This window comes from Nannobrachium achirus (genome assembly GCF_963921795.1).
Source record: "Nannobrachium achirus genome assembly, chromosome: 1".
NCBI lineage: Eukaryota > Metazoa > Chordata > Actinopteri > Myctophiformes > Myctophidae > Nannobrachium > Nannobrachium achirus.
The window spans coordinates 12,926,799-13,048,694 of NC_137810.1; the positions used below are offsets into that span (position 1 = coordinate 12,926,799).

At 42.3% G+C, this 121,896-nt stretch overlaps 6 protein-coding genes across 6 annotated transcripts; 3 read left to right on the forward strand and 3 right to left on the reverse strand.

Moving 5' to 3' along the window:
* Positions 1 to 16,653: 16,653 nt before the first annotated feature.
* Positions 16,654 to 23,956, forward strand: LOC308286239 (glomulin-like; the record flags this gene model as incomplete). The annotated part of the gene is made up of 15 exons (XM_080727214.1): positions 16,654 to 16,762; positions 18,260 to 18,512; positions 18,795 to 18,885; positions 18,979 to 19,154; positions 19,262 to 19,315; positions 19,430 to 19,460; positions 19,583 to 19,672; positions 20,003 to 20,044; positions 20,121 to 20,194; positions 20,284 to 20,368; positions 21,149 to 21,258; positions 21,972 to 22,035; positions 22,628 to 22,763; positions 23,684 to 23,772; positions 23,861 to 23,956. The coding sequence occupies 15 exons, from the start codon at positions 16,654 to 16,656 to the stop codon at positions 23,954 to 23,956; spliced, it is 1,500 nt and encodes a 499-aa protein (XP_080583340.1).
* A 539-nt stretch (positions 23,957 to 24,495) lies between these two features.
* Positions 24,496 to 26,661, reverse strand: cUnh1orf146 (chromosome Un C1orf146 homolog; the record flags this gene model as incomplete). The annotated part of the gene is made up of 5 exons (XM_080735429.1): positions 24,496 to 24,609; positions 25,122 to 25,200; positions 25,445 to 25,616; positions 25,740 to 25,833; positions 26,596 to 26,661. 5 exons carry the CDS (start codon positions 26,659 to 26,661, stop codon positions 24,496 to 24,498), a joined length of 525 nt encoding a protein of 174 aa, XP_080591555.1.
* Positions 26,662 to 27,901: 1,240 nt separating this feature from the next.
* btbd8 (BTB domain containing 8) lies at positions 27,902 to 64,814 on the reverse strand (the record flags this gene model as incomplete). Its single annotated transcript, XM_080727226.1, has 18 exons — positions 27,902 to 28,410; positions 30,259 to 32,136; positions 32,531 to 32,667; positions 32,881 to 32,968; positions 34,138 to 34,678; positions 36,958 to 37,019; positions 38,258 to 38,387; positions 39,741 to 39,887; positions 41,607 to 41,789; positions 43,368 to 43,470; positions 48,141 to 48,232; positions 48,835 to 48,931; positions 49,463 to 49,543; positions 51,732 to 51,821; positions 55,083 to 55,200; positions 57,688 to 57,806; positions 60,144 to 60,320; positions 64,705 to 64,814. 18 exons carry the CDS (start codon positions 64,812 to 64,814, stop codon positions 27,902 to 27,904), a joined length of 4,662 nt encoding a protein of 1,553 aa, XP_080583352.1.
* Positions 64,815 to 73,440: 8,626 nt separating this feature from the next.
* On the forward strand, positions 73,441 to 73,827 carry LOC308291388 (large ribosomal subunit protein eL31-like; the record flags this gene model as incomplete). The annotated part of the gene is made up of 1 exon (XM_080733391.1): positions 73,441 to 73,827. The coding sequence occupies exon 1, from the start codon at positions 73,459 to 73,461 to the stop codon at positions 73,825 to 73,827; it is 369 nt and encodes a 122-aa protein (XP_080589517.1). The 5' UTR covers positions 73,441 to 73,458.
* A 6,651-nt stretch (positions 73,828 to 80,478) lies between these two features.
* Positions 80,479 to 96,331, forward strand: ephx4 (epoxide hydrolase 4; the record flags this gene model as incomplete). Its single annotated transcript, XM_080725508.1, has 7 exons — positions 80,479 to 80,721; positions 81,622 to 81,707; positions 83,235 to 83,392; positions 86,582 to 86,710; positions 87,773 to 87,876; positions 90,846 to 90,994; positions 96,091 to 96,331. The coding sequence occupies 7 exons, from the start codon at positions 80,479 to 80,481 to the stop codon at positions 96,329 to 96,331; spliced, it is 1,110 nt and encodes a 369-aa protein (XP_080581634.1).
* A 5,572-nt stretch (positions 96,332 to 101,903) lies between these two features.
* Positions 101,904 to 116,335, reverse strand: brdt (bromodomain, testis-specific). Its single transcript, XM_080727239.1, has 20 exons — positions 115,298 to 116,335; positions 111,320 to 111,595; positions 110,640 to 110,777; positions 110,382 to 110,520; positions 109,642 to 109,757; positions 109,172 to 109,528; positions 108,882 to 109,010; positions 108,476 to 108,724; positions 108,173 to 108,369; positions 107,778 to 108,070; positions 107,533 to 107,646; positions 107,301 to 107,429; positions 106,467 to 106,522; positions 105,533 to 105,875; positions 105,164 to 105,216; positions 104,583 to 104,637; positions 104,394 to 104,494; positions 104,070 to 104,266; positions 103,322 to 103,586; positions 101,904 to 102,578 (listed from the first exon to the last, which is right to left on the reverse strand). Exons 2-20 carry the CDS (start codon positions 111,515 to 111,517, stop codon positions 102,513 to 102,515), a joined length of 3,195 nt encoding a protein of 1,064 aa, XP_080583365.1. The 5' UTR covers positions 111,518 to 111,595; positions 115,298 to 116,335; the 3' UTR covers positions 101,904 to 102,512.
* Between the last annotated feature and the right edge of the window lie 5,561 nt (positions 116,336 to 121,896).

Below are 121,896 nucleotides of genomic sequence, written 5' to 3' on the forward strand. Positions count from 1 at the left end.
TGTAGATACATCTTTAATAAAATACACTATACTGCACTTGCTCAGATTAAGTTAACATAATATCTAACTATTCATTTAGCGAATGTCTGTCCGTCTGTCTGCCATCAGACCGCCTGTCATGCTGACATCACTGACGCCACCATGGTAACAATGCCCAACTGACATCAACAAAGCCCAACTGACATCATACAGTGCCCAAATTTGGACATGACATCACAGACTGGCCTGGCCACAGAACACCATATATGGGCATAAAAGAGTTGCAGCCAGACAGACGGATACAGCGGGTATTGCACAACTGGACATCAATGGTGACTATTCTGACATAATCAGCCATTTACTTTTAGCATATAGATTAGGTTCAATCGGGTATCCCTATTAGCAAATCTTCCCAAATAGCGTGCCGTGAATAATAGATCTACAAGCTCGCAACACGCGGTGCGATGACACCATCTTATAACCAAGTTTGAAATTCTCCAACTGAGACTTCAGAGACCGCAGACAAGCCAGTCTCATTTGTCAGTAACTGGCACAAAAAAGAAACCCCTTTTTAAAAACAGACCACGTGTCAAGAGGAACTGATTCACAACTGTCACACATGCGACTAAACTGCCACGGAGCAAAACTGCAACATGTATATAAAAAAATGGTGGCTGTTACTGTGATCAGCAATATCAACATCTGGTCAATGCCGAGTACAAACTGCAATACTAACTTCCCATATCACACAGTGCGCTGCATGGTGAGAAAATCCTCACAAAGAGAGAGCTATTGTGATTATGGCCTGAGGCTTTCTGATTTCCACTCAGTGTGTGTATACTGTAATAATAGCGTGGTATTCACTGTCACGCACTGATCAGCACATTTTGCGCAAGTTGAACAGGTTTGTAGCCGGTCTACGGAGAGATATGAACTGGGGGCTGGAGCCAGGGACGTGCTGGGCCCCTGATTCAGCCCGGGAAAAAGAGTTGGAGAGGCCCTCATTGCGCGCTATAGAGAGAGATCTCTCTCTATTGCGCTGCTGCTTCTCAAAGATTGGGCCAGTGGGCCAATTACATGAGTTATATTTCGTCATTGTCGGGTGGAAACCTTGTATGTCCAAAACCATTTTAAAAATGATTTAAACTAGTGAAAACAGCCGATCTACAAGCACACAACGCCTCGAAGCGTTGTCCGGGATTTGTCCGGGATTCCCGGGAGTTGTCCCGCTTTTCATAATGGCCAGCACGTCCCTGCAGAGATATGAACTGGGGGCTGGGGCAGGGCAGGCAGAGACAATCTGCAGTGATCAGCGATCAGTGGTGGAAATAACAAAGCAGGAGGCTGCACAGCAGGGGTGTCTACCGCACCAAATCCTGGGCCCTGGGTGCAAGGATTCACTGCGGACCCCCCATGAATGTTCTTCATAGGGGGAGGGGGTTTAACCCATTTAGACTGGGAATGCATTATTTTGTGCTTTAACTCTTAGAAGAGAGGTCCTATATTGCACACCTACTAGGACAGGTGCGTTGGAACAGTGTAATAGATACTGAGAGGAGAGAAGGAGTCCCGCACACTGTCTTTACTTATAACTTTGTTCAGCAACGTTTCAGTCTCTTCATCGCCTGATGAAGGTCTGAAGAGACCGAAACGCTGAATAAAGTTATAAGTGAAGACAGTGTGTGGGACTCCTTCTCTCCTCTGTGCTTTAACTCTTGAAAAATAGCAGATCTACAAGCTCACCGTGCGGCACCGAGTGCCACGCTGCAAACTTGTAGATCTGCTATTTTATTTTTAATCGTGAAAATTTGAATATCTTTGAACATTTCAAATCCTTCTAAGGTTTTTTGAAAAACCTATGTTTCTATGTCAGTGGTGCTCAAACCTTTTCATGTGAAGGACCCCCAAAATGATATGTATTTGGCCATGGACCCCCATCTCAAAATATTTAGTTCCAGGGACCCCCCAGAAGCAAAACTTGAGTTACAAAATTAATGTTTATACTTAAAAAATACATAATATTCAAAGATTTGCACACATTTTCACAACTTTTAAAAAATAGCAGATCTACAAGCTCGCAGCACGGCACCCGGTGCCGCGCTGTGAGCTTGTAGATCTGCTATCTTTCAATAGCTAAAGTATAAAATAATTAAGCCCCCCCCCTCCACCTTGGGCCCTAGTAACTCAGTCCCACTCCCCCCCCCCCCCCCGTACAGCGAAGAGTGAGGGAGAAAGAGAAATGGAGTGATAAAGAAGTGATAAACTTTCCTCCACACCTGGCCCCTCCCCCACAGGTTGACACATGCCATGTGGTGGGACAGACAGACAGAGAGAGAGAGAGAGAGAGAGAGAGAGAGAGAGAGAGAGAGAGAGAGAAAGAGAGAGAGAGAGAGAGAGAGAGAGAGAGAGAGAGAGAGAGAGAGGGGGGCAGGTCTCACGCAGGACGCAGCTCTTTTGTTTTGCGAGGGGCTTATTCATTATTCACCTGATCTGAAAAATAGACTGCAAGCCAACTGCACAGCTGTCATCAAGCAGCAAGGCACGGACACAAATTATTCATGATCCTGGAAAGAAAAGGCAGGAGAATGAGAGAAAAATAATAACAAGAGATAGCAGCGAGGCGAGGCAGCTGACAGGCTGAACACGCTGTGTGGGAGAGTTGCCCCCGTCAGGCCGACACGCTCGTTTCAGGACGTACCTAGAGAGGGTCCTCCTGGCCAGGGACGTGCTGGGCCCCTGATTCAGCCCGGGAAAAAGAGTTGGAGAGGCCCTCATTGCTGCTACTTTGCCATTTCAGATCATGACAAAGTGACAAGCCACTACATGTGGGCCAATTACATGAGTTATATTTCGTCGTTGTCGGGTGGAAACCTTGTATGTCCAAAACCGTTTGTTTTGTATTTATCATTTTAAAAATGATTTAAACTAGTGAAAACAGACGATCTACAAGCACACAACGGTGCGAGGCGTTGTGTGCTTGTAGATCTGCTGTTCTCACTACTTTTGTGCGACGGCCTTGTATGATGAAGCAGGGCTTTGCTTTGCGAAAAGATTTACAAATTTGAAACTTGGAGATACAAGGTTTCTGCCCGACAGTGACGATTTACTTTGTTGGCCGCCCAGCCCCCAAAATGGAACAAAGGCCGACATTTTATTTTAATTTTTTTTCCTAATGGCCGGCCTGGATCGGCCGGGAATGAACCGGCCGTTCGGGAGTTGTCCCGCTTTTCCCAATGGCCAGCACGTCCCTGCTCCTGGCCAAACTGCAGCTCCACCGGGCTGTTCCTGGATGCGCTCAGCGCTCACGTATAGCTGACTTTCACAGTACGCATTTTACGCTCATGCATTTTACTTTTTAACAGTTTATTACACAGCATTAAAAACGTGCATTAGCATTAAAAGGGTACTTACTATACTATATGTTTTTAAAGGACCATGCCGTGGTCTGTCTTGTTTAGCCCATTGACTCTTATGATTCACGGTACTCAACATTACTGCCGAACAATTTTGTCAAAGCACGGCATAGGTTTCTTTTTTACCAGCTTGTGGATTGTATTAGTGTGGTTGCCCTAACAGGACATCATCTGGGAATGCCCATTTATGGACTTAGTATTGACGTTCAGGCCAGCCCAGTTAGGGCCAGGCCTTAATTTTGGGGCCCGTTGAGAACGCTGAGCTGGTCGAGTCATCATTGTGATGTCAGAACAGGTCAGTGCAAATTAATTCGGTCTTGGCCATTCATTTGTTGTAGTTGCGACCATAGGCTGTCATAAATAACATATTCACCTCCTTTGAACACTGTTTCAGAGACATAACAAATGTTATTCTTATTAATCTATTGGTTCTTGCTCTGGACCATTTAAGTCAACTTTAGATTTGAAAGGCACCTTAATTTTACTCTACATACTATTATATATTTTTTGCGTAACGTTTAGTAAGAGTCATGACAGTACTTTTCAAGGGTTTTAGCTCGGCACACGTGGTATAACCATTCTTGTTTTATTTCTTATTTATTTATGAGAATCAACTTGTAGAGGCTTGACATGTTTTCCGATATTTTCCTATAACACAAAGACTTTTGTTTCAAGAAAGGTCCTTGTTGGTTTCAGGGCACTTTATTATGGCGTGTCCCTTGGCTACCAGCAGACTATCTCTCACTCCAGAGGAGCTGTGCCGGGGCCGAGGTGTTTGCGTGTGGAAGTGTGTTATTACGCCCATGAGGAAGTCTTTCTGTTTTTTCTTAACCCAGGTTGAACCCTCAGTCACGACCACACACACGCACACGCACACGCACACACACACACACACACACACACACACACACACACACACACACACACACACACACACACACACACACACACACACACACACACACACACACCAGTGACACCAGAGAAAACGGTAGTGGCCAAATGAGTGCCGACATTTTTTTCTTTTCTTTTTTTATTCCTCCGGCCGCCTTGAAAGCTTTCCATTAGCCGCGCTGTGCTCCAAGGGTCTTGGGGGGGACCCTGAACAGCGTGTGTTCAGGGGAGGGGAAGCCTTCCAGCCCGATGAAAGGGACGAAGGGAGAGAGCCGGGGTTTAGAAGGGATTGGGGGTTGTAAGAGGTCGTCTTCTCATTTAAAGACATGTTTACCCGGTTCATTTAGCATTACATATCACTAGACAATTTGGATGTGAGCTGTCACTCAGGAACAAAGAGGCTGTTCTAATGCTCAGTTAGGGCCCGTGCAGCCATGACACAGATTCCTCCATGTGCGGCCCGTGCACCGTGTATCTTTGCACAGGTTTAAGACACGCTCATGTTCTGTACCTTACACTGTACTGTACATGTGAGGAGGGGGGGGGGCTTTTCTTCATTCCTAATAACCTTTTCGTGCTGTTACAGTACCCACCTGCCATGTTGCATCTTTATCTGGTATGTGCCTGATAACAAGTGAATCCCGAGTGCGACATTAAAAGGATCTACGGTACATTGGTTAAAAGGCTCGATAACAATGGTTTCTCTTTTGGGGGGCGGAGACGACATTAAAAGTGAAATCCTGAGAGAATCACAGTGACAAGGACTAGAGCTTTAAAGCCTTTTAGAGAACAGCTGAAACTCCTGACACATACAAGCTTTTACATGAGTTAGTTGGACACTTTGTCAGACCTGAAAGGGATGAGGACATATAAAGTAAGCAGGTGACAATGTTTATTGAACAATTAACACGTGTTAGATTAATGAGTCCACTTTGTCATCCTTGTTGCCTCCAACCTTATTTTATTTAGCATAAATGCAGCTGTCTAATTGCAAGATAAATGCATTCATCTGTGTAACATGAAAGAAAGAATGAAGACTTCCTGTTTGCAACTCCTGGCTGCCACCAGAACAGAACAGAAATGTAATTAGATCACTAATATCAGGGTAGTTATACTGTAGGTTTCAGCTTCTGACAGAGAATTGAACAATACATTCTTATGGACGTTGTTATTACAGTACCATTTCTGCCTACTCGCTGTGTCTCTGAGAAGGGCTGGACGATTCAGGTTTGATGATCATTTCAAAACAAGATTAAAGAACTCCATTAATGTAAGATGGCTTCAATTTCATCATGTTAACTTTACAGCATGTATCTGAAAAGGACCCTGGTATAGTTAACACCCGCCCGCGGAAGCTTGTGATTGGCTGAACCGGAGGTAGGGAGCGTTCCACTGTGTTCACTTGGACTGCGCAGAGGTGCCAAAAGTCAAAGATTTACTTTTCTGGCCCCCTGGTTTACAACGTCTACGGCGCTGAGTCGGCTCATGCGACCTTCGCAATGCTCGACACGGCAACTCGCTCGCTGCCGCTCGCTCGGCGGTGTCTCACATGGCTCAAGGTCGCTTGAGACAGTACGCCTCTGTCGTCATCACCGAAAATAAGCGCTCCTTTACAAGAACCCTAGTTTCCAATTTGCTTGGAATCCCCTTTTGATGATGTCATTGGTAGGCAGTCCATAGTCCATGTCCATAGCCCACCATTGAAACGCAGAGTGAGTAGACAGAAATTGTGCATCTTATAATGTTCCTCATTATGAGGAACAGCATGAAGATAAGGTTGAAAATGGGTAAAGTGCTCCTTTAATCAAGCCAAGTTTAAAGAAAGTCTACAGGTGTCTAAGAAGGGTCACAGATTGTACATTTTGTACACTTGAGTTAAAGAAACACTCAGAATTTTACTGTGCAAGCAAATATTCAAATGTTTACCTATCTGTTGGGAAAAAGCCAAAACCTTGCAATTCTTATCAAATGGCACACAAGTCCACACAACCCAGAGATTTCTGATACAGTCCTACCCTGAACCGAGCCTGATTGCAGCTATGAATCTCTCTGAAAAATTCATAAGATCCATTTCACAAATGACCAAGCCAAGCGTGCACTTGTATCCAAATAGGAGAGGGAGGGAGAGAGAGAGAGAGAGAGAGAGAGAAAGAGAGAGAGAGAGAGAGAGAGAGAGAGAGAGATGCACAAGTCAGTGGAGAATTTATAAGTGGTGCCACAGCCAGGGGAGAGAGAACAAAACGACAAAGATTTATTCTCAGCCATGATAAAATATTTATGCTGAGGCATTCAAGTAAAGTTACTTTTTGTGTTCTGATTTAATGAGTGATTTGAGCGGTGGCGATGCTGGGAGGCACAGATGTAAGGTTTGTTGAAGCCTGTGCTAATGCCCATTCAGGGGGCCATGTGGTCATGTGTCAGACTGCAGCAGGATCAAAACGGGCTAATGCCGGCATGGAGATCACATACTGTACGGGAGGGAAGAGATGGGAAGTACTCCACCAGCCCCAGAGGTCTCTGCTGGTGCCTGGCTGAATGGAACAGCACAGGGAGAGAGAAAGAAAGACAGACAGACAGAGAGAGAAAGCGTGTTCGTGAGCTCACAATAAGGTTACTGATCCTCAGTTTACTGCATGAACTGACATGTGTTTATATCAGTATTGATAGTTTATATGGATGCACAGATGATCAAGCTTGTGTTACACTATGTTGTGTTGCATTGTTATGCTTGTTTGAAGAAGAAAATAATTAATTGTAATTATAATCTTACATAATTAACATTTCATTCAAGGTGAATCCAGTGGTTCCATTATTTCAAATGGGACGCAGCTATTCAACTAGCGCGTCTGCGCCTTTCCTGAAAACATTCACCGAACGGTAGGTAACCCAGCACTTCTGTTATCTTTTCCCCATATCTCTATGCGTGGCATAGCCTGCCCAACGTTTCCATGGCTCTGATCCACAACGACGGAGCCATGGTTAGAAGGGAAATGGATCCAGGCAGTGCGGCGGAGACTCTCCCAGTCCCCCTCTGGCACCCTCTGAAACATTCATGATCAGGAGGAGAATCTGATCTGGTCCACTTCAAACTCAGAGCTGTACCTTCACTCTGAAGGCCTCATTGATAAAGGCCAGCTCTGGGAAGCATTGATTAGAGTTGCTTGTGTCTAATATATTGCATCTTTTTCTGCAAAATTAAGTTTTCATATTGGACAACATATTTGCCAATACCGATATATCTGTGACATAAAATCACTTGACCTATATATCGGTTAGGCTAAAATAAATAAACAAACAAAACAATAGGAGTTCCCCTAGAAACAACAATTTGACCGGTAGCCAAAGAAAAGATTCCTGGGCATGAGTGAATACAAAGTATCTCCAACTCTGGGGTGATCAGTAGACCTGGCAGGGAGTGGTGAGCGCGCGTGGCAGGTGAAATACAATTCTTCACACTCGAGCGAACAGTTAAACGGATAAAGGGAGTTTTGAAAAACAAGGGGAGAGGCTTAAAAGCCTCCATCACTTCAAACAAGACATCGGTACCCCAAACACAGTGTGTCAGCATCTCCAAACACCGGCCCGAGAGAGAGCGGGATGACAAAATTGCTTTGACAGCCAGTTCACATGAAACATCAGGCGATTAGTCCACCTTGGGGAGTTGCCGGGCCGTTCTTGCCTCCCCGCAGCCATGGAGGGTGAGGGGGTGTTTATTGGGTCTGTGTGTGTGTGTGTCCACGGCAGCAGAGTGCCCGCCGTGAGGCGTGAGCGCACAGTGCTTTATTGATCAGAGTCAGACAGGGTGTCAGTCACCGCAGCCCGGAGAAACAGGCAGACATGCAGACGTTATCTGTGTCGACCAGGGCGTGTGCGCTCTGTGTGTATTGATTGGTAACAACTTGACACTGGTAATTGTCATTAAATGGCGACATACAAAATGGTGAGCAGTCTCCGGCATATTAGGCGGAGGTACGGTACCGGTCGAAGGTGGTATGGATTTGCGGGGGCACTCCCCCCCCCCCCCCCCCCCCCCCCAAACGCCATCCGCTACCAGACAGATGTAGGGCCGACTGCGGTGTCTGGTCTCAGGCTCTTTGTCTCACCTTGGGAGCTTTCTACTCGTGCTACACCGGCAGATGAAGAGCCTTTACCCCATGTTGAAAGATGTGCAAAAGGGCCGGACAACGTCCAGGTGACAGAGTACACACACGTCACGTGTTCTCCAAACACACTCAGACCCCACCCACCCTCAAAGCCCATCCCGTCAAATTGTTTGCTACGGGGAGCAAAGCTTTTACAAATATTCTCCCTTGTGAGAACAACCACTCCAGTAGCTCTTAGCTCACTTGGGGGTATTTCTTCTTCCTTTGACATTTTTGTTCTACTACTAACATCCATACCAGCATCGGTTTACACCGCACAAATCACACAGAACAAACCAGCTTAAGCCCCACACCACTCTGACAACACTGACATCAGCATCTTTCAACCAGTGCTGGAGGAGAACCCGTAATCCTGCGCTCACTTGCTTGCTGCACAAGTCTGGAGGGTCGCCTGGATCAGAGAGCAAAGGCAGCAATCAGAATCTGGAAGAAAAATATCCCTGTTTGAAATCAAATGCATCAGTCCAACTGGGACCTGGGACCAGTGGGAGAGGACCTAAACACTGCACCTTTTCTTGACAAGCACAGGAGGGGCCCGGAGAGGGTTTTGGCAGACAGGAGAGGTTGCGGTGGCACTCTTTGAAGGCCCCCTGGGAGGCCCCGACTGGGTAAATAGTTCACTCGGAACATTATGATCTCTAAAAGCCTAGGGTCACCAAGGAAATATGGGAGAGAAACATGCAGACTTCATTTAGTACTCATACTGCTACATACGTAAAGATTGTACAGTATACTAAGCACTTCACTATCGAGACAACATGAAATAAGATTCAGGATCAAGCTTTTTCCTCACACGATGCACAAAATATTATTTTATGTGTAGGCTATAATTGAGTTTGTGTTCAGTTAGGGTATATTCATAGGATATCAATAAAACTATAAAATCGAAGCTGCACATCCCCAAAACTCACGAATTCAAGTCCATTTCTGATAAAGAAAAAAAAAAATATGAATACAAAGAAAGTAAAAAATAATCTTACAGTATTGGTTTTTTTTAAATCCATACTTAACTGTTTTAACACATATTTGGGGTTCCTGTGCAGCCTCCGCACACCTTGAAGCACAAACTAAAGAGTGGTGAATCCATGAGGGGATGGGGTTACAACACAATTGTTTTCTTGTAGTCCAGCAGATTAAATATAAATGGACATGCGATAGCGGTGACCTGAGATATGCCTGCGAGCGACAGACTGCTCCGTTCCCTGCATGCCTGAAGCAGAGCAGCCATGATTGGACAGGACAAGCAGGGGCGTCACAAGGGGTACAGTTTACAGTTTACAGTTTAGGCATTTAGCAGACGCTTTTAATCCAAAGCGACTTACAATAAGCAGATACAACATCGCAATAATAAACAAGATAATAGGTCAGTACATTAACAGCAATATAACAATGTAAATGGATATCTATCTAGAGAAAAACACAATATAATCAAGTTCTAAAGAAACCTAAAAAACAAATGTTAACTAGCTTCATGTATGGTCATTGATTTTACTGTAGTGCTAAGGGTTTAGGTGGAGTCTGAAAAGGTGAGTCTTCAGTCCACGGCGAAAGGCAGCGAGTGAGTCCGTTGTTCTAAGTGCGACAGGGAGTTTATTCCACAACTTGGGAGCCAAGAGGGCAAACTGTCTCGGACGAGTGGATTTTTGCCCTGGAGTTTTTAGCGAGGGTTCGGTCAGCATCCCTGTGTTGGCTGATCTAAGGGTAGGAAAGTGGGACTGAGTTACCAGGGCCCAAGGTGGTGGAGGGGCCCGAGTAACTTTAGCTATTGAGAAATAGCAGATATACAAGCTCACAGCGCGGCACCGAGTGCCGCGCTGCGAGCTTGTAGATCTGCTATTTTTTTTGAAAAGTCGTGAAAATGTGCGCAAATCTTTGAATATATGTATTTTTTAAGCGAACATTTGTAACTCAAATGTTGCTTCCGGGGGGGGGGTCCTTGGAACTAAATATTTTGAGATGGGGGGTCTGTGGCCAAATTCATATCATTTTGGGGGTCCTTCACATGAAAAAGTTAATTTGAGCATCACTGACATGGAAACATGAGTTTCTTGCACACATTTTCACAATTTTTCAAAAATAGCAGATCTACAAGCTCGCAGCGCGGCACTCGGTGCCGCGCTGTGAGCTTGTATATCTGCTATTTTTCAATAGTTAACATTCATGGGGGGCCCGCAGTGAATCCTTGTACCCAGGGCCCAGAATTTGGTGTGACGCCCCTGTGGACAAGGTAAAGAAAGGTATATAATGCTGTTAAGCCTGATTTATACTTCATTGAATGACAGTGCTGTGCGCTGAAAATAGCCATCAAGTTCACTATGGATGCGGTGCGTTGTGAGCTTGTAGATCTGCTATTTGCCGGTACAAGATACCAATGAGGGAGCATAAATTAGACATTATACACTAACTACTTCTGTCAAATGACAACTCAATATATCAATCAAGGCCATGGAAATGGAAACGTAAAACATTCATTTGACAGCGGAACTCTAAGCTAGTCTTAAAGGAGTAGTTCACCCCCAAAATGAATTGATTACTAACACCATGGAGACTTGATTTCAATAATATTTTGAATTTTTTGTCGCTTTCCTAAGACAAAAAAATTGATATAATAAATGTACCCTGATTGTTTCCCCATCCAGGGACATGCATTTGGGTCCCCATCCGGAATCAGTGGGGGTGCATTTACTTTAATCACATTTTTGTCTTAGGAATGCGACAAATACAAAAACATATACTGAACTCAAGTCTCTATGGCATGAGTAATCAATAGAAAAAAAGTCATTTTGGGGGTGAACTATTCCTTTAATTTATATTTTATGATTGGATGTCATTCAAACTGTGTGGTTGTTTTTTTTAAACCTACAGTATGCATGCCCATCATTATTAACACTTCTCGTATTTAAGTGCCCTTTGTATTTATCAGTCTAATATGCTAACTTTGGGTCAGCCTAAAACAATGAAAAATCTGTTCTATCAAAAACAAGTGAAAACAAAACTAATATTATTAAGTAAGGGGAATATTCACACATCCAAATTGTCTGTGTGCGCGCATGTGTGTGTGTTGGGTGAAATTCTTGCGCGACCTGGCGGTTGCTTCTCGCCCTTACGGCGTGTTATTTGTAACAAAATGAAACAAAATCCAACAGTGCACTGCTCTTACAAGACATGACGTTAGTAGGCTTCATGCCATGTAAAAACAGCAGTGAGCAGAATTCAGGTTTTCTAGCTTTTGTTACTTATCAAACATTCCACCAAATGTTTATCAAAATGTATTAACTCATGTTGTCTGCCTGTTTGATCAATGATCATATGGTACCTAGCATGGAGACACTCTCAGTCTAGGCTATAATAATATCATGAAAACAGTGCCCTCCTGAGTTGGACACTGATCACTGCAAAACACTGAACGAGGCACATACAAATTTGTACATAGATTTTGAACTACAAGAATAGATATTTGAATGCGTTGCAATGTGGTAATAAATAAAAGCAGTTACAAAACAATACTCTAAAACTCTAATTCGGGAAAATGCTTTTCAGAAATTGTGAGTGATGTTATTTTGTAGTTCAACCGGACCTTTCCGACGAAAAGTTTGGTGGTCGGAGGATGTACATGTATTGTCATGTACCCTTCAATTCAGTTACTGTAGCCCTTCTTTTGAATCCTTGATATTGTCATCTGCCCATTTGTCAATTTGGTCAAAAGAAATTGGTGGAACAGAACTCATATTTTGGGACCATCGCTCAATTTTTTACATCGGTTTGTAATAGTCTTTGATGCCCCATGTGGTGACGCAATCCAAGACGGCCACAGTGAATATGGTCCTAACTTTTGGTCCTAACTTAGGCCCTGTTTACACAGCGTTTTTGCGACGAGAATTCAGCAAAATGAAAAGTCAGATATGCCTTCCGTTCAGACGACAACAGCATTTTCGGGGGTTAAAAACGGAACTAAGTGAGACCGGAATTTTGGGTGGAAAAGCTAGTCGACTCCCCTCTTCCCTCGCGTCACCGTGTGAACAACAGAAACGCAAGAAACGACAACACATGTGATGTCATGGCTCGCATACAGCCTACTGCAGCCATGTTACCATGGTGAATGGTAAACAACGAAGTAGAATCGTCTATCCGTGCGTCACCGCCACCTAGTGAAATTACATGGACACTACATAATTTCAAGCCCTGATGTGGCTTCCTATGAACGCTGGATAAAAAGCAAGACGCAACGGCGATGTCCCAGGACCTCGCCGTTTTCTCTAAAGGGCGTTGCCGTCTAAACGGGGCCTTAATGGCCAACAAAAATGTGGATCCCATTGTAATACCCTTTAATAATCACTTAGTTTAGTCAGGAACATTCACGTCAAGTAGATTTAACCATTTATTGCATAAATGGAATACAGTTAATCTTGGCGTTTGAAGGGCTCCGCGTTCGGAGATGTTCCCTGAATTTTATGCAAGCTTTTCTGAGCAAGCTAAGCAAAATCAGGAAACGCTAAGCAACACCCCCATAAGGAAATAGCAGAACAATAGCAATACATGACATGAACAAGTCACAGAATTTGAGCTTCACAATACATGACATGAACTTAATCAGACAGTCAACTATATCAGACAATCACGAGTATTGAGCTTAGCCAGACTGATCGTGTAAGGAGGAGGCTGGGGTGGAGGAGGGCAGCAGCTAGCAGTGAATGGTTCTAAAGCTTCAGAACCAAGCATAGGCAAAGAAAGAGAGGCATATTTAAAGGAGCCTTCTTCTTACTGAGGGAGCGCTTTGATTGGAGTATGACAGTGTGACGTAATGACCAGCTGATATGAGAGAGAGGAATGAAAACAGAGCTGACTGACACCTGACTACAGCTGGGTGGCGACTTGACTCCCATGTCCTGCATAAACTAACGCTGACTCTTCATTCTTTAAAGTTAAACTTAAAGTTTAGAAATTCTAAACACTTCATGTCTCCTGCGAATCCTACATTGGTAATTCATTACACTTTACAATGTAGGCACTTAGCAGACACACGTATCCAGAGCAACTTACAATAATTGGGAATAGGGCATAGGGCATAAACTATACAAGCATTGATCCCAAATTTCATAAACTCCACAGTCCACACCCAGGCCCCACTGTCAAAACACAACCTCATCAGCCAGCAATTAATAACCAAAATCAGGGACAAACATGTTGTGAGCGGAGCTGTGTGTATCTGTATTTGCTTTGTGGCTTTTGTTTAAGGCTTTCATCGCGCTGTAATAAAGAGAGCAAACCCAACCGGCAGATGCTGGCTAAATCCTACCGTTCAAACACGCTCCTTGCCCCATTCATCTCAAATCAGGGCTTGAGCCGGTCCTTTACCCAGGCTGTCTAGCTGGGGCAGGAAGTCAGTGATTGTACTAAATATATATATATCGTCGTTGTCGGGTGAAAACCTTGTATGTCCAAGACAAGACCGTTCGTTTTGTATTCATCATTTTAAAAATGAACTACTAAACTAGTGAAAATAGCAGATCTACAAGCACACAACGCCTCGCACCGCGAGGCGTTGTGTGCTTGTAGATCGGCTGTTTTCACTACTTTTGTGCGACAGTCTTGTATGACGAAGCAGGGCTTTACTTGGTGAAAAAACGTACAAACGTGAAACTTGGAGATACGAGGTTTCTGCCCGACAGCGACGATATATTATATTACGCGTACATGAGTTCATTGGGGAGAAAGGACGGAGCATCCCTTTGAAGCCTTTTGTCATTAGATAGATGACTAATAATAGTGACCTTGGACAATCATGGACAGGCATTCCTAATCCCCACATTTTGCGTGTGTGAGACATGCTTCTCCATTTCATTACGTTGTGAAAAGACAGGGATGCTCAGCTAGCACGGTGACTGTATGTATCTAACAAGCTGTCAAAGCTTTTATTAATATTGTGCATTGTTGTCTATAGGCTAAAGCACTTACGGGTAAAGTGAGTCCATTATAACAGCCTTTATAATAGCAGCGATCTACCACAGGATGCTTTTTATTTTCACCAATTTACGAGCAGATAAAATGATATGTAGGCTACAGTAGGGTATTCATGAATAGTGATTTTTAGTATTCGAATTATTCGACCTCAAAGTATTCGAATAGTCGAATATTCGACAAGACTGGCCAAACTGTCAAATATTAAGTAAGCAAGAGGCAAACATTGTGAAAATAGCAGATCGACTATTTTCACAATATTTATCTGTGGAACCGAGTCACATTAATACCTATAATTCCAAGTGCTTGTCAGGGTGGGGGTCCCCAGTTCAAATATGTATATTTTGGGGGTCACGGCCTAAAAAGGTTTGAGATCCCCTGGTATAGAGCATCAACAAATTCATCCACCAGGGGCATTGACAACTCATTCTTATGACTTCCTATCTAGCTAAGCTTTATAAACTATTGAGCTAGAACACTCCAGACAGTTCTCTGACCGTGGCCCATAGAAGTGCCCTGGTTTAATCCTATTACGCCTCAAGCACAAAGGGAGATAAGAGGTTTATGGCGAGCGCACTTCTCCCTGGAGACCTGACGAGATCTTTATATTTGGAAGGTTATTTCTTTGTGTGTATTTAGGACTGACATTCTGCTGAAATTGACCGCACACACTAAAATAGAACCGGAGGAGACTGATGATGTCTGTGCATCAGGTGAACAATGTAATTCGGAGATGGGTAAGTCATCACGTTAACAGACCTCATTCACGTGGCTTTAATGAGTGTGCAATACATCCTCAGATGTGCACAGTAATATAGAGATGTTAAATTAACAATATTTAAAACAAAAAGAGAAGCTTGTGACAAGTTTAAAATTATGAAGAATTTGTCAAATGTAACATTAGAAAGCAGGAAACTAGCATTTTACCTTTCACATATATTAAGACACTATGATACAAATATATATGTCATTATTCCCATATCTATGACTTATAATGCCTTATAACCAACCCTGAAAGTTAATTGTTAATGTAATGTTATAGTAAGTCCTATGTTTGTCTCATTGTCACATTTACAAGGAAATGATCGACCACTTTTGGAACACATTTCTGCTGCCTTGTCAGAAACCGATATTGGTCAAATATTTTGTAATAAAACTGATTATGAAATGTTACGACTTTGATTTGGCACAATTAGCATGAAACGGGACATTTTAAAGCCTGTTGTATTTGTATATAGTTTATATTTACGTCAAACTTCATCATCATGCTGATTTAATACCGCTCATAACAATTATTAACAAAAACATTCTACAGTGAATAGATAGAATCCTCAGTGCTAAATTAATTGTCAGAGTTAAATTAACACTTAATTGTGCATCCTGTTTCTTTTACTTATAGAGTGATAATCCAGAGGGGGGTTTGAAGCCAGAAGACCATAAGCTATTCCATAAATTCATAACAACCTGTCTCACTAAGGACGGCGACGCACAACTACTAGAAATCCTTCAGGATGAGAAAAACCAGGTAATGCTACAGTACATCACAATGACCAAAGCACAGATAGGACTGGTCTGGTCACACTATTCTATATACATGTGTGGTGTGGAGACATATTAGTTAGCATCGCAAGTCTCCTCAGTGAAAACATAACCACTTAACCCCTACAGTATGTGCTGTAAATACTTCATTGCCAGGCCCCAGGGTCCTGGGCTTTGTGCCAAGCTTTCAGGGCACCACAACCTTCTGGAAATGGTCGATCTACAGATCTTGTTGCGACCGTCAGGTCGCAGTTACTATCAAAACCTCCACCGCCAGTCTATCAGTCTGTCCGTCACACGTCACGTCACACTTTTGCCCTACTCATATCTCCGCCACCGTTGCTCCTATCCATGCCAAACATTACACACACACTCCTTGGCTGCCAAACCACAACCCCCACCCCTCATTTCTCACCCCTCTTCTAGCGACACCATGAGGCCGATTCTTGCAAAACACATTTTTGGACACTGCTCCTACAGATTTTGCCCTAAAATCACGCAAAGCAGTACACAGTATCTCTAAAGTCATGTCATCAACATGGATCTGTCCCATTTCCCATATTCCCTCCTGATTGGCTATCATTGCCTTCTAAAGTTTGTGTATGGGACCTGACAGTCGCTTATCTCCCGATTAGGGAGTCTTACTGGTATCTATCTGCATTTTCTTTTTTGCTGAATTTTTGCATGACATGCCCAGAATAGGAACAATGGGATTCGTGTGGATAAGAGATACTGCAGTGAACAGCAGTACCTCACCTCCCTACAAGCATGAATATACAGTGCGTGTCACCACTCACGCCCTGAAGGTGCGGGAGCGTCAGATTTCTCGCTCCACTGATAACCGTCTTCGATACGCCAACTCCTCTAAGTGCCCTTGGTTATCCCATATCGCCCTATGCTTCCCACTCTAAAGCTCATGTACTTTCAGAAGCATGAGCCTTTTACTTGTGTTGTCTCCATGCACTAACCAAAGAGATATATCATCGTTGTCGGGTGGAAACCTTGTATCTCCAAGTTTCAAATGTGTATGTTCTTTCGCAAAGTAAAGCCCTGCTTCATCACACAAGGCCGTCGATCAAAAGTAGTGAAAACAGCAGATCTACAAGCACACAACGCCTCGCACCGCGAGGCGTTGTGTGCTTGTAGATCGGCTGTTTTCACTAGTTTAAATCATTTTTAAATTGATAAATGCAAAACGAACGGTTTTGGACATACAAGGTTTTCACCCGACAACGACGATATGTGACCTTCAGGTTTTGCATCTGCTACATGCATGGCAATAAATCCTTGCAGATATTATGAACATATTGTCACTTGGGTACAAATTTTATTCAGAACATCCTAAATGCTTTGAGTCAGAAATGTCGGAGAACATTCATAATTGAAAGTGACAATCTAATTTCTCTTTTACTCAGGAATTTGTTAAGTCTACAGGCTGTGCTCTCTTGCCAACCCTCACAAATGAAGTGGTTAGAAATGAGAGGAGTGCTTGTCACTGTGAGGCTGCCATTAAACACCTGGCCAAGGTAAGTGATAAGACAATTATCATAATTATAGGACACATCGACAGCAATACATGTTAACTGAAGCCTGATTTTTAAGCCTTATACACCATATCGTACAACTGTGTCACGCGTAGAAAATGGGGACTGCCCATAAGTCCGAAGGTTCATTGGTCTGAAGGTTCATTAGTCCGAATTTAGTTAGGGTTACTGAGGTTAAGGTTAGGGTTAGGGTTAGACTAATGAACCTTCGGACTAATGAACCTTCGGACCAATAATAATAATAATAATAATAGCTTGGATTTATATAGCGCTTTTCTAAATACCCAAAGCGCTTTACAACAGACCAATGCCATGGCACCTAGAAAATAACCAATCTACAAGCTCACAATGGGTCACTGTGACGTGTGACACAGTTGCATGATGAAGTATAAATTACCGTAGGCATCATAAAGTTGATGAATGTCGATCTTGATGTCCAGACATGCTGCCCAAAAGAGCTCCAGTGTGTTTTGCTTCAACTAGTGGAGGACATTAATCCAGATGTCATTGCTGATACCGTCATAGCCCTGGCTCCACATATTCAAACAGGTACCTCCACACCTCCTAATTATGACAAAATGACCAGCTATAACTCTCACTCACTTGTAATTGCATTGACCCATTTATTCAGATATCCACCATATCAACAGCAATCCCCATGTAATGTAATGATCATAAAGGCAAGATATTTATTTACTAAAAGGTGCTATTTGCCTCCCCCTGCTGGGAAGTCACAGAATCTCATTTGATGTCCCTGTGTCTCCAAAAGTGGTACTTCGGATGGACGAGGAGTCGAAGGCAGCCTCTTTGGGCCTGGCTCTATCTGCCCTGCAGAAGCAGGTGTCCCGGCTACCGGTGCCTTACACCTTGCAGCAGGAGATAGATGACGTGCACGGTCTGTGTCAGTGCTGCACTATCTTGGCTGCGTTTATAGAGCCTTTTGTGGAGGAACTGAAGAGGAAAGAGTCCAACGGTGCCATCACTGCTGCCGACCATGACCTGAAGAATGAGCTTCTTAAGTTGTACGTTTCACCGAAAAATTCAGATTTCTGGATTTAACTCAGAAAGCGTAAAAATAAATCTACCATCTCCATATTTGGTTGGGTTGAAGAATTTGAATATACATTTACGGTTAAATCATTTTGAAAAGCTCAACAAGTCACAGTGTGACGTGTTGTGAGCTTGTAGTAGAGAGTTCAGCTAGTTCAACTATTTGTTTTATGATGAGGTTTAATAGAGCTAATGTTGTTAAAGTTATTTTTTTTTAAATATATAGGTCTATAATATATATACTTTTCCTACAGCTGCATGAAAAGCTTGAGAGCGCCGCTCCTTCGGGCCGAACTAGAACCAGGGATAAAATCACCCTTATGGATCTTTGCAACAGTAATACTGGTAAGACAACGCTCTTTCTTACATTGCATCTACAGTATGTAAAGGCAGCCATAAAGACACTACACATTCACTATGCATTTCCTGATCCTCTAGGTCACACTGCCAGTCATCCAGGGACCTCTACCAAATCTCCTGTTTTACAACCCTATGAAGAAAAGCATTCTGGTGGGAAATGACCAGAGTCAGGAGGCGAAAGAATCAAGGGCCTGTTTGGCTTACCTACTCTTTGTCGAACTCATCACCATAGAGAGTTTTCCTGCAGTGTTCAGGTAAAACTTTACTAAAATGCAGATAATAAACTTTCACAAAATGTAAAACATCCAACACACAATGATCCAACTGCAAGGAGTTCATAATTGTGTTTTTGCTGTTCCAGTCCTGTGTTTGTTCTTCAGTGCAACATGGATTACATAAATCTCTTACTCAGCAGGTAAGTCATACAAACACGAGGCACTGAGCATGGAGCCTGTAGAAAAGCTAATAAAATAAGAATTAAACAAAAAGCTGGACCCCTAACATTAATAATTATCTTTTTGTCAAACAGAAAAGATGAATCACACGCACAAAAAGGCCTGGTAAGTGACAAATAATTACTTTCTATAATAATAAAAAGCTCCTTAAAGAAATGCAGTCTGAACTTGCAGCTGAATTGATTCTCCTCAAGTGTTAAAATGTGTTTAATAATAATTATATTCAGGCACTGTATGCCAAAACATTAGAGGGCGTACAAGACAACAGCCTTCCAGTGGATCTACTGGAACTACAGACCTTCTACAGTGTCCCACAGGTGAGCCATGTCATGAATCACGATAGTGTCCCCATTCTTATATCTCATATCTATAGAAATAATGGTGAGGTATGACCTAACAAAACACACTGTGGAAACATAACATAATGCTGTGTGTAGACTATAAGGAATGCTGTGTAAATGTTGTCAACCTGTTTATATTACTCTGTAACGTTGTACCTTGAATTCTTAAAATCGACAATGTCATTACTGCCAGGTATCAGGGATGCATTGAGTTATCTTAATGCCATTTTAAAGAGCGTAGTCAAATGCAGAGCATTTCAATTGCTGACAAATTAAGTCAGACTTGTGTTCAACTCTACTTGACAGCATTTGCGCCAAATTCTCACTGACTGTCCAATGCAACATTTGGTGAGTATATAATCTAATCAATGATAACTTATTTTGCAATGGACACACTGTTTTTACCTGAGCACTGCTTTCCCAGAGAGAAAAAGGACTACAAGTAATTCAACTCTTCATAAATAAATTGGACATTGAGGCAAAGCACAAGTTCTTTAGGTAAGAACATGAAAAAATAAAACATAATTTCAACTACTAGAATCTATCCATCTCTAGTTTAGTTCTAAATTGTAGATTTTGTTTTGCAGGTGCATGTTAAAAACCAGTCACCATGCAGGGTTAGATGGTTATATAATAAAGAACATCAAGAATGAAATTGAACTTTCCATGAAGGTAAGATAAACAGATGTCACATTACATATTTCTTTACACTGGATACTGTATACACGGTATGATATTATGCCTGTATGGGTCAATCTGGCTGTTCATCCATTAGGCCAGGGGTCTTCAACAGGGGGTCCGGGACCCCTAGGGGGTCCTCACTCCTCAGAGTTACTACAGGGGGTCCTCCAAACCATTGTGTGATAGAAACTGTTTTTCTCCGTTTTTATATGCATGCACTTGAACCCTAGTTGTCCATATCCTGAGAACTTTAGCCAAAAATAGCAGATCTACAAGCTCACAACGCCTCGCGCTGCGAGGCGTTGTGAGCTTGTAGATCGGCTATTTTCGGCAAAGAGGTTTGGTGTAGAGGGGGAAAAGAGCAGACCAAGTACAGAGTGAAATGTCACGTTTATTATCGACGGTTCAAGTGGTTAAATATCTGAAAACACAAATTGACATGAATCCAAAATACACTGATGATCGTGCTGTCAAACGATGAAACTATATTGAGATCTATGAAAAGGTCGTGGGGGTCCCTGCTTCATCTCTCTATCAACTAAGGGGTCCTTGGCCTGAAAATGTTGAAGACCCCTGTATTAGGCTATAACAAGCAAGGTGCCTAATTAAGTTGCAGCATAACTGAGTCAACTGCTTGTGGATCCCTGGAGCAGTATTACATTTAAAGATAACAGCACCATAATGAAAAAGGTTGCTGTCCCAGGGAACCTCTTCTCCACATTGGAGGACCATCAACTAAAGACTGTACATTCTATGGTAATTCCTCTGTAGCCAGGCCGTGGCAACGACTGGTTTCTAGGAGCAGAGTTCCTCCCTCTGTTGGGGCTGGTCCTGTGTCTGCCACAAGGTGCCGAGACAGACCTGTTACACGGCATGGACAGGTGAGAAACACTGTCCTCGTCCTTTTAAGCACAGAACTGGTCACTAGTTTCTGTATCAGCCCTACTTTATTTGAAAGCAAGTCAGTTGCCATAATTAAGGTATTGCCATGACAAGGCAGATGGATGGCAGCATAGATCCACTCTGCAATGAAGCTCACATTTCAGGAACCGTGGAGCACATATCTAAGAGGCTCAGGTGTCACTGACAGAACCCACAGATTCAAATTTAGACCAAGTAAAAAGGAGTAGTTCACCCCCAAAATGACTTTTCTTCTATTGATTACTCACGCCATGGAGACTTGAGTTTAATAATATTTTGCATTTCTATTTGTTGCATTCCTAAGACAAAAAGTGATTATAGTAAATGTATCCCCATTGATTCCGGATGGAGACCCGAATGCATTTGGGTCCCCATTCGGAATCAATGGGGGTACATTTCTTGTAATACATTTTTTTGTCTTAGGAATGTGACAAAAACCCAAAAATATTATTGAACTCAAGTCTCCATGGCGTACAGTAATCAATAGAAAGAATTTCATTTTGGGGGTGAAATACTCCTTTAAGGCCTAATGGCTTCATTACCTCTTAAATATATGCATTTTCCAACTAGTAAAATCCAATGGACTACTAGTACACTTGTTAATATGACTGAAAAAGCTCCACATTTAGGCTGGAACCAATGTCAAACAATACCCTTGTCTCTCTCTACCCAGGATAATGGAGTGTCTCAATCTGCTACGCTATCTCTTAATCAGAGACAAAGAGTGGAAGAGAAATGTGAGTCATTGTGATTCACCACATGCATCTTGTCACCTATCACTTGATGCAGATAATGCAGCCCAGGGGCGTCACACCAAATTCTGGGCCCTGGGTACAAGGATTCACTGCGGGCCCCCATGAATGTTAACTATTGAAAAATAGCAGATATACAAGCTCACAGCGCGGCACCGAGTGCCGCGCTGCGAGCTTGTAGATCTGCTATTTTTGAAAAATCGTGAAAATGTGTGCCAAGAAACCTATGTTTCCATGTCAGTGATGCTCAAACTTTTTCATGTGAAGGACCCCCCAACTCAAAATATTTAGTTCCAGGGAACCCCCAGAAGCAAAATTTGAGTTACAAATGTTCACTTAAAAAATACATATATTCAAAGATTTGCGCACATTTTCACGACTTTTCAAAAATAGCAGATCTAAAAGCTCGCAGCGCGGCACTCGGTGCCGCGCTGTGAGCTTGTATATCTGCTATTTTTCAATAGCTAAAGTTACTAGGGCCCCTCCACCTTGGGCCCTGGTAACTCAGTCCCACTTTCCTACCCCTTGTGACGCCCCTGATGCAGCCTACTGACAGCTTCATTCCTCCTGCTATCAGACAGGTGTCTGGACGGAGCTGTGCAGGATCAAAGATGAATACATAAGGATGCTGCGGGTTTGTCTCAGCCTCTCCAGGGCCTATTACGGAGCTGAATTAAAAGCACTGCGGGAGGATCAAAAGCTGAAAGCTAAGGGTAGGTGTTATTATTCACTAATGCACGTGAAAAAAAAAATCACAACCCCCACACTTCACACCAGAAAATACTGTTCCTGAAGAGAAACAGTGTGGGTTCAAGTACGATCGATGATGATGAAGTATGATGATGTATGTTGATTATGTATAGACCAGCAAGGTGACCGCAAAGCAGCCAAAAGGCACGCACATCTAAAGCCACAGTTGGCTGGGTGCTAGACTAAAGCAGTGCATACAGGTAGAACAATAAAAGTCTGCACACCGATTTACCACAAGTAAACTTAATGTTTGGGAGCATAAATCGGTGTGCAGACTGTTATTGTTCTACCTACGATGATGTATAGATAGACCCACATGATGTCATATGTCATATAGAGCTATATTTCCGTCCATGCTAAGGCCTTATCCCTAAACTTCTTTGCCTTTTTTTTACTATTTTGAAAACATAAAATACTTCAAATAGCCAATCTTCATCGACACGTTGTGAGCTTGTAGATTAGCTATTTGAACTATATCAAATGTTTTTCAAAACAGTAAAACAAGGCAAAGGCATTTAGGGATAAGGGGTAAGGCATGGACAAAAATAGAGCCCATATTGTCCAATCAGAAAAGGGACATACGGATAGGGACGTACTGTACAAGTCACATAATGGAGCAGTCAGCACATCTCAAAAACAAACAAGATAAACTAACACTGATTGATATTGGGAGGCCATAGCTGAGTGGTTAGTGAGCCTGTCAGGTGAACCAGAGGCCCTGGTCAGGTACAATTCCAGGCCAGGCTAGCAATGTGTCGATGTGTGTCCCTGAGCAAGACTCTTAAGCCCTAATTGCTGAGCAGTGAGCACCGTAGAATGGCACTCACTACTCCTAGAAGAGCGAGCATTCATATTCTGTACTGTTCATATTCTTCTCTTCTAGAAGCCAGAGCTACAGCTAGATCTACAAAATTATTCAAACGCATAAGGCACGAGAAGGTGTCTGATATGTCCCCCGAAGTCCAGCACCAGGTACTCTAACTGTTCTTATCAGCTGCCAATTGTCTGTTTTTCAGTCCTGCATCGAGACGTAATCTTAAAAAACTACCATACTTTTCAGGTACTGCAGAGTGCTTTGGTCACATTTGACCTGATGGAGAGCCTTATCGTTCGTATTGAAGAGATAACCGAGGAGAACGTGAAAAGCATAAAATAAGTGGAATTAAAGAGCAGATCAACATAATCTGCTGTTTTCCCAACTCTGTAACAATAATCTGCTGTGAGAGTGAAAGCAAATCATAAATGAAATCTATGACTGATTTCCTTTCACCTCTTGATAGCAAGCATGTTTGGTCCAGATCATTTTTTTAAAGCAATATCAAGCAATACGTAGTATGGTACATTATAGCTTGTGTGAGTTTATTTTTTCTATTTTTATGAACTTCATGCAATAATTAAGATAGTAAAATGACCTATACATCACCAGTTTAGACCACACTTTCACAAAGTGATTTTTTTAAAATGTATTTCTAAGTTGTGGCTAAATAAAGACCAGCAAATATAAAGTATTCATTTTTCTATCCATAACATCTCACAGGAGATCTTCCTATTGTCCGTACAGTAGTAGACCAGAATCATAGTCAATGCTGAATTCTCAAGGAAACATGCCCATACCTTTTTACGTGTATATATTAACAAGTTCAACAGAATATAGTGATTAGTGAACAGTTGGGGTCTTGAGACTTGACTACCTGCTCAGCCAAGCTTTATGTCTCTCAACATCTCCCATACAGGACTGCTCTCAATGATGTGGGCCCGTGCCAGAGACATCCGATCCCGGATGCTGTCCACATGGGGTTTACTGGTAGCCTGGGAACATAATGAGACTTGAAACTTTAATATCACAGAGGGGAGAATAGCCCAGTGTTTCTCAACCACTGTGCCTGGGGACCTTTGGTGTGCCCCTGAGAAGGGTCAAGTGTGCCCCTTGAAACTGCTTGAAAGCCAGTATTGTATTTATCATTTTAAAAATGATTTAAACTAGTGAAAACAGACGTTCTACAAGCACACAACGCCTCGTGGTGCGAGGCGTTGTGTGCTTGTAGATCGGCTGTTTTCACTTCTGTTGTGCGACAGCCTTGCATGATGAAGCAGGGATTATACTTTGCGAAGAAACGTACAAATTTGAAACTTGGAGATACAAGGTTTCTTTCCGACAGCGACGATATTTATCCCCCCTGTATCATGTTGGTGTGCCCATGGATTCTTGGGACATGAAAAGTGTGCCCATGCAGAACAAAGGTTGAGAAACACTGGAATAGCCTATCAATTCTGTTTTCCACATTCACCAACGTATGACCATGTGCAGTCTTTATCCGTACCTTAGCAATCGTCAACATGCCTTTGACGATCTCTGCATTGTTTCGGACAGGTAGAATCCTTAGACTGGTGCCAAAAAACCTGAAATAGACCAAATCGTCTCCTTTCACAAACATGACCACCAGTATAATTGCATTAAATGAAACACATTTATTGGAATTAGTGTTATGGAAGCCATGGAATTTAATGGAAATCCTTATTTAATCCATGTTGTTGTTGAATTACATTAGGTCCAACCATAACATTGTTTTTCAAGATCCATCACAGTTGTCAATTAATAATTAACAATTAATAACAAAAAAACACAGAATAGTCATGAATCTACCTGTGTTGAATCATTGACAAGATGTTCATTTCACTTTTCCCGTGAAAGGGGGCCTGTAGAAGTAGAAAGCAGTTGCGGTGGACTTTCACAAACTTATTGATCTTCTCAAACAGTCCTGACTCTTCCACGTTCTCTGGGAGTTCTTGTAGGTGAACAAGCAAAAATGCTGTACCTGCAAGTAAAGGGTATATAATGGTATACTTATTAACCTCTCAAAGGCCATGGCTGTGGTGTCTTTAAATTGAACGTTTTTAGTACTGACCACGAGTTTATTTGTATTATGTGAACTGTTTACCTGATAATGGGAAAACAAAGGCCCCGGGCTCCACACTGTCTGAAAATCGAATCCTATGTTGCTGTACACAAAGCATCCTTGACACACCATGATTCTGTTGGATCACATAAAGATCATTTCAGCTTCTTTGAGAAGCTGCAAGCGACATCATTAAAGGACCACTTAACCCATTTCCAACCTATCTTCATAATAATAATAATAATTGGTCCTTTGCTCATGATTACCGGTATGTGTAATTTATTTATAACCGGTATGTGTCTCGTGTAGGGCTGTGGACACTTCAGGTGCCATCATTATTAGGCAATTTCAATAGCATACTAACTTTCCAGGGATAGAAAGCCTGCAGTTTCTGTTAGCTTGGATTCTCCATCGTAGGGGGCTTTCTGAACTGCCTATATACAGCCCTCCTCTGAGACACAGAAAGTGATTATATTAAGATGAAAATGTCAAATGGGTGAAGTTGTACTTCTCCACCAGCATCCCACACACACATGCGCGCACAGGCACGTGTGTGTGTGTGTGTGTGTGTGTGTGTGTGTGTGTGTGTGTGTGTGTGGAGGGGAGGGGGGGGCTATGGACCAGAGCTACGCATCATTAAAAGTCCTCCGCAAACTAAATACATTACAAGCTAATACACTATAGCTTTAGCTTGCCTGCTGCTGCAGACGTCTCCCCTTTTTACAACAAAACAGACACTTTGAAAAGTATATAATCACAACACAGCAGAAGGACGGTAATAAATAACTGTACGTGTGTGTCTCATTTAGATGTCACACATCTGTGCCAGCAGGCAGCATGGACCGCTCTGACGCACACCCACGTTTACTTCAGCAGACAGCTTTTACTCTCCAGTTACCTGAAGTGGTGTGCTGACTATTATGGTGGTCTTCCATTGAACGGGGGTTTCACTGTCGGTAGACATCTCTGACCACTGACCAGGAGTTATAGTGCTGCCTTGCCTGGATGAGAGCAGCCGCGTAGCATGAAAGGAAGAAACTGATGCTATCTGCTGCGACTCTAGATCCCATAGGCTGGAATGATCCGCCGTGTGATTGGCTATTTTGGACACCTGTAATCAAGGCTGGGAACGAGGCTACTTTTAAGATGTTATTGTATGAATTGAGTATTGTATGAATTGAGTACAAAGGGAACACCATTTAAACAAGCCAGTGAGCTTTCTTGTGGTCTTTATCCTTTTGTGAACTGTACTGTCCTGCATGTACCTTTCAATATGCAAACTTCTAATGAAGTATTCAATCAAGTAGCCTATATCAGTATCACTCAATATTGAAGGCGGATTACATTTGATGAAACTTTACTTTTAGCCAATATATCAAATTTAAGTGCGCCTCCAAAAGTATTTACATTTGTGAGCTAAACATGCAGTAGGCTAGTATACATACATACTTGATACATCCATCTCGACACACACACACACACACACACACACACACACACACACACACACACACGTTTGTATACATCACTTTTAAGGACATTACATAGACTTCCATTCATTTTCTGTGGCCTTACCCTAACCTCTATCCCTAAACCTAACCGTTATGGGAACCTACTATTTTGTCCCCACAAGTGACATGCAGTCCCCTGATGTGACTGTGTGAACAAGTTTTTAGTACCCAAAAGTGATGAAAAAACACACACACACACACACAGGCACGCACGCACGCACACACACACACACACACACACACACACACACACACACACTTTTGATTTATTCAGAAACACCACCTTTTATTAACTTAAATATTACAGTAAATGTAAGCCAAGAGGCCAACTTGTCTTATTTTTTTGTTTTGTTTTTAGGAAACGCCAGTCAGTCATGAGACCAATGTCATGATAAAGAAATGCAATTCTTCTTTTCTAGAGTTTTGAAGCAACACCAAGTAAACAGTTGAACATAGGAAAATATCCACATGCATAACAGCCCATTTATGTCTAAACAGTCCATGATTAGGGCATCGCTATGGGAAATGCCAAAAAGATACAGTACTTGTTGCTCAGTCCCAAAACTCAAGTTGACCAAAAGAACAGGATATGCTAATAGAGATGGAGAGATATGTCAGAATAAGTTAAGACGATGTCGCAGCTGGTAAACGTTCAGGGAGAAAGGTGACGTCAAGAGGAACTCCTCAAGACCATCAGTGATGCGTTTCCAGTTCCACTATGGTCCATTCACCCTGTGGAGACGCAGCGTCCTCCGGGGAGAAGCTGGTCACAGTGATGCTGGTGGAGGAGTCCTCCATGGGCGAGATGAGCTCCGCCCAACGTTTGAAAGTCTCCTTTTCGTGGGGCAAGAAGACCTCCGTCTCCAGGCTGTCCCGTGACAGGGACAGAGTCTGCTTGATGAGGTACTGGGCCAGATTCAGCTCCTCGGGCACAGGGTTTATGACGCCCAGACTGGACCCCTGGTCGGAGAGCAGCTGCCTGAGAAGGCTCCAGTCCCGCTCGGCAAACTTACAGTTCTCCTCCTCCTCCTCCTCATCTGCCCTCCGCTTCTCTTCCTCTGCCCGCTGTACATTACTCTTGTCCTTGTGCGAGCAGCGCTCAAATGCTTCGCCCACGTCCGTCTCGTAAATGGGCGAGAGGGCTTTGGATGGACGGCGTTCATGTTTGCTGGTTTGATCCAGTCTGTCACAACCAATGTCGCCTAAAAGCAATTGACAATACTGCAGAATGACAAAGTGTTTTCATTCCTCCATAGTGTTTTTTTTTTTTATGTCAGAGATATTCTGATACTACTCACAGTTACAATAAAACATTGATTACTGAATGTCCACCCTTAATGCAACCGTGTCCTTTAGAAATGATCACCCAGCAGTTTCACTGATTCTGATTCTTGTTATCGCCACATCTGGCCACCACATTATGGTCAGTCAATAATATAGCTTATATGTTTTGATTACTACTACTAGATCAGTGCTTAAATGGATGGAGGACAAGGATGAACAGCTGCCGTAAAGGTAATACAGAGGAATGTTTTTTTTCTGAATGTGTCTCTTTTATCCACCAGTGTCAAAAACAGTAAGCCATGCATTGTCAACACTAAGTGAGCTTTCATGTCTTAAGCTCATGTAGCATGAATATGTTTTTGTGAAGCTCTTTCAATGAACCGAGTCGACCCAACATAAAGACTAGTACTGTCACAAAACCCTAAATACAAGCAACAATGAGTAGCAGAACAAATGAACACCAATTTCTTTGTGACATTATTGTTATTATCATTATTATTTGTGTATTTCTAAACAAAATGAACAATTTCACTGTAAAACCTAAGGTGGCAAAAATGCATTTTGGCATTGAAAGCAGAAAATGAGTTAATATGTTTGCACTGGTATAGCACAGCAGGGGTTTTCCATATAATGACAGTGACAAAAGAGAGACATGGCAGAACCATTAAGTCTGTTCTAGAAACACAGCACATACTACTACTGTACAGGAGACTAACGCTAAACAAAATCTACTGAACAAAAAACTCACACTACAAAAGACTATTTCATTGAGCCTCTATCTAGAAACACCAGTCTAGTGGGTATGGCAAAAGGTAATGGATACAAAAATTAAAACAAACATAAAAGAAAACACAAATATTGGATGGAATAAAATAATGATAAGCAACAAATGGTCTCCAATAGTAGCATGCATGTGTCTGCAAGTGTATTAAGCTGACAGGTGCAATTTATGGAGGGCAAAAGCAAAATGGCACCACAAAGGATCCTGGGAGAAAGGCTCCCTGCCTGGTGTAACCCACCATTTCTCAATGGCAGTCAAGTTAAAGTGACAGTTTAAATTTTGTAATTGGATTTCATAAAATAAAAAGATTAGCTAAATATGCCCAAAACCTGCTTGATTTCATGACATAAAAGAGACAATGAAAATAACTGAACTTGCATTACGTATATGTACATCAAAGTGCATTGATATGACTATGTCACAAGCCTTGTCGCAAGGCGGATTCTTTAAATCAGCACATGGCATTAATTTTGACATACAATTCTATCCATGTTGTTGAAACAATCATTGCTTTTCCCCTTTGTTTTAACGTAAACGGTGACATCAAGGGCTAAGTGCCTCTGATGTTAGGTAGTTTAGTTGTCAAATATGTACATTTTAGCTTGAGTGTTTTAATGAGACCAATCTCCATCCTTAAAAGGATATTGGCGTTACAAATTCAAATGTAGAACAGTTGCACAGAAAATGATTTTGAGATCTACACAACAAGCATTTAGCTATGAGCAGATCAAGAGATGACTACTCATAAGAAATTTGAATTTGAACTGGTACGTTTAACTAGTTCTTAAACTAGTAATTGCAATAATATCCTTTTGTTCCTAAAGGAAACCATTATGTTAATGTGTTGGATGCAGATGTGGTCTAGGCATCAGACCAAAGGTGACCTGTCTTGCAGGGATAAACAAAACCTTCATCGATGGAGTTTGGGAGGAGAGGATGGGGGTTTGACTTGGGTTTCTAGGAGGGTCCATAGATCATACATTACCTGCTGGGGATTGTGCGGTATGTACAGCAGAGTCCTCTGTCAGCTGAGGCTCATTTAAGTCTAGGTATAAATCAGCTCTCTTGCTGTCGGAGGGCTTGGCAGGGTTCTTGCGTTGCTTCCCATTGCTGTACTGCTCAGTATGTCTGAGGTCAAGGTGGCACGGACGCTCCTGGGGTGGGAGGTCTATGGCGTCATGGTCAGACTCTACTCCATCCACCTGAACTAGCGGACGCTCCGCTTGCCTAGACTCTTTGACCTCTGTAAGGACTGATTTATCTTCTTGCTCGTTGCAGATTTGTTTGCCCTCCAGCACTGTGCTTTCCAGATGGTCCGAGAGTCTGTTCTTTTGTTCAGTGGAAGGGACAGGGTCGGGCTGAGGGGTTTTAGAGTCACATTCAAAAACGTCGCAGGGTGTAAGAGTACCGTCGGGTTCTTGGGGCGGGGTTTGGATGCCACCTTCTTCTGAGCCCAGCTCCTCACACTCCTCGACAGAGAGCAACACAGAGCGACGGAAATTCGAGGCTGACTGGTAGTCAGTCTGCTCATTCTCCTGCTCACCGGCGTCATCATCAAACGCAAGATTGACAATTCCCTGAAAGTGGGGCGGAGGTTCGGTGGGGGGCGCCAGGCCCTGGACGGGGAGCACCTCGACCTCTGACCTCTCATCTTCCGTCTCCTCCTCTTCCTCCTCCTCGTCCTCCTCCTCAGAGAAGAGTTGGTGTTCGGGGACACTCTTTGCAGTGACGGCATCGGCGGGCTGCTCCTCTGAGGGGATGTCGTCCCTGTGCAGCCAGGAGCGGGGCCGCAGACGCCCTCCCTCCTCCTCGCTGGTGGTCTCCGCCTCTCGGCCTCGGAGCCGCACCTCCACTCTCAGGCCGGCCCCGCCTTCGCATATCTTCAGTTCCTCCGGGGTGCTGGTGTCGCTGCTGCTGCGACCAATGAAGTCGTGACAGCGCATGGTGCCACATTTGGACACGCCTCGGTCGTTGGAGCAGTCGTCATCCTGCGAGCCTCCTGCGTCGTAGTCCTCCGAGCGTGGCTTGATGTCGTCAGAAGACGTAGTGTTGCTGCCAGTCTCTGACTCGGGGGTGACCTGGTGATGGATACCGCTCCATGAGTCCTCCAGTGGGGTCCCGGTGCTGCCCACGCTACAGGGGGTGTCCAGGGGCAGCTCTGTGTCTTTGGGTGAATTCAGGGAGCTGAGGTTGGCGGAGATGGCAGAGCTTGGCGAGTGTTTCCCTTTACTCTGTTTAGCTGCATTAACAGAGGTGACTTGGGGGGCGTGGAGAGGTGGTGGTGGTAGAACGGACTCGACTCCCGTACTGCTGTTCTCAACTGTTTGAATTTTGGTCTTTTGGAGACTGTGCTCTGTGTCTGAATTCAGGGAAAGCGAACGTGAATCCCCTGCACCTTGGCTTAACGACTGGGTGCAGTGTGCTGTGGTTTGGTGAGAGGTATCTGGCTCTGAGCTCTCTTTATGTTCTGCAGCTCCAGTGTTATCAGGTGTAGAAGATGTTATTTTGCAGTCCACATTTTTGCCATTCACTGCTTCTTTCCCTTTAGTTCCCGGTTTCTTTGAGGCTTTCATAGCTCCCCCGGATTTTGGTGAGCCTTTCTCTGTGGATAATTCAGTAGCACTTTTTGGCTTTGCTACTGGTTTGGAAGTTGCCAACGGAGATTGCTTGGAGGTAACCGATGAAGCTTTTAGCGGTTTAGTGCTGGATTTAGTCAAGGCTCCAGTTGATGAAGTAGGTTTTGTCATCTTTTTCTTAGTGGCTTCAATTGTTGCTTTGTCCGCTGCTGAGGACTTAGTTGCATCCTTGCTGTCTTCTTTCCTGGGGGACGCAGGTTTTTTCATGGCAGATCCGTGCCTAGAAACTACATAGAGAACACAATGTTAGAATAGAAAGGCATAACAATGTTTTGAGTGAGATTGAAGGTGTTGTTCTGAATGTACATTCTGTTCTCTCTCATCTTTATGTCTTGATAATGGTAAATCTGCATCTGCTATCGAAATAAGGGTAAATAAGTGAAAGCTCTCCCCGCATAAGCTGCCCTGCTGCCGTTTTGTTTTCCTTTGGTTTTGTCATTAATTTCTGCACTTTTTATTTTCATTCTTCACAAAATTGTTGTAAGCTTGGTCATCACAGAATTTTGAAAATGTGCAATATACTGTACATAGATGCAGATGTAAATGTATGTACATGATGATCAAAGTAAAAACAGAAAAAGGAAATGTTTTGAGTGAATTACTAAACCATGCAGATCTCACCATGGTTTTCCGTTGCACTAGCTGCAGGTGTGCTTCTCCCCTTCGTGTCGGCTCTGGGTGCAGTCACTGCAGAGGATTTCTCTGCAGCGCCCAGCTTGCCTTTACTGCTTTCTCGCATACTTGGCTTGTTGGTAGGGCTGTGAGCAATGCAAGAAATAGGCAATCAGAGCCATTAAAACACATTTTCAATGTAATATTATATATACACACACACATACAATCTATTTCAACAGTTTTCTGTTTGAGTCATTCATGCATTACTATGTGACAACAGTGGGGGGCAGCAACGTTGTTTCTAGCGTTCCTCAAGGACAAGTGTCTGAAACATGACTCCAGGAATAAACACTCACCTGTTGGTCACCTTTGTTGTGTCTGTTTTCTGGGGCTTTGTTACAGGAGACTTGTTCATCACCTTAGTCTGCTGTTTTGGCTTGGGCCCTAAAAAAAAAACCAAACACAAGAGCATCACTGCATGTACCACGAATAAGTATTACGTTTGACAGTTTTGAGAATAACAAACAAAGGCTAACAGACACCGGACATTGTGGTGATGATGAAAGACCAACATAAACTGCCAACATAAATGCTTAAACATTATTAACCAAAAGTCAATTTAATATACCAATATGAAACATAATTAGAAAACATCAATAAAGAACCTTGATCAATAAAATACATACTAATTCTATTGTGTATTGGCAATAATATATACACAGCTCCTGAATAAAAATTAAAAGCGATTTAAACCCATTAAAAGGCTCTGTACTGTACTGTAATTTGTGGGGGAGGGAGAACATATGGCACTACATTTATCTTCCTTTATTGCAAGAGGAGGGATGGACATCTCAGTCCTGAGGACACTGGTGTCAGTAATGATTACCCCACCTCCCCCAAACAAGCATTCGACATCACCACAAAAATCTCTGGTCATACCCCTATACCCCTAGTGACAGCTGTATTGGGCTTTGACCTTTGCTGTTCTGCAGTTAGTCTGCATCATGTCAATGATGATGCAGTCAGCTGACAAGGGCAAGCGAAAAGCTGCAGACTGCTGTCCTTTATTAAATATTTCTGGTCTTAGAAGTACATTCAATCTGTGGATGTCACCTTGTACCACTAAAGTGCTGCAGTTACAGTTGTTCTTATTTTCCTTTTGTTTCTGCTTGCTTATCAAAAGTTGACTGTAACTTGCAGTGTTTTTCCCTCTATCTATATTGCATTTTAGCTTAGGTCTAAATTGAATTTTAGGTAGGTTCATTCGCTTTCATTTACAGTTTGCAATGTAGTCTTTACTGACATGATTGTATCATTGCTACTGTTTGTCATTCCGTGTAGTGGAGAAACTGACTTCTCTTCCCGGTGAAAAATAAAGGCAATGAATGAATGAATGGATCAATAAATCAACCAATCAATTTCACTCTTTATATCCCGAAATATCCAAGATCACTGTACAGCATGCTTCATAATAATAAATGTACAAGTCTCATCAGCTAACGTGCCTGAAGCCAGGTCTACGACACATGTGCTTGGTTATGCTGATGTGCTAAAATGCAATCAGCGTCAGCTCCAACACTCCCAACGAATTAAAACCGACAAGGGTCACAAACCTGGGATGGCGTGGCTGCTGTTGCGTGGGCTTCCGGCGCTGTTCTCTGGCGAGGCACTGCCCGACGTGGACGAGGCGGTGGGTTGAGGCTGGGCGGGGCCGTCCGTTTTTACGGCTGTGCTTTTCGGAGGTTTCACCGACTTGGTCTGGCTTGGGGATGTGAAGCTTGGGGGGGAGGTTTTGGGCCTGGCACCGGGACTAGGCCTCTTCTCGGGGTCCTTGACGCCAGGGGAGCTTCTGGGGCCATTGGCAGTCGCTGTGTCCCGCCTGGCCCCTGCGGCTCCCGCACCGTTGACGACTGGTGCGGCTGGGGACGGCAACTTTGCTTTTGGCGCCGTACAACGCTCACTGGGTCTGGTTTTCCCATTCTTTGCCCGGGATGCCTGACCATCTCCTGGTTTATTAGACGTCCCCAGTCCATCAGACTTCATGGCTGCCACAGGAACGCGAGGAGAGGCAGCAATCGTGGATTTGGAGACCTTCTGAGTCCTGTGCACAGGAGGGCTCTCAGGTGCAGCTGGCTGGCATTTTACTGGCTTCGGCTGCAGGATAAGAAGAAACCACATTGGTCATGTGACAATAAGACTACATGTATCAGTGCACAAATAGTATGCAGTATAGTGACATAAAAGTAGATAATACTGATACAGGTTACGGCAGGCCACTTTGTTATGTAAAAAAAATTCTACAGCCTTTGTTAATTAGTCACTTAAGAGTAAATGCAATTGTACTTTTTGTGTAAGAAAAGTAACCACTTTTCATCCTGGTGTCCCTATTTTGGGCAGATTACTGTTGAAAACGTTCACAAATATTCAAAAATAGACATTCTACATCACAACACATTGAATCGCAACCTGTTTGTAAGCTCTTAGATCAGCCATTATTGAATAGGGCTTAAGTGGATAAAGACAGGCATTCTCATTGGCATTCTCATTGACTAATATATTATATAATATATTTTTAAATACAGTGTTTGAACAGCTAAATCCACCATCCTCACAGTTCTCACATTAAAGGTTGTGATGTCAGGAGTGGAAGAAGTCCAACCTTGTAAACTCACCAGAGCTACATCAACAAAGGATACTTAAGCAATATATTTGACAGTAAAAATGCTTCCAGAGCATTGCAAATAAAGCTAGTTTTGAATGTTAAGACTAAAAACCGCACCAACGTCGGCGGCAGTAAGTGTTGGAAAGCGTCTGTTGCCAAACATCTGGGCGGTGGGTAAACTGTTCGGTCGGGTCACAAGTTTTAGGGAAGCGTTGAAAACCGACCGAGCTTTCGGATAGCAGCAGGTTTGGTGTTGAACAAGATGTCAAGCCATAAGCTATATTTAGCACCATAGTAGCCGTCTGGTGACGTCAGCTCTCATGTGCATTCAGCTTTTTTTTTCACACCTTCCAACCGACTGATCTCCCAACTTCATTCGACTGCCAGTCTGTAAACTGCCGTAGTCTGTTTGGTGGAGAGCTATACCTTTAGACATTTACAGTGCAGGCCATCATATCAAGTACAGTCAATACACCAAGTACAACTAGCAACTTCCTCCACTTGTGATGGCATCTCTGCTACCTGTACAGCCGCCTTTTGAACTTCTTTTTCCTTTGCATATAATTATAAATAAAATATTGTCTAGATCAGTGGTTTTTAAAGTGGATTTCTGGGACTCCCTGGGTTCCTTTATGGGGGTCTAAATTTATCCTTACAAGTATGTAACTTTGACAGTGTACAAAATTTAAATGGAACCAAATTTGGTTCCATTTGTACACTGTCAAAAGGGGAGACCTTTCAAAGTTTGAGAACCACTGGTCTAGATCATTGTATGTAAATATCTATGATCTAGTAGAGATTCTAGACAACCTTCTATCGGTTTCCCCATCTTCAAGTAAAGCAAAACAGAAGCACTTCTGTTGCAGGATTTGTCAGAACTATCTGTGCCAACACCTACAGTATATGGGAAGGTGGTGTGGCTCTTCTAAGCCAGTCATGCTTAACAACTCAACAGTCCCTCTCTGGACCCATACACAGTACTAGTACAGTAACAGTATCTCTGTTGAGCACTGTTGTGTTTATACTGCATATCAGTACTAAGAGGAGTTGCTGCCTGTTGCACTGGGCGGCCACACAGTGATTATAATCACTGACATGCAGGGGCGTCACAAGGGGTAGGAAAGTGGGACTGAGTTACTAGGGCCCAAGGTGGAGAGGCCCTAATAACTTTATCTATTGAAAAAAAGCAGATATACAAGCTCACAGCGCGGCACCAAGTGCCGCGCTGTGAGCTTGTAGATCTGCTATTTTTTGAAAAGTCGTGAAAATGTGTGCAAATCTTTGAATATGTATTTTTTTAAGCGAACATTTGTAACTCAAATTTTGCTTCTGGGGGGGTCCCTGGAACGAAATATTTTGAGATGGGGGTCTGTGGCCAAATACATATCATCTTCGGGGTCCTTGACATGAAAACGTTTGAGCACCACGGCACTGACATAGAAACATACGTTTCTTGCACACATTTTTCACGATTTTTCAAAAATAGCAGATCTACAAGCTCGCAGCGCGGCACTCGGTGCTATTTTTCAATAGTTAACATTCATGGGGGGCCCGCAGTGAATCCTTGTACCCAGGGCCCAGAGTTTGGTGTGACGCCCCTGCTGACATGGATTATACAGACTTACATGGATGTCTCTGAGCTAAATGAGCTCATAGACCCATCAACTAACTGAGCCGGTGTTTTTGGAAAATGCTTTCAAGTCATTTCTGGGCTAAAATTCAAATATAGGGTGGAAGGATTAAAAGGTATGAGTACTGAGTATAAAAGTACCTGTGAACTGGTGAATACAGGCTTTTTACCAAGTCTTCTGTCGTCTCCTTTATCAAGAGCAGCTTTGAGGGAAGAACAACATGAAAACAAAACACATTCCAAGTTACAACCACAGACATTCCAGTGGCACTACAGGAAAATACCATGTTGTTCTTCTACATCAAGCATATAGAACAGAGTCTTTCTGGACACTTGGATGAGTTCAAATCCAATCTGCAGCAAAAATCTAAATCAGTATCTTTCAATATGAAGGCAATACATAGCTACAGTATATTCAGTCAGCGTATGTGCACACACGCACGCACGCGCACACACACACACACACACACACACACACACACACACACACACACACACACACACACACACACACACACACACACACACACACACACACACACACACACACACACACACACACACACACACACACACACACACCTTTCCAAACAAACCTACATCTAGATACATTATTTACCTACAAAATGGTGGCTGTTCATGGTGAAAATAGCCAGTGTTGCTTATGTAGTCAATATGCATGTGTACTGTTTTCATCTCAGACACAGCATGTGTGATTCCATTGCCAAATAAATCTACCGGTAACAGCAACAGCACATAGCGCTGAAATCTAGCCAAATAAATTATTCATGCCGTGCATTTCAGCACACACAACAAGCTAAAGGAATGAGAGAACTGGATTTCCTTTTCATCCGTGGAACCCTTTATTCCCCACCCATTAAAACACAAGAGCATGCTAGAGTGCGGCTGGCTGGCGCATTTACCACGATAGCCCACACACTCATCTGTCTAGGACAGCTAGAATGCCACCCCCCCCTCCACCACCACACAGAAAAACAACAACAGGGTGAAAACGGAACAAAATAATGAATGGAGCAGCAGTGGTGAAGCAGCTGTGCCAAAGGAACCACTGATGGTTCCATTTGCAGGCAGCATACGTACAACACCAATGGCTGTGGTCCATCTCTCATGATGCAGAGACATTACTTCATCACTAAGCTTGGTAAGGCACAGAAAAATACCACCTCCCCCCCTCCACACACTCACACTCACACACACACACACACACACACACACACACACACACACGCACACGCACACGCACACACACACACACACACACACACACACACACACACACACACACACACACACACACACGCAGCACACACCACAGCATGAATATCCTGAGTGGAGATTTGGACAGCCATGCAGCAGGTTACAGAAAGCCTCACGGCTCAAAGCTCCCCCAGATTAAACATGTCCTCCCTCCCCCTTTTACCTGCCAGTATCTTCTCACTGTACATCAAGGGCAGCCTCTCCCATCCCTGCGTGTGGCGGATGGCATAGAAAGACTGGAGCAAGAAGGTCCACAGCCGCTCGTGTAGCGTACGAATCTCTTGGCTGAACGGCTGGCAGAGGGAGGGGAAGAGAGAGAGAGAGAGGGAGGGAGAAAGGGAGGAAGGAGGAGGGGGAGAGGAGGAGAATGGAAAAGGGTGCGCTTCGGCACGAGCGAATCAGCAGCTGCTTGAAGGGCCCTTCACCATGGCAACCAATACCCCTCCCTCCCTCCCTCCCACCCCTCCCCTTTGCTTCACTCTCCCTTTCAGAATTCACTTGAACTAAATCACTGATGTCACAGGCTGTGGCTAACAACTGGCTGTTTCCTCACCTACAGTATATATTACATACAACAACAACAAAACAGTCAGGGAGGAGCTACCATTCTGCTCTCTACCCAGTCACCTCCATTTTCCTCCATCGCTTTCCCACTCCTCTGCCTCTCCCACCAGCGGATATAAGAGCCAGATTAGTGCAGGCCACTCCCATACCTCAGTGTCTCTTAGTTTAATCCATACTGCCGTGTGCTTTCACTCATGACGGCCGGGTCATTTCCCCTAGGAAATGATGTACAAAACGCCTGTTTGTGTGAGAGTGAGTGTTAAAGAGTGGGTGGGTTGGTAGTTTCGGTGTAGGATTTACAATAAACAGAGGAAGATTTAATGCTTGTAGAGTGATATCCTGTGGGTTGCTTTACGGTGGACCGACTTGAATGAAATTAACCACTTAACACATTCATTGCCAGGTATTAATTAATTAATTTCGCCGACACACGGAAAGCACCATGTGGCGATTCTTTCACCCAGAAAATAAAAATTATACCCGCGATCATCCGTTCTTTTTATTCTATATTAACTCATTTCCCGCGATCCCCATCGAAACCGGAGATTTCCCGCTGTACCTCTCTGCGATGCCCGAGGAGCTCGAAGATTTAATTAAAATTCTACATTCATTAAAACTCTGAACTCTGACTGGGGAGGGCGTCAGGGAGATAGATGGGTTATTGCTCTGCGTCTAATGATCGTTATAACAATGTCCTGCCAATCAAAATATGTTAAAATATTTGTCATTATTTGTTTCTTAAACGTGGTCAATTAAATGAAGTTAGCTATTTTATAGCAAATTACATCTTGAACATAATTCTACATTCATTAAAACTCTGAACTCTGACTGGGGAGGGAGTCGGGGAGAGCGAGTCGGGGATTATTGCTCTGGGTCTAATGATCGACAGATACAGAGATCTCCATATATGGGCATATCAGTCAGATCGCGGTGCGACGTAGGTGTGAGGGCCGCGTAGTATCAACCTTGAAAACATGCCACAGTCGTTCTTCGGAAATCTAGCTTAAGTGTATGTGTAATTAAAATGTACAAATACAAAAATCAAATACACTAACTTGGAATAATTTGGTGGCATTGCTTACTTCTTGATGCACATACTGCTCCATTTCCTCCCTGTACAGAATTTCCACAGCCAAGAAGAGGTCACAGCAGTTTTCCACAGTCACACCTTCTTTGATAGCCAAGCACAGCTTCTTCAACAGGGCGGGCTCCCGGGTGATCTTTTCTCTCTGGAAACACACACACACCCAACACTGAGTTTGAGTTTGCTTGTGTTTGACATGGTGGTGAGATACTTGTGTAGCACTGGCTAGCATTGACTGTTATGGACACTTTTGTTTGGCACTGTATTGATAAGTTGTGCTTAAGTATTGCTATTTGCTTTTTTAAGTATGGCTGTTACACTTATGAGCATTGACTGTTTTTTTTTTTTTACACTTTATGTATATATTCTTCGTTCCCTTTTTTGGTGTACCTTGCTCTTTTACTGTAAACTGTACAATTTTCTTATTTTTTCATTTCATACTTCTCTTCTTTGTAAACAACCTTCAACTGATTTTCCCCCTTGGGATAATAAAGGTATCTATCTATCTATCTATCTATCTATCTATCTATCTATCTATCCATCTATCTAGAAAACCACTGGAGGGCAAATATTTAATCTGTTCTTTCGAGAGTGGGAGTTGCACATGTAAAACCTATACTTCATCATATGACATTGTTGTATTATTTCTTTCTTTTTTACAGCGTGTCTCTGCAGGAGCCAAGCTGTCTGTAATCGATCCGAGTGTGTGCCTCTGTCTGCAGCTGATCTTGCAAACCGTTGGGACCGTCCAACGCTACATTTCCTGTGCACACTGCCAGTAGGCCACATAGGAACCTCCACACATTTTATTTCCACATAGGTTTAATTTCATAACGGAAGTCATGGGGTCTCTGCTCGGAATGAAACCCTTGGAGTCATATGTCATAAATATGTCCCGGGTTACTGACGTCACAGGCTGGCTACATTGGAGCCATGCCGTTCCCATGTGGATCCCGAGATCCTGTGTGTGTTCTGGTCCATTGTCACTGCCAACTCCTGCAGTTGGTCGTAGGTGAAAAGCGTCACATATCAGAGGAGGCAAGTGGTTGTCTTGTGCTCTCCCTGACAGTGAGGAGTTTCACCGGGAGATCATGTGTTTAAATCATGTGTTTACAAATATAATCATGTATTATTCTTGGTGATCTTCCTGCTCACCAGGTGTGGCTACAAACTACATTGTATATAAAAATATGTAATTTCCTGATTCTCATTAGAGATGCTCCGATTGCGATTTTGGGGGCCGATGCCGATCATCGATCAACTGGAATCAGCATCTGCCGATACCGATATTCCCGATCACAGCGTCAAATCCATAAGTTCTTCTATTTATTGTGTTACTGTAGCAGCATTTATATATTTAATGATTCTTCTTACAAAACATTGACATTGTATATTAAGTATAAACATTAGGAGATTGCAGGCTGAGGTCCTTTAGTATCCAATTCAACTTGTAGGAGTTGAAGCTGAGGTTACATTCTGTCCCACAGATAAATATTGTGAAAATAGCTGATCTAGCTTGTAGATCGGCAAAGCCGATACCGATAAAAGCCGACAGAGGCATTATCAGCCGATCACGATCACTCACCGATCAATCGGCACATCTCTTCTCTATATCTCATTTATACTGAAGAAGACCAAAAAGGGTTGAAAAAACGTCTATCTGTGCTGCTTTGTCATCATAAATAAATTTGGAGCTGTCAAAAGTGAGATGCGAGCCCCCTTTTCTGTTCTTAGTAGTACTGCTCTGGCAGTTTTGGCTCAGCACCAAACAATGGAGGATGTGTGTTATTTTCTCTTTGAGAGTTTCAAAATGTGATGATGTCGGTGAGCGACAAAGCATAAATCGGGCTCAACGTTCCCTTACCCAGAGCAGGTTTTGGAAGGTGTCGGTGTGAATGACTGAGGGGAGCTGGCTGACGATCACCCTCAGGCTGTAGTCCTGCAGCTCTGTGGCCAGAGTCATCACCTGCTTGGCCCACTTGACCTCTGGGAGGCTGCCGATCAGCTGCTCAGTGCCACAGAGCACGCTCACAGCATCGTTCGCGGTCTGTGGAAAAAAAAACATCAATCAGCTAAAGCAGCGGTTCTCAAGCTTTTCAGGCCACGACCCCCAAAATAATCATATTTTATCTAGGGACCCTCCCACCCTGACGAGCACTAAGCGTTGAGGCATTACATTTAGTATAACACGGTTCTAATGTGAAAATAATATATATTAATTATTAAAATAATATAATAATATTTTCACAATTTCTACCTCTAATATTTGACAATTTAGCTAATGTTTAATTTGTCATTTTAGAGGTATAAAAAAAGTCCTTAAATTGTCACTTTAGAAATGTGCAGATACCCTCTATATACACTTAAACTTTATGTTGGTTTGTTTACTGTTGAGTGAAAAAACAATGTTGCACATTGAGTTAATCATCTGGGGACCCCCAAAAATAATTTCAGGTTGAGAACCACTGAACTAAAGTACTGTAGCTCTTGCAGCAGCAGCTACAAGAACACACAAACGTGCACGCAAAATAAATGTGCGCGCAACATAAAACAAAGCGAAGCCGCTCGCCAACTCTGGGAGACTACTTTGCTACAACGGCCAAGTGTTTGTGATAATTGGTGGGAAAGACAAATTTATAAGGGAATACATCTTGGCACACACATGCAGTACACTAAAATCCTCAGTGTTACAGAGCAGCAAGGGTCCATTTGGTACCTTCCTGTACACCCGGGGTTCCAAAAGGATAAATGAACACTGGACATTTTACTGTGTACTGTGCTAATACACAGCACATTATAGTGGTGATGAAAGGCAGAAGGCAAACAGGCTCCATTATCAATTTCAACCACTGATTACAACCCCAGCTATCAACATTTGAATTACATTCCATAATTACTACATCATTAGCGATTCATAATTTAATAAGAAGAACTTTTATTGGATCATGCACAAATTGCCTTCCGGTGGAAAAAATAAAAACAAACAACATGTACACAGGATTTGTGCAACTGTATGGTGGGTAGAATGCAGGGACGTGCTGGCCATTGGGAAAAGCGGGACAACTCCCGAACGGCTGGTTCATTCCCGGCCGGTCCAGGCCGGCCATTAGGAAAAGAATACAAATAAAATGTCGGCCTTCATTCCATTTTGGGGGCTGGGCGGCCAACAAAGTAAATCGACACTGTCGGGCAGAAACCTCGTATCTCAAAGTTTCAAATTTTTTCGCGAAGCAAAGCCCTGCTTCATCATACAAGGCCGTTGCACAAAAGTAGTGAAAACAGCAGATCTACAAGCACACAACGCCTCGCACCGCGAGGCGTTGTGTGCTTGTAGATCGGCTGTTTTCACTAGTTTAATCATTTTTTTAAATGATAAATACAAAACAAACGGTTTTGGACATACAAGGTTTCCACCCGACAACGACAAAATATAACTCATGTAATTGGCCCACTGGCTTGTCACTTGTCATGATCTGAAATGGCAAATCTTTGAGTAGCAGCAGCGCTATAGAAAGATCTCTCTCTCTCTATAGTGCGCAATGAGGGCCTCTCCAACTCTTTTTCCCGGGCTGAATCAGGGGCCCAGCACGTCCCTGGTAGAATGCATACTGTGAGGAATACGCACCATGTTTTCTGTTATGGCTGTAAGAAACTCCCTCTGGAGCTCACATGGCAGAAGGGAGAAGTTCCTCTCTGACCAGCACTTCACATAATGTTCCAAAACCCACCTGCAAAATACACATCGATTAGGAAGGGAATATTTACTGCTACCTGGGAGTCCAGTCATTTAAATCAATCTTTCCCAGCTGTGCTCAGGCCAGGGTAATCATGTCTTTCGTTCTAAAAAGGAAGAAAACTATGCTCCATCCTCCCGTTTTTGTCAGTCACTTTCCATATGTGACGCAAATGTCGAAGCGAGTGTTTGTTTTGGTACCGCCTCGCTGGTGCACATTGGACAAAACTTGGACTAACCTTAAAGTAGAACGCATTTTCAATGTGCCGGTGCGGTCGCTGATATGGTAACCTTTCAGGCGATGGAAAACATTTGTTGTGGTTCTCATTTTGCAGCGACTGATGGTCGGATACACTGTAGCAGCATGTGGGCAAAGTGGTGTCTGTTTACTGTTTACTGTGTGTGCGAGCGTGCGTGATGGCGTAGGAGAATGCAAAGCGTGGGAACGTCCTGGGCCTGGCGGTTAGACAGAGTAACACAATAATCAAACCCAGGCAACAACTACAATAACACAAATCTATTTGTGCTAGATAGATTTGTTCATTCCGTTCATTCCGTGCACGCCAGAGGGAACGCTGCTCAGGGGCATGGTTCTCAGTCTCTACCCATTCAGCTACAACCACAAGTAGGACAACTTGACTTCTAAAACCCTTTAAAAGTTTAAATCATCAGTAAATCACTGTTTCTCTGACATGCATAGGGCTGTCACAATTATTACATAATCGTCTCAATCGCAATTATTTGACATAATCGCGATTATTTGACATAATCGCGATTATTTGACATAATCGCGATTATTTGACATAATCGTCATAATCGTTTCCATGTTGAAGAATGTTCATATCTAACATATAATTTTCGGAATGTCTGAGTGAGTGTCTGTCTGTCTGAGTGTCTGTCACAGCGTTTCTCCTCAATGGCTGGAGCAATTGATCTGAAATCGCATCACCATAAGCATATGAACACACCTGACATAACTGTGAAGCCCGTTTGTCACTTTCACAAATCATATGCTGTATATTAGCATTTTTATGGTGTATCTACTATCTATTCTGCATCTAGCATGAGGCTTATCTATTCTGCATCTAGCATGAGGCAACATGTTTAACCAGCTGTGTGTGTGTGTGTGTGTGTGTGTGTGTGTGTGTGTGTGTGTGTGTGTGTGTGTGTGTGTGTGTGTGTGTGTGTGTGTGTGTGTGTGCGCGCGCACACACGCGGGTGGGGGGGTTGTCTGGCCCCGTTATAGATGTTGTCCAAAAATCATGCATATCGGTACACAGTATCTCTGTAGCCATTAAACGAAACGGGTATTTCTTACATTGATGCTCCTACATATTATCATGTAAGCACCAGTTAAAGTTACTTTCCATCCCTCATATACTGTGTGCACAGTGCACACCCCATAACCCACACACTGCACATCATTTCAGAGCTCATATCTTTGAACGGGTAAGGGCTAGTATATATAAAATTGTGGAAATGGCAGATCTACAAGCTACAAGATCTACAAGCTCACAACGAGTCTATTTCCACTATCAATGTTCTTTTTTAAGAATAAAGTTGTCAAATGTCAGTAATTTCTTTGCATATTTAGGTTATGTGTCATATCTGCCATGTGCAACTTCAAAGCCTACAAGCCAAACAGAAATGCAACTGTCAACGACAAAAACACAATTAAATCGTTAGTCGCAAATATCTGAGTGACAATTGATCGTCACATAAAATGTCATAATCGTGACAGCCCTAGTCATGCAGTACATTATCTGCAAACAATGTCTACTGTACTGTGTGTGAGGCCATCGTCTGATGTATGGCAGCTGTGGTGGTGACACAATGCTCACAGTGTGAGCTGTGGGCCATAAGTTTAGGAGGAGGAAGTGGCCAACATTCAATGATTTCAAGCTGTAATTTAGGTCAGGTTTGTGATGGAATTGTTTCAGACAAGCCACTATTATGCTGCCAAACTCCAGGCCAGACAGATTCATTAACCTCACTGGCTTGCACCTTGGAGGTGACTTCAGCCAAAGAATCCTGAAAGCACAGCCCTTTCCCAAAATAGTGCCCACTTCTCCGTCCCTCGCTCTTAGATTTGATACACTAACTGCCTCAATCAATGAAATTCAGAACAATCTTAATGCATCCACTGTCCCCATTACAAAAGATGTAGGCATCTTACAGTATACAGTACTAAGCTGTGGAATCAACGATGCAGTGCTGCACAGTGCAGCACAGCTCATCTTACTGTCAGACACGCGTGACTCATCACATCACCCAGCCATCCCCCCACACTCTCTCTCACTCTCTCACTCTCTCACACTCTCTCACACACACACACACACACACACACACACACACACACACACACACACACACACACACACACACACACACACACACACACACACACACACACACACACACACACACACACACACACACACACACACACACACACACACACACACACACACACACACACACCTCCCCCCCCCCCCAACAAAACTAGCCGACAGATTCTAACATTCTGACCTACATTCACATCCTTCACCAACCTCGTAATAAACCACCAACTTCCAGAAATCTCATTGCATTAATTGCAATGTGATTTCCGGAAGTTGGTGGTTTACGAGGCTAATCCTTCACTGCATTGGGAACTAAAATGACCAGAAGGTTAATCAGCAGCAGTGGCTTAAGGAGAACTTCAGGTTCACTCAGGTGTACTTAATGTGTGTCTATTTATCTATACTATAATTTTGCGAATGTCTGACTGAGTGAGTGAGTGAGTGAGTGAGTGTCTGTCTGTCTGTCTGTCTGTCTGTCTGTCTGTCTGTCTGTCTGTCTGTCTGTCTGTCTGTCTGTCTGTCTGTCTGTCTGTCTGTCTGTCTGTCTGTCTGTCTGTCTGTCTGTCTGTCTGTCTGTCTGTCTGTCTGTCTGTCTGTCTGTCTGTCTGTCTGAAACAGCGTTTCTCCTCAGTGGCTGGAGCAATTGATCTGAAATCGCATCACCATTAGCAGATGAACACACCTAACATAACTGTGAAGCCCGTTTGTCACTTTCACAAATCATATGCTGTATATTAGCATTTTTATGGTGTATCTATATCTATTTAGCCTACAGTACCTTTTGTGACCACACATGTTAAGGGAGGGGCGCTGTTGTTCAGGCCATGCACAATCACACACAAACACACACACACACACACACACACACACGGGGGGGGGGGAAGTGTGTGTGTGTGTGCGGGCGGGCGGGCCCTGTTACAGATGTTGTCCAAAAATCATGCAGATCGGTACACAGCATCTCTGTAGCCGTTAAATGGAACGGGTATTTCTTACATTGATGCTCCTACATATTATTATCATGCAAGCACCAGTTAAAGTTACTTTCCATCCCTCATATACTGTGTGCACAGTGCACATCCCATAACCCACCCACTGCACATCATTTCAGAGCTCATATCTTTGAACGGGTAAGGGCTAGTTTACAATTATCCCACGCCTGGTCTAATTTCATTGATACTGAATATCGGTGAGAGACTTTGTCCCTATTCATCTGTTGGATCTGAATGCACAACAATGCCACCATAGCCCACTGAGCTCAAACAACACCCAGAGTTCATGTGATTTCATTCAAGTGAGTTGATACTGGCATGGTGCCATACCCTCACTGGCAATGTGACAGCATTGAAGAGAGTAGCTTAAACTGGAGTGAGGAGTAGGCAGAGATAGGCAAATGATGAACATTGTGTAAATCCTCAAAATGAAAGGGCATCTCCTCCTCAGCACATAGCAGACAACTAACTGCACATCCAGCACCCATTCTAGTGAGCTTTCAAGCTTTTCGTGATCTTTGGTGTGTTTCGAATGCATTGCCAGGTGCAATATTCCCATACAGTAAGGCCACCATTGAGTATATAGCTTATTCTGCCGCCATTACCCTAAATTTTCATTAGTGCAATTAATTCAAAACTCTGGTGACATTCAAACAATGACACAGCTATTACTTATCAGAATTAAGTCCATTTAGCAAATTATTTATTGCTACAGTACAAAATGCTTATTTCTTCTGAAGCTTTTCAGAAATAAATGCTAAAAACACATCTTGCAGAAAAGATTTATATAATACTAAAAGCTGATAGATTACGCACATCACTTGTTGGGGTGCTGAGTCAAGACAGTTTCATTAAAAAAATTATAGAACCCACACACTCACATGCTCCAATACATTTTAATGATGATGTTTCGAGCCCAGGCTCAAAACTTTGTCATTAAAAGTTATTGGAGCATGTGAGTGCTCGGATTCTATTTGGTTGATGAAAACCTCAAATCAAAAGGAGAACAAGAGCTTTGCCAAATAGGCAAACGTTGTAAAAGTGCATTGAAGATTCCTTCATGCAAACAAATTCCTGAAAGATTTCACAGGTTATTTTGGAACTGTAGAGATTCGTCATGATTGCAATACAATGTAGTTTTGCAAAACAACGAAAAGAATATTCCGCCAAGACTGCATATTCCTGATCCTACATCAACTGGTAACAACAGTATTCCTTTGTGTTGACACAGATCATTTCCAATACGACGGCACCTTTACGGACACGCTCTGCTACATTCCTGACACTCTTTGAGTGGGATCACCTCCCTGGATGAATGCAGTATCCACACTCACCTCTTACACAGCGTGTGGAGGCTTTGAAGGCCTAGGGCTTGGCTGAGGGATAGGCACTCTAGAATTGTCTTTTGAACCCCATCAACAGCCATCTTAAAACAAAACAAAGAGGGTGTATCTTCAATAAGAAAGCGTCTTACAGTATGTCTATCATCATCATTATTATTATTATTATTTGACATAAATGTTTCAGATACAAATGGTGTTAGCTGAAACACAGATCATTGTGGATGCTGTACAGCAATGGTTCTCAGAGTTACATTTTACAGTGTAGATTCATATCAAATGGGGGTCAGTGAAAGTATATAAAACTGGGGGTCCTTAAAATTCAAAAGGTTGAGAATCACTGCTGCTGTACAGGCCCAAGTCGCCGCGGGAGTCAAAACATGTCACGTTGTATCAGGGGAACATGATAATGAGGGCGTTATGAGAACTGAAACACAGCAGGACTTTGTTGGCTGGGAACATATCTGCAAGGTACAAAGACATGCAAGTATAACATATAAATAAAAAGGAGACATTTGCTCCAAATATAGCTTCCATCGTGTGCATTCAAGTTTTGATTGTAAGGCAACTATTAGGACTGATCTGATAATTCTCTGAAATGTTGAAAAGCACAATGTACAGTACCGTATGTCACTTTTAAGCATCGAATCGTTCTTTGCAGGCATGGCAAATACATTGCAACACTGACCTTGGGGAAAAAGCGGCAATAGTCTCGGGTCAGAACCATCTCCACCACGTGGTTTAACCCCTCCAGACCCAACATGTCTGCAGCCAACACCACCTGACTGGGGAGAGGATGAACACCAGCCGCAGGTTAGCTTGTTTTATGGGCCTGTGTCCTGGGCTAGGGCTGTCACAATTATTACATAATCGTCTAATCGTGATTATTTGACATAATCGCGATTATTTTTCATAATCGTCAACATCGTTTCCATGTTGAAAAATGTTCATATATTAAAAAAGAACGTAAAAAATAGTGGAAATAGCAGATCTACAAGCTCACGATGCGACGCGTTGTGAGCTTGTAGATCGGCTATTTCCACTATCGATGTTCTTTTCTAAGTGTAGAGTTGTCAAATATGTCAGTCATTTCTTTGTATATTTAGGTTATGTGTCATATCTACCATGTGGAACTTAAAAGCCTAAAAGCCAAACAGAAATGTAATTGTCAACAACAAAAACACAATTAAATCGTTAATCGCAATTATTTGAGTGACAAATAATCGCCATGTAAAATGTCATAATCGTGACAGCCCTATCCTGGGCCGAGAGTCCATGTGAATGTGGTCAGTGTGTTCTGTGTTGACATGTGATACCTGATGTTGGCTCTGGGAGGCAGGTCCACTATGGCCCCATACATGAACAGAAGCAGGACGTCCATCTCCTCCGGCCCCAGGCTGAAAATGACAGCTTAAAATGGTAAATGGTGCATTTATATAGCGCTTTTATCCAAAGCGATTTACATAGATTGTGCATTACATTCACCCATTCACGCACACATTCATACACCGGTGGCGGAGGAAACCATGCAAGGCACCAACCTACTCACCGGGAGCAATTAGGGGTTCAGTCTTGCCCAAGGACCCTTCGACATTAACTCAGGGGGAGCCCGGATTCGAACTGGGAACCCTTCGTGCTCTAATAACGGTTTCTCTACCCCTGAGCTATGCCGCCCCATGCTTAGCATGACTTTTCACCAGCAGTATCAGAATCATTTGTATTGCCTGCGGGGTCACCAGGGTCTAATTTCTCGAGTGTAGGCAGACCACCTCAAACCACTGCTAGTTATTAGCCATAAATAATAACACACATAAGAGGGCTTTTATTTTTGAAGACGTTTGTACTCTTACAGGGTTATAACGACGAGCCGCAATGGACGGCTGGTGAGCCCGTTTGATTCTCTTACTGCTCCAAACATGTACAAATGCAAAATATTAGATGCTCACCACCTTGCCACAAGTGTTCTCTATCTATTTGGAATGTGTCGGGATGTGTCAGTCCATATTTTTTCAATAAAGAAGTGTTTTACTCAAGCTTGTCTCGGAACGAGGAAACAGGGGAAACCCCTGTTTCCTCGTTTCCCGCTGTTGCGCAGTAGCGCTCATTTGGGGAAATGAGGAAATGCACTGAGGTTCCAAGACAAGCTTGAGTAAAACACTTCTTTATTGAAAAATATGGACTGACACATCCCGAGGAGGTTCCAAATAGATAGAGAACATTTGTGGCAAGGTGGTGAGCATCTTATATTTTGGATTTGTAAATGTTTGGAGCAGTAAGGGGATCAAACAATAAAAGTCCTCTTACGGGTGTTATTATTTATGGCTAGCTAGTTACATATTTTAATGTTGTACCAACATACAGATTGGTTCATATTTTATTCATTTTACAATTTTAAAAATACAGTACTGGAAATCAATCGTGCACAGAACTCGAGTCATAGCATTTTGCAAGGAAAACTGGACCCGTTTATAGCCTTTATCACGACACGTGTCAATGTTTCCCGACTGGCACGAGTTCTGTAAAGTTCAGTGTCGTGAAACATGATCCAAACTGCACGAAAAGCACCAGTCCATGTGACTACAGCCAGAGGGTTACTTCAGGGTCACTGTGCATCGCCCCCTCCACCCCCAATCATCGCACTCGTCCTTTGCGATGACGGAGGAGTCTCCCCCCCCCCCTACTCTCAAATCAGCTGCGCTTGGGTGAGTGACGCATTTTCCACCAAAGGACAGTAGCCTCCGTCATTCTTCAAAGAGATCGCACTGGCAGGGGTGTCACAAGGGGTAGGAAAGTGGGACTGAGTTACTGGGGCCCAAGGTGGAGGGGCCCTAATAACTTTATCTATTGAAAAATAGCAGATATACAAGCTCACAGCGCGGCACCGAGTGCCGCGCTGCGAGCTTGTAGATCTGCTATTTTTGAAAAGTTGAGAAAATGTGTGAAAATCTTTGAATATATGTATGTTTTAAGCGAACATTTCTAACTCAAATTTTGCTTCTGGGAGGGTCCCTGGAACTAAATATTTTGATATCGGGGTCCGTGGCCAAATACATATCATCTTGGGGGTCCTTGACAAAGGTTTCTTGCACACATTTTCACGATTTTTTTCAAAAATAGCAGATATACAAGCTTGCAGCGCGGCACTCGGTGCCGCGCTGTGAGCTTGTATATCTGCTATTTTTCAATAGTTAACATTCATGGGGGGCCCGCAGTGAATCCTTGTACCCAGGGCCCAGAATCTGGTGTGACGCCCCTGCGCACTGGGGTATAGGCAGTGGATCAGAAGTATATTCAGTATGTATACCGTGTGCTTCCAGGAGGGGGACAAGGCTTCCCACGGCGGGTGGAATTCTGAGCAATTCATTTGAGATTCCATGGCTGTGTGGGTCTGTGTGTGTTTGCACATTATGCCACATTGGGGGAGAGATACATTGTGTTGTTGAGTGAAACCCCTGTACAGAGACACCTCTGTGTCAAAGCATGAATAATTAATGTGCCACACATTGTTCCGACAATGAAACGTTTCACTGGAAGGCGAGGGTGGAGGTGCATTATGGACCTTATAATGGTTACACTGTGCCTTACCCTTGTAGAGTGATGCAATGTCTGGAGCTCTCCATCCAACTCCCACTCAGCATGGCTCGGAAGTACTGAGATCGTGCGCACAGGATCGCCCTACGAATGCAGACAAACAAGCGGGCTTCAACGGGTCAGTTTCACCCACAACTATATAGTATAATTTAGGGGTCTTCAACAGGGGGTCCGGGACCCATAGGGGGTCCTTAGAGATACTACAGGGAGGGGCCCCTGAATCTTTGTGTGATAGGATCATTCTTTTAAATATGAACAACTTGAACCCTCGCATCCCTATTCTGAGGAGAACTTTAGCCAAAAATAGCAGATCTACAAGCTCTCAACGCCTCGCACAGCTATTTTTGGCAAATAGGTTTGAAGTATAGGTTAAAAAAAGATCAGAACAAGTACAGAGTGAAAGGTCAAATTTACTATCAACGTGGTTAAATGTCTGGAAAAGAAACACACATTAACATAAATCCAACATATACTGATGTGCTGTCAAATAAGTCGATGGAAATCTAAGACACAATTATATCCACCTCTTTCTGCGGGAGTTTACTGGAGATTATTTGGACCACACTTCCGGTTTAACAGCAGACATACAAGCTCACGTCACGTCGCAGATGCAGCCTGTTGTGAGCTTGTAAATCACACTCGGCTGCGGCACCGGAAGCTCGGTACAACGTCTGCGCAATGCACTATGGGGCGTTGGAAACCCGTGGACACAATATATGGGTGTCCCCGTTTTATCCTCTCAGCTAAGGGGTCCTTGGCCTGAAAACGTTGAAGACTCCTGGTATAATGTTGTCACATCTCATGCGTTTGGCCAGTGTCTAAGAAAGAGGCTGTGAAGTGACAAGCACTGGAACTTTAAAGTGGGATACCACAGGTCTATTTTCTCCTAAATAGCGACCATGGGGTATTACTGTTATCCATCTATAAATACATATGGCCAACAGCTCATTAAAAATCAAATCTCGGTTCGAAGTGAAGCGGTGAATTTGTATTCTATGTGTTCTAGAGCTATGAAATCTGTGTTCTAGATCTATACATTCTGTGTTCTAGATCTATACTTTCTATGTGCTTTAGTTCTATATTTTTAATGAATTCTGAATGAATGAATGATTTTGTCTGGAGGGCCAAATTGTCATGTGAAGCTTGACCGATCCTCAATTCTGCATGCACGGGACATGTACGGGACAGACAAAGCCACTCCTTGGGAATATATGGGAATCCTCAAAAAGACATGTACGGGACAGACAAAGCCACTCCTTGGAAGCGGCTTTCACCGCTTCAAAAATAATGGATTTGACTTTTTCACCGCCCACCAAAGAACCTTGCGTCCTCCCATTGGCCGAATAGAAATACAAAACAATAAAATACAAATTCCTTCACTTAGGAGTTGATTCAAAATTTAAATTATGGGTTTAGATTTATTTTATTTTTACTTTTTTTAACAGAAAAAGAAAAAAGGTTAATATGGACACTACTTCAAATGAATATATGTGGATTGTGAATTGTCAAAATAATGTCTTTGTTACCCCTGGATTAAATATGAATATGGATATGTCAGATTTATTAATTTTTGGAAGAGATAAATTGATTCAGACTGTTCATGACCTTTATCCAGACTGCATTATCCTTTCCTCTTTATGGTGATGCCAGTGACATCACACACAACGCACGCACTCACACACACACGCGGGTATGCCAGCAAAGAGACGCAAACAGTATAAGATTGAATATGCATTGTTAAAGGGACAAAACACATTTTTACTTGTTGTGACCACAATGGTTTCCAATTCCCTCCTAGGGCGTTCCTCTCTTTGAGTGCACTTCTATGCACTCAAAGGCCTTGTAGAAGTCCTGAGTGAGACACTAAATACGTTTCACTTAAAATGACTACGATGGATAGGGCTGTCGCGATTAGGACTTTCTGGAGACGATTAATCGTCATACAAAATAATCGCGATTGACGAATAGAAGCTAAAGCTGCAGTAAAGACTCCAGTCCTCTGTGTTGAAACGAAAGTGAAAGCCTTTTTCTGTATCATATCAAAAGGAATATAGTCCTGGGATATGTATGGTACATGTGTCTGTACTTCCGAGCTTGGATCGGTTGAAACAAACTTTTTAAGCATGTTTAGTTAGTCAGCCAGCCTGCCTGTGTGACTGAATTGCGTGCCGTGCTGCAGTTGACTCTTGACTGACTGAGGAGTCGAGGACGAGCATTGAGCGTTCTGCGTTCACGGGGACGTTCAACAAGGAGGAGGAGGCACATTCAAGAATGCAAGTGTTGACGTGAGGACGAGGTTTAAGAATGGTTTTATTGTCAAAACCCACTACTTTTAAATTAAATTGGATAATTGACGATAATCGCGAATATCCAAAATATTTGCGAATATGAAAAATAATCGCGAATAGACGATTATGTATTAATCGCGACTGCCCTAATGATGGATGACAGAGTGACGTCATTCCTGTGTAATAAAGGGTGACTTAGATAAATGGCACTGAATGAACAGTAGCTCTGCTAGGGAACAGGAATGGCTCACATCGCGGAATATATTGCTTCTCCTGTGTGTGTGGTCAGCTAAGGGTAGTTGACGGACTGTGGCGGGGAGATCTACTGCAAGCTGTGGCAACAACACTGAGCCGCCACACGTGTCAGTGTTTCAGTGCTCTCGTTCTGTCATTAAAAAAAAAAAGAACGGCGGGAAGCTGCTCTGCTCACATCCTAGAGGAGCTGCCTTTCTTTGGCTGCCTGATTCCCTGAGCACTAGCAAGGAACGACCAGTCTCCATGGTTACCGCCCGGCCACCACCATCACCACCACCACCTCTGCATCGCTGAATGAGCGCTCACTGTTAACGCCCCGCGATGCACGACCGCGGCTTAAAGGATGAGGAATCTCCGTCTGCACACGCTCACGGAAGACACGGAGTCGGAGGAGCCACCCTTGTGTGGGGTGTAAATGAGGGTGAGATGTCATTGGTATCGCCATAAAGCGGAACACAGGATGACGGTTAAAAAATAAACCCATATATCGTCACTGTCGTGGAGAACCCTCGTATGTCCAAGTTTCACATTTTTATGTTTTTTTCGCAAAGCAAAGCCCTGCTTCATCATACATGGCCGTCGCACAAAAGTAGTGAAAACAGCCGATCTACAAGCACACAACGCCTCGCAGTGCGAGGCGTTGTGTGCTTGTAGATCGGCTGTTTTCACTAGTTTAGTTTGTTTTTTAAATGATAAATACAAAACTAACGCTTTTGGACATACAAGGTTTCCACCCGACAACGACGATATTGTGGTTCTTGGTGGAGTGTCCCTACAGAGCCTCACAATACATCTTATATACCTGTGGCAGGGGAAGACCTGATCCCCCACTTGGATGGTGATGTCACATTGCTCGCCTCTCTGGTAGAGGTCCAACAGGTCTGCTCCCAGCCCAGAGGCCGGTTCTAGAACACCACCGTCTAGGAAGAGAGAGAGAGAGAGAGAGAGAGAGAGAGAGAGAGAGAGAGAGAGAGAGAGAGAGAGAGAGAGAGAGAGCGAGAGAGAGAGAGAGAGAGAGAGAGAGAGAGAGAGAGGCTGTGAGTATGCATGCTATGAGTGTCTGTACATCTAGGGGTGGGCGATATGGAAAAATGCAATATCACGATATTTTCCCAAGCTGTATCACGATACACCATTTTATCACGATTCTTTTTCACGTTGGTTTCGATGGTTATTACTTATTTTTCAAGTTACTTGACAAAAACTAGACTCTCTGGGTTCCTTTTGGGAGGTCTAAATTGAACTTTACAAGTATGTAACTCTGACAGTATACAAATGAAACCAAATGGACCATTTGGTTTCATTTGTATACTGTAAGAGTTAAGTGGAGACCTTGACATTTTAAAGTTTGAGAACTACTGATTTAGACCAAAATGCAGGTTTAAATTGAATTCTGCAATGAATCTCTGTATTAACGATTAAACAGACTCCCTCAATTGTATCACGATATATACGATAGCTCTGAAAAGGCATGTTGTGGAGACATTGTATCGTCTCCACGATAATTATCACCATATCGCCCACCCCTACGTACATCTGTCGAAATAACAAACTAACTACTTCTCCTGAGTGAGTGACACCCACAGCCACAACACTAGAAGAGGGAGCGACCACAATCTGGTACTACCCACATTTAGAAAGAAACATGGGGAAATTATAGTACTCTGCCACCAAATGGAATGCCCTGACACCATCCATTCATTTGTGAATCACCGGTTTCTTTCAAAATTGGCCTGAAAATACATCAGGGGACCACAAGGGGAGGTAAATGCAAATTCCCATAGAAAGGAGGTGTCATTCTCTGCCGCCGTTTTTCCTTTTTCTCCTTAGTACATAGTGCTTTGTATTTGTTGATGACATGTATTATTATTGTGTATGCTATATTGATTAATTGAATACACCACAATGGAAACAAGTCCTCAGGACTTTCTTCTGTTATCCTTTTAATGTCTAGGCTATACCACCTCATACTGTTTACATTTCTGACTAATAAAATATTCAATCAATCAATATTCAATCAATCTATCAAGGCTCTTTCATGTGGGGATGGTGTATAACAGGTTATGTCTACTATAGGATGGTGTAAATCAACATCATATTAGTGTCACCAGATATAAACGGGTGGGATATTTCTTTTGTGCAGCTTCCCATGAAATGCAGTTGCATTAAATAATAATAATAGAATATAGACAGTAAGACGCCTCAGGGCGACAAGAGACCTCGCCCTTTGGACCAGTTACCCATATATGGAGATCCATGTACTGTATATGGAGATATGCTGTGAGACCCCAAACACGCTTACTCAGTTATACTCGGGGATCTCCATATATGGGCATAAAAGAGATTCTGTTAGTGGTTCCCATGACATCACAACATACAATACATTTTATGCCCATACATGGAGATCCCTGTCTGAACCAGCCACACCACTGTGATGTCACCTGTTTATGCCCATATATGGAGATCCCTGCCACAGATATAAAAAGCTAGATGTAGATAGTAGTCTGGACATCCTGGAAAAACCAAGGGAACGCTGCCAGTCAAGTGACTACTGGCCAATTACAGCGCGACTTTTCCGGGACTTATCCAAGGACTATAATTCAATTCAACAGAGCCAGTTCCGATGTTGCGCGGCTCAGCTGTTCTTACAGGCTGCGTAAGTAAAGACCTGCCCCCATCTGCCTCTGTTTGGCCTACCAACGTCCGTATGTGTGACGCACGTGGAAGCAATGCACGCGGATTCCCTTGGTCCCTCGCCTCGATGCATATTCCCCAGAGCCGAAGGAGGCGTCTACCTTTCTATGTCTATGATCCCTGCTCTGAGTATCTGACATCACTGTGATGTCACAGTGATGTGTCAGGGGAACCACAGTATCAGGCATTATCCCTGCTCTGAGCCAGTGATGTGTCAGGGAAACCACAGTGTCAGGCATGACTGACAGAGATATGGACAAGATGTGCCGGTTTCCATAGTTAACTGCGACCTACGTCGCAATAAGATATACATAAAGTGTGTGACTGTTCTTCAGTGCAGTCCCTTGTGCAGGTCATGACCTGACAAAGATGTAATAGACATGTCGTTCTTCCCAATACCTTCTTTATTCGGCTATATGTCTCTCTACTCCTGAGATGCACCGGACCAGCCTGATTTGGCTCGAGGCGCGGTTGAACCTCCCTTTATATCAAATAACATAATTAGCATTACCAATGAGAGGCTAAATAGGATTAGGTCTTAAGTTGCTTAAGACTTAAGTGGCAATGGCTTGAATTGAGGCAGGAAAGAAAGAAAGAAAGAAAGAAAGAAAGAAAGAAAGAAAGAAAGAAAGAAAGAAAGAAAGAGGAGTTGAAGCAGATCAGTTACCCTAAAACAAAACTTCTCAATGAAAATGGCTTTGATTTGTTCATACCTGAGTCATCAGGACTGAAGGGGTTTGCTGGATCGGAAACAATCACTGAATCAAACTCCTCAGCCTCTGGGATTGAACCAGATGAGTTCATCATGCGCCGCTCTGCTGTGTACACTCGCCTGCAGGGAGAAAGCGGTGTGTTTATGTCCTAATCTTATCCCATGATGGACCTACGATCACAAGGGTAAACACAGTGTGACTGTGAGGACAGAGGTCCCAGCTATGAGGGATGTTCTGACCTTCATTTATTTTTGTTACACAAGAGCGTTATTTAGGAACAACAAACCAGTTGCCATGCATACCATCATTGAAGAACTGTCTGTATCAATCCCCAATCCCCATACACATCTACGGTAGCTGATAGAGGCCAGTCTACCCCGTTTCCTCTCACATTATGGCACTGTTAATAAAGACCTTCCATAGGCTACCTGACATCATAGTAATGCTGTGCACTTTCAACAAGTCCTGATTTAAATGGCATTGAAACTAACATCCATGAACAACAGTATCAATCAATTGGCTGTTACTGCCATAGAAGTAACCGGTTGATTATCTAGGATATTACATTATTATAATTATTGCTGATATTATATAATAAACAAAAAGAATGACAGTGCTATTTGAAACCTACATAAAAGAACAAATACCATCCTATCCCAACAGATTAAATGCAGTGGGCTTAGCGCCCTCTGTAAGAAAAGTCTGGGAACTGCAGCACCACCAACACAAAGGGCGCAATAAAAGTGAAATCAACTATCTAAGTGGTGATAACATTTAGAGATAACATTAGAGCCAAAATGCTATTCAATATTGAGAAAAGACACAACTTCACTCCACCCATGAGTGTCAGTTTGAAGCAGACCCATTTAATTTGGAATCCCATTTCATTTAGAACTGAGGGTTGGCATGGGTTACCGTGAACACATGCTACTTGCACCTAGGGGTGGGCGATATGAAAAAATACAATATCACAATATTTTCCAAAGCTGTGTCACGATACACAATCTTATCACAAGTATTTTTCATGTTGGTTTTTATGGTTATTTTGCAAGTTACTTAACAGTACAACCACCTACAAGGTAACAAAAACTACCAAAAAAAGGAGTAAAAGACCATTTAGACCTGTGGTCCTCAAAGTGGGGTCCAGGGACTCTGTGGGTTCCTTTTGGGAGGTCTAAATTGACCTACAATTATGTAACTCTGACAGTACTGTCAAAGTTAACATTTATTTTACATTTTAAAGTTTGAGAACTACTGATTTAGACCAAAATGTAGGTTTAAATGCATTCTGCAATGAATCTCTGTATTAAATTCAACTGGATTTTTTATAAGGCTCCCTCATTGTATCACAATATATACCAGGGGTCTTCAACAGGGGGTCCGGGACCCCTAGGGGGTCCTCAGAGTTACTACAGGGGGGCCGCCAATTCTTTGTGTGACATATTTTAGATTAACAACTTGAACCCTTGCATTCCCTAATCTGAGGAGAACTTTGGCCTAAAATAGCAGATCTACAAGCTCTCAACGCCTCGCGCTGCGAGGCGTTGAGAGCAAATAGGTCGGCAAATAGGTTGGGTGTGGAGGTAAAAAAAAAGAGCACACTAATTACCGAGTGACAGGTCAAATTTACAAAGTATCAACAATTTAAAGTTATACCATGTAACTTTTCTTATAAAACAAATCTTAAAATTGTCCTAACTGTTAAATCGCTAAAGTTTTAGAACACCCACTCCGTTATTTTCAGCTTCTAAAGCCTTCTCTTTATATGTTTTCTATGATCCTGACCGGGCCCCGGTTTTCGCGGAAAAATTACGTCATCACACTACCGGCCAATCACAGCGAGGGTTATACACTGCCGGCCAATCACAGCACATCTTGAACTGGGGTCGCTATGGCGGCCATATTTGTAGTCGCCCGTGTGTCTCTATACTCAAAAGGTAATCTCGCCTACCAGGCAGGGTGAAGTAGTCCGTTTCTCCGGAATGCCTGAACGCACAGGAACCAGGGACCCCTCTAAAGATAGATCTCGGCGAGGTGGAGGCAGACGCGGGGGTGTGAAGGTACGAAAAACGTCCGAAAGACGCGGACGCGACCGTGGTTTGCTATAGGGCTACTGACCACTAGTTGAGCATCTTACACAGTATAGCTTTAAGTGATTAAATGTCTGAAAAAACACACAAATCCAACATGGACTGATGACAGTGCTGTCAAACAAGTCTATGAATCTACCTATGAAATCGATGAAAATCTGCAACACAGTTTTATGTAACATGTAGAGGGGTCCCTGCTTCATCTGTCTCTCAGCTAAGGGGTCCTTGGCCTGAAAACGTTGAAGAACCCTGATACAGTATATACGATATATCTCTGAAAAGGAATATTGTGGAGACATTGTATCGTCTCAACGATATCTATCACCATATCGCCCACCCCTATGAACCCAGGCTACTTGCAGCTACCTGAGGAAGTCCTTCAGATCCGTGCTGACAATGTTAGGAAGGTGGACTTCATGAGCGTCCTTGTGAGCTCCTCTGAGGATGTGCGGAGCTCTGGCCAAAAGCAGCACTCTGTGGGCCTGTAGTGAAGTGGTCCCCGCACACACTCGAACATCAGCTTCCAGCTCCTCCTGCAACAACCTGGGGATGTATCACAATTAAGTCCATTCGATTAACGATTTGCGTTTTTTGTCACTGAAGATTGGAAGATTACATTTCTGTTGGGCTATTAGGCTTCATAAACCTAAGTTTCACAGGGCATATATGACAAATAACTATAGTATACAAAGAAATTACATTCACTTATTTTATACTTTCAAAATATGCAAAATATAGCCATCTACAAGCTCACAACATATCGTAGCACAGCGCGTTTTGAGATTGTAGAGCTCTATTTCCGCTAAATTTTTTAAATGTATGAACATTTTTCAACATGAAAACCATTATGACGATGACGACCATGCAAGATAATTGCGATTATCGCAAATGATTGTGATTAGGCGATTATGTAATACTTGTGACAGGCCTACAACACAATTTGAGGGTGTTTTTGTGGGCCATATGATTTGCTTTAAATTTGAATGAACTCATTGCATGCCAGGCCCGATAGTCCCGAGATTATTTCAATGTCTTTCCCTGCCAGGCCCGATAGTCCCGAGAATTTCCGCCATTTTGAAAAAAAATAAAAAATAAAAAATAAAAAAATAAAAAAAAAAACAATTTTTTTTTCTGACCCCAAAAAATGTAGTAGGCATGATAGAAATCGCGAAATTGCATGTTTAACCCCCATAGCAACCCCATCTATCAAACATGGCAGCCATCTTTGTTTACATTTTAGGAAAACATAATGGCTTCTATCTCATGAATGCCTGAACGGATTTCCATTCGGATTTTTTTGTTTGAAAGCTGTGAGCAATGTGGACACACGTGGTGCATTATCTAGGCATGGGTGTGCATGATCCGTGCACTATGAATTACATGGAAGTCTATGGAGACCAGAGGCACCGTAGAGTACGAAGGTATGTTAAAATGGCGGGGAATGTGTTAAGGAAAGATCAGAGGGCAAAACATCAAATTCTCAGCACAGCATCAACCTTGTCCATTTCAAATATACTACACATTTCATATGAGGGAACATTCTATCACTTTCATACACAATCACAATCATGATCACAATCCAAAACAAAGTCAATGAGTGAATGGAGGTAAAGCTACAGATGAGTGAAGTATGCAAACAAACTCATCGCGCACACATTACGTTTATTGCAATAAGGCAGGGGTTTTCAAAGTGGGTGACGGGGCACCCTGGGGTGCCGCGACGGCAGTCCAGGGGTGCCGCGAGATCATTTGATAATATTTGGAATTTATTTGGACACTAAAAAATATTTTGTATCATTTTAAACCTACAGTAGTACACAGTTATTTTCATTCAGTTCTAACCAAAATGGCTATTATCTCAACGTTTTCCCTGCAACATAATCACTAAAATATCATTACTGTCAGGCAGAAACCTCTGTTGCACAAAACTAGTGAAAACAGCCGATCTACAAGCACACAACGCCTCGCGATGCGAGGCGTTGTGTGCTTGTAGACCTGCTGTTTTCACTAGTTTAGTACATTTTATAGATGATAAATACAAAACGAACGGTTTTGGACATTTCGGGTTTCCACCCGACAACGACGATATGCTATAAATATAAGGTGCTGGGACTCGTGAAAATTATAATGTAGGGGTGCCTCGGATTAAAACAAATATCATGGGGTGCCCTGAGACTAAAAAGTTTGGGAACCCCTGCAATAAGGTATTAAGACAGTTTGTTGCAAGATATTATTGTGACATCTTAAGGCCACTTCCAACTTTGGTGAAATTGAAAGATTAATCTAATGGCCTGATTTCCTAGTACTTCAGACAGAGAGACTCTGAGCACAGTCCCCGGGGCCTTTCTTCGCCACCCATCATTAAATCCCATTTAGATGACTGAACTGGGTGACCCAGAAAGTGGTCGGCCTCAAGCCAACTGGACTATATGAGTTCCAACTGCTGGTGCAGCGGCCATTTCACTCTGTAGCCATGGGGCAGGGAATGAGAATGGGGTCACTCACCACCAGCAAGAAAATGCATGCGTTCCAATCCAGCACGCACCTGTCCTCAACGCAAGTCCCTCGGAAATACATTGTGGGAGGGGAGACAAGTCTGTTTGATTGTAACTGAACATCCTTGTAAGCTGTGATGTTTAGCTCACTGGCCCTCGGTGTGAGGTCTAGAGTTCTCAACGGGCCTGAAAATTAAGGCCCGGCCCTAACTGGGCCGGCCCGAGGCCCTACCCGGCCTGACTAGTTAGCATACATTTTAGGCCCTACCCTACCGTAAATGTCAGTCGGGTAACTCGGGTTCAGGTATGGTCGGGTTCGGGCAGAATTTGAGAACTCTAGTGGGGTCCCAGGAGTCTTTCAGGGGGTTCTCTATAGTTAATAGAGTATACATTTGAACACTCTCAGAGTTAAATGAATACGGAGGACTTTACACTTACAGTGTAGATTAAGGTACTGGTCAGAGAAGTGCTATACATTACAAACTGAAGGGTCCTTAAATTAAAAAATATATATAAATAAGTTGGAATCACTGGTTTAGCAGACATGTGGTTGGAGGGTAGCTCTTGAACATTTCAGTTATTCAGAGTTATCAATCAAGAAACGGCACATAAGATAACGAAAGAGCTTACTTAAAAAGGGATTCCCAGAGGGAATGACAATTTATAGTGGATTGGAACGCAGGGTAGGAAAGTCTCCTCCAATCCCTCCCTCCTCCGCACCCTTGCAACAACACCATAACTGCATGGGCGAGGCATGGGAGGCAGGAGTTACAGTGTCGCTGACCCACCAACAGATGGCACTGATGAATTAACACCAAATATATTCGGCATGCTGCAGCTCACAACTTATGTGACAGGTATGCTGCTTTATAGAAGGGATATCCCATGATCCTAGTGGAGAGCAACGGATAGCAACAGCCTGAAGGAGGGGAAAAGCTGACCAGGGGGAGGCAGAATAGAGACCAGGATTACTGCATGTTTTTGTGAGGGTACCTACCCTAAGGGAACACGGGGAGAACATGTAAACTCCACACAGAAAGGCCCTTTCGCCAAACCTACCTAAGGTATGGGTACTGATGACACGGAGGAGTGAACACAGACCCCCTGTGCCCACAGCATCCCTGGCGGGAATTGAACCTGGAACCTTCTAGCTGTGAGGCGATAGAGCTACCAATTTGGTGCGATGACCCTTTGCCATTATAACAGCAACAATTCTCCTTGGCACACTTGAGCAAGTATCTTTCTTTAAGGTTACTCGGCAGGTAGGTTGTTCAAAACTGCACTGTTTTGTTGTGCAATGTGCAGAACAGGACACCTTGTTCTTTTTCGCTAAGATGTCATTACTGTAGCTGTGTTTGTACTCATTCTCAAGCTACACCATTAATTTGAGTCGGATTAGATGGCGTTGCATGACGGGAGAATAATCTGCCTGTACTTCTCAGCATTGAGGAGACCATTCATTCTGACCAAACTGACAAACTCAGGCATTTTACTGAAATATGGCCACACACCTGTAATAATAATAATAATAATAATGGACATAGCCGTCTGCCTCGATATGTCTGCCTGAGACCTTACTGATCCACCTTATGTCTTGTTGCAATGCTCTCTCTTTCCATGGTGTACGTTTTTATTAAGCAATCAACCTCACCGTTTAAACTTCAGCAACCTCAGCTTTTTGTATGGCTGTTCCTCACCCAGTTTATTCCTCCTACACAGCTGTTTCAGTTTATCCTTCTGGCTCAACCTACAAAACAGATACACCAACAGGGAAATCTCGCTCTTTCAAACGACTGCCAGTTCAACAAAGGAGCGTCGGGAGGGTTAGCGACTCACCCCACGGAGGTTAGGTTTAGGGTAAGGGTTAGAGTTGGGTGTCGAACAGATGACATGTAGTAACAGCGAAGCTATCCCTACACCAACGGCAACTACATGATCTACCGATGTGTGTGTGTGTGTGAGACGTGTGTGTGTGTGTGCGTCACAAACACACACACACACACACACACACACACACACACACACACACACACACACACACACACACACACACACACACACACACACACACACACACACACACACAGATTGGTGCTTTCTGACATGCAAGGCAGCTTTCATGCACTATAAAACTATGATGGTGTTTACAAATACAGCTTCCATAGGTGCCACACATTGCATTCAAATGAATGCCGACTAAATATGCGGTGTAATTGCGTGGTAATAATGACATCAGCAAATGACAGCCCTGTTTTCCGGTGACTCACGAGTCACAAAGGCAAACTTTAGGGACTTGGTCTGGTCATAAATGGGATGTATGTGTTGACCGGTGTTTATCGCTCACTGTAAATTGGCACAGGCATGACTCACGCCTGACGCAGGCTGTATCTGATAAACCTATATGTCTGTGAGTGTGTGTACAATAGTGTTACCTGTTCAAGTCCTCAGACAAGGCCGATGACAAAGATCTCTTGAGCTGCGCTTTGTATCTCCGCTCCTTGGCCTGGAACGAAGCCTTGCGTTGCTCCTCTACACCGTTCATGGTCTATTTGTCCGTCTACCACTGCAGGGAGGCACAAATCTCACTTTAACCGTCTAGCTTATCTTAGATATTGGACTGTACAGCAGGCAGACGAACTAGAAAGTACAGTAGACACTTAACTGCAGGTCAAAGGGAAGGATGGACAAGATAACATTCATTACTCATTTGTCATTACAACACAAGCTCATACATAGGCTACACAACAATACTGATTCAAAGTCAGCAAGAATTCACCTTCAAAAACCTATTTAACACCCCCTCCCCCCTCCCCATCTTTCTTCTCACACACCCAAACACACACTCTATCTCTCTCCTTCACACTCTCTCACACACACACACACACACACACACACACACACACACACACACACTCTCTCACTCACACACACACACACACACACACACACTGTGGGTGTCACGCACGCGCGTGATCAGCACAATTAACTACATTGCAGCGTTAGCATAACATGCAGCTAATAACTACTGTTCAATTTACATCGGATCATCATCAATCATCACAAATGTATAGCCACTCACTCTCATGCTCCTCTTCTATGCGGACAGTTAGCAGGCTAGCTGATGGCTAGCTAGTCATCCCTCTGTCTCCAGACAGTCCGTGGACTGGATGGATCTCCTCCTTCACCCAACAACACCTCCTCCTACTACTACTACTGGTGAGATTAAAGGCTGAATGCAAAGCACCAAGTTCGTTGTTTGCAGTAAACAGTGACTGATAACTCGCCGGTGCACCAGTAACTAATTAGTAGTTCTGTCTAATTAACTGTAACCCATAATAATGGGCACAGATAGAGAGAGCTGCGTTTGGTTTTGTGTTGACATCATTGCATGATGGCACGCTGTGCTGCCTGTCCCGACTCCACCCCCCGCCCTACCGGCCCAGAGGAGTACAGTGGTGGAGAAAGTACTCTCATCAGTCTCATGTTTTACTTTTTAAGTAAAAGTATCAATACTGCAATGTAGAAATAGTCTTGACTTGTAATAAATAAATAAAAGTCCAGAATTCAAAATGTACTTGAGTACAAAAAGTATTGGCATCAAAAGTAAAAGTACTCATTATGCAGGACGAGGACGTCCCATTTCATGGTTTCAAATGTATAACAATCATTTGAAAATCTCACAATGCGAAAAAAATAATAGGGCTGAGCCGCTGAAGTTTTGTAATAATTTTGTAATAATTATCAAAAGACAACATTTGGATCCAAGATGCAGTAGTGGAGTAACATTTTTGGATTGGAAATACTCAAGTAAAGTACAAATAACTCAAAAGTGTACTTAAATACAGTACTTGAGTAAATGTACTTATTTACTTTACACCACTGACGACCTGCTGACGACATGTGTTCACTGCACATGCGCAGTACGCCATAAAAGGTCTTTATTTCGTCGTACGACGGCGTCGCGCGCCGAAAATAGCCGATCTGCAAGCTCACGACGAGTCGAGGACGCGACCCATATTGAGCTTGTAGATTTACTATTCAAGTGCTTGGGTTGTCATCCCATAGCCCGGAGGAATAGTGCCGCTCTAATTGGCTGCGGACTTTTCCCAATTAAAGACAAGTTTGACAGCTACTCTCTGTGTGAGAGGCTAGAAAATCAATGCGAGTTGTAAAATGGCTTACAACTATTAGCTACTTGCCTACTTCTTCAACGATTTCTCATATTGAATCTCTAAAAACAAAAGCGTATCATCCAGTCAGACAGAGCGAAGAAGAATCATGAGGTCAGAATCATAGAATTTGCCTGACAACCAAATAGCCAATCAGCGTGACTGTCCTTTCCGACTATGGGTACAATCCAAGCACCAGTGAGTCAAGGCTGCCTCCTGCCGGCTGACCTGGGCGAGTCTCCTCCTGCATTTAACCTGTATGTTTTTGACTACTTATAAACCATACATATACTGATACTGAATACTGATACATTTGCCAAATAACTAAGCATCAGGCCCAGCAGCCAGTGGTGACTGGCGGGTAAATCCTCAACAATTATTTTTATTTTGAAAGAATTTAGTGAATCAGGTAATTTTAAACCATAGAGGCAGGTGAAAGTCAGTACTGCTTCACATTTACAGCAGTGGTTCTCAAAGTGGGGTCCCCGGACCCCACTTGGCCATGGGTCCTTAGCTTGAGCTTTTTTCTTCTTTCCATTGGGGTACTTTTGTACTCAATTCATAATAGAATCGAGACAAAATGTGAATAATATACTTTTTGTGTAGTGTGTCAGCTGTTGAATTGGTGACATGTCTCTTCATAGGGTTTTGGCCTACTCCCAAGAGGGGTGAGCTCCCTTCAAGAGGTACCAGGTCAAGTTCAGGAGAAGCAGAGGCAAGGGGCTTTCACAAAGCAAGTATACACCTTAAGGCCTGTCCATACTTTGACCGAAACCGCTGTTTTCGGTCAAAAGGTCCTTTTCAACTATAAAATTAAATTCCTCAAAAGTTCTGGAATGCTTTTTCTCCGAACAATAGTTCTGAAATTTGCACAACGAGATGTTGTGACTCGCCGAAATCTAGTTCGGTGAAACGGCAAACGTGATTGGTCAGTTGGATCACGTGTGTGTTAAGAAGACGGGTGATGCTGGTGGCCACACAATACGTGCCACCGCTTCCAACTTTTCCATCTCTGCCGTCGCTGCTGTTGTCTCTCTCTCTCTCTTCTCTCCTGTTCTCTTTCTCCTCACAATGCGCCTCGCCGCCTCCTACACCACACGCAGCGTGGTGTACGCTTTTCCCCGAACCCTCCGAACAGGAGCGAAGTATGAACATCCGGCACTTTTTTTTCGGAAAAGATAAAAAATAAAAAAGTTTAGGCCTCTCCATACTTTGACCGAAACTGCCGTTTTCGGTCAAAAGGTCCTTTTCCACCATAAAATTATATCCCTCGGGACTTCTGAAAAGCATTGGACCGAACGAGAGTTCGGAAATTTGCACGTCGGAAAACACAACTCACCGAACATTTCGGTCGAAGTATGGAGGGCCCTTTAATTTTTCAACCGAAATGTTCGGTTCTGTCGAAGTACGGAGAGGCCTTTATTCTGTTTTTTGAGCGGTGCTCCTCGTATAGCAGCTAAGCTCCAACATCTGTCTTTGTCCGGGACGTGAAGCGTGGCCTACATCTGTCTGGCCGGCCTACATCTTGGCACAAAGCACTCAAAGTTTGTTGTAAGCCTACGCCAAGGGTCACATTGGCCAAGCAATGAGTTCGACGTGGAGAGCATTGGCAGTCAGCCAGGCGCTTTTTTCTGCTAGCCTACTTGGGCAGCGGGCTCGCCACAACCACCACAGGCAACAATGTTTTTGGAGCTACGAAGGGAGCCGTGGGATGGAGGCCTGTCCTCCTGGCCATCCCCCACAGATACCCACTCCTATTAAAAAAGAAAATACATATGGAGTAGTAGTGGATATTAGTACCCAGTAGGGCATTCACCAAATATTTGAATATTCAAACATTCGAATATCAAAGTCACTATTCGACGTTGTTCACCGAAGTCGAATATTCACTTATTTTATTTTATTGTTTTCTCTTTAAAAAAATATATAGTTTATAAAGCTTGGCTAGATTTGTCAATGCCCCTGGTGGATGAATGTGTTAATGCTCTATACGAGGGGTTCTCAAACCTTTTTAGGCTGTGACCCACAAAATAAACATATTTGAACTGGGGACCCCCACACTGACAAGCACTTGGAATTGTAGGTATTACATTTAATGTGACTCGGTTCCACAGATAAATATTGTGAAAATAGCAGATCTACATGCTCATAACGCCTCGCAACGCGAGCATGTAGATCGGCTATTTTCACAATGTTCGCCTCTTGCTTACTTAATATTTGACAGTTTGGCCAGTCCTGAATACTCTGAGGTCGAATAATTTGAATACTAAAAATCACTATTTGTGAATTCCCTAGTACCCAGGCTTGGATTTGGGTCAATTTGCCACAACTTTGCAGTCAATCACCATCACCCCAAACCTATTCAAGTAGGGGAGGACAGACTTGACAAAACACATGAGCATTTTATATGAAATGTTGAAAATGTGTTTACTCATAGGGGTCAGCAAAATTCCCCTACCCTCATTTCCCCACCCCTTTCACTTCATCACACAGATAAACAAAATCATTTTGTGTTTGCTTTTTCATCAATTATGATAATACATAATGGTAGGCCTATAAATGAGTAGTATTTAGTAAACATTTTGTAAGGACAGCACAGTTAGTTGACTAGCCGTGCACATGTGGCCAAACATTTTGACAGATATATTGGAGAAAGAGACATAAATCTAATAATGAAATGAAAATAATGGAATCAGCGTTGGAAGGTTGCTGGATGAGACTGCTTATATCTTAGCAGCAATAAAAAAGGAGGTGGCCCAGGCTAAAAGGCGCCATAAAGAACGTGTGGAGGCCATGTTCCACTCTGGCAACCTGAGGCAGGCCTGGCAAGGACTTAATGTCCTCACAGGGAAAGCCCCAGCAAAGACCACCACAGAAAGGAGGGAAGGAGAGGAGGCAGCATTCGTCGCCGACCTGAACTCCTTTTACTGTCGGTTTGACACCCACGACTTCAGCGCAACATCAGAGAGGCTGAGGAACGAACTCCTGCAGGAGATCAATGAGGCGCAGAGTCAGCCAGTCCCCATCACAGAGCAGGAGGTGAGGAAGGTCCTGAGGAGTATTAATCCATCCAAGTCCCCAGGGCCTGACCTCATTAAAGGGAGAGTGGTGAAGGAATGCATGGAGGAGCTGTCCAGTGTCCTCTGTCAACTCTTCAACCGCTCTCTTCAGGAGAACACCATCCCTACACTGTGGAAACGTTCAGAAATAAGACCCATTCCCAAGACCAACCGTCCTGTGGAGCTGAACGACTACAGACCTGTGGCCCTGACATCAGTCCTAGTAAAGTGCCTGGAGAGACTACTGCTACCACGCATCCTCACACAAGTCAGTTCCACTCTTGACCCATTGCAGTTTGCCTACAGGGCAAACCGATCAGTGGAGGATGCAGTGATAACTGTACTAAACACCACCTACAGTCAACTGGAGACAACACAGGCATACATCAGGATCCTGTTCGTAGACTTTTCCTCTGCTTTTAACTGCATGCAGCCCCACATCCTATGCACCAAGCTGAAAGATCTCCAGGTGGATCCTCACATGATCCTCTGGATAATGGACTTCCTCCTTAAAAGGGAGCAGTTTGTGAAGGTCAACAACTCCTCGTCTTCTGTCCTGATTACATCTACTGGTGCACCCCAGGGGACAGTGATCTCCCCAGTCCTGTTCTCCCTCTATACTAACAACCTGAGGGGCTCGGACAGTGCGAGCATGGCTGTGAAGTTTGCGGACGATACTGCTCTGGTGGATACCTCAAACTGCCCTGCTCACTTTGAAGAGGAAGCAGAGAAGCTCCACCAGTGGTGTGAGGAGCACTACCTCCGGCTGAACGTGAAGAAGACTAAAGAGCTTCTCATAAGGCCCCGGAGGAAGGATGATGACCCTGTTCCTCAGCTGACACTGGGTGGAGAGCTGGTGGAGAGGGTCAGCAGCTATAAATATCTTGGGACCACTATTGATAGCGGGTTGACCTTTAATGATAACACACAGGCCATCTTCTCAAAGTGTCAGCAGCGGACCTACCTCCTACGGAGGCTGAGATACATGGATGTTGCCCCCCCCCATCCTTCGCAGCTTTTACATCTGCCATATAGAGAGCCTCCTTACCTTCTCCTTCCTGGCTTGGTACGGGGCTCTCTCAGAGGCCAACAAGGCTAAGCTGCGGAGGGTAACCTCAGTGGGGTCTAAGCTCTGTGGGATGCAGTGCTCTGCCCTTCAGCATCTATACGACCAGAGGACAGTGAAAAAAGCAGCAAAGATCGCGAGAGACCCAACTCATAACCTCAGCACCTGCTTCAAGATCCTGCCCTCTGGTAGGAGATATGATGCCTCTACATTCAAGAAGGCAAAGGCCAGTGCCAGTTTCATCCCCTCTGCCATTAGGCTCCTCAACAAACACAAACCCCCCAACACCTGATTCACCTCAACTGGACTAGCATACGCACACACATACACACACAGGTGCCCGGATGAACTGGACAGGGACAGACACACGTGCGTGCATGCATGCACGCGTGCACGCGCAGACACGCACACACACACACACACACACACACACACACAGACAAACATAAGTGTTCCACAGTGTGGATGGAGGACTTTGCTTTCTCTTAAATACCTTTTAAATAACTTTTAAAATTCTGAATCATCTTATACTTTTATAGAAATGAAGTACTTTGCTGGGTGTTTTATTGTATTTGTATATTTATGTATTGTTGTTTTTTATATGCATTGACCCGAGCAAAACAAATTTCCCCTGTGGATAATAAAGACATCTAATCTAATCTAATCTTAATTTGTTAAAGGTCTCGTGACATGCTGTTTTTACAATAATCATACATGTCTTTATCATGGTCCTTCAAACTGTACTAAAATTAACTTAAAAATACACTCCAGTGATCCATGGCAGGTTCTTTTCTCTCCGTTTTCAGCTGCAATAAAAAATAAAATAAAAATAAAAACTATTTGCCTGTGGGTGTCGCTGTTGAGGGATTTTGCCTGTCAATCATCACTTTTGCTCCGCAATATATAAATGGTAAGGCCGAATTAATTTCCTAGTCGATTCCTCGTGACTTGTGTCAGTGCAACCAAAAAGTCCCATAGAAATAAGAACATTGAAATTATAATTTATATTGGCTATGCAGCACAAACGTGATGTGACATTCCGCCAATCTGTGAAGCCGATGATTTGGCCAATCAGGGAAGCCTGATTGGCCAATCAGGCTTTAGTATGTGAACGGTCACAGCTTGTCCGTATGTATCTCTGTCTGTCTGTCACGCCTGACACTGTGGTTCTATGGGTTTGTCGCTCCGACATCACGCTCTGGCTTATTGTGATGGCACACTAACAGAATCCCTTTAATGCCCATATATGGAGTTCCCTGATGTCATCAATATTAAACCCATATCTAACGGTGCACCGGACTTCATATTGGAATGCCCATATATGGAGGCAACATCGGCCACATAGAACACTAACGGCTGGTTCTACAGACAGGGATCTCCATGTATGGGCATAAAAGGGTATGATGTCAGATGTCATAGACGGACTTTCACATAACGAATTGAACGCCAAGAATTGGCGCGTCGCATGTCGCACTGAGGCGTCTTACTAGTATTATATATTGTGATGACATTGACTGTCTGATTGGACATTATATTGTCCAAGATATCCAGCCTTACAACCCGGATAACATCAGTCAAAAGGTTTACAAAAAATCACACCCAATGTGAAGTGAGCGGTGGTCGTGCTTGCATAACGTCTTCAGACTAGGATTTGACTCTAGGATGTACACAGGCTATGCCACACACACACGTTTTGCTAAAGCTGAGGAAAAAGGCTACAGAAATACGCACAGCCACTCTATGGAGCGGTTTACCACCGCTCAAAAACAGGTTCACTTTGCTGGAAAAGGATTCTCGGACAGAATACAATAGTGTGTTGCCTATAGTAACCAAACAAATTAAATTAAAACAATGTATTCACATGGGTTTTATATGGAAGAGAAAAAGCAGAATATTTTTCTTCTTGGAAGACGGTGAATTATTGTAAGATTTCGCAAAAACAAATTTCACATTTACAGCTTTAAACCTGTGGTGTGAAAATGAAAGTATGATTCTGAATGTGAGGACGTCAAGATACCATACCATTTCTCAGCCTGATTAAGTAATAGCGAACCCATAGGCTAGCGCAGGGGTTCCCAAACTTTTTTGGCTCGGGCACCCCTATAAATATCTTTTTCATCCGAGGCACCCCTACATTATAACTTTCACTCCCAGCACCTTATATTTATAGCATATTGTCGTTGTCGGGTGGAAACCTTGTATGTCCAAAACCGTTCGTTTTGTATTTATCATCTATAAAAGCAGATCTACAAGCACACAACTACAAGCACACAACGCTCGCGAGGCGTTGTGTGCTTGTAGATCGGCTGTTTTCACTAGTTTTGTGCGACGGTCTTGTATGATGAAGCAGGGCAAAATACGTACATTTGAAACTTGGAGATACAAGGTTTCTGCCCGACAGTGACGATATTTTAGTGATTATGTTACGAGGAATACGTTGAGATAATAGCCAATATCTCGCGGCACCCCTGGGCTGCCGTCGCGGCACCCCAGGGTGCCCCGTCACCCACTTTGAAAACCCCTGGGCTAGCGAACAGCGCCATCCAGTGTGGGGGGGAAAAACGTGTTAAACTCGTGGCTGGCGGGCAATGAGTTTTAAACAACTTGGACATGAATAGCTGATGATTATTCAGCTTATATCCATATGGCCTTCCAGCAGGTCAGCCATGCCCAAATATGGGGTTCCTGAACGCATACTTAGATATGACGTCACCAACAATCCAGCCAGCAGAATAAAAAGCATTGCAGCCTCAGAGAAAGAGACCAGATTAAATCAACTCCAGCAATCCCTGTTCTCGAAGACTCAACTCTTCAACATAGATCTCTTCAAGACTGTTACTTTCAACGCCCGTCGCCGGTCCTTTCAAACTTCCGCCTCTGCAGTGAGTCGCGATGGCCCCATCTAAGAAAGGAGAGAAGGGTCGCTCTACCATCAACGAGGTGGTGACCAGGGAATATACCATCAATGTCCACAAGCGCATCCATGGAGTGAGCTTCAAGAGGCGAGCTCCCTGCGCCATCAAGGAGATCTGTAACTTCGCCGTGAAGGAGATGGGAACTCCCGATGTGCGCATCGACACTCGTCTCAACGAGGCAGTGTGGAGCAAAGGAGTCAGGAACGTTCCGTACAGGATCCGTGTGCGTCTGTCCAGGAAGCGCAATGAGGATGAGGATTCCCCCAACAAACTGTACACCATGGTCACATACGTTCCTGTCACAACATGCAAAGGTCTTCAGACAGTCAATGTCGATGAGAACTAGAACTCTTCCACCAATGCACGTGCAAGTTGACAAAAGAAAAAAATCGAACCTCTGTTCGAAGTGGAGCTGTGTGTGTGTGTGTGTGTGTGTGTGTGTGTGTGTGTGTGTGTGTGTGTGTGTGTGTATTGCAGTTGAAAACAGCGCCCCTCCCTTAACATGTGTGGTCATAAAAGGTACTACACCACAGGCTTGAGGCTACATACAGACAGACCCACCCACATACAAACATACATACCTACACACACGGCCACGTATAGGGAGCTTGTGTTCCACACAGCTCCAAAAATATAGGAGCGGTTTACACCGCTCAAAAATACTTTTCAAAAGGACCAGTTATGTCAGTTATCCACTGTGCATGTTGATTTCACATTTTTGAAGGATCTTTTGTTCTCCGAGTTCTCACTCGGCAAGTGGAACAAAACTTTTGAATGAAAAAAAGAAGAAAAAAAAACTGTTACCTTGAAAACCTTTTCATTCTAACAATCTAGAAAAAATACTTCTTTGGCTCATTTTCTCTGCCTCTTGAGCTCTTAATAAATGCCCAACCAATCATCAAGGACGATGATACACGAAAGAAGAAGTAGCTCTTAATTTTTCGACGGAGCAGGAAACCAACAGTTTTTGAGCGGTGGTAGACCGCTCCATAGCATGGCCGTGGTGTGTGTGTCTGTAGCCTGTACATGTCATGTTTTGCCATAGCATTGTGTGTGTGTGTGTGTGTGTGTGTGTGTGTCTGTACATCCTAGACTTAAATCCTAGTCTGAAGACGTTACGCAAGCACGACCACCGCTCACTTCACGCTGGGTGTGATTTTTTACTTCAATTCAACCAATAACTGTCATGTTAAGAAATGTTTTCCTGGGCGTTGCATCAGAAAAGATTACCAACGGAAGATCTTCGTGTTGCTGTAGCAGTGAGACACAAGCTGTACTGCTTTGGAACGAACAATGATGAGAACATTGATGTGCAGGTGTTCAACACAGTATCTTTGCTCTGGAGGAAGTTGACCCCAGTGACACCTGTAGGAGGAAAAGGTAACCTCTGGCACCACACAGCTGTGCTGATAGAGCAGGGGTTCCCAAACTTTTTTTGTCTCAGGGCACCCCATAAATATTTTTTTTAATCCGAGGCACCCCTACATTATAAGTTTCACACCCAGCACCTTATATTTATAGCATATCGTCGTTGTCGGGTGGAAACCTTGTATGTCCAAAACCGTTAGTTTTGTATTTATCATCTATAAAATGTACTAAACTAGTGAAAACAGCAGATCTACAAGCACACAACGCCTCGCATCGCGAGGCGTTGTGTGCTTGTAGATCGGCTGTTTCCACTAGTTTTGTGTGACAGTCTTGTATGATGAAGCAGGCGCTTTGTTTTACCAAAAGACGTACACATTTGAAACTTGGAGATACGAGGTTTCTGCCCTACAGTGACGATATTTTAGTGATTATGTTGCTAGGAAAACATTGAGATAATAGCCATTTTGGTTAGAACTGACTGAAAATAACGTTGTACTTCAAGTTTAAAATGTTTTTTCAAGTGTCCAAATAAATTCCAAATATTATCAAATTATCTCGCGGCACCCCTGGACTGCCGTCGCGGCACCCCAGGGTGCCCCGTCACCCACTTTGAAAACCCCTGTGATAGAGGATGTTGTCTACATCTGGGTAACATATAAATCCTTCAAGGGGAAGTACAACTTTAATAACAATATGCTTTATTATGCATTTGATGTCGAGACCGACAGATGGTTCAAACCACAGGTTTCTGGGACTGTTCCAGAGGGGAGGTACTGCCCCTCAGCCTGTGTCCTGGGGAAGGTCATGTACATACATGGAGGATTCATCCTGCTGCCTGGATACCCTAATGACATGTTGGACACCACCACAATGGTCTGGGCTTTAATTAACACCAGAGGTTCTCTACCTGCTTCATCAGGTCACTCTGCCACCATCATCGGGATGGGAGGCTCTCTCCATTCCGACATGTCGCCACTCCGAAATTTACTTCTTATTGTCAGAGTGGCGACACTCCCATGGGCCTAAGGTTTAGGGTTAGGGTTAGAGATAGGGTTAGTGTCGGAATGGAGACATGTCGGAAAGGAGACATGTCGGAGTGGAGAGATGCACTCCATCGAGACAAGGATGTTTGTATGTGGCGGCTGGGGGGACGATTTTAGACACTACTACACCATCAGAGTGTTTGACACAGAGACCAACTGCTGGCTGAACACACCTTCTATACAGCTTCTTCCAAAAGGATTCAGCCTTTGTCTACAATGGAGAGCTGAGCTGACAGAGCTGTACATATTTGAATGCCACAACCGGACACAGGATTGCAATCATTTGTGGAAATTCAGTCCAGAGAGACCTTCGCCTGGAAGAGGTTTGAACCAAAAGGGAAGGGCCCGTCTAAGATGTATAGCAAGTGCTGTTGTTGCATGCAGGGAGATCCTCTCGTCATGTTTGGAGCACACATCACACATAATGACCTGTATATCTTAGACTTGAGTCCCAGCCTCAAGACGTTATGCAAGCTGGCAGTTATTCAGTATACGGTCTGGAGCAGTCAGAACTCCCATACAACATCAGTTGGGAAATGGCAGCCATGACAACCACAAAAATCCCACCTAGTGTGAAGTGAGTGGTGTTATTTCTGTCACGTCGTCACGTTGCATACAAAACTTTAGAAGGCAGTCGTAACCGATCAGGAGGGAATATGGGAAATGGGACAGATCCCGAACACAAAAACAAAGTATGTGGGTAACGACTACCATCCATCATAATAGAACATATGGAATATAAATACAATAATAAAAACAGATTGTAAATTGAGAAGGCCCCCGGGTGCCTTCTCAATTTACAATGTGTTTATATACAGTAGGAAGGGGAGCCCCACGTGGCTCTCAAGTATAACAAAAAGGAAAATATAATGAATAACGTGGTGTGGTGAAATCAAAAGATGAATTAATATAACAATCACCATTCAAACAATGACCAATGAGAGACAAGTCTTTAACAAGTATTTTTGAGCGGCTCCATAGAGTGGCTGTGTGTGTGTCTGTACTCTGTAGCCTTTTTCCTCAGCGTTTTGCCATAGCAAAATGTGTGTGTACTGTAGCATAGCCTGTACATCCTAGACTCAAATCCTAGTCTGAAGACGTTATGCAAGCACAACCACTGCTCACTTCACATTGGGTGTGATTTTTAAATTGTCAACAGAGGACACAACTCTCAGGTCCCAGGGGAGATTCCTCTATGGTATATAGATATAGAACTGAAACATGTGATCACCAAAGAGGTTAATTGCTTACTATCTTTGAATATGGAATGTGCACTTTTGCTCTTTTCTACCCTTTTATGCCCATATATGGAGATCCCTGATGTCATCAATATCCTCCCAGCTCAGCAGAAGGATATAGCTGACCTGTTCTGACATCACAATTATGTTGCAAAATGAATTCCGTCCTTGTCCCTTTAGTGCCCATATATGGAGACCCCTGGTGTCATCAATATTAAGCCCATGTGCATCACAGTGAGTGACACCTCATCCCAGCTCTTCTATATTTGGGACAATATGGCCACATTTTGGCCACATTTTGTCCAACTTAAACAACCAACCGCAACGCGAGTCACACTTGCAATGAATTCCGTCCTTGTCCCTTTAATGCCCATATATGGAGATCCCTGATGTCGTCAATATTAAGCACATATCTGGGAATGCCCATTATAGGAATAAAAAGGGCAATGTCCGCACACGATATAAGGGCTTTTTCAAGTTCACCCTTGTTGTGAACTTGAAAAAGCCCTGCTGGGCGAAACAGTGTTTTGGTTGAGAAATTAATTCAATTTCTGTTGAAAGAAAAGACGGGAGAGCATTATTCGAGCATTATTCACTATTTGTTCCTGGATCCAGCACTGTATACAAAGTTTGTGGGGATGTGCATATTCTACTCCTCTGGTCAATGCCCATATATGTACATATTGTGTCAGTCTCATGTGGTCTATGACATCAAACATCTATGATGTCAGACGTCAGTAATCTCCATTTTTGGGAAATTATGGCAACATTTTGGCCACATTTTGTCCAACTTAAACAACCAACCATGTCTGTGCATTTTTTTGGTCAAAGCCGATCCCATTAATATAGTCTTTAAAAGACAAAGAAGCGGCCGCACACACTGTAGCCAAAGTGCCAATATGTATTTTAGGACGCAGAGAGAAAGTTGATCCCATGCCAAAGCACCAGTGCTCGCCCAGCAGTCTGCTGTCACCCAGTCGGATGCGCGCACACGCCCATGTGCGCGAGGTCGCTTCTCGCCCTTAGGGCGTCTTACTGGTTTGTATCTGTAGGATTATGTGTTCAAAGCCGAATTATGTAAGGCAAAGATATGTTGGAGAAAGCTTTTCCCATGCTCTAGGGATTCTTTTCTTTTTTTTTACTATTCTCCAAACTTAAAAAAGAGTAATTTGCTTTTAATATTTCAGAATGTTATGGCTCATGTATAGCCAAAATAGTTTGTTGTGCAAGTTTAATCTTTAAACACTTCTTTTGTCTTATTTTATTGTCACCTTTTGGTGAGTCCTACAGTTGACATTATGTCATGCTTATTTTAACAGGGACATCTACATTGTATTCAAAATCTACTTCTTTGACTTTTGCTAGTCTGTTAAACTGTTATGTACAAGTATATAGGTTTCATTTACTCAGTATTAACAGCAAACATATGCTAAAGCTACAGGGAAATGCTATTGTGTTCTTAAATTGGTGAATGGTAATAGGATGTTTAGTCCATCACTTGGCAATTAAAGATCTGGGACTGCAGGCTTTTCGTTTCCTTTTTCATGTTTTACATTTATTTTTCATCTTATTGCAAGTGCCATATTGGCAGCACTGGAATCCTAATAAATATTTGGACATGCTGTAGGCTACTTTGTTCATTTGTTTATGGGTTTTGTAAACATAGCACTTTATTGGTACAGTCAGTGTATATGCCAAATATTTTTTTTTGTATGATCTATAAAATATATTTTGGGCAAGTGTACTGCATTATCTTGCATTCTGATAGTGGCAATGACAAACCAGTAAAGGGAATCTGTAGACCCAGGGGTGTCGCACCAAATTCTGGGCCCCGGGTACAAGGATTCACTGTGGGGCCCCTGTGCTTTAACTATTGAAAAATAGCAGATATACAAGCTCACAGCGCGGCACCGAGTGCCGCGCTGCGACCTTGTAGATCTGCTATTTTTCCTTTCCATGTTTTTAAAAAAAAATCTATGTTTCGATGTCAGTGGAATTCAAACCTTTTCATGCGAAGGACCCCCAATGTATTTGGCCACGGACCCGCATCTCAAAATATTCAGTTCCAGGGACCCCCCAGAAGCAAAATTTGAGTTACAAATGTTCGCTTAAAAAATACATAGGCCACATTTTCAAGATTTGCACACATTTTCACGACAAAAATTGCAGATCTACTAGCTCGCAGTGCGGCACTCGGTGCCGGGCTGTGAGCTTTTATATCTGCTATTTTTCAATAGCTAAAGTATAAAATAATTAAGGCCCCTCCACCACCTTGGGCCGTATAGTAACTCAGTCTCACTTTCCTACCCCTTGTGACGCCCCTGTGTAGACCCCCTGTCAGCTACAGAATACCAGAGTAGGATTGTCCCCCTTTCCTGTCCTCCTCCACTGTCCTCATTCTGTCTGCCACTTCCACTTTCCTGTCTTCCATTAAGTTCAGGACATTCTCTTCCTTCAGTATATCTGTGTATTTGGCCCAAGCTTTATTCAATCTCATCAAGAATGACAACTGTACCATCCTCCCGGCTGATGTCGTTGTGTAAAGTGCAACCCACTTTGTCTTCAGGCTCCATAAATTCTCAGGCCATATTTCTCACCTCTACCCTGTTTCAGTGGCTCTCCAAGGCTGCTGCTGAAGACCAGTGCTTGGGGAGATGAGATTCAGTCTTGAAGCAGCCTCTTGTCAGCCTAGTGGCAGTATGTATGACCATCATTATCCCTCCCCAAATGATAAAAAACAACTTACTAGCTCAAGACAGCAGCACACGCGCGCACAAGCACACACACGCGCGCGCGTCAGAAAATCATCACAAATTCACAATATTAGAAATATTGCTTTGCCCTGTTGGATTCATATTTATTAATTTATTACGCTATTTTTTATTTGAACAGTTTTTAAAGACGGTAACATCATAATGATGACCATTAATGTCTGTGGTGTGGTATAGGAGATGTTAAGTGTGCCAAGCTTCTTTTTTTCTTTTTTTTAAATCAGCGCCGTGTTGATATACAGTCTCACCACGTGAGGGATTATAGGCTGCATAAAGCTGGTTAACTGGCCTATTACGGGCTGTCTCGTCTTGCGTGTGGTCGTCAACACCCTGTTCAGCTGAACAACCTTCGCTGTCACAACGCAAGCGTGAATTCTGACGTGATGCTCCTGCTGCCATGCACCGCTCCATTCAGTGGCTCACCGGGATCCTCCCTACAGACAGTCGTGCGTAGACGCGCCGTTAACGAGACAACGGGCTTGTCAGGAGTCAGATCTTCCACAGAAACGGGCAATTAACGGAAATAAATCAATAGGTAACGTTGATCCCGGATTGATTTTCCTGCGGCAATGTAAAGATGGCGAGAGTGCTCCACAACTTGCTGTTATTGATGATCAGACTTGCGCTAAAAATCAGAGTTTGGGGGTATTGGTCATTGATATACGGTTATTGTGCCGTTTGCACCGCCGTAGCCCTGCTGAAACTTTGGTGGAACATGATTTTAAGGCCGTCAACAACCTTCCAGTGGGGGATTCGTGAGATCCCCCCGGCTTGTCTAAATGACACGTCCTTGGGAACGCACTGTTATGTTAGAATAAAGGTAAGACATAGTGAAAGGTGTCTCTCGTGCAACGAAACAGCCCATTGTGTGTGTGCGTGATGTATACTGTGTATGTATGTATGTGGGAGAGAGCGTGCAGTCGCATGCGTAGGATAAAGCAGTGCGATGCCGAAACGAAACACCTTGCTTGCCATGTCGTGTCGTGAAAGCCAAATAGGCCTGCTTTAGTGTGCAAATATGTATGAGGCATCTGTTCATTTTGAGTGGTTTTCGGTGAAAACGAGATTTGCTGCGCATTGTTTCTGCCGGCCGGAGCTCAGGTGGTGCTGAAAGGACAGCTCCTGTACTATGTGGCGTTTTGATCGTGCAGAATAAGAACGTCGCCGCTTTATAACCAAAGTATAATCTGCGTGTGTTTTAAATATTAATCTGATTAAATATGAAAAGTAAAGCAAAAATAAAAGAGCTGTTGCAAATGTCGTATACTGATGAACCTTCGTTCGAGCGTGGAGGAACATCCGAGCTAAGCTCATGCTTAATTCACCATTATTAAGCAAACTTTTTGTCTGAGCAGCTTAATTACCTCATTCAAAACATGACTTTCTTTGGAGAGATTAAAGGTAGTCAATGAATTATACTAATGTCGGTGGTAGATACATTTTAAGCATTGTTGGTTCTGAAACACTTGATGAAAACAGGATAATAGCGTCTATATATAAACTTGATTTATTCTTTTTTTTATCGTTCATTCCTGTATTTATTTTCTATGAGTCGGTTTGGACTGGAGGAATGATGGTGATTCCTAAACTCAAAGTATTCAACCGTGTGTTTGATGCTTAATTTGTGCTCTGTTTAAGGAAGTAAGTACAGTATGAATACATTGGATTCCGGGTGTAGGTTTTTGGTATATGGCTCTCTGTGCTTCCCATTCCCATCCAGGAGTCTGGCCTCAGGTTCCACTATGTTGCTGCTGGAGAGAGAGGAAAGCCACTGATGCTGTTTTTACATGGATTCCCAGAGTTCTGGTAGGTCAAAAGTGTGTGTGTGTGTGTGTGTGTGTGTGTGTGTGTGTGTGTGTGTGTGTGTGTGTGTGTGTGTGTGTGTGTGTGCGCGCGAGTGCGCGCGCGCGCCTGTCTGTCTGGCAGCATATCGACAGCCAGGTAGATAAACTAGATTTGGTCAGTTTGTATCACAGGCCAGGTTAATTTAACTCTGAAAGTTTTTAATTGAACACTCAGAATCTTACAGTGATCGCACTACTGCACTGTTTATGTTTAGTTTTAGTTCCTTAAATCTAAGCTTTCTTAAACTAATCCCTTCATATGTCCTTGATGAGGATGTTTGCTCCACGGCTCTCCAGAGTTTTAATATTATCATTACATGTCTGTCATATTATATATAGGGTTTCTGGGACACAGCAACAAATGTGTTCCAGTGGGAATTATTACTTCATTGACAGAACATTTAGTCCTGGACTAGACTTAATGTGTCCGCGGGGACAAGGTCCAAACCGTTCAAGATCTAGTTCCTCTCGGTATAATGAAAGAACTGTTATCCAGCCTCCAGTGGGTGGGGGAACGCTCTTGGAACTGGGCCAAAGAGGTGGTCGACTGTCGAGTGCTGTAAGCGTATCCATATCTCAGGCATTTTATCAGAGCTGCAGAAGACAGAACATAGATTAATTAACGATAGCGGGGGTCTTTTCTGCTTCACTGGTCGTATACAGTATGTCACAGGGATAAAGTACTCCATGGTGCTATTAAGAGATGTGAATCCATCACTTGAGTTATTCTTAAAATGTGTAGAAGAATGAAAATATCATGAATAAAGCCGTCTGAGAACATTATTTCCTCATAATCACTGTCTAAAATTAATGTTATCTGTGTGTGCGTGCGTGCGCGCGCGCATGCGTGTGCAAGGCCTTGCTTGCTTTTAAACTTCATCTATATTCAAAGATGTTGTCAGTACGGGGCCCTCATCCTGACTCATCAGATTCACAGTTAGGAATCTGCATCTCGCTTCTCATCGGCCGGGTAGAGAAGGAGGGGGGGGGGGGGTTTTAGTTCTGAGGAGAAAGATTCTACAGCCGACAAGATCTTCAATTAGAGAGTGGTGCCAGTTCACATCATAAAGTGGGCGAATTAGAATCTGAAACAGCTGCTTTTATACAAAGGTGACCTTCGTCCAGCTGGAAAGAAAGCTGAGCGTCTGGTCTAAAAAGTTTGGTTTGGTTTATGCAACTATTTTGAATACATAACAAGACGTGTAACAGATTTAAAGAAGTTGGATAAACCCTTCTGACATTGTAGTAGTTTCATATTAAGCCAAATCTCTGCAGAGGCCCCTGATAGACACATTAAATTCAACTAGATTCTCTAGTCACGTTATTGCTTGTATGAATCACACCTATATAACACTAATGGCATGCAGACATCATAAAATACAATTGATAAAAAAAGAGCTTTTCAACAGCTGAGAAACATTGGCCCAATATTGGCAATATTTTACCATGTATTGTTAAGTCTAGTGTATTTTGTTTGTGTGTGCTTCAGGTTCTCGTGGCGCCACCAGCTTCGCGAGTTTAAGAGTGAATTCCGTGTGGTGGCCATCGACATGCGCGGATATGGGGAGTCCGATGTGCCCCAGTCCACTGAAAGTTACCGCTTTGATTACCTGGTTACTGACATCAAGGACATTGTGGAATATCTGGGTAAGGGAGCACAGTATAACTTTCTAATAACTTTCAATCACGTGTCTGCCCACCTTATCGGAAGTTACTTCTTGGAGAGGTTGGTGCCATGTCAGAATGTCCTGTATGCAACTTAAACTCGTTTCTTGTTCCTAAACTGTGTGTGGGGCAGCCTCTGGGGCTTGCTTAGATGGAGCATGGTAAAGCTTTCTGTTGACATGGGAGCTTGTGGAAGAATGGAGTCCAAGACCCCCAAACCCTGCTGACTGTATACTCAATCTTGACCTGGGGCTGCCTTTTTTTGTTTGTTTGCTTTTTAATCCCCTTTCTCCCCAATTTAGTCATTATGCCAATTAGTTCCCCCCCTACACGCTTACTGTATGTGTGTTGTCACTGCTGTTGCATCCTGACTAGTCCCGCGTAGCCAGACAACTACTCCACAATCTCTGAATGCTATACAATATAGAGTCTGGAACTACACATCCTGAAATCCGAGTAACGGAAATGAATATATTTTTAAATAACTTTACATTTTATTTTGTAATGTCCATTTCTGCTAAGCATGCAAGCTATATTATGCTTAGATGATTTTGATTTATATTAGGATACATTTGGGCAACTGTAAAGACAAAATGGAAGTGTTGAGGAGGCTTACTGAAGCCTACCTGCTTCAGACTGTATGACAGAAGCATTTGAACATTGCCACAGTCTGGCCACGCGAGACTATATCCTGACTGACTCACCTGCCAGTGAGAAGAAGCCCCCAGTGTGAGGATGTAGAGCTGACAGGTTCTGCCCCAGCCCGTAGGATTACATGCTGTAATCATCATCACCCTCCCTGCCCGGCTTCCCTCCGCCGAACACGGGCCAATAAGTGTTTGTATAGATGCTCGACAAAGTCAGATGCACCACGGAGGCGGGCAGGTACTTTACCACTGCGCCAGCGGGCTGTCTGCAAACACCGTTTATTTTATGATTATGTGGCCAGCACAACAGTTCCCCCAGCACAACAAAATACATAGTCTTGTATGCTTTAAAATCGTCCCATTTTCATCAACGCCTACAGATACATGATACAGCCTTGTGGCTACTTGCTGCCTGAAAAATACTCTGAGGTGACTTCAGAAGCTTGTGTATTCTATGAGATTTGTAGCAGAGAGGGATCGATATATATGTTCACTAACAGGTTTCTAGTTGTTGATGTTGATGATGCTGTTTGAATCTTCAACAGGCCATTTGGAAAATCTGCTGATAACAGGGCATGATGGAATGCAAATTAGTAAATCAATATTTGAGATGTATCCATTTGTCGTATGCTCATTTCAATCTCCCTATCTGTATTGGCTGTGAGGGGATCCATGCATTCTGCTTTTCATATCCCACCTCTGGTCATTCAGACTGAATTATATATTATATATGATACCGTGTTTTATTAGTTAGTTAATTTCTTTTGGGAAATGTAGACACCCTCTGATATTTATGTTTGATAATAATAAAAATGTACCTATTTTAGGCAAATCTGTCATTTTCAAAATCTTTAATTCTTCTGATAAAAAAATTGCAGAAGTCATACTACAAGCTTACAACGTGTCCCAAATCAATGCGACGTGTTGGGTGCTTGTACAATGGTTATCTTCGCTTTGTTTTTGTTGTGCGGAGAAGTAGGGCTTAATTGGTTTAGAAATGTCCCACCGGCTTTGTTTTTTTTTGGGGTTTTGTTTCTATTTTACAAATTGAACCCTGACCCTCACAACTCACGCCCTCACTTTTCCATTTAGCTGACAAAGAGCATGGCAAACACTGAAAGCCTGACAATGGAAACAGGCAATTAAATCTCACCCTTGAATCACTCTTGTGCCAAGATTATTCCCCAAGCTAAGCTATGTGTGTCCCTCTCCTTGCGTATGTGATATCAGAATTTTGAGATAAGTCTGGCTGGAATGATTCACCCTGGGGGGTGTGAATGCTGAATGGGTGCTGGGCAGGTCGCTGTCGGGAAGAAACCTTGTATCTCCAAGTTTCAGATTTGTACGTTTTTTCGCAAACTAAAGGTGGTTGCACACTGCTGCGTTTTTCGGGCCGAATATCGGAGTGAATTTCGGAGCACGCAAATAAAAAAATCAAACTCACGTTATGTCAGTCACGTTTGCACACTGCCGCCCGTTTCGCGCACCACTCTGTCCCTTGCTCTCTCTATCTCTCTCTCTCTCCTTGCCCTGAAAAACGCATTTCGCAACGAAAAACGCAGCAGTGTGCAACCAGCTTAAGGCCCTATTTCATCATACAAAAGTGTTGCACAAAGGTACTGGAAATAGCAGATCTACAAGCACACAACGCCTCCCGATGCGAGGCGTTGTGTGCTTGTAGATCGGCTATTTTCACTACTTTAAATCGTTTTAAAAATAATAACAACAAAAAGGTAAGGTTTTGGACATACAGTACAAGGTTTCCACCCGACAACGACGAAGGAGATTACTTTGTGGAAACTGGAAGAGCTAATGTGATCAAAACATCTCAGACTGATGCTCTGCCCCTGACTGTGATCTCCATTTGAATTCGAGTCACAAATTACACTCATTTGATTGGTGTCGATGGCATCTGAGGGAGGGATCCAGCTGTGAAAAGTACATTCATTTTCCAAGCCTTGACATGCTTATTGATAAACAGTCGTGTTGTAAAGCTGAACAGGTTAAACATACACAGTCGAATCATCAGTGTTAATTCTTTCATTTATGCCTTCCCTGAGTCATGTCTAACTCTGAGTAGGCCTGTCACAATTATTACATAATCGTCTGATTGCAATTATTTGACATAATCGCAATTATTTTGTCATCATAGTGATAATTGTGTCCTTGTTGAAAAATGTTCATATATTTACAAACATTTTCAAAAATAGTGGAAATAGCATATCTACAATGTTCTTTTTTTTAAGTATAAAGTTGTCAAATATGTCAGTAATTTCTTTGTATATAAATTTAGGTTATGTGTCATATCTGCCATTTGCAACTTCAAAGCCTACAAGCCAAACAGAAATGTAATTGTCAACAAACACAGTTAAATCGCAAATCGCAAATATTTAAGTGACAATTAATCGGCATAATAAAATGTCATATTGTGACAGCCCTAACTCTGAGAGTGCACAAATCTAACCAAAATGGTAGGGTCCATTTAAATTAACACTCTGGATTTTGGTCTGCTTTCGCTTCCAAGGCTACAACAGATGTTGCCTGGTGGGCCATGACTGGGGCGGGACCATCGCATGGCTGTTTGCCATTCACTATCCAGAGATGGTGACCAAGCTCATCGTCCTTAATTGTCCCCATCCCTCCGTGTTTGCAGGTACTACACACACACGCTCCATACAAATGTACGCTAGACATCCTGTAGAGTGAGTGTCTAATGTCAATTGTTATTAACCCATTTAGGTCTAGAATTATTGAATGCTTTAACCAGTGGAAAAATAGCAGATATACAAGCTCACAGCGTGGCACCGAGTGCCGCGCTGCAAGCTTGTAGATCTGCTATTTTTTTGAAAAAGTCGTGAAAATGTGTGCAAATCTTTGAATATATGTATTTTCAAAGCGAACGTTTGTAACTCAAATTTTTCTTCTGGGGGTGTTCCCTGGAACTAGATATTTTGAGATGGGGGTCCGTGGTCAAATAAATATCTTTTTGGGGTTTCACATGAGAACCACTGACATAGTAGTCTCTCAAGAACAGATTAACTGAGCTCCAGGTAAGTGAAAAACACCTTTTCTTTGACGATGGCTGGCCAGATTGCTGACATAGAAACATAGGGTTTTACAAAAAACCTTAGAAGGATTCAAAAGACACTTATAGAATCGGGTCAAAATTCTAATTTTCACGATTTTTCTAAAATAGCAGATCTACAAGCTCGCAGCGCGGCACTCGGTGCCGCGCTGTGAGCTTGTATATCTGCTATTTTTCAAAAGCATAAAATAATGATGCACAATATGTGTACCTGTTCTAAATGGGTTAAAAAAGAAAAGTATTAGGAACAGAAATGTGCTAATTAGAGAGGGTCTGCCTTGGCTCCCTCTGTGTTATCACCATAATAATAATCATCATTAATTAGGGGCATTATTCCTTCAATTCCGTGTTTGCCTCCATCTGGTAAATCCTCTCCTTCCTTAAGGGGAAAATGAGGGGTAATTACAGCTAATGGTTTAATGTGGAGCGGGAACAGCTGGTTTCACTGGTAGAGACAGGCAGACTTATCACACACCACAGCACCTCTGCCTAAAGATGCACCCTGTAGTCATTAATATACTATTTAACCTCAATCTTTCTCTTCTCTTCTCTTCTCTTCTCTTCTCTTCTCTTCTCTTCTCTTCTCTTCTCTTCTCTTCTCTTCTCCTCTCTTCTCTTCTCCTTCAACAGATTATGCACTGCGTCATCCAAGCCAGCTGCTGAAGTCCAGTCATTTCTTTTTCTTTCAGTTGCCCCGTTTCCCAGAGCTCATGCTCTCCATTAACGATTTCAAGGTGGGTTGTGACGTATGAGCTATTTCAAGGTCAAGGTTGCTTTGTGTCTGTCTGTGTGTGTGTGTGTGTGTGTGTGTGTGTGTGTGTGTGTGTGTGTGTGTGTGTGTGTGTGTGTGTGTGTGTGTGTGTGTGTGTGTGTGTGTGCACACACACGTGTGTTTTCATCCATGCGTGTTATAATATGCAAGTGCATTGGTGTATAATTGTATGACAAGATGTTGTTCTGGCATCAGTCTATTTTTAGTGTACACATTATTGTGTGACAGATGCTGAGATGAAAAGGGTCAGCTGTATGTTATCAACCGATTACCAGGACTACCTCTTGACATTCTTTTGATAATTCACTGTTCCAACGTTAAAATAGCATTAAATGAATTAATGTTTTGGCTCAAGTAATTGGAAAAATGGCAGGTTAAAAAACGGATTCGTCTTTTGTTTCATCTCAAAGATGTCTGTAACTAGGGATGTACAGATTACGTTTTTTTTTTGCTCCCGATCCCGATCACATATGTTTGTTCCCGATTCGATCCCGATCCTTCCCGATCCGATCTTTCGGCAACGCATTAAGGAAAAAGAAAAGAAAAAAATGCTTTTATGTTGTCCCTTAAGGTTGTTTTTTTAATTTAAATAACAGCATCCATTCTATCCAAGCTTCTTTTTTCACTTAGTGCAGCATTGTATCAAAACAAATAAAAAAATAAAGCTCATCAGCTTATATATTTTTTTAAATATATAAAGACAAGGTGTTTCCCGATCTTTTTCTCCCGATTCCGATCTTTTGAAATCGGCCCCGATTTCCGATCTCCCGATCCGATCGGGACATCCCTATCTGTAACTGCTATTTTCAGGGGTCATCACCATGTTGGCTTGTGGTGGTAATATTATTACCAGGAGCACAAAGAGATAGCCCTGAATGACCATAACAGGTCTGTAACTCTGAGCGTGTACAAATGGAACCAACTTGTGCGCTCTCAGAGTTATGAGGGTCCTTGGAAATAAAACGTTTGAGAACCAGGGTTATAGGCCAAGTCTTGCCACGTACACATTTTGTCTGTGTATGGACATATTGATGACCCCTGGCTATTTTAGTATTTTCAAATCCATAGCTTATGTTATTGCCAACATTTAGGAACAAGCTGAAATGGCAGTTATCAGCTTGTCCGTTGTTGTCAGGGTTATTGTGCTGACAATGCGTCACAGATCAGTGCATTCAGGTTCCGGTAGCCATTGGCCGGGTTATTGCGTGAAATAGGCTCTCTCTCTCCCTCCCTCCCTCCCTCCCTCCCCCTCTCTTCCTTTCTCTCTCTTTCTCTCTCTCTCTCTCCCTCCCCTTTCACCCCTTCTCACTCTGTCTCTTCTTCCCTCTCTCACTCTCTGCCCCCTCTCTCCTGCCCTTCCTCTCTCTTACTCTATCTGTCTCTCTCACTGATCTGATGTCCCACACAACAGAAACCTATGCCTAGCGACTAACTGTGATTTTTGCTTTTGATTTGATATGTATGTATGTATGTATGTATGTATGTATGTATGTATGTATGTATGTATGTACAGTATGTATGTATGTATGTATGTATGTATGTATGTATGTATGTATGTACGTACGTACGTACAGTATGTATGTATGTATGTATGTATGTATGTATGTATGTATGTATGTATGTATGTATGTACGTACGTACGTACAGTATGTATGTATGTATGTATGTATGTATGTATGTATGTATGTATGTATGTATGTATGTATATATGTGTATATATATATGTATGTATGTATGTATGTATGTATGTATGTATGTATGTATGTATGTACGTACGTATGTACAGTATGTATGTATGTATGTATGTATGTATGTATGTATGTATTGTGTATGTATGTATGTACGTACGTACATACAGTATGTATGTATGTATGTATGTATGTATGTATGTATGTATGTATGTATGTATGTATGTACAGTATGTATGTATGTATGTATGTAAGTACAGTATGTATGTATGTATGTATATATGTATGTATGTATGTATGTACATACAGTATGTATGTATGTATGTATGTATGTATTGTGACAAATAATACATCAAACTTCATTTGATCCTTTGGAACACCTTTTCTTTCCCATATCTTGAAACTTAAATGTTTTGGGCATACACACAAGTATGTGCACATTGTCGTCGTCCGGACTGCAATATTAGCACCATTGGTAGCCAAGCTTTCCTTGTCAACCATGCCAACACAGTTTGTCCAACACAGCATTTGGACTGCACACCTTCCAGAGACTCCAATGACCTGTGGGTGTCTTCTTGTCGAAATCACATAATACACACACGCACATTAGGGCATTCACAAATAGTGATTTTTAGTATTCGAATTATTCGACCTCAAAGTATTCGAATAGTCGAATATTCGACAGGACTGGCCAAACTGTCAAATATTAAGTAAGCAAGAGGCAACGCGAGGCGTTGTGAGCATGTAGATCGGCTATTTTCACAATATTTATTTGTGGAACCGAGTCACATTAATACCTACAATTCCAAGTGCTTGTCAGGGTGGGGGTCCCGGGGTCCCCAGTTCAAATATCTTTATTTTGGGGGTCACAGCCTAAAAAGGTCTGAGAACCCCTGGTACAGAGCATTAACAAATTCATCCACCAGGGGCATTGACAACTCATTATTATGACTTCCTATCTAGCCAAGCTTTATAAACTATACATTATTTAAAGAGAAAACAAAAAAATAAAACTAAAAAAAATACGAATATTCGACTTTGGTGAACGTCGAATAGTGACTTTGATATTCGAATATTCAAATATTTGGTGAATGCCCTAACGCGCGCACGCATGCACGCATGCACGCACGCACGCACGCACGCACGCACACACACACACACACACACACACACACACACACACACACACACACACACACACACACACACACTCACCCAGTGATCTCCTCTGTCCTTGCTGTAGGCCCTGAAGGCCTTATTCACCAGCCGCAGCACAGGGATTGGGAGGAAAGGCCGGTGGTTAACTGCAGAGGACTTGGAAGCCTACCTTTACGCCCTCTCACAGCCTGGCGCTCTAACGGGAGCCCTCAACTATTACAGGAATGTCTTCAGGTAAGTTCACTCAGAGCAAAGTTCACTGAAAACAGGTTGCACTTCATGATAGTGGGGTTTGTGCCAGTGTTGTTTTTGACAGTAAATTTTGATTTAGTTTTAGTCATAGTCATAATTTAGTCACCTGAAAAGTATTAGTTTTAGTCTAATTTTAGTCGACTAAATATCATACGATTTTAGTTGACTAAATCTACAGTTGATTTAGTCAACTGAAATACATTTTGACAGGCCTTGATGGCATCGTAATGACTGATTTTACACTTGGTTGCATGCTGAAAATAGCCGATCTACAAGCTCACAACACTATTTTCAGCACACAAAACCTGAGAGCAACCAAATATAAAATGACTCTCTTCTCCACTAGTCCCTCCCTAACGTTTTAGTCTAGTTTTTATTTTGTTGACGAAATTGTCAATATATTTAGTCTTAGTTTTAGTCATCACAGATTACTTTTTATTTCATTTTTATTTAGTTTTCGTTAGTGAAAAAAATGCAGTCGACAACATTTTTCGTCATAGTTTTAGTCGACGAAATCAACACTGGTTTGTGCTGCCTCCCCCTCCGATGAATCTATGGATAAGACATGGCTTAATGTTTAGTTTAAGATTCATTTATCTCTTAATGTCCATCTCCAGAATAGAATTTAACACCATGGTTGGATTTGCTGGGGTGATGGGATTGACATGTGGGCCTCTGCTTTTCATATCCCTCCCTCTGGACATAATGTTTTATTGCCCGTGGGGATGTTATCCCTGTTTCTGGTCAGACCACTGAATTAAATAACATGCATTTCCTTTTTGGAAATGTAGACTGTCTGATGATGTTTGATATCTCTGCTGTCGGGCCGAAACAACTGCAAAATGTTCATTTTCGGGAAAATGATCTCAAATGGAGGTTTTGACCGAAGGGCTTTTTACTACTTTCCATTGGTTCAATATTATTTTAACCAACACTCAGATGTAAATGGTGTTCAATATCCCTGATTTATGCCCAAAAAACTAAAACCTCAAAAATGGAGTTAAGACAGTGATGATATTCATATGTTTGATATCATCACAATGCAATTTAATGTGTCCAATTTGTTTTCTTCCAATTCCTTTTTTTCCCCAGGAATAGTGAAAATAGCAGATATTATAAAAAGCGGTTTAAGTTGTTAAGGTAAATGCCCCACCCCAGTAAGCACTCAATACAAGAAAAACAGTTGCGCCCTGTAGCAACTCATAATGTAATAACGGCTCATAATGTAATAAGGGCTCATAATGTAATAAGAAAAATGTAATAAAAACTCATAATGTAATAATCAGCTCATGGTGTAATAAAAAAACGAGCGCATAACGTAATAATGGATTTTTCAATAATGTAATAATGTAATAATGTGTTACATTAAGAACCTCCACATAGGAGGCTCATAATGTAATAAAACGTCATAATGTAATAACGTATTTTTTATTACATTATGAGCTGATTATTACATTATGAGCTTTTGTTGCATTTTAATTATTACATTATGCGCTTGTTTTTTATTACATTATGAGCTGATTATTACATTGTGAGTTTTTATTACATGTTTTTATTACATTATGAGCCCTTATTACATTATGAGTTGCTACACACCCTGCCAACTTTGTTGATGAAGAATGGAGCAACTATCTGCTAAACGTGCAGCAAATTAATACATATGGAAATCATTTAAGAGCATCCACAATGTTCAACATACAGTTCGTGATTGTATCGACACTGGGTGTTGATGCAACATCGATAACTACAGTCTGCCATTGCTAGTTCTGGGCCACTTTGCCGAAGGTCATGAGGACCATTATGTACGCCTTTATGGACCAGTCACACACTTGATTCAAAGAGTCCAGGAAGCAGAGGAGAGCGCACCACTTATCTGTCCCTCACTCTGGCCCTAAGTCTAGCCCTCACTCTGGCCCTGACTTGGTCGGTCCCTCACTCTGGCCTAGGGCCGGATTTATAATAGAGCTTGACGTGCTGAAGCACAGGGCATCAACAACCACAGGGGGGCACCAGAGGATCAACTGTAAACAAAAGATAGTCACATGAGCTAAGCTAACATAGCTGTCTGTAATGAATGGTTACACTTAACACCTTCTAAGCCAAGGGGGGCCCCTTAATGTTAAAACCGTACTATATCGCACATCCCCCCAGGGACTCTCAGCCACGTCGTACATTCCCGGACTTTGTCTTTAAAACCGGAATAAAAGCTTTTGATCCGAAAATCGGCGATCGTCTAACCTTCCCTAGTCACCACTCGTGCACTGATAGCTCATGCAGACCGTGCATGAAGCAGAGGTGACGTCAGCGCCTCTCCTTCACCAAGGCTACTCCCAGCCCATACGTTTGCTGTCTGCACACTCGAGCTCCTACAGCAGCCATGCTTGGGGCTATGCTAGCGAAACTTTTCAGTTCTGTTCTTCAGTCACACATGGACTATTTGCGGGGACATTTACGTGAAAGGATCGCGCACGCGAAACGCACGGGGACATCGACGATCGGCCAAAACCCCCATTCTATCCCAACGGAGATCGAGAAAATCATGGTGAGTTACTGGCCTGGGGGGAAAAAAAAAAGAAAAAACAGCGGCGCTGTTCAAGATGGAGGGGCTGCGGGGTCATGTTTATAAACATAATATTATGTCTCAGATCACAATACAATAATAGAAATTTCACGGCTAATCTACCAACCACCATTCTATTTCGGACTGCAACGTGTTAAGGGTTTTGAATAAAAGTTAGGTGGATACTAGTATGCACAACTCTTAAAGAACTTGTGCACTATTGTGTTGGAGCGCCTCAGTGCGGCTGCAGAGATATCTATCCCTGATTGATTGATTGATTGATTGATTGATTGATTGAAGACTTTATTAGAAGTTTGCATAGGAAAAGGTTCATGACAGTACAGTTCACTGGTACAAGGTCAACTAAAGGGAGATCCTAGTAAGCTTTTCTGCTTATTTGCACAGGAAACCTTCATGTATCTCATATAACAACTGAGACCACACTATTAAGTAGGGTGACCAGACTGTTCGTTTTCAAGCTGCGTGTCCCGGTGTCCCAACAAATATCTATAAAACACTAATATGTCCCAGTTTTCAACATTCACTACAACATTGTACCAATAATAGTATCTGTTTTCAGTGGTTGCATAGACATTTATCATGTTCTTTTCATGAAAACATGCTCACCTAACCAATCAGAAAACATGTACAAATTCATTGCGCGTCTGAATTCAACGCTGAGGCTGTTTGTCAATGACTCACTGCCTCTTTGCAACCCTGCGGTGTATGTGCGCTTGCACGAACGTTAGAGAATGGGCACGCGCGTGCGTGATAACGTGCACATTGCTTTTAGGGTCCCGGTTTTAGGCAACAGTGGTTCGGGTCCCGGTTTGAGCAGCTGAAAATAATGGTCACCCTACTATTAAGTCATTATACTAATGTATGGACGTCTCTGTTGTTTCATACACCATCTTTCAGCATATTCTACACTATTGTTATTTATAATTTGAGCTTGTCTGTGATACATGTGGCTACCTGTTTGATTGATGTTTTTGTGGGATAGAAAAGCAACAAACTAGGTCCAAGCACAGGGCACCATGAAAGGTAAATCCTGCACTGCTCTGGCCCTAAATCTGGCCCTCACTCTCGCCGTAAGGCCCTCACTCTGGCCCTAAGTATGGACAGATCGAAGTGGTGTGCTCTTTGAATCAAGTGTGTGACTGGTCCATCAAGACTTACATAATGGTCCACATGACCTTCGGCAAAGTGACCCATAACTAGCAATGGCAGACTGTCGTCATCCTGACCACATGGGGATATTATCGATGTTGCATCAACACCCAGTGTCGATACAATCACGAACTGTATATTGAACATTGTGGATGCTCTTCACAGCTAAATTATCCCCATATGTATTCATTTGCTGCATGTTTAGCAGATAGTTGCTCCATTCTTCATCAACAAAGTTGGCAAGGTGTGTAACAACTCATAATGTAATAAGGGCTCATAATGTAATAAAAACATGTAATAAAAACTATCAATAATCAGCTCAAAATGTAATTAAAATGCATTATTACATTATGAAGTTTTATTACATTATGAGCCTCCTATGTGGAGGTTCTTAATGTAACACATTATTACATTATTACATTATTGAAAAATCCATTATTACGTTATGCGCTCGTTTTTTTATTACATTATGAGCTGATTATTACATTATGAGTTTTTATTACATTTTTCTTATTACATTATGAGCCCTTATTACATTATGAGCCGTTATTACATTATGAGTTGCTACACGCCCTCTGGTGTTGCAAAATGGCTGAATAATTGTATCTTTCTCTTAAGTCACAGTAATGTGAAATCACATTTACTAGATGATGAACCCACCTGTTTACTTGAGTGAGTGGCGGAAAATAAACATTGTCAATCTTCAAAATCAAAAGCAGAATTCCAGCGCATGTGTTTGTTTGGCTTGTGAACTCAGCATGCGCGGCTGAGCTCACCATCTGCTGCCCCATCCTTAAGTAATGACTTTATCTCAGAATAGCCCTTTTTTCTGCTTACGTAAAAGGAATTTCACTGACCCATTCCCAATTAGTGTCTCCACAAGCATTTTCCTGTACGTGTCTATTGGGAGGCAACAACAAAAGCACAATGTTAAACACACATTAAAGTTGTAACCCATACCATACGATACCGAGTGCTCTATAGGCCTACTTGGTCTGCTCCGTTTGTCCTTGCTCTACATCAAATCTCTTCAACAAAAATGGCTGATCTACTATAGCTGACTTGTTGTGAGCTTGTAGAGCTTCTATTTTCGTTGAACGTTCGCCACCAGAATAAGGACGGGGTCATACCTATGTTCCCTGGGTTCTATGTTCCCCGCTTACCAAAGGAGTTAGGGTTGTAAGCGGGGAACATAGAACCCATAGGGACGCTCTAGGGTTCATGTGGACTGCAGCTTTAAAACTACTACAGCTGTGTTTTGGACTCATTTGTGGGATTCTTCTGTACAAAGTGCATGTACTGATCATCTGTTCTGTGTCCATTGCTTTCTTTCTTCCTTTTTCCACAGCTCCCTCCCCCTCAGTCAAAACTTCATCAGGTCTCCGGTTCTGCTGCTGTGGGGCGAGAGGGATGCTTTCCTGGAGCAGGAAATGGCCGAGGCGTGTCGCCTGTACATCAGGAACCACTTCCGTCTCAACATCATCTCCGGGGCGAGTCACTGGCTGCAGCAGGACCAGCCCGACATCGTCAACACCCTCATATGGACTTTCCTCAAGGAAGGAGAGGGACGCAAAAGCTACAGGAACTGAATCAGTGCCAAGGCCTCCACCAGCAGCTCTGCCCCTTGGCCGCCCAGCGCTCCCTAACCCCCCCCCTGTCCCTGTCCCCCATGTTGCCATACCTGTCCTGGAAGCCTGGAATATGCCTGTGAAAACAAACCAACTTATACCGCAATCATTCTTTAAAACCTTACACATTTCAAATATTTTTTTAAAAGATGTCAGCGGCGAGCAAAAGAACAAAAGCACACTTCATCGGAGAGGACACGCGAGTAGTACATCTGACATTATATTCAAGACGATTTATTTGCACATGACATCCGCCTTAAAGTCTATTGGTTACAAGTGTGTGGCGAAGTCTCCTCGTGAGTTGTATTGTGTGGTGCCTTTTAACGTTCAAGTTAATGTTTTGCGATGTAAAGACATGATGCCACATCCTGAGAGAAGCCTAATTTACACTTCTTTGTCGTATGGCTGCGTCGCTTGCTTGCTTTTTCTTTTTGTTTTTTGTGTGGAAAATGTGTTGTTTTTCAGCGAGCGACGCAAGTTCGAATTAGGCTCTAGGCTGTGGTGATGTCTGCTATAGTTGTGTCACTGGATCACCCCACTCTACTGTACTTTGGGCACAGCCCATTGTCCTACTCCCTCTATCAGGTAGTGTTGTCTAAAAGGTTTATTTATTTTCTTTTGTATTTTTTCTCAATTATATTTGCTCAGATAGAGAATGTTATCTTGATCTTCCTGTATAGACAAAAAAGGTGATTGTTGAATATTGTACTTTTTTTGTATCTCTTCCTAATACACTGCATTTTGAAATTCACTGAGCCAGGTCTACAACATGCGATTTTATAAATAAAGTAATCGGTGTGAATCTTCTGTAGTACATTCTTGTTATTTTAATTTATCCATTTGTAGACTTTTGGAGTTACAATTTTTACTATGTCATTTGCCCCACCTGCATGCAGTACAGGAGACTCTGATCAATTGAAAAGGAACAAAAGAAGAGTGGGTATTCCCTTTTATTTGATGATGGTTAGCCAGATTGGTCTTGTGCTGACAATCAATTAATTTCATTTCACCTTCTGGAGTGTTTTTCCCAAATAGTTCTGTTCTGGACCTCATTTGGAAACATACAGTGAGTATACTGCAAGCCAGTGGTTCTCAAACGTTTTCATGTTAAAGGAGTAGTTCACCCCCAAAATCTCAAGAACTCAAGTCACCCCTTTGAGACTTGAGTTCAATAATATTCTTTAGTTTTTGTCGCATTCCACAAATGCATTTGTGTCTCCATCCAGAATCAATGGGGGCAAATCATTTTGGTTGTGAACTACTCCTTTAAGGACCCCCAACTTCTATCTGGCTGCAGACCTGCATGTGAAAATATTTAGTGCCAGGGACTGCCATACCCCCATGTGTTGGTAAAACGTTTCAAAAATATTCCAAATGAATTGAACATTGTTTAAAGGGACTACACCATGAATTTACATTTTTCCAATTTTTATGTATTTTCTTGGTGTCCCACCAGCAACTTCTATCCTCACAAAGTCCTATTTCTGACCATTGTGTCTTTCTCAGTTTATGGGCAGATCTATGTTAGCATGTCTCAGAACGGTCCTGATTGTGAAAGGTCAGATTTGTGATGTCACAAGGCCTGAGAAGGAGGCAGGAGGAGCTGGGAGAGGGTTGGGGAGGGGTGGGCAGGCCTGAGAAGGAGGCAGGAGGAGCTGGGAGAGGGTTGGGGAGGGGTGGGCAGGCCTGCTGAGCAGGAGGTGGGGAGGAGTGTGGGGCCAAAACTGGCTCAATAGCGCAGTCCTCCCACTCAGGACAAGGTGGTACTGCAGCTGAAAATGCTCTGAAAGCCAGGCAGAAATGACAGGGGCTCTGTATTCAGGAGTGGTAATTTAGCCTCAAACCTTTTCAAAAACGTTTTTGGGACACAAACAGTGTTATATAAATTATTTTTAAATGCATGGTGTAGGACCTTTAAAATGTTCAATGCAAGGTGTTGTGAGCCGTACAGTATATAGACATAGTAGGCTAGATGTATATAGGGTTAAACTGGTTAAACCCTCCTGGAACCCCCTCATGGGGGTCCCTGGACCCCAGTTTGAGAACCACTGCTGTATAAGCGTCTGCAAATGTGAAGCAGTACTGACTCTCACCTGCCTCTAGTGGATGGTTAGTTTACAATGACCTCATCCAATGAAGTCATTCCACCCAATTCACTCCTCCTGAATCACAGTGGCAAATCATTTACTCTGAATCAATACATTCTTTCAAAATAAAAAATGAACGTTGAGGATTTACACACCACTGGCTGCAGGGTCTGATGCTTAGTTTTTTGGCAAATGCGTATTCTACATTCTCACTAATCAAATCTAAGGTTAAAATAAATCAATCATTCTACATTCTGCACAAAAAGTAGGCCTAATGCTTGTATTTAATTCAGTCTTGTTATAGACAATTTAGTCTTGTTTCATAAAGCTCTCAGCAATATTATTTTAATATTGTTCATCAATATACTGCATTTGCAACAGCACTTTTATTTTTGCTTGAATACTTTTTTACATTTAATTACATCAATGTTGAAGATGAGGGTACTTTGGTGTTTCTGTATTAGCAGCATGATTGCTGGCATTCTGCATCAAATGCCACATACAGGAGCTGTCCTTCAGCACCACCTGAGCTGTTATTGTCAAAAATAACAGCCATGAGATCGGTGATTTCTGTCAAAAGAATTTCGACACTATATCTACTGTAAGTAGATCTTTATACTGTATATAATTATCTATATATATATATACATAAGCATAGCCTACACTACAGATACATCTATCTATAAATCTATATATAGGCCTACTATGAGAGACAGGGAATAGCAGTGGGCGTGGTTTATTGGTGCCACTAAAAGAACTGCCATTCATTTTTCCCATAGATTTACAAAAATATGAATAGAAAATGTAAACCTGCTAAACAAAGGGTATTTGTTATATGTTCTCTTTCTTTTTTTTACACAGAATCAAGGTTTTATGGTCATGAGTAACCAGGATCCTGGATGACTTGATTCTAGGCTTAAAATAATTTACGTATATAAATGTGTAAATCTCTATGGGAAAAATGAATAGCCAATTGTTTAGTAAGTGGCACCAGTAAACCACGCCCTCTGCTATGCCCTATACCGCAACTACTTTAATTATTCTGAATCCATTGCAAGCATTTGTTTTGCACGAAAAACATTCATTGGGCAAAACACAGCCCAAAGTAATGATGGTTTAGTGATGAGTCATCACTTTTCACAGTTGTATGGGTTCAGTTTTTAGCCCAAGGAATGTTTTTTGTGCAAAACAAATGCTTGCAATGGATTCAGAATAGTTAAAAACACCTAGTTAGACCCCTCATGTCCCACTTAAAGCTAGTAATTGTTTCCCTAATAGTAGTTTATAATAAGTGAATGAGATCCAGAATTACCCTGACTGTCAAAGATTCTCCTAGGGATTTTGAATTTCAATCTTTGTACAAACACATTGGTGAAGAAATCGTTTGGTAACAAATGTATTCCCAGCTTTGACAGGTATTCTGATGATATTCCCTGACTAAATGTGGAATGACTGCTGTCTTGAGCTAGAAAGAAGCTGGTCTTATCTTTGGGGATGGAGGATTAGACCAGGTGAGATGGTCATCACTGCCACCATAAGCTGACAGATAAGAGCAGGGCACAGGTGATGAATGGCAAGAGAATTTATGGTTGAAGACAGGAGGATGGCACGTTGTCATTCTTGACGAATTGAGTTAACCTTGGTCTAGACTATAAATATAAAATACCTCACCAACCAATGTATATCGTCCTGAAATAGGAAGAAAATAGCCTGAACCGGTAGTGGTGGGAAAAATTACATTTTTCTTTTTTACTGCAATCTAGAAATACAATAAAATATACTTAATTCAAAATGTACTAAAAAATACTAAAATATTGGGAGCAGAGGTGTAGTGGAGTAGAAGTAAAAGTATTGGTAATTGGAAATAGTAAATTTCAAATACCAAAACATTGTACAAAATAAATGTACTTAAAGGGGAAGACCACCCATTTTCAATATTGAACTGTTATTAATATACCTTAGAGTTGTGTGGAAATAGAAAAGTTCCCCCCCTTCTGTGTTGCCTAGAACTGGAGGATTGATTGTGGGGTTTGTATTGTAAAGTACAACTTGATGACATCACACATTGCACTTTACAATACAAACCCCAACATCAATCCTCCAGTTGTAGGCAACACAGAAGAGGGGGGACTTTTTTTTTATTTCCACACAACTCCTCTAAGGTATATTAATGACATAGTTCAATATTGAAAATGGGTGGTCTTCCCCTTTAAGTTACTTTCCATCACTGAGCCGGTGAGACGGCGGACAGGAAAGTGGAATTGGCAGACAGAATGAGGACAGTGGAGGACAGGAAAGGGGACAATCCTACACAATTCTGCAGCTGACAAGGCCTACAGATTCTTTATTGGTTTGCCTTTGCCACTATGACAGAAGGCAAGAATATGCTGTACACACTTCCCCAAAATATATTTAATACAAAAACAAAAAGGATTTTGTTTGGCATATACAAACTGTACCATACAGAATAAAGTGCTATGTTTATAATCAGAAAACACCAGAATAGCATAACCAAATGAACAAAATACAGTACATGTCCAAACGTTTTATCAGGATTCTTGATTCACAATGAAGCATAACTTGCAATACACATGACACACATATTATGGCACTTGCAATAAGATGATAAAAAAAAGAGGAAAGGTACATTTTAAACTCAATCCCACATCTGAAACTGCCATGTGACTAAACTTCAACATCTTATGGAATCACATTTCCATTCATAGAAAAACAAAATATATATATCTTCTCAAATCTTACAATGTTACAAAGAAAGCACATTCCAGAGTCAAACTATTCACATGAACATAATATATACACATCCAACTATAGCCCCCCCCCCCCCACTACTTTTAGCATATGCTTGCTGTTAATACTGAGTAACCGAAACATACATAGTATATAGTACTAGTACGTACATAATATAGTTTAACAGACTAGCAGATTGTTCAGATTAAAGGGGTTTTCACTTTAGAGCACTTCTGGGGCAATATTAACATCTACTCTGGCTTTTGTGTTCACCCCAGACAGTTGTTTAAGTTGCTTGATTCAATATTTAGACATTTGATATTACCCACTCCCCTCCTTTCTAAGCCCATTGAAAGTACATATCCATTTTAACCAGTTAAGACTAATACAAATAAAAACTAACAAACATGGTTGAAATAGAGTTTGAAGTTGAAGTACTTACATAGTCTGGGAAAAGTCTGATAGAATGAATATCAAATATATAAATACTGAATCAAGCAACTTAAAGGAGTAGTTCACCCCCAAAATGGCTTTTTTTCTATTGAATACTAATGCCATGGAGACTAGAGTTCAATAATATTTTTTGGTTTTTGTCACATTCCTAAGACAAACATTTTATTCGAGTAAATTTACCCCCATTGATTCCGGATGGGGACCAGTTTAGAAACGGGTCCCCATCCGGAACGAATGGGGGTAAATGTATTGTTATCACATTTTTGTCTTAGGAATGCGACAAAAAACTAAAATTATTATTGTCTCCATGGCGTGACTAATCAATAGAAAAAAAAAGTCATTTTGGGGGTGAACTACTCCTTTAAATACTGTCTGGGGTGCACACCAAAGTTGACGCCAAGCGTTTTAAAGTGAAATACCTCTTTAAGTCAAAGAGGTGAGGGTTAAATACAATGTAAACATGTCTCCATTAAATCAGGATGACAAACGCAACGGTATACCAAAAGGTGACAAGAAACAGAAGACAACACAAAGTGTTTAAAGATTAGATTTTCAACATTACTTACAATTTAAACAGCGCATTAGTGCAGATATTTTCTATAAACCGTTAGAAATACGGAAATGCTAGATCCCTTTATTCAATATATGGTATTTTACAACTTAAAGAGTGTGTTCTTAAAGGGTTGTACAGGTTGGAGGTGAAGTCATCATCATGTAGCCCTCATTATGTTATGGACTAGAGGACCGTTCCGTAACTCTGTGCCGGCATAACCAACCATCATCTGCACTTCCACAATCAGCTTTCCTGCCGCGAAACCAAAGAAAACGTTCCCTTGTTGATTCCTGCGTACTTGTTAGAACAGGTTATTCTCAAATGTAGCCATGATGTCCCTCTGCATAGTCATGTCAATACCAGCCATCTGGGGGGTAGAGAACGAAATCACAGAGCAGTTATGACACTGTTTCACCAGGACAAAGACAATGTAAATGACACTGAGGCATAGTCCGAGCGTTTCAGGCAAAAATCGTGCACTTTATGAAAGAAGCTTGCAATTTGGCACACAGTTAGAACATGCCATATGGAACATTGGCTATAGGGGCATCGCAGATTTGTATCGGGAAACTTGTGGGAGCCAATCAAAGTTGGGCTCTCATAGACTTTACTATACAGTACAATAATACAAAAAAATAATAATGCTTTAAGTAGCATGTGAGGGGTCAAACTAGGTGTTTCGGGATTCTGAATCCAATGCAAGCGTTTGTTTTGCACGAAAAACATTCCATTCCACAACAAAACTGTGAAAAGTGATGACTCATCACTAAACCATAGTTTATGGGGTCCGTTTTTAGCCCAAGAAATGTTTTTCCTGCAAAACAAATGCTTGCATTGGATTCAGAATCCCGAAAAAACACCTAGTTTGACCCCTCACATGCTACTTAAAGCATTATTATTTTTTTGTATTATTGTACTGTATAGTAAAGTCTATGAGAGCCCAACTTTGATTGGCTCCCACAAGTTTCCCAAGACAAATCTGCGATGCCCCTATAGCCAAACATTTTCCATATGGCATGTTCTACCTGTGTGCCAAATGTCATGCTTCTTTCATAAAGTGCACAATTCCATCAAAATACTGCCCGAAACGCCTGGACTAGCAGTACTTACAGCCTCTCGTCTGCGGCGCTCTTGTTCTCTTCTGCGGGCCAGCTCTCTGTCCCTGTCCAGTGAGGACTGGACACAGAGAGGTGTTGAAGGCACAGGGGACTCAGGTTTCTTCGGTTCTGCATCTCTGGGATCCTGTAAGGTGGCCTCGGTGCGAGGATTCTCTGGTGACTCTATCTCCAGAGGATCGTCTTTAACCGGTTTCCTTTCCGCTCTGGGTGACACTGGTAGGCTAAAATGTAAACGTCGGCCAAAATGACTTTGGAACCTTTTGAGTAGAGCAAACCAACAGAGATGAAACTGTCTTTAAAGATGCTTCAACCACCTAAATCGTATATGCTTCGTTGTAAGTCAAATAGCCGAATGTTCACCTATTATGACATGTCCAGAATAGGGACATTAGGGCTTGTATGGTTATAGTACCGGAGGTGTGCCATGCCATGTTCAGCGCACAGACTACGTCTCGCACTATACTTGACATTACTGATGACCATTTTTTTAAGCATACAGTACAGTTGCTTTTATTTTTTATGAAGCCCAGCCCATGAATATATGAAAATCAACTTGAAAACTTGCTTGAGATTGGAAATAAAATCACTTCTTTGTAAAAAGGTATGTTATCATTCAATACTAATCCTTTTAAAATCACTGGCAGTTTTATTTAAACTACCTAAAAAAAGCACTGTAATAAAATAGGTTAGGCAGGACATAAACTGGAGGTGATGTCATGAAGTATTTCTCTCGAGAGTACCTGCTCTTTTCAGGCACCTCTCTCTCCTTGCTGGCCCCCATCTGGATCCTTCTTAAGGCCTTTTCACGTTCTTCCTTTTCCATGGCAGCCTTACGGAACTGCTGGAAGCTCTCCCTCGAGGATTTGATTTTAGTGGTTGTGGCAGCAGCCGTTTTCATCAGACTAGCCCATGAGTCTGCATTTTTCAGGACAATTTCCTTCAACAGAAACACAAAGATCGTGCACATTAAGATATGTTAGCCACAGATACAACGATCACAAATAAGGATTCAAATACTGAGTGTAGAATATACTGTATATAAATAAAATAATAACCACACCAACCTTTTTGGGAACATGGGATTTTCCCTCTTCTGAGACTTTATTGTCTGTGGTAGAGCAAGACAACTCAGCTCGGTCCTGAATAATCTCTCTGCATTTAGCATCTAGGGGGGATTGAACTCTTTAGACATTGATCCGCAGTGTGTTATTAATATTAAGAGTTTTTTTGTTAAGACTCCTCCAGTAACTTACCAAGTCTACTCATAGATAGTAATGGGCTGCTGGGTAGAGGCGACAGCAATGGGTACTGTTGAGCAGTGGGAAATATACAGTAATTAGTATCTTATGGTCTTAATCAATGTCATCTTGAATTTATCACAATCACTGGACAATCATCACTAGGGATGGGACGATATGAAAAGGTCATATCGGGATTATTGTGACAAAAGAAATCGCGATTTACGTTATCCTGAGGTGGAACATTTGCCAAAGAATTGCCGATCTACAAGCTCACAAAGACATTTGATAGAGATTGAAAAAAAGACTATCAAATACGTATATTCTAAGTACCTTTTACCAATTATAGAGGGTTTAAGTGGTACCGGATATGCAGCTTGTAAATAAAAGGTGAATTGATCCACGATGATATCACGATAAATTAAATGTCCACAATACGATTATCGTGAGTATTTTTTATCACGATAAACGATAATATCGCGTATCGTCCCATCCCTAATCATCACATAGACAGTCTGATGATGATGGTGAACCACTGAATGTTAACATAGCAAACACATTAAATCTTAGGATTACCTCAAATCTTGCTGTCATACAGTCCAACATGACGTACTCGGAGATGTCAGTGGGGATAAAAGTGCAGACAAATCTGAATGAGGAAAAAAAAAGAGACTGTGAGACAGAACACATAAATGCAACATATTGACAAAGAACTAAAACCAGATGAAAAACTACAGCACCTACAGCGAGAGCTAGAGTGCTATTGGGACAGCGTTAGCATGCCAATCAAGACCAAGCCAAAGAATCAGACGCAAGACAGAAACAGACAAAATCCATGTAGATTAAACGACAAATACAAGGGCCATGCATGCATGCATGCATGCGACAAGCTGATGAAGGGGGGGGGGGGGGGGGGGGGGGGGGGCGTTGTGGCAAACTACATTAACTTTTAACTGTTCCCTTACCTTCCTGTACAGACCTCTTAGGAGGACTGAGAGAAAGTGAGACCGTTTTCACTCCCTGTGTTTGGGATTCTGAGGGAGACTGAGAACGTGTGGCGTTTAAGGGGGCCTGAGGTGAAACAGGGGATTGTGGAGGCAGGGTCGCTAGTGGTGGGTGTGCTGGAATGTCAGGGAAGAAGCCCTGTTGAGGGGGCTGAGGAATCTGACCAGGGGCCACGCAGTGTTTGGGAGGTAGCGGTGCTGCTTTGGCACTAGGTCTCGAAGGCAGCTGAGGCAGGTGGCTGTGTAAGGCTGTGGCAAGGATGACCAGGGATAGGGGCAGAATAGAGATCAAACCGTGAGATGACTAATAATTACAATTAAAATAAATAGTCTAAAAATGCCAATACGCTAAAGTAGATTCCAAGAAAAACATAACATTTCCAACCAAACTGTTTTCCGTCAGCATAACAGAATACAAGTGCAGTTCTTGTTTTGTTTTGTTTAAGGTACCCGTGCAGGTTGCATGTCAATTGAGTTACCAAGTTACAATCAAAAACGTAAAAGCTTGCAGTCATTCAGTTTTGCATGGATAAACACTTTTCCTAAATTTTCTAACCAGAGTAAACCTTGCATTGTTAACATTTCACCTTAGTTGCTACAGAAAAAAACTGTCATGTGACCATTACCTGGGGGCGATAGAATCATCTCATCACAAGATTGCGCTGCATATGGCTGTGTAGACTGGCCTTTAGCTTCTGAAACAAGGCAGGAGGTGGCCGACAACTCTCCACTGAGACCTAATCACATCTTTTTTCTTCAGTATCGGCACACTACGGTCAGCGCACTTCACCTTTGACTTGAAGAAATGACATGCTTAGGTTTCATTCAACGCAAACAATGCTAGACTAACCAGATTCTCTATCAATCACACAAAGCAAGGTATGAATGTTTTTACCTTGGTTTTAGACTTCTGAGAAATGTCGTTTGCTTTTCTGCTTCTTCGCTTTGGTACTGAAAGACACATACAACAATTAACAACATGCGGCCTGTGCATTTACCATTTATACATTTAAACAATAACATGTGTCATGCTGTGTAGTAGCACATTATGAATCAAAAGTGGTGACCAATAAAAACAATCTCTTAAAATGTGGGGCCTCCTTTCTTAGTAAAATTCTATGAATGACGGGGGGCAAAGTCATGTGAATTGTTGCTTATCAATATCATTTTACAAATTATATATTTAACTACATTTCAGAACCAACCACCATAAAAAATGAGGTACAACTGCTAAAATAATAATGAATGTAAAAACAATATAGACAGTTTAATGACTTTTGAAGCATTTGGTTTGCCAAAAGTGAAACTGTAGCGCAAAGGTGTCCTGGTGAACTTTAGCAGTAGCTCATCTTCTTTGTTTAAAAAGAGAGGGGAGATATAAAAAAAAATCAACCCAAGTTTGAAGTGAGCGGTGGTATGTGCTGGTATGTGCGTGTGCGCACACAAGCACGTGTAGCAGTTCATTTCAGGGATGTGTGTGCACGCGGTGCGTGTGTGCATGTGTGTGTTGACTCAACAGCACCACTTAGTCACCAGCGGTACTGCAGTTCATGCTCAGGCTACATACCACACAGATGCATAGATAGTAACAAACATGCCTACACACACACACACACTCAAGGTTAGGAGAGGTGTGACCACCGCTCAAAAAGAAAGAAAAAAAAAAAACAAAGTGGTGGAAGACAGGAACAAAGAGGTAGGTGAGAGGAGAGTGCTGTGTAGAGCATCTAACCTGATTCACCGTCACTGTTATCAGAAGTGCTAGAATCACTACTACTGCTGTCAGAGGAGCTGCTACTCTCACTGAGGCGGAGTGGCTGGCCCACATGGCCCAGGGCTGGGAAAGGAGTGGCTTGACCTGTTATACACAGAGGGGAAAGTGTGACTGAATGCCCCAGTTGGTGAAAAACACAGGCCATGAAATGGAATCATACTGATAATAAATAAAATGCACTATTTGCCTAATGCTTTTTTCTTCTTAGATGAGCTCTGCACTTTGTTGATGTCTTGAGACCTCCCGGCATTGTTTGCTTTACCGGACGGCACCACTGCTTTCGACTTTCCTGGATTTGCTTCTATTGGATTGAAGAGAACAAGGACAATAATATAACAATCCCCTGTAGTCCCTGAAGTACTGGGAATTAATGCCATTTCATAAGAAAAGAGATGAATTTTATTTAAGTAAGTATGAGTCAAGTGTACTTACGGTCCACAACACTGGTCTTGGGCTGCTTCACAAGACATTTTAGGATGAAACTTTGCACAGCCCTCAGTGTAGAAGGCTTGAGCATTTCAACTTCAATTTCTAACCCTTCTGGACATGAGTTCCTCAGCGCTGGCTCACGGGCCTGGATGATGCTCATCAACTTGCCAAGTTTGTCACTAGGCAACTTGTTAATGTCCAGACTCAACTGCTTCATCTCTTGGTAGGCCATCGGTACTGCTGGAACCACATCTCCTTCCAAAGGTACTGCTTGAATATTGCATTTCTTGCCATGCCTACAGGAGTACATAAAAAAATCACACTAAGTTGTAGGAGGTAGTTCTTCCCCATGTAATCAAATCAAATTCAACATCAATAGTTAAATGGAGCTCACGTACTGAGAAGACCCTTTGTGGCTGATGGATTTCTGTACTCTAAATTTGCTTCTTGATGATGAGTGCTTTTGTTTTTTAAAGTCTTTTTCTTTGCGTCTCTTCTCTTTCTTAGGTTTCTCTTTCCTATGCTTCTCTTTCTTCTTTATTTTCAGCAGTGGCGTCTGTGCGATTTTCTGCAGCTGCTCCCGAACTGCTTTCAACTGAAAAGCCAGCAATTAATGAGATCACACAATTAAACAACACTGAAGTACATACATTCTGAAATGGCACCTATTGGCACCTATCATATTTTATGAACACACAAACCTGTTCTTCCAGTCTCCGAGTGTCCACACGCTTTTTCTTTTCTTCCGAAGTTTTTCCTCTCTTTTTTCCCTCTCCTCTTTCCTCCTCTGAATCTGAAGAATTCTCAGACTTCTCAGCCTCTGCAGAACTTTCAGCGTCGCTACTCACGGAGCTTGGGGGACGTTCATTTCCCCTGCCATCTTTATGACCAGGCAAGGAGCCACTCTGTGGCTCTTCTGGTATTTTCGAAAAACGGGCCTCAAACACATCCTTTAGGCACAAATACATATTCATTTGAGGTGCAGTATTTCAAAATGAGGTACGGTGGATAATGTGGTGAACTACTTTTCATGCAGTACAACAAAGTAAAGAGTAATGGTTCATTTTACACATTCAGTTAAATACATTTAGAGTTGACTGTGTATACCTGCAGTCTTCTTGCCATGAGGACTACTTCATTGGAAGGTGGATTGTATTGATAACAGTTCGAGAACATTAGCCTGACATCGGCAGCAAACTCTTGGGTGTTCTTATACTCTCGTCGTTCCATTTTTCTCTTCAAAGAAATGCATTATAAAAATGTTAATGGTTAGTAAAGCAACGATAATAATGATTTGAAGACTCTTTGAAGCTTCACATTTTGTACTCAGTCAGCATAAATACTTATTTATCAATAACCATTAAATAATTATTAAGATGAAATTAATGTTCTCTTACCTTTATGGTGCCTAGATCCATAGGCTGTTTGATAACAATATGGTAGTCCTTCAGGCCCAAAGCCTGTGCATCAACAGGGTGATAGAAGGGCCATCCGTATGCGTAATGCCTCTTGGCATACAACTCTTTCAGGATATCGCTGCAGTGCCTGAGCGGCTCCGGCAGTTTAGCCCTCTGTCCTGAAGGGGGGGAATCAGGCAGGTGTTTCTTGGGTGGTTTGATAGGCCTTCCACTTCCCCGCCTGGAGAGTATCTTACAAGAAGATGGCTGCACCTCGCAAGGGGGTGGCTCCATCCTAGTGATTACTGGGGCGGCTGAAGTTGTGGTGTCTGCTTTCCTCTTAACACCCTTTTTAGTCTGAATAAAAGACAAGGCAGTTACTAAAGTTATACGACTTGCTGGCTGACTTGGACACTGCGCAATTGATGGGAAAGCACCCCACACAAAGCAGTACTGACTGCTGTACTGACCTGTGTAGGGAGCTGTGCCGTTGGGAGGGAGTGAAGGGCTTCAGGAGGGATGACGGTTACAGTCTGTTGGAACACAACTTCTGACAAGGGAGAGTGAGGTCTCAGCTTCGCTGCACCTGCACAGCGGGGGACGTTCAGAGGACATAACACATACCACAAGGGATATAATTCTTAAACAAGGCTCACATACAGTGATTTTCCAAAATACTGATTTCAATTGACAACCCCAGTGTTATTCACTGACAATTTGGGGGTGCCTGCTGGCCTACTGGTCCAGGCGCATATACCACTTAGGCATTGCCACATAGGCATGGATGCCTGGCAGCGGCGCCGGTTCAATTCCCGATCTGGACGACCTTTGCCGCGTGTCACTCCCCAACTCTCCCCCCATTTACTGTCAGTCTACTGTCCTATCAATAAAGGCATAAAAGCCCAAAAGAAATCTTTAAAAAATAATAATTAAAAAAAGATGGCTGATGACAAAGTCTGCGTAGAAGGCAAGCAGTGACACCTGGAGGATAACATCAAATAAATATATATATATATATATTTTTTTATATATATATAAAAATAATGTAATAAAGACTTGTGAGGGATGGTGAGATAATCGTTAGACCAAAAAGATGGAGATTCACTTTTTGTCAAGGGAAGAATGACATTAATGCAGTCATCTCAAAAGCACCGGTGTGGCACAGTGTACTTACTGTACCTGCAGGGTGAAACCTGTGTGCACACTGTACCTGTCGTTTCCTTCTTCCCTTTCCCTGGAGTCTTTGTGGTGACTGATGACACTTCACACTCCTCCTTGGGCATTTTGTTCACATTGTGTAAGAAAAGCTTCTCCAGGGTTTGGGCCATTAGAACTATGTCATCTCCAGGCTGGGGAGAACAAGACAAAGTGAGGTCCCCAGTAGCCCCAAAAGATTCCACCATCTTAAGTCTGTTAACATTTACATTTTGTACACTAAATATAACATTGGAAATCAACTTTTCCTTACCCGATTGTAGACATAGCAGTTGGTGAACATGGTACTGAAGTCCTGTACACATTCAACTGCCTTCCAGTAATACTTGTTCTCAAGACGTTTCTTAATTGTGCTCAAGTCCATAGGATTTTTTATAATTGTGTAATAATCCTTAAAAGGAGAAAGCAACAAAGCCATTATGATTAAGGAAGCACCATGTACAAAAACCACAAACTAATTTGCAGCCAATTATTGAACACAGATCCCCAATTACTTTGTGCCGTTGAAGGCAGGTTTTCACCATCCGACAGGTTACTTCAAATAAGTTAGCCTCGCGTTGCCAGACTAGGCAGAGGGCGGATTTGTGTCTGGCAACAAGGCTACAAATAAGTGCCACTGTGTCACCTCATCTGATTGAAGGGTGATGCATGAAGCATCTTAGAAGTAATATACCAAGAAGTGTTAATGTACTTCTGTGCTGTTTACATCTTTGACTAAAGTATTCAATATTGAAAACCATAATGCTAAGCTAAAGTTTTAGATTCTACTACATTAGTAAGCATAAAAAGGTTTATGAATATCTAGGCCACCTTGGTTCTCATCATCTTTTACCGAGCAAACCCCCACAAGATAAGTTTAACAAGATGGCATTAGGATCAGGTTTAAAAATTCTAATTCAATTTTGTATGGATATATTTTTTTTAACCACTTACTGGAATATGTAGCGCCACTGCATCAACAGGGCTGCGAAAGGGCCAAGAGAAATGGTGCTTCCATATCGCTACGAACACCACCTTCTCCAGATACTGAAGCTGATTGGTCACACGGCCAGGCTTCTTGGGGTTTCTGACCGCTGGAGGAGGGGGGTTTCCACTCACAGTGGCCATGTGAGACCCTTTGACATCCGACATTGTGTTGTTCAAAGCCAGTGGTGGGAGTCTTGTCTCAATCTCTCCTTTACTGCAGCTCAGCTCTCATTACACAATCTCCTAGGAAATAGAGCAGAGTATGTTCAGGGCTAAGATAAAGGTAAACAAGCACATCTAAGCCTGAAGCCATCTCTTAAAAGATAAATAAGTATATTAAAAAACAAAAAAACAGGCTTTTAGGTAAAATACCTCCCATGTAATCATTTATTCCTCAATCTTTGTGTATTTTTGTCATTGTAGATTTGCACATATGAAGTCAGTCCTCTGCATTTAGTCATACTATGAGTAGTATGTGTGCATACATTTTATCTTTCAGTAACCTCTGTGAGGGGTCATGCTCAAGCTCCCTCGATCACAGAAGGTATGCTCCATTGGTCATAATTCAATCTCTGTGATTATTATCAAGCAGAGTATTTAACCAGTAACCACCATGACACCATCTCATACAAACTATGATTGAATCTTTTACCGTTAACGAGGTTAGAATGTTTGAATTACAAACTCAAATGTTTAACCACAGAATGAGTTCTATTGTGAAAAAAGCTGAAGTCATAATTTCACTACAAGAATTGAAAAGTTCAAGTTGAATGGTCAGTATGTTCAGTGACTTCAGATTTCTTCCAACAAGCAGCAACTAATGCAAAACATGGTTAATGCTGCCACCTACTGTAGTGCCTCACTTACCATTGCAAAGTTAATATTTGTAGTTATCTCAAGTTAAATAATATGCATACTACAGTATAGCAACCATTTGAGGCCCATTTCTCAACATACATATTAAAGATAATATTTAATGTGTTGTGAAACACTGGTTTTAAAATGTACTTTTCCAGAAACAATTAATCAGCATACACCTTGAAGATTAAATGTATCTTTCGTATGCAACAATAACAAATTTAGGAAACTAATGAGATTGATGCTCTTCAGGCAAACGGTCTTAAAATTCAAGGGACATCATGGCAGGTCACTGATAAGTTGTGCTTTAAGACAAATTAGTACTCTATTGCACATGTGTATGTGGGGTGGGTGGATGTTGGGGGGGGGGGGGCAAAGCCCCTCAAATGGCTGAGTGTGCAATGAAGATTTGATAAGGCCATGTGTCAAGACAAAAACAAATTAAAGTCACAGCAGATGGTCCAATTAAAATCAAAATATTCTGTACAAATGCATGAATGCACAATTTCAAGCATGATTACTTACTACTTGAAAATCATTTGAATATAAAATTGTGCCAGTATGTCTCGAGCTTTACAACCACATTAAACATAGAAATTAAGAATAAGTGTAGCAGTTCAGAGTAAAACAGACCATGTCTCAATCGGAATATAAGTGAAACAAAACAGAAACCAAATAAACTTTGTATAATCATGAAACGTGTAATGTTCCAAGAACAGAGGCAGGGTTACTCCACAACAAACATATCATCAGAAATCAGAGGTATGGCTAGTAAATTAACCAACCAATTCTTGACCATTACCACTTACCAATTATGTCCATAGTCCCCAATTAAATACACGACTTTAAGCTCCCCAAATAATATACATTACAATTTATTTTGATCTTGCTCTCCATTTTATTATCAATACAAATATAATGTATACAAAAAAAAAAAAAAAAGTTTCAATCTATTTTCACTCTACTGCAACATACAAAAGGTTTAATGCATGAAACTGATCTGGAAAAAACGTGACATGTAGTGGGTGTCCTTTACGAATATACAGCTAGAGAAAAAACAATCGACAAGTAAATCTTTTTCTGTTATAATTAGTACAAATATTCAATGATTGCAGCCCGCTTTACAATTTCACATTCAACTCCACACAATTGAAACTGGTTAGATGATTATATGCAGATCAGGAAGATCCCTGATTAAGGTTAGACCAAAACATTGCTTTAATTTGTTTATTTTGTAATCGCAGATGAATGTGAGACTACCCTTTCAACATGTCCCTCTCCTAGGCACCTGTTCATGTCAAATGAAGATTCCCTTTCAGAATTGGTTTAAGATCATTCACCTTCTAATCTAGTCCATTACAATTATTTTATCATTACATTTTTTACAAGACACAATGTTAAAAGGCAGTTAAGGCACATTTCATTTTCAAACATTTGTGGTAATTTTAATGTCTGCTCAGGCTTTTGTGAGCACACCAGTTTTTAAGTTGCTTGATTTCAGTATTTAATATTCCTTTTGTCAGACACGCCTCCCTCCCTATACAAACCCATTGTAACTTCGATCTCAATTTTAACCACATTAGTCAGAGAAAACATTCATCCTTGGTTCCATTGACTGATATTGTGCTTCCAATATACGAGGGGCTATGCTTTTTTTTAATGCATTTTATTGTTTTTGCATTTTAAAAATGTATTATCATTTCCCCCCAAAAGAATATTTAGAATAAATGAAAATAGTAATTGAAAAAAAAAAAAAAAAACATTGCCCCCCACTTAGGTCGGAGGACAGCGTTTATAGAACCAAGGAAAGGGTTTTTCGATGAATCGATCGTGATTAAAATGGAGTTTGGAGTTACAATCAGATGGTGATTTAAAATAGTTTGGAGTTAAAATCAGTTTGTAAAGTAAGGGGGCACATCTGATCAAATGAATATCAAATATCTAAATACGGAACCAAGCAACTAAAAAACTGTCCAGGGTGCTCCCAGGGGTCCAACCTATCTTCCCCAGGTTCTATGTTCCCCACCTCACAGCATTAGTTTAGTAAGGTTAGGGTTAGGGGTAGGTTTAGATGGTAAGAAAGTGGGGAACATAGAACCTGGGGAACATAGGTACGGTCCCTGCTCCCAAAAGCCTAAGTAGATAAGCCCGAGTAGATTATACATTGATCCAAAACATTTTTGAAAGTGAAATATCCCTTTAGTTCATAATGGTCTACCATATCTAAACGAAATTGTGCTTTGCAACAATGCCCTCAATCATGATACTGCTTTTACACATTTGTTTGCCTCAGCTTCCATCATTTTTTTAGAGACATCCTGTTATCATTTTGAGACAGAATGCCATTAACATTCAGTGTCCAATGACGAGTTAAGTTTGTACTGTGCAGAGACTGCAGAGTGATGTATGGGGCTGATGTAGTTCAAACACAGGGGCTTTGTTGGTTGTAACTCCATTCTTAATCTAAGTTTGTTCTGCATTTATAAACGGCTGCTAAATAGACATTTCTAAGAGGACAGATTTCAATAAGTCAAGTACCACACAGACCCCCTCAAATAAGATCTTGTATAACACATACTGGCTGGACTGCCCATCCAATTATAAACTGATCGACTGCTGTATGGCATGTCGAACATAGCCGTAATAACACCTTGTTTCTGGATCAAATAGTTTTAAATATATATAATATTCTTGGAAGTGGAATGACGTGTGGTATGTTGCAGCCAGAGCCCTATTATACTGCTCTGGTTGCAGCGTGGTCCGTGTTTACAGTTAACATCGTGACGCATGTTGCCACGCCCACAGCACAGGCCCTCCGGAAAGGGAAGAAAACTTCCGCATTTTTGTCACGTGAACTACACAACATGTATGTTGTTTTATATCATTAAAATACCGTACAAGCACACATATCCACCCTGTACTCACGAGAGGTTTAATAAAACAATAAGTCGACCAAATGTGACGTCGTCAATAATTGGCGTGCGTAGTGGCCAACAGAGTTGCTAATGTTTGCTAGCCTGCTAAGCGGCTAACGTGCCATAATAAACCAACACTAAACGCTTTATGGACGACCATTACAACATTTACCTTTCCGTCTCTGACACAAGATTGTTTTAATTGCTGAACTGAGACGTTTTCTTGCCAATGCAGGTCGTTATTCTCCTCTTTCAACGGTGCATCCAGCGTACGTCGCAGCCAGTTAGCAGTTAGCATCGAGCAGGCAAAGCTAGCTGTCGTCGATTCTGCCGAGCCACGTTTAGTTAGCGTACGTACCTTTAGCTACGTGTAAATGGCTGCTTCAGCACACTGCATAAGCAACGTATCAAGCGTTCTCTTTAGATAAACATCAGTGTTTGCGTTAGTTTAAATATTACCGCTTCCACAACAAACAGTCTGGTATTTCCATGGCGGACGTCTCTACGGCAACCGCCTCATATTTATAGCCCTCTGCGGAAGACCCTGTAGCTGATTGGTCGGCACACACCACGTGATCTGCTCTGCCTGTTTTCCCACGAATGCACTGCAGTAAAAATGTTGAAAAACATTTTAACTGTTTAGAAGAACTCCGCAAGATTAAATATCACCTTTTTATGGTTACCTTAATTTCCCCCTTAAAGGTTTTCATGAATTAAAAAAACAAATTCAACGGTTGCTTTTCGGTAATTTCATTTAGAAATAAAAGAAAAATCTACGAGAATATCTGCCGTTTTCAATAATGTGGGTCACGGGCAAACGTCTGATCTCTCTCTTTAGAGTCTCGAACCGTAACATTTGGGAACCACCACTGGAATATCGTATCTCTCAGCCAGGCCCTTTCCAGTTTCCACACAGATGTACGTACACAACAGATAGAATGTTTTAAGACATCGATGCTGTTATTAAGGTAAATCATACAAAAGCAACGAGAATCAAATGAAACCACAACAAAAGCCGAAACAACCAAACAGTGTTTTTCGAAAACCCAACCCTGAACGTAGCACGGAGGGATTAACGGCCTCTCTTCGACGTCAGCAGGCGCTCTAGAACGTTCTCTGTCCATACGAACAAATCGTTTAATCAATTAAAAAACGCAGCGCTCCGCACAAAACGCAGCTGAAAGTGATCGATCGACTCTCGACGTCGACAGGACAGACACGTCCACCACTTGTTGCCACGATGTCGGTCCTGGGAATCCTGCTGGTCGCTGATTTATACTGCTGCTTGCTGCACCACGGACACGGTTGAACAAAAAGCAAGCACACATCCATCTACATATTACGATGCGTTTTGGTTAGCTTGGATAGTCACTCAGTCTCACAGACCACGAACGTAAAAATGTTGGTTCGGGAAACAGTCCAAAAAAAGCTAAAAAAAAAGTTTATATAATTCGACCATGCAGTCCGATAACAAACGCCAACCTCGAAAATGAATCTCCTCAAAGATAAATAAAACGCGTAGTGTTAATATCCGCACCAAATTGTCCCACCACGGCTCTCAAAGTGAACCGAGTTGACGGTTTTTTTTATTATCGGTCTTCCTCCTCCTGGCCGGTGGGGGCTTTAAAAGAAAGAGTAGTTTTCCAGGATCACCCGAACTAACCATTCATTTCTACTTCCGCTGCAGGCAGCACAACATTGGCCAATGGAGGCATAGATATATAGAGGTTCACACCCCTATGGTTCACACTCTATCATTAACATTTAAAGAATCCCTAAATGAACGTGTCACCATATTTTGCCATACAATCCAATAATTATCCTATTGTTCTACTTGAAAGAAATGAGCAGGCTGCTAAAAATATTAGCTGAGTTTAACATTTTTTAGAAGTTGTACATTTCTTTAGATAGTTGTTGTAGTGTAGGCGAAAGTTTATTCTAATTTTAACTGTGTGCCTTAGATCATTTTGTCCTCTACAGTCTACTACACAACATGGCTTTGAATGTGGGGTCTGGTCTGGGAACCCCATGGGTCTTTATAGGGTTCCAGGGGTTTGATTGATTGAAGGCTTTATTAGAAGTTTGCATAGGAAAATGTACAGATTCATGACGGTACAGTTCACTGGTACAAGGTCTACTAAAAGGAGATCCATGAAAAGACTAAGCTTATTTCAACAGGAAACCATTTAAGTATCTCATATAACATTGAATGACAGACAAATAGAACACAGTACTATGCAGTAGACATGTAAAGAAAAAAAAAGAAAGAAAAAGAAAACAGTAGGTCTATACAATCAGTAAGTACAGTATATACAATATATACAAGGAAGGGGCAGGTAACAGTAAGTCTAAACAATCAGTATGTAGGCCTACAGTATATACAAGGAAGGGGCAGGGAGGGTAGGGTTGGGCTAGGTTTTTACCAGTTGTCCCAGTAAATACAATTGTTAATGTGTATTATTTCAACTATGCAAATCAGGTAACCTGTAGATTAGGTCTATAATCCTGTGTGTGTGTGTGTGTGTGTGTGTGTGTGTGTGTGTGTGTGTGTGTGTGTGTGTGTGTGTGTGTGTGTGTGTGTGTGTGTGTGTGTGTGTGTGTGTGTGTGTGAGTGTGTGTGTGTGCCTAGATATGATATCAACTGGAAAACACCATGGCAGTCTGCAGAAAGACAGCGGGGAAGTAGATACGGTAATATAAGGTTAGAGAGTAAGTCATATGTGATCAGTATTAAATACATGTGTCTTTCTTGAGTTTCACTTTCTATAGCAGGCAGTGGTGAAAGTGGTTTGAAATTCTTGCCGGAACTGTCATAAATTGGCCGCGTGGCGAAGCCGCGCGGCCGAAAAAAATTTGGGAGGCTCTAATCCCCCAAAACCCCTGAAATGCATAGAAAACTGCATTTTGGGAGGCCCACCTGCTGCCCTTCTATAATAAGCCTCTTCATATTGTTCATTGTTCCATACAGAAGGGTAAGCATATATATAGACCTATATATATATTATTATTACCCTTATTATATTATTATATATATTATTATTAATATTATTATAACCAGTTATCTAAAGTAACTAAGTAGACCTACATTTACTAAAGTACTGTATTTAAGTACAGGTTTTAAGTATAGCCTAGCCTACTTTACTGGAGTATTTCCAATACTTTTAATTCTACTCCACTACATCTCCCATTTCCAGATGCAGAATTGAATCATTTTGGTCTATTCTGCATGTATTGCCGCATGCAGGCACAGACACGAGTCCTCCTAGAGATGGGATTTATGGCTCTTTGAAGTGAACCAGATCTCTGGGATCCGTTCCTTTCAAAGAGCCGTTCAAAAGACGTAGGCCTACATTTTGATACTTCTACTACTCAAGTACATTAACATTCCAAACTTCTACTTGATTGCAGTATTGATATTTCTAAAGAAATTGAGTAATTTTCCCACCACTGTTCATTAGAAAGGAACGGCTCCCTACTGTGAACCGAATCCTATCGTTCATTTCAAAGAGCCGTTCAAAAGACTCGATTCGTTCGCGAACGTCCCACCCACTCGCTCCGTGTCAAACAAACACTGAAACGCAAACAGACTGGATCACACTGACCTACACAAACCCACGGAAATAATTTAGAAGCACTTTATCAGAAAATATAACTAGTAACACTTGTGTACTGTATGTTAATCTGACTTTAGTATAGGCTATTGTTTTCTTCCTGGACGTGCGTTTGTGGCTGGCTATTTAACATGGGATTTTGACAGCTGGCTTCTCCTCTTCTTAACGGAACGCAGTTCCGGCCCCGAATGTTTTAACGGAACGGGGGTTCCGGCCGTTCCGGCTCACTTTCACCACTGATAGCAGGTCAGGAAGCTTGTTTCCTGGGATTTAGGAAAAGGCTGTGCTCCCAGCTGTTGCAACAAATTATTCCGCCATCTTCTAAGAAGTGTGGGTATTTTATGAGTCAGTGAAGGAGAGATCCAGGTCGGAACCTAACTTCTGTTAACAAAATTGTGTTGTCACAGCTTTGAATGTATCTGTATTGTCATTTTCATTGGTATGAGCTATAGATATTAGATATTAGAGTTGGCAAAAGCTTTGTAGAATTCTATGGCTGTCAATGATTATAATTACATCTAAAGATGCTTCTCCTTCATTCACGTTTGGTGAATGTAGCCTTGGCCAGGAAGAGTTGATTCTCTTCAGGTGGTAACCATCGATCATCAGGTGTTTCGACCCTGACTGCTACACCCCACGATGGCGGCCCATCTCCTCCTACTGGCCAAGGCTAAACTCCTCTCTCCTGCTCTATAGCCAACAAGAAGCTCCTCTTGGGAGGCAAAGGGTGGTATGGGTCCCCCCTGAGGTCTTGAGGTGACACAGGTGCGTAGAGATCTCCAGTATGGTGGGGTTATTCCTGCCTGGAGCTCTCCTTTGTCTCACTAGCTGCTACTGCTGTGCCATGCAACTGTGACTCCTCTTGTCCACACTTGGTCCACACTTGGCTTTAGTGGGAGAAATATGTGAAAAAGGTGTTCACTTCCGGCAGAAAGCGTGAAAATTTGCACCTAGGGGTATTTTTGTGCGCTGAATTCAAAAATTGACGGTCCCAAGCACTTTTCTCAAATTCACTTTTCTCTCATTCACTTACCATAGGGTTAGGGTTAGGAAAAAAAGACCTCCCAAAAATATTCTTTAAGTAGCATGTGAGGGGTCTATCTAGGGGGTTTTCATGATTCTGAATCCATTCCAAGCATTTGTTTTGCACAAAAAACATTCCTTGGGGAAGAAATGGACCCCACAAACTATGGTTTAGTGATGAGTCATCACTTTTCAAAGTTTTGTTGTGTCCATTTCTCGGAAAGGAATGTTTTTCGTGCAAAACAAATGCTTGCAATGGATTCAGAATCCCAAAAAACACCTAGTTTGACCCCTCACATGCTACTTGAAGAAGATTTTTTGGGGGGTCTTTTTTCCCTAGTATGGTAAGTGAATGAGAGCCACCAGATCCCATGGGAAAAGTGCTTGGGACCGTCAATTTTTGAATTCAGCACACAAAAATACCCCTAGGTGCAAATTTTCACGCTTTCTGCCGGAAGTGAACACATTTGCCTTTTTTTGTTACATATTTCTCCCACTACTTGATGTATTTTGGCCTTCTGTGTTCCTGCAGGTCTTTTCGCAGTGACACTTCACTTCCAGTGCCTCCCCAGTTGATGCTGTTTGGGTGAGCCATCTAGTTATTTGTGATTACTTTCTGACCGTTACCGTTATGTCTGTATTGTTGTTGAGTCTCACATACTTCCCTCCTCTCGGGAGACTCTGGGGGTATCTGTGTTAATGTCTATAGCTTGAGTTGGTGCCCTCCTGCGAGTGCTGTGCTATGAGGTTGATAACCTAATACACCCACGCCAGTCTTTCCTGGAGGTCATTCGTTTCTCCAGAGTCACCAGACTTCTTCGGTTGCCATCCAGACTATCCTGGAAGTCACTGGTTGCCCAGAGTTCTATGATTAATTCTATCAAAATTACTACAATTTACCAGATTTCATCACACACAAAAATAATAATATGTGTAAAAAGTCTTAAAGTTTGCAATATTATTGATAGCCACAAGTCCTGGAAATATATGTTGAATGCTCTGATGAAGACCATAATGTGTCTGAACAAGTCCTATCTGTATTGTTTTACTAAAGCATTTTTGTAAAAACTTCCATCTTCCAACCCTCTCCCTGCATGAGCTACCATATTTGTCAAAGTGCCCTGACCCTGACGCCTCCCTCGATGCTCACCCCTTCCAGTAGCTCTGGTCCACGGTGTTAGAAGGAACTCCTTCTACTGTAACACTGTACCTCTCTTTTATGGTGGTTTTTAACACAACGGAAGCCAAGGTTTCTAACATTTCTAGCTGTTGCTGCTGCCGCCGTTCACTTACGCTTTATTTTGAAGAGCCTCGGAAGCTTTGTGCGTGTGCACCTGAGCTACTACAGTTTATGGTGGGTCTTCCAGCTCTGGTGACCAGTGATCCTTCTGTAGCTAAGTTTGTTTGACTTTTATAGTCTGTTTTTTTTTATACCTATCGTACAATGGAGCTTTAAAATCCAACTAGTGAAGCAGATGCGATGAACATTCTTTCACTATTTTAAAGGCAACTACTGAACTCATTTATATCTCTTTCCAGAAATCCCAATTGTTCCAGGTAATTGAGAGCTTAAACAATTAGTTACACTTTGCAGCAGATAATAATAATAATAATACATTTTTCAACAAATCAACAAAAGTGCTACATTAAAAGGAAAACTGGAGGAATTAAAATAGACTAAGATAATAATAAAAATGAAAACAAAAACATGAATGAATTCAGAACAGTGGTCACCTAATACACAGCTAAGAAAGTTTAAAAACACGTTAGGCATCCATAAGTTTGTTTAGGCAAAAGCCTTGTTAAAAAGAAAAGTCTTTAGTCCCCCTTTAAAAGCATCGATGGACTGTGGTGCTCTCAGGTGGTCAGGGAGGGCATTCCACAGTCGAGGAGCAGCTGAGCAGAAGGCCAGACATGATTGGGATTTTTCCCCCACCAAAAATATATATTTGTAGATGACAAACCTTTATAATGTTTTCAGAAATGTCAATATCCAGATTTTCTTTGTCTATATACAGGCCACTGACCTGTATGTTTCTTAGTAGTCAGAACAAGTCTTATTTTCAATTGACCACAAGAGAGCAGCAGAATCCACATATAGTTTTCTTCTACACACAATAATCTGCTCTGGGGTACA

Coding starts and splice junctions, on each gene's coding strand:
- brdt (XM_080727239.1), bottom strand. CDS start 111,517: ATGTCGGATGTCAAAGGGTCTCACATGGCCACTGTGAGTGGAAACCCC. Junction 109,758..110,381: donor AGGGAAGAAGGAAACGACAG/GTACAGTGTGCA, acceptor CCCGCTGTGCAG/GTGCAGCGAAGCTGAGACCT. Junction 103,587..104,069: donor GAGGTGCCTGAAAAGAGCAG/GTACTCTCGAGA, acceptor TCTACTCAAAAG/GTTCCAAAGTCATTTTGGCC.